General features: G+C 41.5%; 7 protein-coding genes and 1 long non-coding RNA gene across 14 annotated transcripts in view; 3 read left to right on the top strand and 5 right to left on the bottom strand.

Moving 5' to 3' along the window:
- The window catches only part of wls (Wnt ligand secretion mediator), a 40,798-nt gene extending 19,428 nt beyond the window's left edge, over window positions 1-21,370 (bottom strand). The window contains exons 1-5 of one of the 2 annotated variants that reach the window (XM_039815080.1): window positions 21,009-21,370; window positions 15,167-15,439; window positions 3,542-3,666; window positions 2,801-2,962; window positions 1,938-2,074 (exon numbers count right to left, since the gene is read on the bottom strand). In XM_039815080.1, the coding sequence (XP_039671014.1) occupies window positions 1,938-2,074; window positions 2,801-2,962; window positions 3,542-3,666; window positions 15,167-15,439; window positions 21,009-21,114 (803 nt within the window). In that variant the 5' untranslated portion in view covers window positions 21,115-21,370. Of the gene's footprint in view, window positions 1-1,937; window positions 2,075-2,800; window positions 2,963-3,541; window positions 3,667-15,166; window positions 15,440-18,968; window positions 19,068-21,008 lie in introns of those variants that run through there. The other variant, XM_039815081.1, reaches the window with a different exon arrangement.
- Window positions 21,371-22,469: 1,099 nt separating this feature from the next.
- Window positions 22,470-46,990, bottom strand: scinlb (scinderin like b). 2 transcript variants are annotated; one of them, XM_039815078.1, is made up of 17 exons: window positions 46,826-46,990; window positions 42,887-43,074; window positions 39,040-39,194; window positions 36,045-36,206; window positions 34,513-34,662; window positions 32,686-32,784; window positions 31,912-32,044; window positions 31,609-31,697; window positions 30,748-30,963; window positions 29,995-30,125; window positions 29,711-29,801; window positions 27,753-27,923; window positions 27,074-27,248; window positions 26,270-26,385; window positions 25,567-25,644; window positions 25,073-25,133; window positions 22,470-23,299 (listed from the first exon to the last, which is right to left on the bottom strand). In XM_039815078.1, exons 2-17 carry the CDS (start codon window positions 43,065-43,067, stop codon window positions 23,139-23,141), a joined length of 2,169 nt encoding a protein of 722 aa, XP_039671012.1. In that variant the 5' UTR covers window positions 43,068-43,074; window positions 46,826-46,990; the 3' UTR covers window positions 22,470-23,138. The 2 variants fall into 2 exon arrangements, with proteins under 2 accessions (XP_039671012.1, XP_039671013.1); XM_039815079.1 differs by having other exon boundaries at window positions 32,695-32,784.
- Window positions 46,991-60,608: 13,618 nt separating this feature from the next.
- Window positions 60,609-88,617, bottom strand: ccdc18 (coiled-coil domain containing 18). Of its 3 annotated transcripts, XM_039816501.1 has the most exons (27): window positions 88,294-88,617; window positions 88,025-88,135; window positions 87,630-87,828; window positions 86,841-87,002; window positions 85,512-85,615; window positions 85,067-85,195; window positions 84,502-84,598; window positions 84,194-84,315; window positions 83,366-83,645; window positions 83,064-83,151; window positions 81,889-82,106; window positions 81,029-81,139; window positions 79,025-79,156; window positions 78,770-78,904; window positions 78,551-78,628; window positions 77,248-77,364; window positions 76,976-77,143; window positions 74,224-74,366; window positions 71,196-71,359; window positions 70,836-71,049; window positions 69,575-69,674; window positions 69,325-69,441; window positions 67,374-67,490; window positions 66,840-66,977; window positions 64,531-64,953; window positions 63,332-64,084; window positions 60,609-60,960 (listed from the first exon to the last, which is right to left on the bottom strand). In XM_039816501.1, the coding sequence occupies exons 2-27, from the start codon at window positions 88,123-88,125 to the stop codon at window positions 60,940-60,942; spliced, it is 4,431 nt and encodes a 1,476-aa protein (XP_039672435.1). In that variant the 5' UTR covers window positions 88,126-88,135; window positions 88,294-88,617; the 3' UTR covers window positions 60,609-60,939. The 3 variants fall into 3 exon arrangements, with proteins under 3 accessions (XP_039672435.1, XP_039672434.1, XP_039672436.1); XM_039816500.1 differs by having other exon boundaries at window positions 88,025-88,617; XM_039816502.1 differs by lacking the exons at window positions 86,841-87,002; window positions 87,630-87,828; window positions 88,025-88,135; window positions 88,294-88,617 and having other exon boundaries at window positions 85,465-85,574.
- Window positions 71,998-74,856, top strand: LOC120568796. The gene is made up of 2 exons (XR_005640786.1): window positions 71,998-72,299; window positions 74,271-74,856. It is a non-coding gene; the product is annotated as an uncharacterized LOC120568796 (long non-coding RNA).
- Window positions 88,618-91,462: 2,845 nt separating the features above from the next.
- Window positions 91,463-107,548, bottom strand: mtf2 (metal response element binding transcription factor 2). Its single transcript, XM_039816366.1, has 15 exons — window positions 107,333-107,548; window positions 105,967-106,168; window positions 104,726-104,807; window positions 102,758-102,865; window positions 102,456-102,556; window positions 100,529-100,683; window positions 100,320-100,415; window positions 100,074-100,142; window positions 99,701-99,824; window positions 99,191-99,258; window positions 96,399-96,569; window positions 94,303-94,423; window positions 93,745-93,797; window positions 93,334-93,426; window positions 91,463-92,584 (listed from the first exon to the last, which is right to left on the bottom strand). Exons 1-15 carry the CDS (start codon window positions 107,335-107,337, stop codon window positions 92,209-92,211), a joined length of 1,824 nt encoding a protein of 607 aa, XP_039672300.1. The 5' UTR covers window positions 107,338-107,548; the 3' UTR covers window positions 91,463-92,208.
- A 2,913-nt stretch (window positions 107,549-110,461) lies between these two features.
- dipk1aa (divergent protein kinase domain 1Aa) lies at window positions 110,462-125,536 on the top strand. Its single transcript, XM_039816858.1, has 6 exons — window positions 110,462-110,975; window positions 121,210-121,344; window positions 121,627-121,734; window positions 121,826-122,002; window positions 124,312-124,443; window positions 124,574-125,536. The coding sequence occupies exons 1-6, from the start codon at window positions 110,922-110,924 to the stop codon at window positions 125,252-125,254; spliced, it is 1,287 nt and encodes a 428-aa protein (XP_039672792.1). The 5' UTR covers window positions 110,462-110,921; the 3' UTR covers window positions 125,255-125,536.
- Window positions 125,537-128,503: 2,967 nt separating this feature from the next.
- rpl5a (ribosomal protein L5a) lies at window positions 128,504-132,450 on the bottom strand. The gene is made up of 8 exons (XM_039816651.1): window positions 132,311-132,450; window positions 131,874-131,943; window positions 131,641-131,756; window positions 131,420-131,554; window positions 131,001-131,203; window positions 130,157-130,334; window positions 128,931-129,019; window positions 128,504-128,665 (listed from the first exon to the last, which is right to left on the bottom strand). The coding sequence occupies exons 1-8, from the start codon at window positions 132,311-132,313 to the stop codon at window positions 128,563-128,565; spliced, it is 897 nt and encodes a 298-aa protein (XP_039672585.1). The 5' UTR covers window positions 132,314-132,450; the 3' UTR covers window positions 128,504-128,562.
- An 8,281-nt stretch (window positions 132,451-140,731) lies between these two features.
- The window catches only part of gfi1aa (growth factor independent 1A transcription repressor a), a 4,423-nt gene continuing 975 nt past the window's right edge, over window positions 140,732-144,179 (top strand). Inside the window, exons 1-5 of one of the 3 annotated variants that reach the window (XM_039816916.1) lie at window positions 140,732-140,819; window positions 141,996-142,194; window positions 142,311-142,565; window positions 143,190-143,593; window positions 143,867-144,004. In XM_039816916.1, coding sequence (XP_039672850.1) covers window positions 142,083-142,194; window positions 142,311-142,565; window positions 143,190-143,593; window positions 143,867-144,004 — 909 coding nt within the window. In that variant the 5' untranslated portion in view covers window positions 140,732-140,819; window positions 141,996-142,082. Of the gene's footprint in view, window positions 140,820-141,884; window positions 142,195-142,310; window positions 142,566-143,189; window positions 143,594-143,866; window positions 144,005-144,179 lie in introns of those variants that run through there. The other 2 variants (XM_039816917.1, XM_039816915.1) reach the window with 2 other exon arrangements.

Below are 144,179 nucleotides of genomic sequence, written 5' to 3'. Positions count from 1 at the left end.
ATCTGCTTCAGGCAAAACTACCTGTATTTGCTGCTCTAACCTTCGTGGACTTATGTTAAAAAGGGACAGTTCACCCCTTAAAATCAATTTCCTCTAGTGCCATTTATCAATCTAGATTGTTTTGGTGTTGCGGGCGTAGTGATGTCCGCTTTCTCTCAAACATAATGAAACAAGATGGCCCTCGGCTTGTGGTGCTCAAAGCGCCAGAAATCATCACATCAGTTTCATGTGGGAACTATTTTCTTTCTACCCAACTACACCTGTCAATCATACTGTATCAATGCACAGAAGCTATGTTTCCATTCACACGTTTTCATCCGAATTAAGTGATATCAAATGAAAAATGCCTTATGGAAACAGTAAAATTCGATTGAATTTCATGAATATTGACTCAAAGAAAGGATTTTCTCTTGATCGATATACGGCTTATGCGATAAACGCTGATTGAAACGTTATTTGCCAAATAAATAATGAACTGTGATTAAGTTTTAGGTAATTTTATGGTTGCAACCCGCCATAAAACGAAGAAGAAGTTTTAGTTCATTTCCACCCAGTATTTCCGCTCTGTTTGCACACATGGCGGGTGTCAACAAAGACAGATGTAAGTGGACAAACGAGGAGACAAGATACTTTTTGAATTTAATTTACCAGAAAAATATAATGGCTATTTTAGAAAGCAAAAATCAAAGAAATGCCATAATTTATCATCAGGAACTCGCGAAGGAGATGGCCAACAAAGGTTACGACAAGCCGTGGGACATCCTCCGGAGTAAATGGAAGGCGCTCAAACAGCGATACATGTCTCAAAAAAAAAGGGTTGTCTCGCAGCGGTGCCAGAGTGAAAATAAAAAAAGGCAAGTTCCTCAGCCAAAGGCCCATCGTAGCTTCCTTGGCTTCTATTAACAGCTCAGGTAAGATATCACGTTATCGTTCTCATTTACTGTGAGGAACGCGTTAAGCTTTGATCCGGACTGTACGTCATTTCACATTTGTATCTTGTTCATTTTAGCCGAGACTTCAATTAGCCAGGGCTGGCCAAATGGTCCGATATTGATCACAAGTTCATGCCGACCGTTGTGGTTGCTTGTTGTGTATTGCACAACTTGTGCGAAAAGGAGAGGCAAAGGTTTTTACAACCGGGCCCTGAGCAGCACCACCAAAACCTACCACAACAAATTATTTTTTTTGCCTATTTTCTTTATTGGGGGCGCTCTCATTTTAAAGCTCTTTTTAATTTGTATAGTGTAGTGATTGTGCTCTAGACAACAATGCAGACAATTGTATTTTCATCTGTAGGTGGCCATCCCAGTCTAAACCTCAAGCCATTTTCAGTACAGCGGGGTAAAGCTACAGCAAATTTTCAAAACCAGTATAGCGTAGGAGTTTGTGACAACAAACGATGCAAGGGAATCTCTTTGCTAACAAACTAGTCTTTCGGCTTTATTGCTTCTATGTTTCTTATCGGGAAGCTGGCACAGAATGGCCAGCTTCTGTGGAAGTTTAAAACTATTGGATCTGCCCAGAGCCACTCTGGATCTGCCATAACCAATCGCTAACGTTAGCCAACAACCACTCCTTCACCACTAACGGATGGCGAGCTGGAAAAATCAAACAGTTCCTGAACCCCGTGGGGAGGAGGGCCACAACATCATGGCCACCAACCACCATTACAACACTATAACTCAAACTAGCGCACGACCTCAGCGTCATCGTTCTCAGCCACTCCCTCTGTTCACTGATTGGACCGGTAAAGATTGGCCGGAGAAAACCCGCGAATATACCGCAAACCCAGACGACGTACTGAAGGGAGTACGTAGGAGGGCGGAGCCAGGCTAGCCTAAAGGTAGAATTCGCCCACAAGATTAACTATGGCGCTAACAACACAATGGGGAACACAGAACACAGCTGAGATACAGAAGAGGAGGGAGGTGCCTTACTTCTCCAGCAGCACAGGGGGTCTGCTCATGAGGGTGATCCGTCTCCAGTACCAGATCATGATGATGAGGATACTCGGTGTGAGGAATGTCTTCATGGCAAACCACACTTTGGTGAAGCCTCCATTCTGGTGGATGCTCTAGGAAAACAAAGAATCAGTGTCAACTATTTGTGTTGTGTATGTTGTATATGATGTATGGCTAACGCTAACATCATATTACTCAATGGCCAATATTGTCTCTGCCATGAATGAAAAAGGACACTTGACTCAAGGAACACTGCGACTTATTGGGACTTTAGCTTATTCACCGTATCCCCCAGAGTTAGATAAGTCCATACATAACCTTCTCATCTCCGTGCGTGTCGTAACTCTATCTGACACACCCACCGCTAGCCTAGCTTAGCACAGATCCTGGAGGTAACCGGCTCCAACTAGTCTACTGCTCCCAATAAGTGACAACCAACAACAACATTTGTATTATAGTCACAGTGTGTACAAATAACAAGGTCATATGACACACAGCCATTTTCTAACCGTATACATACTGGGAACTATATTCTCAGAAGGCGAAGCACTGCTACTTCTGCTACTTTGGCGAAGTGATTTGCTCGCAGCACCTGAGAAGCCCCGTGGTGAGGAGCAGGGAGTTCACCTGGAGTTCGCTCAGAGTTGGAGTAATAATCACTCCGCCCAAGCAGCAGCGCTTCACATTCTGAGAATAGTTCCCAGTAAGTAACTCTGGGGGATACGGTGAATAAGCTAAAGTCCCAATAAGTCGCAGTGTTCCTTTAAGCAATGTAGCAAAAAAAATTAAATGTTTAAAAACTTAAACCAATACAATTCCCAATCAAAACGCCAACTTACAACAAGACGAATGTCTTTGATTTCTCCGATCCCCACATTGACCTTCTTGCGCTCGTTGACGGGCAGGCGGATGTTGAGTAGATAGTACTTATGGGCCACGCTGCCGACCTCCATGAAAGGCAGCAGGTCACACTCATAGTAACGCCCCTCGTTCTCAAAGGTCTGCAAAACACACAGCAACACACCATATCTGGCTTAAAACCCATACATCTAAAGATAAGACACTTTACTGTAAAACTGTCTGTCAGGCTGCCTTTATTTTTTGAATAGTTGTTCTTGTATTCTATCCTATTTATTATTTCTTGTATATTCTGTGTGTGCTGTGTGTCTGATATTTTGCTACTGTTAGCACTGAAATTTGCCAATTTGGGATCAATAAAAGTCTATCTAATCTAATCTAACAAGTTGTCTGCGAGTTGACACATAGACCACTATCAGCTGGAGGAACAGGTTTAAGTGTCCAGCGGTAATAAAAAAATTGCCCTTAAACAAGGTTGTAAATCACTCCCATGAATGAGAATAACCAACACTGGCATTTGTATGATTATAATTAGCAGTATTTCCAACTCCCAGTATTTAAGGCTCAAAAGAAAGTGTGAAAACTGATGATAACCAAGCTACTTAGATTTAAAAGAATATTACTTATTTGATTTATCATCTGCAACTCAATATAAAGTATTTGTCGAGCCTAGGTTGTTTTTTCTCAAGATGCCTCTTGGTGAGGCACAGTCATTTCCACACCTTGGCAGTAGTGAAGTTGCAGGTGAGCTTCCTCTGCTCGTAGGAGTGAGCCATCTCTGTCCACTCGCTGACCGTGTCGTCTCTGTAGGCCAGGCCCACGTCAATGGTGGCCAACGATCCATCCTCTGGAAACAATTACCACAGCAGCAATTCACTTTCAGTATACACCTTTAGTAGACATTTCATTGTTAAAAGACTTTTGAGTATGCATGCATGTCAATAAACTTCCCCAAATCCCCAAAATCTAAATTGCATCCAAAGAATTACACAGCGCTTGTAGAAGACATTTGTGTGCTCCGAAATGGAAAAATGCACTGAATAATGCCTCATTTCCACTGCATGGTTCCGCTCAGTTTAAGTAATTTTTAGTACCAGGTGCTTTTATCAATTTCATTCTAGAGCTGGGCAATATATCAATATTATGTTGATATCGTGATAAGAGACTAGATATCGTCTTAGATTTTGGATATTGTAATATGCCATAAGTGTTTTAAAGGCTGCATTACAATAAAATGAGGTCATTTTCTGAACATAACAGACTGTTGTAACCGTTCTATTTACCTTTACCCACTTAGTCATTATATCCATATTACTGATGATTATTTATCAAAAATCTCATTATGTAAATATTTTGTGAAAGTACTAATAGTCAACACTACAATATTGTTGTGGTATCAATATCGAGGTATTTGGTCAAAAATATCGTGATATTTGATTTTTCTCCATATCGCCCAGCCCCATTTTGTTCCACATTAACTCACATCTGTGGGACAACCATCTCTGTACATTGCATATTCTTTTTATTCTCAATTCCATTAACCTTTGCACATCCTCTATAATACATCTTTGTAAATTCCTGCAGCCCTTTCATTAAAAAAAAAAACAGTTATATTGTACATATTTCTCAAATAGATTTTTTTATATTACATATTTATGTTTCTTGTCTATGCAGCAAAACTCCAAAGCAAATTCCTTGTATGTGAAAACCTACTTGGCAATAAACTGGATTCTGACTCTTGATTTTAATATACCTCCTCCTTGCACAGCTCTGCTGGCTGTTATTATCCCAGTGACGGGATAAAATTAAGTCCTGATGACAGACAGCCACGGTATTAAACTGAGACCAGCAGAGTGTCAACACTTTTAGCACTGACACAGAGACATTCCCCTCTATAGTCTGAGCTAGATACTGTTCTCCCACGCTAGTGTTTCACATGCTAATATACCACTCCAGAGTGGTACAGAGTAAAGAAGAGGAGGATACGCATTTCTTTCATTCAAAATCCTTGAGAAGCTTCATGGCTGCAGACTAACTGATGGGATTTATTTAAGAAGGCTGGATTATCAACTAGACTGGTTATGGTTGGTATATTGTAAAACAGACATGCTTATACAAGGTCAAACCATTTGAGTGTTAATACGTGGTCCCGTCACCTGGAAGGAGTCTGAATCGGTGAGATTACCAGGATTATTTCACTGCATGTAAACCTATTCAGGGGTTCAGTCTGCTCTCCATGGTGGCCCAAATCTAGGTTACTTACTATTTGACATAGACTTCAACAAGACCTTGAGCTGGCTGCCGACAGCCCGGCTCAGGGAATTCAACAAAAACATCCAAAGCCAACCTATCAAAACTGCATCTTTAGATCACATTACAAAGCCAAGGGTTCTCTCCTCCAGCACTCCAGAGTGCCTCTTGTGCCCGTTTATGAAACAAGCTGGAATGAAGAGAAAGGAACTCGGTGGCCTGTGCTGTGAGAAAAAATAAATAAATAAATGAAGTAGAGGAGGAGGGGGGGCGGAGGAGAGGGAACCAGATGAGAACTCGCAGCCGACTGTCTCTGTAATGCCCTCCACTCTGCCATTGGTCGAGCCCCGGCGCCCTCGAATGTCAGCTCGCTTCATGCAAACATTCCGCTTCAGTCCAGCGGCCATCTCCACGGAAACTAAGCCTCCTCAACAGCTGTGTTATTGCTGGACCCTTGCCAAAGGGGGTGCTTGGTGCAGGGGCGAGTGGGGCATGCGGGTGAAGTGGTTTAAAAGGGCGAACCTCTTCTCTGGGACGCACATTGTTACACAGATAAGGTAGTCAAGGAAGAGGTGGCCATGTGTTCATTTGTCATACGGCTGCAGATCAGAACCCGCCTACCTTTGGCACAGACTGCGTTCTGGTCAGGACTGAGACAGACGAGCTGACGCCATTTTGTTAATTATGGAAGACCTGGCTCCGCTGTTTTGGGGGGGGGGTGGGGGGGGTTTAATTGGCATTTTATTAAATCTGAATCTAGCATCTACTCAGTTCAAGGAATCAGAATCCTGTCAAATCGGTTTTGCTATGAAGAAATTGGAATTAAAAGTTATAAATGTTAATATAATGATTCAGTTTTATTTTAAGAACGGAAACAAAGTGAATTAGGTTTGCCAAATGACTGCCCAAAAATGCTCTTTTTAATTAAATAGGACACAGTATTTTTTTTCTCATTTAAATTTTTATTGAATTCTTAATAGCAGAGTATATGAGTACAGGGTTGGCCATACATTTCGGAACCTTGGCATAAACATACGACATGTTACAGAGGAAGAATAAAACTTGAAAAATAAAGTAAGAAATATAAAGGGGGAAATCCAGTCTACATAAGGACGAAGACGCTATGCTGTATTTAGTCTCTGCTTTCTTAGGTTGAGTTGTCATTAGCCCTTGTATAGGTCCAAAAAAGATCCCAAGAGGTCATACCATCCTCCATGTTAGCCGACAGTTTGTGAAGCATAATAGGACAGTATTCATTTTTTTAGACTCCGATGTAGTGTTAAATTTTGTCACCTATTTTTAATTTAGTCTTAGTCTTGTGCCAAATGTCCTTGTTAGTTTTAGTCATATTTAGTTATTCACATATCTTTTTTTGTTAGTCAAGTTTTAGTCAACTAAAAGTCTCGTCATTTTAGTCAAAAGAGAACTCAATACATCTATATTAGGTTTTAGTCAAAACATTTTAGTCTTTTTTTAAATAAATTTCTGAGATTATTTCTGATAACCATTTCAGTCAAATAGTTATATAAAAATAAATGATGTTATATAAATATTTCACCAGTAAATTCCTGTTAAACGACAAAAACAACCACTGCATGGGAAAAGGATATTTTACAATAACTTTGAATGCAGCACGAAGCTGGCGAGGGGTATTTCAAGTGAACGCAACATATGTGTTGTTTTTCAGACAACGGCAGCTGCAGACTGTCGTACGTCTCGGTGTTGGAATCCTCTACAGCATGCGCGGAGTTTGCGGGGGGGCAGGGGGAGCACTGCCCCCCCTGGTAGATGAAACGGGTAATTGCATTGTTTCAATAATGAGTGGAATAATTACTTCTGACATAACCAGATATTTTATAAATACTTTAAAAACACAAAACAACTAAATGGGGATAGATAATACATCTGATTTCATATACTGCTTTAGTAAAAATAATATTTTTTCAGGGCTCTGCCTCTCACCTGAGACCATTGTCAACGCATATGCAGGACGCAAAAAACTAGTCGGTTGCACTAGTCGGGACATCTTACCGTGCCAACGTTACAATAAAGGTTGCCTAAATGCCATGTATATAAATTTGCTGTCAGCTTACTAATTGAATGCGCGTTTTGTGTAGATTTGGACTTTGATACGTTTTATTCCACTTTGTTTAAACGGCGAAGTTCACCTCGTTCACCTGTTTGGAGCTGACTGGTGAAATGTTGTGCACGTATAGGCCTTGCTGGATACACCGTGACTCTGTTTGTGGATCTACTGATCGCTGTGGATGACTTGTTTTCATGTCATTGGATTACGGCAAAATACTGATCTTTTTTCTTAACGTGTCTTAACGTTTTATGGTGCGATTGCGCTTGGTTTCTGCGTTTGGAGAGGCATCTCAACAGACTGGAGGTCCAACACTGATTGGTCACTGTTAGCCTACATGTCAGTTGAATTTAAGTGTCGGGGCATTCTGCCACCGTCTGTCTATTGTGCTCCAACACAGCCCGTTCCAGCGCGGTCAGTTTGGTTTGAAATGTGCTGCGGGGACAGAGAGGCACGTAGTTACATTTCCAGAAGTGCTGGGTACGCGCATACGTTTTTCTCTCTTCGGGCAGGTCAGGTTTAATGTACGTAAACAATGACCAATGATTACCAAATTTCTCTCTAATATTGCTCCTCATAACCACGGAAAACTGTCAAAAAATAGAACCCAAAGTCCAATTATTATGGACGTTATCTGACATTTAGCGTTTCTGCTTCACATTTTCAGGAGGGCAGCGGAGCAGCTGTTGGTTGACTCCCAACGGTTCTCATGGGCTTTATAAGTCCTAACATGAAAAAGCTTAACGTGGTTTAATATACTTAAACAACGATCAATCATCACCACATTTCTGGTTAGATTTTTTGACAGTTTTCAGTGGTTATGAGGAGCAATATGGCGCAAATGTGGTAATCATTGTTTAGGTACAAGCTTTTCCTCGCCATAGCCTGTCAAGTTCTTTTGACAGGCATAAGTGTTCATTTCAAGATATGGCCATGATAAATTTGGTGATCGTTGTTGAGGTACATTAAACCACGTTAAGCTTTTCACGTTAAGCAGAACAGACAGCGTTGTGAACAGAGAAGCGTGCAGCCTGCGCGCAACAGGGCGGCTGTGTCTGTACCTGCCCTGTGGGGACAGAGATTGTTGTGGATTTTTGCATCTGTGCCTCCAGAATTATATGTGTTATGGACTTCTTTTTTTAACTAAATTGAGCTCGAGGTTTTAAATTGTTACAATGTAAATTCAAATCTGCTTAAAAAAAAATAAACATATGTTTATTTAGCATGTTTGTTTTGTCCATATGTGATCGTGCTGTGTTCCCCAGGTCTCAGTTGCTACAATGAGTTTTTTTTTTTTTTGCCCCCCCTGGCTCGAATGTCAAACTCCGCCTATGCTCTACAGTGAAATACAGACACACTTTTACACCACTTAGCTGTCAGCATTTTAACCGTGTTTAATTCTTATGTCTATGGTTTAAACCAGCTGCTAGCTAACGGTAGTCTAACGTTACCTGCTGTCAGGTGTAGTGTTAACTAGCTAGTTAACGTTAGCTAACGGTAGGCTAACGTTACCTGCTGCCAAGTATAGTGTTAACTAGCGTCCCGTGCAGCGACGTTTCGGTTGCCTCTAACGTCCGTTTAGGAGCATCAGAGAGAAGCGCAGGCATTTAATTAGCACCGAAATCCACGTTGCCAGTCGGTCCGGTAGATAACGGTCGTTAAGGCGGTGCCGTGTTAGCACCAGGTCTCGGTACCCAACCTTAATTAACAGCTGAATATTCTATCTCATGATGAAAAAGTAGAGGCGACGAAAATGAAGAGAGATTTTATCTTAGTTTTTATTTTATGCAAAACATTTTAGTCTCGTCTTTTTTCGTCAACAATAATGGATGTTAATTTAGTCTTAGTCTGCGTTTTTTGACATAGGCGCAGTCTCGTCATCGTCTCGTCTTAGTCATGGAAAAAAAGGGTTGCTGACGAACATATTTTTAGATGAACAAATCTATGTATTTTACCAAAACAACAAAAAAAAACATCACTCAGAACGTAACAATAACTGCGGTTCTTCTTTTATCTTACACATATGGATATTAAAGGTGCCGTAGGTAGGATTGTGAAGACCCAGGACTTAGCCAAAAAAAATTTAACATCGACAACTTCTCAGTCCCTCCCCCCCTTTCTGCTAAATTCCGAAACGGTCTCCTAAGCCCCTCCCCCCACAAGGGAGAATGAGCAGTGATTGACACGCAGTTAGACACCCCCACCCTGGCCCCGATTGGTGAATCTGAACAGGGAGCTGTGGATTTTTGCAAATCACACTACAGGCTGTAGTGTGATTTGCCAGAGGAGATGGATTTTTTTTAATTTTATTTTTAATTACCTGCTTCATGTAGTTCTACTGGAGCATAGGGGCAGTTTCAGCAAATAAGACATAAGGTTAGTTTTATAAGGCTTACCTACTGCACCTATAACATACATATGGATGTTAATATTAGTTTTTATTTCAAATAAGCTCCTTTAATTTACTGCTGGATCTAATTTTGCATTAAACAAATAAGTGAGAACAGTCCCATTTGAGAATGAATCTTCTGAAGCAATCTGTGCTGGAGGATTGGATAGAGGAAGTAGAAGTAGTAAGATTGTAAAATTAGATTACATGCGTTAGCTGATACCTACCTTGCATCAAGCAAATCGCCTTTTACTTCTATTCTTACTGTACAACAGTCTAAAGGCTTGGGTATGCTAGAAACAAGCTAGTTTGTAGGGGTGTCCTTTTAAGCAGGCTCTCCTTTCTAGCACATCTTGTCTCAGGAGAGAAAGCAACGATAAATGGGTTCAAAACAGTCCGAAAAATCATTTAGTTTAGTTTAAAAGTGGGAACCGCAGTGCTGCAGCACTAGCTGGTTGCTTCTACATGCAGCATCTAGAGTACTCAGCTCCCTCTACATCCACTTCTTCTCACAGCACATTATGTAGCTCAGAAAGATTAAAATAAGTCTATAGCGTCTGGCAGAAAGACCCGTCTGTAGTCCAGGCTGATTCACTGACTCCTCTGTCTTGCAGCCAGGCAGTTAACAACCCCCAGCCCCCGAACACATTATGCTGTAGCTGAGGCCAAGAATGTGAACAGGCAAAGGACGCCGATGACTCGGCCACTATTGTAACATGACTGTAAGAGTTTAGACAAGCCAGACCAAAGGGCTGAGTCATATTAAAGTACACCACAAACTTTCAAACTTTTTGTTCTCTACAGCAAGGGTCTTCCAACGTTTTTTAGGCCAAGAACCCATCAGCTGAAAGAGAGACAGAGCACGGACCCCCTACTACATATATTGTGAACATTTAGTTTCATATTAATATTATATATTATATATTAATATTGGCCGGATGGATGAAAATGGATAGATCAATATTCATACATTATTTATACAGCATGTTGTAATGTTAAACATACTTGTGGAAGGCACAGTGAGTCCTTAAGCTTAACTGTATGTGTGGATGGTTACTAAAGTGACTACCTTACGTAGCATTTCATCAATATTGTGTAAATGAAATTTATTTTATTTTTTTACAAATAGGCATCTTTGTTAATATGTTGGATTCATGTTAATGTATATTTTCAGACATTTTAATTATAAAAAAAAAAAAAAAAAAAAAAAAACGTGTTCACATAATAATTTGGCAGCCCCCTGCAGTAACTCTGAGGACCCCCCTAGGGGACATGGACCCCCTGTTGAAGATCTCTGCTCCACACAATGACAACTATTGCCTTTCTGTTAATTACAAATTGGCCTGAGGTGGAGGAATCAAGGTCTACAGCCATTTCAGTGTGGACATAGTCTCGCATTGCGAGACCTTCCTCCACAGCGCTGCGGAGGAGGGTTTGGCTAGTCCACACGTCATTCCGGGATGAGACAAAAACATGCTCTGGTTTATTGGCATTTCTTTAAACCGACCACAATCGTCTTGGGCGGCGCTATGCTTCGCACGGAGCCGCTGCAAAATTTGGGCAGTTTCCTTGGGAAGGAACTTGTTTTGGTGAAACGTGTGTGCATTAGAGCTGGCAGTCTTCCTCTATAATACCAATCGAATTTCATGTTATTTTTGGAAATATCCGAATAATAGCTCCAAAGCTAATCGCCGTCACTCTCTCACTTCTTCCTCGCGCTATATCTCACACACACACACACACACACACACACACACACACACACACACACACACACACACACACACACACACACACACACACACACACACACACACACACACACACACACACACACACACACACACTTTAAGCGTGTGGTTGTTGTTACACATTCTGTCCACTAGAGGGACTTCCAACATCAGCCTGGCCTTGAAGGGAACCTATGTCACGGCACATTGCATTTCTGGCATGCCACTCTTTGTTTACATTATTTTCCACCACGCACACAGCAACAAACAAATCAACAGAGAACTCTGTAATGAAACATTATCAACAAGTGTAGTGAAGCGGCTCTGCTGTAGAGGCTAACGGTGCTCAGTTAGCACAATGACATCATGTCAGCCAAAACGATTTGTCATAAAGTAAACTAAAACTAGTGTTAGCCACGATGCTAACAACCTTAATAACTAAGCCAAATGGTGCCATTTTATTGATTTATAAGCAACCTGTTTCTTGCAGGTTGTCACGTTACTGAGAATGCAGCTGTTAGAAGGTAATATATGAAGTTGAAGCTAACGCTGACAGCTGTAGGGCAGCTAACAAACGTTAGCTGTCTCCATGAAGCTCCCAGCTATGCTGCTATAACTCACGACGCAGCTAGAAATCAAGAACAAGCTAACTATTAACTCTATTGATTCACTTTGGCTCGGTGGGTGTTGATTTTAATCAATGTCATGTTAAAACTAATTCCCATCTTCTTCCGATTTCCTGCCGTAGCCTGTCACTCCCCCCTGTGCTAACGTTACTCGGTACGTTACTCAGTTCTCGGTAAGTTAGCTCACAATGCCGTGTGTTTCTCACTCCCGTAACTTATTGCTCATCAGACGTGACATGAGAAGAGGGAGATTAGCTAATGTTAGCCAAGCTATTTATATTAATACAAAATTAAAAAAATTAAATCACATTCAAATCATAATTTCAGCATTGAAACAGTATTGTTTTTTTTTACTATTTGAATTATATTCGACTTTCGGAATAAGTTCCAACAGCCCCTAGTGTACATTCAAAAGTTGTTTTAGTCGTGCAACATAAAACTCCGATTGGACAGATAGTCTAGCTAGCTGTCTGGATTTACCCTGCAGAGATCTGAGGAGCAGTTAACCAGAGTCCTCAGAAATCCACCGGAGTTTAAATTTTAAACATAAAGAAAGCAGAAAGTAATGGGACATCCGAAAAACAGACATCCCAAAAGAGTGACATCCGGCGGAATTTCCGGCAGAATGAGAGCAATCCCGGAAGTGGAACATCGCGGATATTGATTAGTGTGGACACGACTCTGTACATCAGAGTTTGTCATAAAGCTCAAGTTGACATTAGCACAGCTATGCATTCTAAGCCATGAAGCAAAAGATGGGATTAAGAGTCTTTCCCAGGCTCTCCTGGCGATCCAGTCACTTCTTAGACTCTCTCATCATCCGCTCTAATCCCTTCTTTCAGGATCCCAAGCACCCGGCCAGGATACCAAACTCTGTTTTCTTCCAGATACTACTTATCTGCCGCCTCCTCCTCCTGCCCTCTTCCTTATTCAAGCACTGAGTTGATGCTGTAGGCTGGTGGGTTCCCCTCATGAGAATAAACACTAGATATGTGACAGAGCCTGGGGCCCGAAATGAGACTACATTTATTAAATTATGCACTTTGGCTCAAGTGGTTAAAGAAAATCTGTAAAAGATTTCAAGCTTGATTTTATGGCGGCAACTATTTATTTTCTCGATTAATCGTCTGGTGAAATGTGTGAAAAGAAAATGTCCATCCCAGTTTCTCAAAGTCCAAGTTGAAGTCTTTAAAAAGGTTTTGTTTTTCAAAGAAGGTGTATGAATTAAATGATAATGAAATAAGACTTAACCAATCACTGAACTGACTATTAAGTCAGCATAAAAAGGGTGAAAAAACACAAATGCATAAATATCAGCTGTAACATTTACTAGACTGGTATTATCTTATAGGGCTGGGCGATATAGAGAAAATCTAATATCACGATATTCTTGAGCAAATACCTAGATGTTGATATTGCGACGATATTGTATGGTTGACTTTTGGTGCTTTAACAAAATGTTATTTACACAATGAGATTTTTGATCAATAATCTCCAGAAATGATTTAATGACTTCGTAGGTAAAAGGTAAATAATAGAACTACTAGAACAGTCTGGTAAGTTCAGAAAACCTGGAAAAGACAACACTTACCACATTACGATATTACAATATCCAAAATATAAGACGATATCTAGTCTCATATAGCGATATCGATATATTGCCCAGCCCTATTATCTTATATTCAAAGTCTATAAATCATTTAGCTGTAGGTCTCAGGCTTGGATAATAAGATATGTCATTGCTCAGAGACAAGCAACAAGGAACAGGTCCACATTATCTCTCTCCTCTCTTTATACCTTTCTCAAGGGTGTCTGACAAGCCCTTGTACAACCCCCCCTCCCCCAGGGTCTACAGAGAACAAACAGCAGGGCATCCATCATTGTTTGCTGCCTTTCAGTGTAACAGAAATCCAATCTACTGAATGAGACACATTTCTGTGGATTCCTCAAGCGTTCGGCATGATAGACTGAAAAAGAACACAATGACAACATCCTAGCACGACGTCTTGCAGGGAAGGTAATACGAGAAACATAACAAAGAGTATTACCGGTAAAGTTGGAATGAGTCTGTGCTTGAATTTATGATGCGAGTGATTAGAAGTGACAATGGATGTAAATATTTCAGAGGCTAGCTTGGTCATATTGAGCCGCTGCAAATATTTGCCTTCAGATTGTGGAACTAGGAAATAACTGAGGCTATATTGACAACTGGAGAGAGAAAAAGAAAAAAAAAAAAATGTAGACAAAAAAATAATTGCAGAACGAGAACTTGCAGGGCACTGTCCGTTAACCCACAATGAACCAAGCAATTATTATCACTTGTTCATTATCACTGAAATGGCTTTTGGTTCCTTTAAGATTCTATTAAGACCAAGTCCCATAACATAGTACAGCCTCTTAATTAGGGTTGGGTATCGTTTTGATTCTCCCCCCCCCCAATACCGGCGCCTAAACAAATACTTACTAATTTTTTATACATACATTACATACATAAAATAATTAAAGAATGGCTTGCTTATTGCTAAGGCCATATGCTCAAAATTAAATGATTTATTAAAAACGTAATAACTTATTTCACTACAAAATTGCTGGTAAATGACAAAAACAACTAGATGGGAAAAGGGTGTTTTACAATAACATTGAATGCACCACAAGGCTGGCAAGGTGAGTTTCAAGTAAACATACCATCTTTGTTGTTTTTCCGACTGGTCTAGTAGATACCAGTCGTTTAGGGACCGGTGCCATGTTAGCACCGGGTCTCTGTTAAAAAAGGTGCTCGGAGCGATGTTGGGTAACGTTCTTGTTGACGTTTGAAGTATTGTCAAACAAAACGGAGGCTAGGCTCGTTGTCGTTGTCTAGGACAGCTCTCCTCTCGCTTACTTTCCTCACCCCCCTTTCATGTGCACGAACCCCTACCCCCCAATCCTTCTTGTCGGCTGGAACACTGTTATGTTTCGTGGTGCAGGTTGGCGCAGTTTGTTTGTGTTGCCGTTTGTGGAGCCTGGGCTGTCTACAGACACCGCGTTTCTTTACAGTGTGTTCAGGGGACAGGCAGCTAACGGACAGTGGGGAGATGTTTGCTGTATGTGACAAAAATGTTGTAGCCTAAAAAACACGTGGCATCGCTTAGAGCACCTTTAATAGCACGTGCACCATAAGACCGTCTTTCCTCTACATCTTGACAGCCATGTCCTGGGGGAAAACCATGAGACATTTTCTCCTTGACATTTTTTTTTTTATCCCATAAGTAAGCCTTGGTTCTCACCTATCTGGTTGTGCATCTTAAATGCGATGTCAAACTGCAGGATGACCAGCATAAACTGGAACCAGGGGCTCATCTCCTTGTTAGGCAGAGGAATGTGGACAGCAAACACAATGTTGTTGGCCTCGATCTTCTTGGCCATGGCCTCATCGAAGGTCCGGATCTTGTCGCATTGGTTAGGACCCCAAGGCATGAACCACTTGGTTTCCTGTCGGTGCTTGGTTGTGTCCACGCACTTGGTGGCCAAGTAGTGGACCGCTGTGGTGGGGCTGGGAGCTGGTGAGACAAATACAGCGTGATGTTAGTCTAGGTGTCACGTTGAAATACTGCAGCAAAGTGTTTCAAGGTCCTGCCAAGCCTAAATTTCTCCTCAAACTAATAAATCAGAAAAAAAGTTTGAGCAGAAATCAATAAATAAAACTTGAGCCCTCTGGATTAAACCGTGCATGGACAATATTAATATCTTAGCAACCATTAGGAACAGTCAACAGTTTGGGTTTGAGCCAAATCCAATCCAAACACTTTGGCAATTACTTTTCACACTGTTTAGAAAATGCCTGGTAGAGAGTCTCTCTCTCTCTCTCTCTCTCTCTCTCTCTGAAGTGATGGGGAGGGAAAATTCCCGAAAGCTCTCAGGCACCGATTACACTGTTTACGCATTAAGATTCATGAGTTTGACAAGACTGGTGTTTGTAGTCTCTTCTCACAGGATCTTAGTAGTGCTTGGGAAAAGTTCAATCATTATTACGCAGGTACAAAAAAACCTTCGTCTCCTGTTGTTAAAGCTGGAAGTCTGGTGTGAACGACATCAGAGTCGTTTGAGAGTTCAGATGCAAGTAAAAAGCTAAACTCCGTTGTTTTTTTAAATATGTAGTGGAAATGATGTCAGACAATCAGGATTTCCACCTCATTTTGTAATATCAGGTCCAAACATGGGGTCTGTCGGTAAGCGATCTGTGCTGCCTGCACGATCAGTTATGCGCATAAATACATTAGTAGAAAAAGTGACGGTTTCCCAACACTATTTGTATCACGCATTCGTTGAAAATACTTGACGGCCAGGCGGCACAACTGGTGGCATAGTTTTGTAGGCTACATTTTATGTTATTCATTATGCAGTTCACGGCGGGTATTTAAAGTTAAAAGATAAGCACTTTTTCTGGGATTTGGAGTGTTATTTTGTGTATCTTGTGCTTCCACATACAAAAAACAAACATCCATGCTGTTTTGAGCGAGATACGGGTTTCTGAATGCATCCTGCTTTCAGTGAGCGGGTCAAACTCGGCAGGGCCGGAAAACATTTGGTGTGTGCCAACCACTTTAGCTAATACCACATCAGCTAGCTGTTTCTCCAACTTCGGTCAGTACAAGGCAGGATTAGCCGGGAGACTTCTTCTAAACGAGGGCGCACTTCCAACTTTGCGTTGAATGCCTGCAGATGAGGGACATGTAAGTAGTTCTATAGTGTTGTAGCAGTGTTTTGCCATTGAGAACGAGGTGGCTAACCACTAGCAGCACTAGCTTCTAGCTAGTAGTCCTTACCTAGCTATTTGCGACTCCCAACAAAGATGGGATAGAAGTGTGATGCCTCACTCTGTAGCTAAAACAGAGAGCTCAACACAGGGTGAAAAGAGGAGCTGCAGCAATGTGCAGTACAACAAAAACATGGTGTTTGTTGAATATTAAGCCATGTAAACCTATTCTGGTGCAACCTCTAAATACAATTATGAACCTGAAAATGAGCATAATATGGGCACTTTAAGTACTTATTATCACTGATCCAAAACCGCATATCGACGTCTGTGTACTACACCTTGGCGACAGTTATTTTTGTGACATGTAGTGTGGGGATGTTGTGAGGTTTTTAAATGTAGCTTACGCTATGCGTTACGAGGTGTTTACGTGGTTGCCAATCCAAAATAATGAACTTGTTGCATGTTACATGACCATACACCATTTTGGTTAATGTGGAATGAAGTCTGAGTCTGTCACTGCAAACCTTCAGTTTCTTCCACACTCCCCTTTGCGATTCATTGTGAAATGAATGAAATTCCCGCGGTGCAAAAGGTGCTCAAGCGTGGAACAGATCGTGCAGTGTCATGAACGGATTATCATCTGCGCATGCGAACATTTTGCGCATGCGCATCGCGCAGGCAGCACAGATCGTGTACCCGCATGGTCAAGCTGTCCATTTATTTATAGAAAAAAAATAAAAAAATAAAAGGGAACACGGCGACTTATTGGGAATTTAGCTTATTCACCATAACCAAGAGTTAGACAAGTCCATACATGCCCTTCTCATCTCTGTGCGTGCTGTAATGCTGTCCGACGGCCCCAGGGGCAGCAGCCCATCACAGAAAATGCAGGTGAATGGTTCCAGATATCCTACTGCTCCGAATTGTGACAAAATAACACCAACATGTTCCTATTTACATGTTGTGATTTGTAGAATCACAGAGTGTACAAAAAAAAACAACGTAACATGAGACACAGCCATCTTCTAACCGTAAACAAACTGGGAACTATATTCTCAGACAGGCTTGCTGCAAAGCAAATCATTCCACCCAAGTACTATATTCTTCCGCCTGAGAATATAGTTCCCGGTTTGTTTACGGTTAGAAGATGGCCGTGTCTCATGTTACATTGTTTTTTGTACAAGCTGCGACTGTACAAATCACAACATGTGAATAGGAACATGTTGGCGTTATTTTGTCACTTATTCGGAGCAGTAGGATTACTGGAACCATTCACCTGCATGTTCTGGGCTGGCCTGCTGCCGCTGGAGCCGTCAGACAGCCTTACAGCACGCACAGAGATGAGAAGGGTATGTATTGACTTGTCTAACTTTGGGAGTTTCATAAGGCTGGGTGTAAACGATTATTTATTAAACGATTAATCGGGCGATTATTTTATCGATTAGTCGACTAATCTAACGATTATTTTTCTGTTGCTCGATTAATAAAAACCATAATGTATCTCAAATAAATACCAAAAAAATCTTAATAATATACTTTAAACAGTTTTGCACAGCAAAAAAATCTTCTGCTTTACACAAAATTAAATAAATACAATTATTTTACTGTTATACAAAATGAAAGGCCAGCCTGTTTACTCTTTTACAGTACATAACTCTCATAACTCTAAAAAAATTAATAAGTTGTAGTGCAAAAAAACACCGTGCAGTGCACAGTATAGACATTCCTGAGAGTGTTTAACACAATATAAAATTCCTGTTTTCAGTTTTACAGTCCCAACATAAATCTCTCCTGTACAAAGCTACCGCAATCTGCTTGCTACCGTTAGCTAGATCTAGCAGCTGTACACTTTGGTGGTGCTAGGCTAAAAAACGCATCCTAGCTCTGTGTGTTCGTGCTAGGTTAGTAGCTAACGTTCATGTTAGCTAATGTTAGCTACTATAGATAGCTGCGTTCTGCAGCCGTAAGCTAGCTACCATTCAAGCCAACATTAGATGATAACTAACGTTAGCTAAACACAGCTGTCTAGGCGCCAGTAGCTAGCACAGTAACCTAGCACGAACAAACTGCACGGAGAGCTAAGATAGTTAGCTAGCACCACCGAAGTGCGCAGAGCTCAAGCTACACAACACACTATGCAAACATGAAATTAATTTAGCCAACGTTAGTACTACTTGTTATTGTCTCCTTCACGAGTGACAATGGGGTGCCTCCGTTTCAGATGCTCCCACATTGCTGTTGTGCTGGTGTGGTATTCCAACTCCATTTGACAAAGAGCGCAAATAACGACACCTTTTACGTTTGGGACTAAATTTGAAGTATTCCCATACCTTCGATGATTTAGGGCGAGCTGTTTTTTACGACTTTCTTTTAATGGGGCTTTTTGCAGGGCTTTGTTGGGAATTATGTGAGGAGGGTGCTGTTTCGTTCTCCATTCTGCAATGTTTTGGTCTCCCACGTGTATGTGGCGAGCTGTTGCGAAGCGTCAACGCAAGAATTTGACGTTGACGTACTTCTGACGTCATCGACGCATCGCTACAGGCCTAGGGTTACGGTGAATAAGCTAAATTCCCAATAAGTCGGCGTGTTCCTTTAACAAAACCTCCCCATTTGCCTGCTGCCTACATGCATTCACGTTGACGAAACAGACCTATATTCATTAAATAAAGTTGATTTAAAAGAAGACTAACACATGAATGATTTTATTCATACCAACTTAGAATGTCGTTTGAGGTTTATTTCTTTAGGGTGATGATGATTTTCCCACCTTGCCTTCCAGGGCTTCTGTACAAAAATTTATTATCCATACAGCATATGCAAGAAAACTTTAAAATTAAGCAATGAATCAGAATAGTTTGTGCATCGTTACTTATCTGAACATCTAGCTAATCACATCTGTTCACTTGTAACAGAGAGCTGAAGGGTGGACACCACAAATAGTTACACCCTTTGGCTGACAGTCCACACACTCATAAAAACTCAACCAAGGCTAACTTCAAACAACCTTCAACTGTGTGATTGTGTTAACAGCTGTGTAAAAATAACACACACACACACACACACGACTGAATTAAACCCAGTTATCTGGCACCACTTTGGAGTTCAATTATCTAGTGACCCCGAGTCCAGCAGCACACCGACTCCTCCAGTCTCCACCGCAGTGTGTCCAGAATAATGGCCGTACCCTCAGCCTGCTGACCCCATGCAGTGTCCCCGGGTTTGTCGGGAAACAAGGGGAGAAAACCCCCCTTTCTACTCAATTACCCCTGCCGCCCCCGGCCACCGAGCAAACACAAAGGAATCCGGCTTCATTAAAACCATCTCAGCCAGGAACGAACCGAACAAGCTAATTTATCACCAGCTAGCCCGTAGGGAGTGTAGACTGGGGGACAACGGAGACCGGCTGAATAGTATTTGGGGCTGTTTTTCAGATTTCAGCCCATAAGAAAAAGAGTAAGATATCCTTCACACGTACTCAATTTCTCTCAACTGTCTGTGTAGAGCGCTGCTGTGCTTAGTGTAAGTGAGTGGGTGGGTGGCTGGGTGAATTTGAAGAAACTTGACAGCAACTCCAATACAGTCCTCAAGGCAAAACGCAACTTTGACAGCTGTGTGCACTTGAGTATTTTTGTGTGCACCACTGTCTGTCTCAATGTAAATTAAACTAGGGGGAGGAGGGGGGGGGGGAGGAATCTTTCTATTTTCCTTGGGGGAAGAGGAGGAATCATGAACGTTTTGCCTGCGAGGCGGTAGGGATTTGGGGAGAAGGTAACGTTAGTTAGAGATGCTGCCCGGGGCCCCAAACAGCAGACAGACATTATGAGAGCGGAAGAGAGGAGAAAGAGAAGGAGGGGTAGGTATGAGGAGGGAAAGAGGTGGGGGGAGAAAAGAACTGTCGAGTTTTCAAAGAAGTACAAAAAAAACAACACAAAGGTTGGATGTATTTCAGAGCATTCCTGTGTTGAGAATCAGAAACGTACCCACAGATATGGTATTCTGCGTTATTTTTAGCCAAAGACACGAAGCCAGCGGTTGTGGCATGCAGAGAGCGAACACCTTGATACAAAGCAGTGATTTAACGGAGGTGCACTTCGGCAGCTTTGGTTTCAAAGTACCGCATTGTTTGAGCACGACTCGGTCAAATACAGCGAAAAGTTAGCTCTCGCCATTCTTTCTTTCTTATGTAAACGTTGGTTAACCCTGGTATGGAGGCATGTAAGGAACAGTTCAACTTCAAACTTTGTGCGTTTACAGTTTAGAGACGTTAACGTTTACATGTCAACATGCATGAGCGTACAAAGACACGCTAGCTACAGAAATGATACAAGTAAGGGATACAAAAAAACGAGAAAAAAACGGGGAAAACTTACCAATTAAACCGCCGACCATGAAGGCAAACGCCTGAAACAATAGCAGAGTAACTCCCACTATCACCAACTTTTTGGTGCTCATATTTTCAATAATAGCCCCCGCCATTGCGAAGGAAAAGGTTGGAGTGAAAATATCACACCGAGCGAGAAACAAGCAATAATGTGGTGGAATAGGGACGAAAACGTTGCATCCACGACCAGTAGGAAAGCAAGCTGGGCCCCTCCACCGCTCTGCTCCTGCCTTTCAACTTCGAAGGAGGAAAGGGAAAAAAACGTGAATCACATGACCGTATAGCACTCAGCGTTATCCCCTAACAGCCAACACTAGACCGGGGAAAGATCTGTGGCGCGCCACCGCATTGCAATAGAGACTGGTAACGCAGGTTACCGTGCCATTGAATGACTGTAATAGCGCCCCTGTTGTGCGTTAGGCTACAGCCTGCAGGGCTATTTAAAGGAAGATTTTAGAAGTCCCATCTCATGTTTAGTGCCGCCAATAAACCGTCAACACATTGTCCTTCAAACATCTATTCTTGAAGTGACAACATTTGACGTTTGTGCCATCAGCTAAATATGGTAAAAAATATAAACAGTCTGCAGTTTGGGTTTTAAATAATAAAACCCGTGTGAAGGAATGTTGTTTTACACCTCATTGTTTCAAGCGGGAATTCAAACAGCAACCCACTCACCAAAAAAGGGCCTTGAGCTGATATTAAATCAGATTTTTCCTTGCACATGTGAAAACACCTACCATGATGGAGTTGTGAAAAAGAACTAATGATTTTCTTGACTTGTCTTGGATTTCTGACATAACAGCCTCACCACTACTTTTCTTTTATTGTCTTTTAGAAGTCCTATGTTTTGTAGGCCTAGTATTTTTTGTTATTTATTTACCTTATGATATATAAATAATGATATTGGTTTTTTTAAATAGTTTTTCATCACACAGGAGTAACTGTTGCAGTATTAATGTTTCAGAGACTCTGCCTGAGCATTCCGTCAAGCACAAAGCCTCTGAAATGAAATCAAGTAAATGATTAAAATGTTTATTTAGCCATCCCTGAACCGTTTTTTTCATTCACTCATAGGATGGGTTGGGCTAATGGGCTTTCTACTGAGTTTGTATATTCAAGATTACAAATCCCACACTGCTCAGCGTCTCAATTCACGGTATCATGGCAGGATATAGACATTTCCAGGTTGTAACGCTGGCGGATGTTTCTTCTCTAAGAAACCTGTGTCTCTGCATCCGGAAGAACAGCACAGCTGCGGACTGAGCTTTTCATGTCTTCTTTCTTCTTAGACAGATGCTGCGAGCTGCAATAAGATCCCATTCCCTTTTCCCGAGAGAGAAGAGAGAGAAACATAGGATGATGCTGGTGGTGCAGGATGTGGACATTTATGATTAATCTTATTCCTTTACTCATTATAGCCTTGAAAATGTTCAAACAGAAAACACAGTTTGAAGTACTGGAAGTTTTATTTAAAAGCCATCCATGTGAGCATTTTAGGGTCAAGTAATAAAGACAACAGGCACATGTACATACAGCTGTAAGCCTTTTAAAATTCACAAGCACAGAATATGATGCATGTAATAAAATGCAGCATGCAACTTCTAAGAAGTGTACCACATTCCCAATGATAAAACTCAACACATAGTTATAGAGTAAACAGTTTCTGTCTAAAATACTATTTTGGAAAAAAATAGACTGAAGACAGGCAGCGAGGAAAGCATGATGGTGTCTTCTGAACTGAAAGAGAGCAGAGAGAAACAGAGGATATCTCCATGTGTGTGAAATGGCTTCTATTCCTATTTCCTGAACGTATGAGGGGCTTAGATAAAGACGTAAAGGCGACAAGCCGTTGGATGCAACAGATCAATAAACCACTTCTATCAAATTAAGATAATGTTGCTACAGGAAGTCATCTGACTACTGATGTGATGAATTCTTTTTATGAAGTCCGATGTGCTGCACCGTGACCAAGGCATAGAGGCAGCCCTTCAACCTGATAGCAGTGATAACATTGGTTTTGGCACTTAGGGATTGGAATTAAGATAAACAAAATGGCAATAGCAGTTGCTGGACAGGTAAGGAGTCAGACTGGTAGGAAGAGCCTTTAGTTTTGTGCTCAGAAACGAGCACGGATTTTGTCCAATGGACACCCATCCCACATATTGGAATCCCAGGCCTGGAACCAGCCAGTGAAAGTTGGAGGCTCTGCTCCCTGTTTGATGGTGGTGATGGGCAGTCCTTTGCGGCCAGATGGGTCGGAGTCCACATAGTCTTTTGCTGCATGACAAGAAGTAGATAGAGAAAGGGGTATATAGAAAGACAGAAAAACAGACAGGAGACAGAAAGTGAGAATATGTGTTGTCCTCGGGTCAAATTTGACCCATTTTCAAAGTTTTTTATATCAGAAGTATGGGTTTCTTTCAACTTAATTGCCCAAAAGATAACTTGGATGCATGCATGTTGTATGGAAGCCATACGACATTCTTCTCAGGTAAAACGAATGATTATTTCCTTTGAATTTTGGGTGTTTTATTCAATTTCATAGCATTTGTAAAATATTTTTAAACGTTTTTAAAATAGTATCCTGACTAAACTTTGACATAAACTCAACATCCTCTGATCTTAACTATTAGTCATCATAATTTCTGCTTTTTTTAATTCAAATTTGGTATAATGTCATTTAAATTAGGTTTATTGACCACGAATAAAAGAAAGCGTTGAAAAGAGTTACAAAATCATCAAAAAAAGCAACAAAAAAAAAGTAAATTTTGAATTTTGGAAGGACAACAAGTTAATGGTCGACAGGAAGACAATACGAGGGTTTTTTTGCCCACTTGGTTTTAAAGGAAACTGACATATTACCACCTTGTAAGCTCATATGGCGAACATGTGAAAACAGCTGGCCATTTAAATATCCAGTAGATACACAGTAACAGTATCATTCATTTGGGGGAACTGCAGAGTGGGGTGATCATTTTCTGTGAGTTTGTCACAATGAGCAACACCTTTCACGTTACACATTTTTTCCCTTAATATAAAAATATTGATTGGCTTTAAGATGTTGTAGTTGAATATGTCATAGCCATCATGCATACAATCATAAATGCATGTACAATAGGCCTTAACATTATAATTTTTTTCCACGTGCATTTTCCTCAATACAGTATAATTATGTATATAATTATATATAATTATTTGGGTCTACATGGTTAACATTGTCAAAAGGGCCCGTTCAAAACTTACAGTAGACACCTGGAAAACATGCTCCCAGCAAGACAAAAACATAGGTCGCAACTGCCCTGAAAGCCTCATTTGGGATTAGTTAACATATACCAAGTTTGAATTAAGATGCCTACTTTACAGGTTTGACAGACCCACGGTAGCATCCTGAAAATATGATGAAAAAATAATTTCGGTTCCTCATTTCGGTTCCACTTGTCATATTTTCCCTCTGTCGCTCCGAAACGGACGTAAAAATATCACACTTTCTCTGTAGGCTACTTTTAAAATGCCATATTTTCCACCAAAACGGACGTAAAAGCATATTAACCATTCACTGCACGTGATCGCTAGTAAACATATTACATCTTTGATGTCATTTTTCAGTTTTTCAAGAATCGGTTTAGGAATCGGAATCATTTTAAAAGTGCAGGTACGGCATCGGAATCCAAACGGTACCCAACCCTAGTAGTAATAGAGTAAACTGTTTCTGTCTGACATACTATTTTGGAAAAATAGGGGCTTAGATAACAGATCAATAAACCACTTCTATCAAATAAAGAAAATGATGCTACAGGAAGTCATTTGACTCCTGATGCCTACTTAACAGGTTTGACAGACCCACAGTAGCATCCTGAATCGTGGCACTCCGCTCCACAGTGGGAAATGATTATTCAAGAAAACCTACAAGGAGCATTTTCTCAACAAATTTGAAAACTTGAAATACTTTCGTTAAAGCCAACAGCCATGACTTTATAGTGCTTTCTTGCAGAAAGTATCTGAATAAAGACAGTATGATCTGTTTGGTGTTAGGGTTTTTGTGCAACAAACCTAATTTGGGAGCCCCAGTCTTTTCCTCTGCATTAGCTTCGTTGCCAACCCAAAGGAAGATCTGCAGGGAGGAGAAACACACTCAGTCACTCAAATAGTCTCTGGCTCCTAAATGGTGGAACGAGCTTCCCATTGATATCAGGAAAGCTGAAAGTCGACACATCTTCCGCCACATCTCTTCCGACTGCACCTTGGCTAAGAAGATTGATGGTTATTTAAAAAAAAAAAAGCACTTTCATGAAGCACTTTATAGTTGGCTTATTTGAAGCTAATGTACTTCTATGTGATTCTTGCTGTTGGCAGTTTGTGCCTTCATGGTTGAATGCACCTATTGGAAGTCACTTTGGATAAAAGCGTCAGCTAAAATGTAATGTATTGTAATGGCTATGCAGAGTTTTAAGAGTATGCCTGCCTCTATCTAGTCTCAGTACATTTCACACATTAAAATTTTTTTTCTGCATGCTCTAATGATGACGACAGAGAGCTCTTCTTACCTGGTCCCAGGTATCCAGGAGCATGACATCATCAGTGGCCAGGTCTGACTGAGTGAAGTCCCCTGGTACTTCTTCAACCTGTTAGACAAAACAGAAGAAAACTCAGACTGACTGTGTGTGGATTTGTGAGTGTTAACCATTTGATATTACATTATATTAACATAGCTGCTACATCTGAAGCACATACGCCTTAAAGTACTCATATTATGCTAAATTTCAGGTTCATAATTGTATTTATAGATTATATCAGAGTAGGTTTACTTTTCAAAAAACACCATATTTTTGTTGTACTACACATTTCTGCAGCTCCTCTTTTCACCCTGTGTGTTGAGCTCTCTGTTTTAGCTACAGAGTGAGACATCTCACTTCTATTCCATCTTTGTTGGGAGTCGCACATGTGCAGTACCTAGGTAAGGACTACTAGCCAGTCAGAAGTAGAGTATGAGGGCATGCATTATAACGTGTGTTACAAAGTGACACACGTTCGTCACGGAAGTAAAGGCTGGACTACAATAGAGCTGTTTGGAGAACAGTGTTTTCTGTTGGAGATTGTAAGTCCCTTTGGGGTGGACTTTTTCACTTTGTAAACCTATAACATGCACAAATATATAACACTATAAAGGAAAAGGGAAAAAGCCAAAAAGCATAATATGAGCACTTTAACGACAAAAACAAACTGTACTCTTATGTCACTGTGACTTACAATAAGTCTTCCAGTTTTGTTGGAGCAGCCAAACAGACGTGGGGGATGGGCCACGCTCTGCAGACTCTTGGAGGTCTGATATTCTTTTTTGCCACCAAGAGCAGTCCAGAAATCACCTGGGAGAGAAGAAAACACAACGTCCATCGGCTCCAAGTTTGTCCCATATTTGGTGCTTTTGTTTGTTTGAACGGGAAGTTCTCCACAAAAGAATGATGCCGCTGTTCTTTGGGCCAGTCAGTGACGAGATGCATCAAGATTTCAAGTTGAATCAAAACCAGACCAGAAACCCAGCAGTTACGGTCTATCAATTCGATCAGGCATTGGGCCTATGACTTTGTGCTCCATCTTCATGGCAACATACAGAATGTAGCAATAAGACTTGACTGCGTTGCAGTTACGGCCTTTTACTTTTAGCTTTTAAAGTCTTCATGAGGACAATTAGTGGCATTTTTTAAACAACATAACAGAGTTGAGCTGCTTTTAATCCTCAAAGTTCTGTCACTTAAGTAAAGTACAACTGATTACATATAACTTTTGGCTTTGAACTACTGCACAGGCTAGTCTATATCCACGAGTTGTCTGTTGCACGACTAAAACAACCTTTGAACGTACACTATTTTGCAGCGGCACCGTGGCTCTGAGAGAGTTTTGTAGAGGTGATGGGCTTAATTAGCTTTGTATCAACTCATTTTGCAATAGCTTTAATGTAACGGGCATTTATAAAATATAGAATAGTTGCGCACTATAGCTTTAAGTAACAACCTTTTATTACATACAGCATATTGGTCCTCAGGGGACACTCACCTGACTCTTTGCCCTCTGACACTTGGGTGGCACTGCCACCCAGGAAGTCCACCACATGCTTGGAAGCCCCCACCTCCTCATCACTGGCACCCACTCCCCGCCACACAAACAAGGCCTTTGGGGTCTTCAGCACAAACACGTCGTTGGTGTTCAGTTTGGAAGCAGAGACCTCGACCTGGGGGGGGACACATGTAGACAGGTAAGAGGGGAAATCAAGGATGACAACTAGGGCTGGGTATCGTTCATAAAATGTTGATGCCGGTACCGATGCCAATATGGTAACTGCAATACCGGTTCCTAAACGATACTTTTTTTCGATACCAATATTATAAAAAAAAAAAGAAATTACAACATTACACATTCATTTTTCAGCTCCTACTACGTGAGCCTGTCTCTGTGCGTGCCATAGAGTTTTTCCTGACTGCCTCTACGCCGTGTAATGTTAGCCTATCACAAATATAATATAAGATCATATAAAATCTTGGTAGAAGCATGCTGCATGCTTATTGGCTCACTGACGCTGATGAGATACTCCTTAGGTATTGAAATTGGATATTGAATGACAAGGCATTTTTGATACTCGATACTTTAGAGGCCATTCGGTCAGTGCCTAAAAAAGTATTGAATTCAGTAACAGCCCTAGTGACAACACAAGCCCACGTGCTGGCAGACGGCTCACCTCCACAGCCCGGGTAGCGCGCGCAGAGCTCTGCCGGATGTGGAAGAGGCGAGTGCTGGCGGCCTGCAACTGTCCACCTTTGCGTGACGTTCCTCCCATGTGGATGATCATGGGTTTGCCCTGGAACAGGCTCATCAGGTGTGGAGGCTCCTGGCCCTGAGTCACTCTCACCTGCAGTATGGATCAAGGCATTAAAAAAAAACTTCACCGTGAAAGTTGGTGGCTATTCTAGCTTACATACATAAGTGACCAAATAAAATATTGTATGTCACCATATCCAGTAATATCAACAGTCTATATGTCTAATTAACAGGCAGTCTATATGAAGATGTATAGGGACCATGCTAATATGTTTACAAATGTTGTAGACTTTACATTGTTTTTACTTTACTTCATACTTTTATTGATGTTAACACATCAAGTTTGAATACTTTTCTGTGTTCAAAATGTTTTTATTTGGTATTCCAGCCAGTTTGAATACTTTTCTTACAGAACCATAGATCATTTAACAGAATCTGATGGATAAAGTACATTTCATTTGTAGTAAATGGGCTAAAACATACAAAACCGCCTGTAGGGTGTTTTAAAGAAAGCATGTATAAAATAATGCCTGAAACAGTTCAATGTCGTTATTATTAGTGAGGGTTTGCCTTTTAATAGTCACTGACCAAGGTTGAATTTTTCCCCTTTGTGTTGATGCAACAATCAAATAAATGAGACTCTTTCTTAAGTAACTCCAGGCATGAGTTGAAGCTTCACATTTCAGTAGGTGATGTGGCAGCACTTGTTGGCCAACTCTGGCCATGACTGTAAAGTTGTTGTAAATCCTAAATTTATTATGTGGTGTGTAAGGAAGCGCAGTAGTTTGTGTTTAGTGATATCAACATATGAACATTACAGTGACACTGCCCTCTGCTGGTTGTCCAAGGATGGTTGTTTTTCGTGGCAGAAGAGTGAAGATATTAATGCAATTTTGGGTTTTAGAGACCTGTACTTAATCCTCTGTAATAATTTAGTTTAATAGATTTAAGACGCTGAACCCCCTTTAGCACTGTCTCTATTATACTCATCCTTTAGAGCATGGGTCTTCAACAGGAGGTCCGGGACCCCTAGGGGGTCCTCAGAGTAAATGCAGGGGGGCCTCCAAATTATTGTTAGGTTTTAAATTTTTTTCAAAAATCCTAACATCCTAACATGAATCCAACATATTATTAGCAAATATGAATTCCAACTGATAATAGGCATACTGACCTATAGGCAAGGTAGTCACTAAGGTAGCAATCCACAGATACAGTTAATTTTAAGGATTCCCTTTGCCACATGTATTTTTAACATTAAACATGATTTATAAAATCATGCAAACAATTATTAGGCTATTTTATTAGCATATGCAAACAAAGGTATGAAGCCTTTAGGCCGCCCTACATGTTATTGTAGGCCCAGTTTCATGCAACTTCATTTTCTACGTAGCAAGGGGTCCCTGTTCCATCTCTCTTTCAGTTAGGGGGTCCTTGGCTTAAAAAACGTTGAAGACCCCTGCTTTAGAGCACCCAAGCCAAACAACTTTGTACAAGTTATGTACAGAGTTTTAATCAATAAGAAGGTAGACGCTTTATGTTATTGTCAAAGTTTCAGGTTAGTTCTCAATTTTGACACCTAAGCTGTAACTTCTTACTCAACTTCTTTCCACAATCCTCTTGTCGTATTCAGAAAACAACTGGAGCTTTGTCTATTCATGTCAGCTTCTAGGAAAAAAAATAACTCCTAATATAATTACTTCTTACACTAAATGCATTCATTTTTAACTATCCCTTTAATACTCCCTGAGTCACAGTCTGTCGGTCAAGTCTGGTGTTTAGTTTGTCAAATATTTGGGATAACGATGGGACCGTACAGCATCTGAACCTGCACCTACGTGCGACGGAAAGGTGTGCGGTGTGCCAGCGTTAAGCACTAACCTGAACTGGGGAGCCTCCCATTGAGTCATCCAGCTTCACTGTGAGGAATGCCGACGCAGCCAGTTCATCCTGTGTGCACTTCAGCCCCTGCCTAACACAGTAACACACACACACACATACAGTCTGAAGGGTTTTCAAAGAATTCTCCTGGGTGTGACTGGGTGTGTGGGTGTGACTGGGTGTGGTGGGGTAATGTGTGTACACGCTCACCTACAGTATGTTATTCATACTGCATTACACAAATTGCACAGTACATATGTGTTTGCATGTTTGTTGTTACCCACCAGGTGTAAATGATGTGTTGCTCGCGGGCTCCCTGTCTGTAGCTGTAGAGGATGATGTAACAGTCTCCGCCGTAGAACTGACCGTAGGAGGAGGGATCCACAGGCACCATTTCTCCCTCAACACGCCAAATCTGGAAGCCAGTACCACAACCTGTTTTTCCCCACACTTACCACACTGTTTTATCTGGTTCTCTTTTAACACACTTATAACAGACAACATCAGATCACTCCTATCCTAGCTCCACTTCACTGGCTCCCTGTCAGTTCAAGAATTGATTTCAGATTTTACTGATCACTCTTAAAGTTCATCAGTCAGGGTCTAGCCCCAGACTACATCCTAGAAATGCTGACCCAATGCTGAGCCTGTTCGCAGCCTTAGATCCTCGGGCAGGGCCTTTCTAACTGTTCCAAAGTTGGGGCTTAAAACCAGAGGCGATCGTCTCTATTAGAGCTCCTCAGCTTTGGAACGACCTGACCGAGGAGATGAGGCTTGCTGAATCAGTGACTTCTTTTAAATCACTTCTTAAAACACATTTTTATGAATTTGCTTATATCGTCTTTTTCATTGTCTTGTTACCCTATCACCTGTTCATTTTGTTTATTGAATTGTCATTTTTTTCTGTAATTTAAATGTGTCCCATCTTCTATTTTCACTAATATCATGATGTGTATATATGTGTATGTGTAGCACTTTGTAAACCCTTTTTTTTTTAAAGTGCTATACATATAAAGTTATTATTATTATTATTATACCTGGACTTTGCCCTTGCCATCATCCACCATGCCGTGCTGGGCTGCCATGGCCTTGTTGGAGTGCAGGGTGGAGGCATCGAAGGGCACCTGCGCCACTTTGGCTATGCGGCCGATGGTGAAAGCCTTACTGGGGCCGGTTGTCTGGTCTTTGTCTCTCCAGTCGCTGAAGAACTGCTTAAACATAGTCGGCTCAGCTCCTGCAGGAAGTACCTGGATCTGTAAGGGAAATAGGTCAGAGAAGACATTTTTAATTACCTGCATCTTTAACTTGACATCATATGTGAGGATTTTCTTTAAAGTGCTCATATTATGCTCATTTTCAGGTTCATAATTGTATTTAGAGGTTATATCAGAATCGGTTTACATGGTTTAATTTTCAAAAAACATTGCTGCAGCTCCTCTTTTGTGTTGAGCTCTCTGTTTTAGCTACAGAGTGAGGCATCTCACTTCTGTTCCATCTTTGTTGGGAGTCACACATGCGCAGTAGCTAGGTAAGGACTACCACTAGGGCGTGCCACACTAGCAGCTAGGCGAGCATTATAACGTGTGTTACAAAGTGACGTGCATTCGTCACAGAAATAAAGGCTGGACTACAATAGAGCTGTTTGGAGCAGTTTGTGAACAGTGTTTTCTGTTGGAGATGGTAAGTCCCTTTGGGGTGTACTTTGGGCTTTTTCACTTTGTAAACCTATAACGTGCACAAAAAAGATATATAACACAATAAAGGAAAGGGGAACAGCCGAAAAGCATAATATGAGCACTTTAAATCATCTCACAACAGAGGAAAGTCTCCCCTAATTATTTGAAACCAAGATGCTGCTTTTCTGCGAGACACGTGTTTGTTTGACATGTCAGCGTTACCTGTGTCTTGGCGGAGTATCCCTTGTCTTTGATGAACTGCTGACCTGTTGCCATGGCTGCTTTACGTTCTGCCGCGTTGGCCTTGGGACCTGGTTGGAGTCAGATAAGACATGACATGGTGAGAAGGCCATAATTCTCAAGAACACGGTGCGATTTGACTCTCCCTTGTGCTTAACTGCCTAGTGTCTACTATTTTCTAAAATAGCATGTTTAGAATTTCTGCAGGAGAAACTAATGGAGGAAAAGCTAAATGCTAATGCTCTTTTTCCTGCCGTGTTCTTGAGTCTGTAAAGCTGTCGGCACCTTTCCAGACAAAGATGTTGTTGTCCACCCCGTTGTCCACGATGTAGCACTCCTCTGGGGACAACATGGCCTGTTTGAAGGGACTGGCCGGAGCCACGACTGACACCTTTATCGAGCCAGAGGCATCGGAGATCTGCGAAGCAGAGGGACAGCATCAGCTACCAGCTACATTCAAGAAACCTTTTATTATTTGTCACATACAATCGTACAGTACTTCAATCTCTGCATTTAACCCATCCTAAGCATTAGGACAGCCACACACAGTAGCAGCGTCCGGGGAGCAACTTGAGGTTCAGTGTCTTGCTCGAGGACACTACTGAGACATGTTCTCAAAGTGTACAGTAAAGTGAGGACATGTTTCTTCAACAGCCTCAAAGCCTCTTCATTTGTTACAATATTCAAACATATTTTGATTTTTCATATTGTCAAGGTGCCTCTTTGTAACTGCAGAATGTGCCAGTGTAGACTTTATCATATGAGCTACATACATATCTTATTTTATACCATTCTCAAACTCGAAATTTTTTGTCTGATTTTGGAAAGTCATGTTAATCTTTGCAATTCTTTTGGACTGGATCCAGGCTATCAAATCAGTAGCACAAGAATGCAGCACACTCCTTTTTTTCCACAGTTATCAGGCTATACATTTTTAATCCTGTTTAGTGTAATATCAATTTGTAGTTAGGAACTCTTATTTCCCACCCAGAAATCAAAGCCACATATACAGTATATACAGTATATAAATTCTGTGAAATGTTACTGACCGTTACTTACATCACTCACCATGTAGAGGGCTGCCTTCTTTCTGTTGGAGGTGTCTACCTTATCATCATCCACAGTGCTGGGAGCAATGTCGGGTTTGGGCCCCAGAGTCTACACAACCAGAGGAATGAGTTATTGTTTTCCTCTTTTTGGTCATGATTATCACTTTTGCTCCAAGTTACAATTTAGTTTTTATACACAGATAAAGACACGGCAGCCTTGATGGTGATTTGTTTTGTAGACTACGTTCTACAGCTTTTCTCAGATTCAAAAAAATATATATATATTCTCTCTATCCTCTCTTTCTCTCTCTCTCTCTCTCTCTCTCTCTCTCTCTCTTTCTCTCTCATTAGGCCTCTCTGGAGTTAACCCTCCTCTCGTTGTAAAGGAAGTGTTTAAAATGCCGCCTTGGCGCAGAGTTGGCACATGAGCAGCGCATTACAAAGGACAGCATTGTGTCCACTTGTTCCCACGCTGACTAATCCCACTAACACTTATAGCTGCTTCTGCTCACATCTGATCACCTTTGGGCTGAAAGCTTCAGTGTGCGGCTGAGATTCACCAGAAGAGGAATGTGTGTGTATGTGAAATTGTGTGTCACCTCCAGGGGCGATTCTAGGATCAGACCTTTAGGGGGGCTCAGCCCCTAATGAGAACGTAACATGGATACAGTGCCTTGCAAAAGTGTTAACCACCCCCTCTGCCAAATCAGTAATTTCAATAGCTGATAATCTAAACCTGACACTTTATAAGTCACAGTAATAACGACCAATTTGACACAATGTTCTAACATTCAGCTATTTTAGTTGCTGACGTTTGAATTTAGGTTCTTATCTGCGCCAGGACATTACCAACTTCTTCTCTGGGGACTACCAACGTTAAACTTCCCAACCGCGCTCCTGCTCTCCCTCTGACAGATCAGATAGAGACCATTGACTGTTAATATTAATGGACAGAGCATGTGTGATGTCACCCATTGGTTTGTGGAGATCTGCTATGAGTCGTCGAGTTTGCCGTTACGGGCGCAGCCATCTTGGTTGCGGATGTGACTATTTTAGACCAGAGGGAGGAGTGAGGGAGGAGCCATAGACTGTTGGGCTCTATCTGACTATGACGTTAGCTGAGAGTTGGCAACGCTTTAAATATATCTTTGTCCCATAGTTATATTACATATAAGACAGGCCGCAGACTGTCAATCACATCATAGCCACGCCCTAAAACACCCCTTGCTTTATCGTCGATTTTAAAATCAACGAGACCATAATTCCAAAAATGAACATCATTCTGTATTGCAGAAGACTTAAAAGTAGCGATTGAGACCATAAACTCATGATGAAAATGTTTACGGAGGTAATAAATCAAGTGAGAAGTGGGTCACTTTCTCATAGACTTCTACAGAAACCGACCTCCTTTTGCAACCGCACGTGTCGCCCCCTGCTGGAATTCAGATAGAATGCAGGTTTAAGGCACTTCCGCATTTGCAGCACTTCACCGAACCGGATGCTTTGTCCATTAATATTAACAGTCTATGATAGAGACTCAGCCAAAGGCGGGAGTCTGGCACAACCTCCTCTGATTGGCCGACACCACGTTTCTGTTAACCCTTTCCTTGACTGGGTTACGGGTCCATAGCATCGGCGACAGACACACAGGTTATTAAACCTGTTTCAAGCCCTTTGAACTTGTAATTGTTTGTCCACTGTCACTAACAGACAAGTTTGCAAACTCTAACTTGAAGCACTAACATTTATTTGATAAAAAAAAATTATTATAATTTTTAGGGGGGCTGAGATGGAATTTGAGCCCCCCTAAAAAGCATCTAAAATCGCCAATGGTCACCTGTATGATTGCTTCCGGTTCGTCCCCCTCCTCCACCATGTGCACTTTGGCTCTGCCGTTTCTCTCATTATCTCTGATGCCGATGCACACCTCGGCGGCCTTTAGCCTTTCGAAACGGTTACACTCACTGCCACACCACTGATAGACGTCCTGCAGGAGAGAGAAAGACAGGAAATATTAAAGTTAAAATCCTCATGAGACATTTTTTTCTCAACTGCCTGAAACACCTCATCCACAATCCTGTTTAAAATTCCTCCATCAGTGATGTCACTGATTGTGAATGAATGCTCAGTTTGTTTTCATATGTGCTGCCCGTAGGTGATGCCTGAGCAAGCACAGCCCGCCCAGTGGCTTGTTTGAATTTGTTTGACCAATCACAACTCAGTGGGCCAGCTGACCAATCAGAGCAGACTGGGCTTTTCAAGAAGGCGGGCCAAGAGCTCAGACAGAAGCTGCATCTCATGTCGCTTATATTGCCTCCTCGAGTACTCCACTTGCCTCCATTTATGGGAAATTATGGGAGGAGAGAGGAACCGAGGAAATGATTTTAGCAGGATGAGACGTCCTTTCCTCTGAAGCGTCACATGAATTTGTCAGCTGTATGGGCGGAGTTAGCAACTCCTCCAGCTGCACGATATTACGAATCCCACTATGGCCACACCAAGACCCGCCCTTCAATAGCATTTATTGGCCAGGCGTCCATGAGAACGCAAGATAACGTAACCCCATTTGTTCAGGTCCTATCCCCTATAGCTATCCTAACCTTAACCACTCAAGGTGAAATGCCTAACCCCAAACAATTGAGCTGCTTCGTAGGGCGGGTCTTGGCATGGCCATAGTGGGATTCATAATTTTGCTTCCAGGAAGGCTGCTCTTGTGTATCCTCGGCTATAGCTCCTCGGTGATCCCTCCTCGATGCTCGCTCCTCGGGGCAGAAATAAGAGCTTTGAGACGGCCTTCACCGAGGCGGGACAGAACTACGCCTGGTTCAGCCGAGGACCGAGGAGTCGCAGAGCTATCAAATAAGAGCAATGAGATGCAGCCAGAGTGTTTCAGGCAGAGGAGCAGCAGCAATGGGCAGTATGAAATACATCATATGTTTTTTTTAAACATCAAAGCATGTAAACCTATTCTAGTAGACCCCAAATACAAATATGACGCTGTAAAGGAGTATAATAGGGGCTCTGCTATAGTAGGCAACTGGAATTCAGCACGGGAATGGCGGACTCCGCCACTAGCAATGAAAACTATATATGAAAGCTATATAGAGAGGTAATACAGGATATAAATACATCAAATGGCTAATGCTGAAAAAATGCCATGCCAATGACCATAAAAAGTATCATGTTTGGGCTTGGAGTTCATGAAAATCTCAAGGATTTTAACTTTAAGAATTATGTTGAGGGCCTTTCAGACCATACGCGACAACAGCGCTCTGAAACCCATTATTTCTAATGGCTGGCGCTCAAAGTTTGAACACACACACACACACACACACAAACACACACTAAAACAGATAAAACCCAGCTCACCGTGCCCAGGTCGATAATGAAGCAGTCTCCCTTGTTGAAGCTGGCCCAGGACATGTCCACCTCTGTTGCTCTGATGGCCCTCCGACCCTTGATATGCAGCAGGCGCTTCACGCTCATGTCATTGGTCACCACATGATGAAAACCTGAGGCAACGCCCCCTTTCTGTGACCAAAAATAATCATTTCAGTGAGAAAACGTTCCTTAAACGTACAGCTGAAATGTGTACGTAAACACGTTAAAGGAAGCAAACGTCACAAATGTTCCATCAAGCGCACGTTTTAGGTTACGACCCACCATTTGTTAGCCAAATAAACAGTCACAAATGCACAACTGAGGGTTCTAAGGCAGGATGTTACGAGACAGATGATTACATGACACACAGAGCTCAACATCTGCTTCACAGTGAGGGTGAAATGAGTTCAACACAACAGCGTAAAAACCTCAAAAGACAAAAGGCTGTGCCAAATAATGAGATTACCAACTTCTATAAAGCACAGCTAATAAACAGCCAATAAACCTTATCAAATATGAAAAGTGAAACTAACATGATGCCTGGTTCTGGCAAGGAGGATCATGTCTGTTCTGTGCAACAGTGGTGTACCTGGGAGGCGGCATTGTCCCGTAATGTGCCGTCCTTTGTGAAGCCATTAAACAAAACAGGTTTTACAAGGCATGGAAATTAATAACTGCAAATTAGCATCAGACAAACGTGGGAAAGCAATGCGACTGCTTTGATAGTTTAATGTTTCATAGGCTTTTTTTGTAACATGTAGAAACTAAAGCTGGGATTAAGCACCGTCTGTTCGTGAGAACAAATACAAAGAGTAACTCCCTTGTTTTTAAAATGTCTGTTGGCCTAGCATTTACCCACAAAGACACAGCATCTTGTTTGCATCTGGAGGAATGGCTATTTAGGCCTCAGAATGGAAACCACATTCATGCCGTTCATCTTTCTCAAGAGAGAGGAAGTCAAATCTTCCATGGCAACAATGCAGACTTTGTTTGTTGTAATAGCAGGACCGTTTCCTAACAGTGGAGTTACCAAAACTCGGAAGAGTTAATGAGATTTAGTTTAGTCTCTTGCTATTTTTCTGAAGGACACTGTGTGTGTGTGTGTGTGTGTGTGTGTGTGTGTGTGTGTGTGTGTGTGTGTGTGTGTGTGTGTGTGTGTGTGTGCGTACGTGCGAATTGTGTTTCTGCACATATGCAGAGCAGAGTTTCCATCCTCCAACTTTGCAAAAGCAGTAAACAAGACTTTGGGCTAATTAAATCCAACTAGAACCAGAAGGAGGTTTGGTGGTTTTCATGGCAATAGGAAACAGATGGCTGGTTAAAAAGTGGCCTAGCGTGTGTATTTCAAAATATCCTCCTTTGAACCGGGTGGTTGCCTTGGTTACAGTCAGTTAATGCAGTCAGGCAGACACACCCTGGCCTACTGTACATGGCGAAAGGGGAATGTTGTGTTTCTTCTGAACTTCAGACTCATTAGCTTCGCTGCTTGCCAAAGTTCATGGGATGCTGACAATAATTAAACCCTGTAGATATGTTTAGTCCTGAGACTTGTTTTTAATTTTTTTATGTCATAATAACTTTCACTGTTTATGCTGTAAGAAACATACTGTAACCTCTTCGTTGCTAACTTAAAAAACTGAAAACGCAATAGCAACTATTTTTGAAGGAGCAGTGAGTATCTATCGGCAAAAATGAAGTATAATATTCGTAATTATGTTTCCATTACTGTACAATCACCTGAAAGTAAGAATAATGGGTTACACTTTACTTGAAGGTATCTACATAAGAGTGACATGACACTGTCATGAACGTGTCATAAACATTATACAGTCCTTCCAGAAAAATGCTGAGTTTTTTTGTGATTGTTGCGGGCAAAAATCCTTGATTATGCAGCAGGTTTCTCAAAAAATGCGATGGAATATGCGGGATATTTATGCCATTTTATGCAATGAAATTGAGGGAACTTGCAAAAACTGTGGGAACTTGCAAAAACTGCGGTTTGATGAAAAAGAGAAAAAAAGTGATTCCCCCAACACCCTGCTTTTTGATGATGTTCACGTCGCGTAATTATGTTACTTAATGACGTTCCCATGGCAACAGGGGAAAATGGCTGCTCTTGTGTGAAGTAAACGCAACATTTTTCAACTTTCTGCTAAGATATATGTGACTTTTTTGCAACGAAAATGCGGGGATTATGAAATCATGCAAGCCCCGCATATTTTGCCCGGAAATCGGCAATTTATGCAGCGAAAGTGCGGCATATTTGAAAAAATGCGGCCCCCGCATGAATATCAGACTTTGGCTGATTATGCATTGAATTATACGATCGCATAATCGCGTTTTTCTGTAGGGACTGATTATAAACAAGTCATAAACGTTTATGACATAACGCTTCTGTCATTAAGTGTCATTCGGTTTTTGTCATGACAAGTTAGGGTTAGGGTTAGGGTTCATGTGTCATGACAGGGTCATGTGTTCATGACAATGTCATGTCACTCTTATGTAGATACCTTCAAGTAAAGGGTTACCGAATAATGTTTTTGTTCGCTTAGAATGAGCCCTTTGTATCTACACAGGGAGGTGTCATTATATATAATCCCTCTGCTTTTCTTGGTAAGACACACCCTTGTCTAACAGTTGAGCGGTCAGGTAAATATTTTCTATAATTGAAGATTGCGCAATGGTATGAAACAGTACACACTTCCTGTCTCCTAAAGGGGCGTGGCCTCGTTTGGAAGTGTAGTGAACGTTGTGTGGATGGATGAAAAGTTATATTTGCATGATTTATGACTTTTGCTAACATTAGACCTTTGCAAAGCTAAAAGCCATGTTTAGCAATAAAGAAAATTTGTTTTGTTAGGGCGTTCGCGAATGTTAGTTGACTTTAGCCTATCCGTGTTCCCAGATCTCACGAGAGTTTGTTGCTGAGACGGACAGGTCTCGGAACAAAGTCAATTTATGCCCTTTTCCCCCCTTTGCCCACCTGGTACTTGATTCCTGACTTGAAGTAACCCAGAAAGGTGTTAGATTCGCAGTTCTGCAATTCCCTGTACTGCACCGGCCCACCGCCCAGGAAGTCATCCAGCTGCGTGGAAAAGATGGCCGCCGCTCCACTCTCATCCTGCGAACACTCGTCCCCTGCAGGAAAGAGACATTTGTAGTGAAACCGTCTTTTCCCCACAAGAATGCTTAAGAGTCGGGTTTCTCACAAAAGCGTTCAGTTCTTTTTACATTAGCAGAGCAAACAGTAGCACTCGAGTTTCTGCAGTGACATTATGGGACCTCTGAGTCAAAACTAAAGACTTTGAATCACATGATCAAATCAACCACATCTGCACCAGAGCCACTTAGTATCCTATTACTGTCAGATGGCACACAACACGGATAAAAGTCTTCCATGATTCAACATGGCCAACATTGATCACCGACAGGGGGGAATTTATTACAGTCTCCTGGTATTTCTACTTTAACGTCTTCCAGACGGCTGCAATGGCAGTGGAGAACTACTAGGGCCGTCTGTGCAGCACAAACATGCAGGGGCTGGTCTCTTATGTGGCCTCCAGGAATATTCCAGAAATGAGTCATGCAACGGTTTGATTTTAAGTCTCTGTCATTGTTATGTAACTGGCAATGTACAGAGCATGAGAATACTTTGCCTTCAATTTGGGATTTAAAGTTGTCGCTCTGAACTAAGCCTCCATCGAGAGCAGAGAGCACAGAGTGGGAGCGGTGTTGCGGGGAGGAATTTCACAAACTGCAATGACTTTTAGAGAAGACATTTTCACAACTTATACAGCACAGGATGTGTCAGCAGTGAGATCAGATATCTACTCTGATCTATAGTCACTGGAGAACCACAGCTTTAGCGTAGCAACTAGAGATGTTCCGATACCAGTATCGGAAAATGCTCCTATACCGCTTAAAATGCTAGTATCAGTATCTGAAAGTCCTGGAGTTTATGCAGCGATCCAATACCACCTAATTTGGCCTGAAGAAAATCTACTTTAAAGTAGTTCATTTATGTTCTTTTTCCGTTATGACTGACTGTCAAACTGGATAATAAAAGAAAGTTCGACGGCATTTATCGTAGGTGTTTGTTCATGTTTCACAAAAAAGTTGAACCTGAGTACAACAAAGATAGAAATTATTTCACATCCAGACAGGGATAGTAGTATACAGCTGTTAAAACATAATAAAATAACTCACTGGTATCGAATCAGTACTCGGTTTTGGGCCGATACGCAAGTTCGGGTATCGGAATCGGTATCGGGAAGCAAAAAATGGTATCAGACCATCTCTAGTAGCAACCACAAAAGAAAGCTTCCTTCGCCATGTTTGTCTCTTGTCTGTATCAAAATGCATGGTTAGGTTAGGTTAGTTAGGTTAGGTCACTTTATTGGTACCTGTAGGTAAACTAGTTTTACAGTCTAAGAGGCAGGACATCCTTAAAACTTTGTAGACCACAACATAACATACAACACACAAAACAATAAAACATATAAAAACAGGTAGTAAAACATAAAAGAAGAAAAAAGAGGAATAGAAAACAGTACATGACATGACCAAAGTGCTTGTGCGTTTTGTAAAAATAATTTTACCGTTTGTTTAACAGAGTGATTGCTGCTTTTTAAATCTTGTAGTTCTGTCTTGTAGTTCTGTCATGAATGCGCATGCACCGCATGTGTATCAGCTTTAGACATAGTTCCTTTTTGAAATTGTTAATATTTGACTTTAGTTTGTGACTGACTTAAACAAGGAAGTGATTACAATACTGTACTTTTTACCCACTTCAAGATCTAATACTTATTACTACTAATGTTGCAATGTAAACAATAGGAATTGCTTTAGTGAGATCACAATAAATTAAAACAATAAAAACTTTGCCTAAAATAACAGAATGACAGGAGATGAAATACAAGCCATAGCATTTTGGGTCACAGTAAAATGGCTTCTGCTACCAAGTGTGTTGTGAAGCTTGACTATTTCTCAAAAATACTGTTCCTGTTTTGAAAACGGCATGACAATGTCCTTTTTATAAAGCTAGATAAACAGGAAGCTATCACATAGCAGGATGTTGTTCAGAAAGATAAGAATACCTAATATTTGACATTCTAAGCAGCTAAAAATGGGATTATCACCATGTTGTCCCGTACTGAGGCGCACAATATGTGCCCATGTCACTGGTGGAATGTACGTACGTACATTTACTCAAGTACTGTACTTCAGTACAAATGTTGAGGTACTTGTACTTTACTTGAGTCTTTTCATGCCACTTTCTACTTCTGCTACGCTACATTTCAGCGAGAAATATTGTTCCTTTTACTCCACGACAGCTTTAGTTAGTAGTTACTTTACAAATCAAGACTTTAGCACACAAAACATGTGTAGTTTATAAAACATGATGTTTTATTATAAATTAAAGCAACACTAAAGCACTTTTTCTCTTCGGTCCCCCTACAGGTTGGATCATTCGAACTACAGATCCGCTACCTGATCCGGCAAACTTGCATAGTGCGGTTAGAGCCGATAGAGGGCCGCGAAGTGAATGCAGAAGTGCCGTTCACCCTGTTACGAGTTAATGAACCACTGAAACCATTTTGGAAAACATTATTTTAAGGTATATTATTTTGGTGCAAGTTTGCCAGATCGGGTAGCAGATCTGTAGTTCGAATGAGACATAATGGTGAGTTCTTTTTGTCCACCGAAGTCGTTTTACGAGTTGTTTTCCGGAGTTACGACCCGGAAGTTGCAAAAAGAACGCCCCCGAGGTCGTATTTACGACTCGTCAAGTCGTCTGAACTCAGAGGACCCCGAGCTCACTTTCAAAGATGGCTACGTCGTGCATCACACGTAGTAAACATTGTGGTTATCTACAATTTTAAGCACTTTTGTCTTTGTTGTAACCAAATGAAGAAGTCGTACACATAGCACTGTATACTGCTACCTATAGGCATGTCTCTACAGTCTTATTAGGAGTTAAACATAGCGCTGTATACTGCTACCTATAGGCATGTTGCTACAGTCTTATTAGGAGTTAAACATAGCGCTGTATACTGCTACCTATAGGCATGTTGCTACAGTCTTATTAGGAGTTAAATACCGCCTAATTAGTTATTTTGTAGCTGGTGCAGCTGAAGTTGGCTAGAGACGCTCGGTTGCTATATGACAACAATGGCTTTAAGCCGAGTCTTGAGCAGAAAGCAGAGCAGTAGCCTAACGTTAACGTTAATCAAAACGTAATTTTCATGTATCAAACTGTGAAATATATGTGTGTAATATGTCAATAACTGGGTGAATAGAATCCTAAATGTTACTAAAAATGTTACAAAAATCCATCTTTTCTCCGACTCGTAGTATTGTGTGACAACAAGAATGCAACAACCCGCGGTTATTCGTTTTTCGACACGGATGTGACGTCACGCTCGAGCTACTAGTTGCGATTACAAGACAAAAAGAACGCACGGTAAGAATAATGGTAATAGTAACGGTAATGGACAATTCTGCTTCCAACCTGTAGGGGGACCGAAGAGGAAAAGTGCTTTGGTTTTTGCTTTAAACTACCCACCAATATACAGGCCTACGAGTCCAGCTGAAATGATTAGACAATTAATTACTAAAATGTGAGGGTATTTCTGCATCGAGTACTTTTACTTTTAATACTTAAAAGTACATTTTCCTGATGATACTTTCATACTTTGACTTAAGTGACATTTTCAATGCAGGATTTGTACTTGCAACAGAGTATGTTTACACTGTGGTTCTGTAAAAAGTAGTCCTTCTACTTAAGTAAAGGATCTGAGAACTTGTTCCGCCACTGGGCCGTGTCTTACCCAGCCACATGTGTATGTTGTATGAAGGAGCTGGCGTAGTGAAGAGCAGCACGTAGGCGTCCCCGGTGAAGAAGCTGCCATGCAGGCCCTTAGGAACCGGCTTCAGGTCCATGTTCTCGATACGCCACACCTGCAGCCCCGGCTTCTTCCCTGCATCCACAAACTCCTTATGGGAAACCATGATGGCTCTGAGATGAAGAAGTAAGGAGGAAGAGAGTTACTATGGAGATGCAGGAGGCCAGAGAAAGACAGGGAGGGATTTTAATAGTTTTGCCTTGCAAAACTTTCCTTCTAAATTCCTGACTCCACCTAAAGACACAGAAGACAGATACATGCCGCGAACGATATAGGAAGAACACAGCGACCAAACGTGAGAAAGTTACTTTTTGGCATCATCGCTTGTTTCCTGAACTGTATGCTTTTGTAGAAGTGTGAATAACAGCTGAGAGAGACTTAACCACAGTGGTTAATAAAAAAACATGTGTTGACAGGACTTTTAACATATTTGGGCTTTCGCTGTAGTGACTAAACCAGACAAACTAGTTGCTGCTGCTGCTGTTGTCAGTAAATTGTTCACACGCATTGGGTCATTGGGGTGATTTTCTCACATGAATTGCATCTGCCATTTGAATCTGACTGAACCTGAATCTAAAACAATCAGATCTCTTCTCCTTATTTAGTTTTCACATACTCTGGAGGATTAAATGGTCTTTTATGAGATGGGGAAATTCTGCTACTTGTTGGGCCAGTGAAACCCATTGGGTATTGTCAAAAAATGCACCGCGGCAAAGCCTAAATCAAGGCCGATTTTCATGAAAACTTTAGAGATACGTTGTTTTCAAGTTGCTTTTGACCCTTAGCCTCTTGGATCCTGTTCATTTTTAAAGTCCAATGTAAATACACGAGTGTCAGAGAGAGACGCTTTTCATAATGTCTCCACTTCTAAAGACAAAGCTTATCAGACCGACAACATTGTCTGAACTAAAGTAGGTTTTAAATAACTGAAATGCGATTGATGCAGGAACTTTGAACCGCTATCAGTGATGTTTATCTGTAAATCATACTTCTGCCAACACGAGGGATAACCAGTGCACACCCAGATATCGACACAGCACGACGTGCACTACTTCATTTCTTAATTCCCATATCTTGTGTTTATATAGCTGATATGGAGTGAAAACAAAGCTGAATGTTATTGTGTCGCTACTGCACGACTGCACAGCGCTTCAATGGATGCATCTTGTGAACCAACTGTGGCGCAGTTGAACTCTTCGGTGTCACTGCATCTGGCTTTCGGGGGTCAGAGGACGTTAGATTTCAAAAGAAATCAACTTCAGATCATGATGAGAGTGAGAGATTATGCAGACTGACGGTTTCCCCCGATTACATAAGAGCCAGATTACAAGTCGGCGTGGCGGCAGGATTATTGCTGCAGCGAGCTGTGCAGCGAGCTGTGCACCTCACGTCCACTGTGATGACACACAACACATGCAACGTCCACTTCCTCACTTGTGTTACAGCTCACACTCCGTGCTTTACCCCTGGGATCCACACACTGCACTGCAACTACATCCTACACCTGCTCACTGTTCATGGCCTGTTATTAACAGTTAGTTAGATATTCAAAAATGACACGAATAAATGAATGAAATCTTTATTTGGACCGATTAAAAAAAAAAAAGTAACACACACTAGACCCTATATTAAAAAGTGGGTGAGACAGGGGAATGACATGCAGCAAAAGGGCCGCAGGTCAGAACCGAGCCTGCAGCCACTGCGACAAGGACTGAGCCTCTATACATGGGGCGCACGCTCAACCAGGTGAGCTAACCAGGTGTCCCCCCCCACAGACAATTTTAAATAATACAGAAACAATATTCCAATTACTCCTACTTACGTTATCTAGCTATTAAGAGTAAAACAAGAGCAAAAAAAACAAGCACCATTAACTTCAGTGACTTACACTCTCCTTCCTCACTTCTGTACTTAAAGGTGCCGTAGGTAGGATTGTGAAGATCCAGGACTTAGCCAAAAAATTTGAACATCGACAACTTCTCAGTCCCTCCCCCCTTTCCGGTAAAGCCCAAAACGGTCTCCTAAGCCCCTCCCCCCACAAGGGAGAATGAAATGCGTGTGCATGAGCAGTGATTGACACGCAGTTAGACACCCCCACCCCCCGGCCCTGATTGGTGCATCTGAACAGGGAGCTGTGGATTTTTGCAAATCGCAATACAGGAGCCAGATATTCTTTTTTAATGACCTGCTTCATGTAGTTCTAGTCGAACACAGGGTCAGTTTCAGCAAATATGACAGAAAGTTAGTTTTATAAGGCTTACCCACTGCACCTTTAACAATTACAAACGTGTCTTTTGAACCTTAATTTATTTTTATTTTTTTTAAATACTATATTCATACTTTGTTCGAATGCTATCGCTTTGTTCGTCAAGACCATTCCACAAAAGCACCCCACAAATGGAAACACACAAACGTTTCAGATTGGGCCGAGCATATATTGCTGTTCAAATTGAATTCTCCTCTCAAACGTTAACTGGAGACAATCCAAACACAACCTCACTCTCACCCTCACCCTCACCCTCACCCTCACTCTCACCCTCACTCTCACCCTCACCACCACCACCACCACCCTAACCACCTGAAGGAGGAATACTGTTGTGGAGTTTGCTCAGCTGTGTGTTCTGTGTGCTGAGAGAGTCTCAGGTTTCAGTGCAGAGAGAAAACACCCACTGGACTTCCTGTAAGAGGCTGATCAATAAATGCTGCATTATTGGACAGAAGGGCTGGGCAACATATCGATATATCGACATCGATATATGAGACTAGATGGATATCTGTAATATCGCGATACGACACAAGTGGTGTCTTTTCCTGGTTTTAAAGGCTGCATTACAGTCAAGTGATGTCATTTTCTGAACTCACCAGACTGTTCTCGCTGTTCTATTATTTCCCCATTACACTTTAGTCATTAGATCCACACGACTGATGATTATTTATCTAAAATCTCATTGGGTTCATATTTTTGTTAAAGCACCAATTATCAACCCTAATGTCGACATCGAGGTATTTAGTCAAGAATATCACGATGTTTGATTTTCTTCACATCACATCGCCCCAGCCCTGATGGACAGACCTTCAGATCACTTAGGATCCAGGATGTGTACTCGTGCGCTACTAATAACACTGCTGTGACATCATATACTGATGATCATACTGCAGGTCTGTAGGGGATACATGCACACATACTGTATGTCTGCTGGGGAGAGCATCCCCAGTGACTGACTTCATCTGATCTGCTGCTGCTGCTGACTGGTCAGACCGCAGCTGAGGCTGATGGGAAGTTTCTCTTAATCATTTAATAAGAGAATTGCGTCTTTAAATACTTTTTTTGTTTGTTTTTTTGTTTTTTAAAGCCACGATTCGTTCATGTCGCTTGCATTTTAGGTAATATTTACACTTTGCACTTTTTCTTTGTAGGCTATTACATAACATCCAAACTGCTACTTCATGCGCTTCTCTCGCTTTCTATCTATCGTTTGTTTGTTTTGTTGCGCTCCGTTTGACTACCAAGATCATAACAGAGAATAACGGAGTATTTCCCCATAATAAGCATGCCATATGGCCCGTGTTTCCATTACAAATGGAATGGAAACGCTTTGGCTCGGTTTGGCTGGCTGCTGTGACTCAGGAGAAAGAAATGAACGACTTTTTTTCCCCCCCACATCTGGAAAAATCACTTTCAAACTTTACTTGCTAGCGAGACAACGACAAAAAAAAACACATCATCAAATCAGTTATAGCAAAGCGAGCTGTGCAGCCTCTGTGTAAGAAAAGTCTGCACGGCTTACAGCACAAGGCTTGTCAGAGAAATCACAGTCCGGAAAGTCATAAAAGGTGCATTCGTGTCATGTCGACTGAACTCACAGTTTTTTTGGCAAGATGAATGACTCGGGAGAGATCCGCTGCTGGAGGCTGGAGATGTGGGAATGAGAGAGTAAAAGAGTGAGTGAGTGAGTGAGTGAGTGAGTGAGTGAGTGAGTGAGTGAGTGAGTGAGTGAGTGAGTGAGTGGGGAGAGTCTGTATGGGCTTTAATGTGTAGTAGAGGAGGAGGAGGAAGAGAAGGAGGAGGAGGAGGGAGTGCTCGGGCTGTTTATTTGCGTGTGTCTGAGAACAGAGCGCGCTGATTGGTCGACAGGAGCTGCAATGATAAAGATGCTTCTATCTGTCCGCCTGTGTTCGAGAGGATTTCCTAAAAGATGCGTCTCCACTGCAGAGATGGCAAAAGTACTCACTTCCCGTACTTAAGTAGAAGTACAGATACTTGTGTTAAAAAATACTCTGGTAAAAGTAGAAGTACTGATTTAACTTCTTTACTTAAGTAAAAGTAACAAAGTAGGCTACAGGCTTTGAAATGTACTTAAAGTATAAAAGTAAAAGTAGCCTTGCGAATGACAACCACTTTTTATGCAAAGCTACCTGGACCACACACGTTACTAGAGTGCAAGATGAGAAACTTCAGTGGACATAAAAACCAGGCTCTTTATATGCCATTGTCTACATTTTAAATGGATGTCTGCCAAACATCACATATATGATTATTGTGACAGAGACTGGGACTCCAGCTTAATAAGATTCTGACTGAGTAGCAAGATATGAATTCAATTGTGATTCTGTGAGAATTCACAGATCCAGTTTCTCTTTTTTAATCGTCCCCTTAACATTTAAAGGAATCTACATGTATGTGTGCTCAAATATAGAAAGAAAATAAAGGATACAATATGAATTACTAAACATAGATTAATTAAGAAGTTCCCCATACTTTTAGAGTTACACAGCACATTGGCCAGGAGTCATACCTGATGCCTCCTAGCCTATCTCAAACATCTCTCTCAGATAAGGCCAGGGATGATTGGGAATGTCTTGCTGCTTGTCTGCCTAATCTCTGGGATCTCTGTTTTCTTCATTTTCAATCATGTCGCCGTCCATACTACTAGTGCTAACGTTACCACCATCAAGCTGCAATTATTTGCTGCAAATGAATGCAGAATGCGGCCGAATCTGTCGAGTTGTCTTGTAGTGGTGCGTTACATGCAACGCAGCCTACAGTATATTCCCATCCAAATAGATTGAATTCAGTATTGATCACGTGAAAAATAATAACGGTAACTCCAGTGAAATTATTTGAAACTTGCTAGTGAGGTCTAGATTAGGACCGTATTTAAAGCTGATGCTGGTTTCAAACTTCGCCCCCCCCCCAGGAACTAGCAGGAACTATAGACCAATACAACAACAGGCTTACATTAACTGACAACATAAGTTATACTACTTACAGTTCTCAAGGACGCGCACACACCATCTCAACTGATTATCCTCCGGACAGCAGTCTCTCTTTCTTTTTTTCTCACTTTTTTCTGTGCGGCGCACACGCCCGCTCGCGGTGTGAGGCGCGTGTCCGCGCTGTTCTCCGACATTACGACCTCTTGTACAAAACTAAAGTAACGAGCCAATTTTTTAAAATGTAAGGAGTAGAAAGTACCGACATTCGTGTTAAAATGTAAGGAGTAAAAGTAAAAAGTCGCCACAAAAAAAAAATAGTAAAGTAAAGTAGAAATATCCGAAAAATCTACTTAAGTACAGTAACGAAGTATTTGCTACTTCGTTACTTCCCATCTCCGCTCCACTGTACGGAAGAGGATTTGGGCCACATGTGACATTTTTTTTAATTGGGTTCTGAGTTTTAAAATCAGAATTCTGACTTTAATCTATGAATTCGGACTTTTTAAACTCAGAACTCAAATGAAATTAGGATTAGGGCCATGTGTGAAAATTGCTTTTGAGCTCTGAGACCAAAGTCAGAATTCTTAGACCAAAGTCAGGATTCTGATTTGAATCTCGGAATTCTCAGCGATTAAGTCAGAATTCAGAGAATAAAGTCAGCATTCTGAGTCTGACTTTAAACTCAGAACTCAAATCAAATGTTCCAGTGTGGCCCTAATCCTCTTCCGTAGACCTCCGTTGTGATTAGGCCTATTTGTGAACACACTTTGCTTTCCCTTTCGGCTTGGCTTGAACTTGACTCTGTTCTCTTTGTTAGACTATTTACAGTACTGTGTGGATTATAAAGTGTCCAGATAGGGAGGGACAAAGTCCACGAAGTCTATATAGTTTCTTCATGAAGCAGCAGTTAGATCAACAGAGTGCCCGACTGTTTGGCTCCTGCTCGAAAGCAATAGTGGGACTGAAAAAAACAGGGAGGAAAATGTGCCTCCCTTTAATTTCCTGGAATGCAGAGCCAACAGGATTTGAATAAAAAACAAATAAAGTGAACAGTAACTACATAGAACACTACTTTAGTCTAGATGAATGTGTTTACATTTTTTAGTTTTTTAAACCCAGGGGCGGTGGCTTCTAGGGCTCCAGGCCCCGAATGTTGTCTCGAAAGCTTCTTCTTTTTTTTTTCTTAGATTATTTTTTTGGGGGCTTTTCCCTTTATTACACAGTGACAGTGGATAGACAGGAAAAGTGGGAGAGAGATGGGGGACGACACGCAGCAAAGGGCAGCAGGTCAGACTCAAAACCCGCACCGCTGAAGAAGGACCCCAGCCCACACGGGCGAACTCTCCCACTGGGTGAGCCGGGGGGCCGCCACCTCAAAAGCTCCTTTTAGGGTTTTAAAATAACTTTTTGTCATCTCTGACTGGACCAGCTAATCGATGGAGCAAAAGTTCTATTACTGGAGGAAAAAAAATCGCTGTTCAGTCTGTTAACTAAAAACAGGTTTCAAGATTAGTAATGCTATTCACTCCAAATTCCTACCCTAACTTAAAAAATAAATCAGAAAATGTGTGCCTTTTTTTTAGGTGGAAGAAGTGAAAATGAGTCATCCTCAACTTGTTCTACGTGTTCAACTTGTTCAACAAGTTCTGGTTACAGAATGATAAAAATCGCCTCAAATGAATATAAAAGAGGATGATTATTTTCCATTGGCAACTATCATGCTTTTCCCAAATAATGTACAGATTTTTAGGCATTCTGTTATCAAATAGCTTGACAAAAATAATGCATATAGCTGCTGTAAAATGCAGCATGCCCCTGGACTTCCCTATAAGCTTTGGGCTGAGCCCCGACATGTTTAAACGTCTGGCTCCGCCCCGTATTTAAAACAGCTTCAAAAAGCATCTCTGCAGACATTAGACACCACAAACACCACTTAGCTAAATATTGACCTAGATGAGCATTGTCTCTCTGCACACAGACCAAACCCATGTTTAGGCCTGCTACAGCTCAGCCCCTGCACAGAACCTGTCAAACACAGCAAATGGTGTTTTTACATGCTCACACAAAAGGTCACACCCGGTCAGCCTTTTATACCTGCTGGACACCTTCTCTCCCCTTTGCAGACCGCGTGTTTGTTGACAGATTGCTCACCGAAACATGGCTGTTTGTACTACGCACACAAGGATGACAATGTGTGCACATCCTGCAGAGACAAACCCATATGCAGGCAGGAAGCTCAACGCCACAGCTGGTAATTCAATGCCTCTCCACCGGCAAATCTGGTTCAAATGTCTTTTTCATTTTCCAACTGTGACAGGGGCCAATTTTGTTCACATATGATCCACAAACATCAGAGCCAGACTGCACTTGAATTCAGGCTGTCTTGTTGAGAACTCAGCCCACAAAGAGCTCTTCCTCTCTGTGTTGGCGTGATGACAAGCTGCACTGGTTTTCAAACCTACAGGATGGTACAGTACATGGCAAACAAGATGGCGCCGCTGATCGAAGCCGTTTGACATTTTTGCAGCTTAAAAAGGAAGTGGGTTAGAATTAGATTATTTAATCTTGACAGTTTTTGTGAAACAACTTCCCGCTGTTTGTAATTCGTTATTCCATAACCATTTCATACTACGCATCTTGTTCACTGGCACTCAGCCCAGAGGTCTCTTAGATCTGATGAAAAATCTCTCCCGTATGACCTCTGCAGCTGCTGCTCCTTGAACCTGCTGCCTTCGGATATCACATGTGCTCCCCTCCGTTTCTGTTTTTAAATCTAAATACACTTTTTTTTTTTTTTTTTACTCACTGGCCTTTTTAACACACTAATCTCTCAATCGCTTATCATGTCTATACTTGTTGCTGACTTGCTGCTGTTGGGATGTTGTTTTTGTGTTTCCTCTCTACTTTTTATTTTTACATTTCAATGTTCTTTTATACAGCACCAGCACTTTTTTTTTTGTACATCACTTTGGTCAGCTCAAGCTGTGTTTAAATGTGATCTAGAAATAAACTAGACTTACTTACTAATAGATATAGAGGACTCCAACAGCTGGTCGTTGAGTAATCACACATCACAAGCAAAAACATGACATGTCCTCATTTGTCTGATGTGTGTGTGTGTGTATTGCAGTATGCTGTAGTTGAGTGTGTACACACATTACCCCACCACACTCAGTCACACTCAGGAGAATTCTTTCGAAAACCCTTCCGACTGATGTGTGTGCATGTGTGTGTGTGTATGTGTGTGTGTGTCACATAACCAAATTATTCAAATAAGATTTGACTGAAAGAGCAGAATAGTAAAAAGAGGAAGCATCTGTCTGGTTTCCCCCTGGGATCCATAGATTCTCAAAGCTCATTATTGAGTCTTCAAACAGAATTGTTATAGAAAAGTACATTTCCTGCAAGTCAGAATCTGCAAGAAGTGATGTTAGTTCACTGAGTCAAATGAAGCAGACATGTTCCCCAATGTGTTTATATATACACACACATACACACACACACACACACACACACACACACACACACACACACACACACACACACACACACACACACACACACACACACACACACACGTCAAAATTAAAGGAACAGTTCAACATCTTGGCAAAAACGCTACTACCTTTCATCCCAACAGCTCGCACTTCTCATCTAACTCTCTGCGAGAAAGTAAATATGTGCATTTCCCAAAATGTTGAACTATTTCTTTCAACTATCAACTTTAACTTGCTAAAGTGGGAGCAGCAAAATGGCGTATTTCAGCTTTCAAATATTGAGTGTATTAAAAAAAACTAGGGCTTATCAAACCTCCTTGTAATCGTATTAATGCATTCATATAATTCTTGATTCTGATTGATAATCTTGCTAATTTTAACCGATTTTATTTAGACAAAGTTCGTAAATGACTGCATGTTTTTAGGGGGGGGGGGGGGGTGGGGGGTTGACAGTCCAACCAAACCTGCTCCAGCCACAAATGACTCCACCCTTGGGTTTTCATTAAAAAAAACGGTAGCTAAGATACCCACTCCCACCCTGTGTTCGGAGGCTTATTTTAAGGAGGGACAGGTCACAAGCACTGAGCTGCACCTTGCTGATTGTGGAGTGCTGTGGGAGGAGATAGCGAGGACCTTTCTGCAGGGTCAACTAATGACAAAAACTGCACAGGCCCGGCCCCTCCTGGTCAAACAACCAATGAAAAGTCCACTGGAAGCCACTTTGACCTTGGATTGTGGAGCATCATGAAATATTCATCATACTGTACTGTACTGTAATAATAATAATAATAATTATAATAATAATACTTTATTTAAAGCACCTTTCATGACATCCAAGGTCACTTCACAAACAAAAAAGGTCATTAAAATTATAGTCATCTCATAAAAAAAGAAAATATAAATATATATATATATATATATATATATAAATAATATATACATACATATATATTGTATATGGAGCACGGTTAGCCTATTTGGTGACAGAAACAACGGGGCAACGACCATGCCTGAACCTGATGTCATTCTGCTCTGTGACATTAACCCTTGTGTTGTCCTCGGATCAAATTTGACCCGTTTTCAAAGTTTTTATATCCGAAATATGGGTTTCTTACAACCAAATTGCCCCAAAATAACTTGGACGCATGCATGTACGTTGTATGGAACCCATTATTTCATTTCATGGCTTTAAAAAAAAAAAAAAAAAGTTTCAAAACAGCATCCGGACCAAACTTTAACATAAACCAGTCTGGGATTCACTCAACATCCTCTGATCTTAACTATTCTATTAGTCAAAATAATTCATGTCTGCTTTTTTTCAAACAAAAAAAAAATGGTATAATGTCATTTTATTAGGTTTATTGAGCATGAATTAAAAAAAAGCATTGAAAAGAGGGACAAAAACGTTTAAAAAAGCACCAAAAGCAAAAAAAAGTTCATGGACGACGGTGAAGACAACACAAGGGTTAACTCAGCCAAGCAGCACAACCCACAGAGCCAACATCCTGATGTTACCATGAGCAAACAAGGACCTTGCTGCTTTAATTGTACCATTATTACTTTATTGTACAGAACATCACCCACGTGTAATACTTGATAAACACCCTAGCCCGTGCATCACCAGCTGTGGTTAGCTCGTGTGCCAAGCAGCCCGTTGCCCCGCTCGCAGCTCTGGTGTGATGTGCTGTGCACCAGTGTGGTTTACCCCAAATTACACCGGCACACACGCCATGCCTCTAGTTTCTGGAATTGAAACTGTTCTGCTTTGAGTGCTTTTGTGCAAACCGTGCACCAACTTCTACATTCAAACTGCCTCACATAAGAAGAAGAAGAAATCTAGACGCACCCTAGCGGCAGCAAATGTAATTTGCAGCCAGGGTCAGTCTAGCAACTCTCCGTTGGCTTGTCAGGCTATGTATTCACATCCCTTACTTAAGAAAAAGGAGTAATATCACAGCGTAAAAAAATATTCCATTACAAGTAAAAGTCTTGCGGACTACATTTTTTTCTAAAAGGAACAGTCACTCTCTGGTGGAAAGATGAAAAGATTGATACCACTCTTAAATCGGTTTGTTTTAATATGAAGCTACAGCCAGCGGCCGGTTAGCTTAGCTTAGCACAAAGACTGGAAACAGGGAGGACATAGTTAGCCTGGCTCTGTCCGAAAGTAACAAAATCTGCCTACCAGCCCCTCTAATGCTCAATAATGAACACCTTATATCACATTTGGTTAATCTGTGCAAAACAGAAGTGTAAAAACAACATTATGTGTGGAACTATTTCTTGTCCGGGAGCAATGACATCCTGGTGTCTCCGCTGGTCTGGGTTATAGAACGGGGTTATGTGTCGGCCATATTTCCCAAAGGGTCAACTTATTGCTTTAAAACAGCTGTAATCCATTTTTTTTAATATATATATATATAAAAGCTTTACAGAGCTTTATGGTGAGTTTAAGTTCATTGTTTTTTACTGTTTTGGTTCACTCCAAACTGAGCTCGTCGACGTAAATGTGACGTGAGCGACCTGTCTGAAAGTGTGAAGTCTTCTGGTAGCTGTGCCGAGAGAAATCTCAATCATTCCCAATCTTACAGAGACGGAGAGCGTAGGTATATGTAAGGAGATAACATAGGCACAGGATTCTCCTTTACTGTACGGTAATTCCTCTACTATGCGACAGTAAGTCGCGTGGTTATGACACAATCGTTAGCCTATTTTTACAAAACCGTCTGCTACAGAGCCATAACGTTAGATACAAGGTAATGGAGCCGTTTATACATTGTCGTGTTTCTTTAGAAATAAACAATGGACAAATAGAGTCTTTAAACGCTTCAGTTGTAAAGTTATTCGCTGTCAAAGTGGCCCCAAAATGAATGGCAGTCAATGGGATGCTAATGGCGGGTGATGGCTTGATAGCAACAAAATGGCTCCATAGGAGCTACGCTTTGTGGACGCTCCCTTACCCCCTTGGCCTATGGTGCGTTCTTTTTGTCCACTGAAGTCGATCTACGAGTCGTTTTCCGGAGTTACGAACCGGAAGTTGCAAAAAGAACACCACCGAGGTCGTATATACGACTCGTCAAGTCGTCTGAACTCAGAGGACCCCGAGCTCACTTTCAAAGATGGCTACGTCGTGCATCACACGTAGTAAACATTGTGGTTTTCTACAATTTTAAGCTTTTTTTTGTCGTTGTAACCAAATGAAGAAGTCGTACACATAGCGCTGTATACTGCTACCTATAGGCATGTCGCTACAGTCTTATTAGGAGTTAAACATAGCGCTGTATACTGCTACCTATAGGCATGTCGCTACAGTCTTATTAGGAGTTAAATACCGCCTGATTAGTTAATTTGTAGCTGGTGCAGCTGAAATTGGCTAGAGACGCTCGGTTGCTATATGACATCAATGGCTTTAAGCCGAGTCTTGAGCAGAAAGCAGAGCAGTAGCCCAACGTTAACGTTAATCAAAACGTAATTTTCATGTATCAAACTGTGAAATATATTTGTGTAATATGTCAATAACTGGGTGAATAGAATCCTAAATGTTACTAAAAATGTTACAAAAATCCATCTTTTCTCCGACTCGTAGTATTGTGTGACAAAAAGAACGCAACAACCCGCTACTAGTCGCGATTACAAGACAAAAAGAACGCACCACTAATCCTAGTGCCTTCCAGGAAGCACTGCCTGGAAGACAACTTTGGGGGCTTAAAACACCGAACATGTATGTCTTCTGAGGGTTAAAATCCTGTAAAATGTTGCTTTAGCACAATGTATGCCAAACAATAAAGATAAAAAGTGACGTGTACAAGCCTATTTTGATTTCATCTCCACTAATGTGAGAGTATTTGTGAAACGTTAACAGAAAATTGAGCTACTGCCTGCAGCCTTGTCCTGTTATACAGGCTGGCACTCAGTATTGTCTGATGGTTCAGTCTTCCTGGAAACTAGCTCTAAGATGCATCGTTATATTGATTCTTAGATGTTTTAACTTCAAGCCTGTGACTTCCCAATGTGTATGAGTGTGCAGCTGGACTAAAGCCTGGCTGTGTGTAATACGCTCATTGGAATTTTGCTGATGACATGGCCATCATTAGCCTGCACCGTAAAGATGAATCTGAGCATGGGCCAGTGGTAGATGAGTATGTCCAATGGTGTGATGAGGCCTTTCTCCAATAAAACGCCACAAAAAACAAGGATATGGTCATTGATTTTAGGAAAGTATCCCTCACGCCATCTAATTTCTTTTACAGTCTATGGTTTTTCCGTTGTGATTCGGCCAGAAACTTCAACATTGTGAGGGGAACAGCTCGTTTTGGATAAAACTTGGATATTCCATTTCCTTGGACTATTTGCGAGTTATGAAAAAAATAAATGTTGGGACTATATCACCGGTGTGGATAAAGGGAGAATGAAAAAGGTATGAATGCATGCTCGACTCTAGACACTAGCTGCACATTTATTTACGTCTATTTCTTTATTTTCTTTAACTTTATTACAGTTTTATAACTGCTATAAATCATCTTAGAGGCTAAGCTTTCAATTGTTGTGTTGCATGGCCATATATTTTGAAGATTTAATGCTTTAAAGTTATAACAAAATTTATGAGTGGAGGTAACAGCGACGCCACAGCGACGAAGTGTGCCGTCCACGGTACAGTGATCCTTAAACACTTTTAATGTAGATAGGAAAATTATCTCCTTATTTTATAAGTCTTTTATTGAATTGGTCAGGGACAAAAACCACCTCAGTCATATTGTAAAGGTGGCTGGCGAGGTGACAGGTTTCCCACAGTCCCCCTTGACGGCTATCTTTGACCAGCAAGTACTTGGCAAGGCCCGGTCTATATTAGACTACACAAACCACCCCCTTCACTCTGAGTTTGTAATACTCCCCTCAGGTCGCAGATTTAGAGTACCCCGGTTCAAGAGAAATAGCAGTAAAAACTCCTTGGTCCCATGTGCAATAACTCGGCTTAATTTGCAGACGTAATGTCGTACTGTTTAGTTTTATTTTTAGAGATTGATCCAGTGGTGATAAAGTGTGTTGAGTGTATTACATACAGGAAAACTTTTTGTACTCATGTCTTTGTATTGTTGCCTTGTTTATTTGTATGTTGCTTGAATGGGTTTCTTTTTTATATTTCACTCCTGACAGCATATCAAGTTTCCCATTTGGGACTGAACTGAACTGGAATATTTTATATTTGAATCTAAGACTCCTACATGTGAATGTGTTGTTTTAATAGAAATTAGCCACTACAGTTACGTTTGCTCTCTTACTTGTGCACTCTGTTGACTCAATACTGAGCTTAGGGGTTTGTTGTTATTTTAAAGTTATCTTTGATTCATTTTGTACAGCAGGGGGGCATCCTCTACTGTTTTAAGACAGTGTTGAGAAGAAAAGGCTAAGTGGGTCAAACACAGTAATAATCTGTCTGAAATCTCATCAGCTACTTCCACACAACAGTGAAAACATGTTGATATAATGCAAACTGTGGGGGAGATATATTGTACTTAGGAAGTTCCATGGAGGAACTAGAGCACAGCTCTTTGGCACGTAAAATATTACTGAGCAAACCACATCCTCTAAAGTAAAAAGGTTCACATACAGAAACTCAGCAAAAGGAAAGGAGAGCAGAAAGACAGCGACGGTCCTAAAACTCTATACACTAGGCTACATCTAAATGAAAAGGCCTACAAAGCTTAGGGTCACCTGCTAAAGGGTAACCCTATTTCCCCATTTTTCTGTGTCTAAGTGACTACGGGAACAACTTTTTAAATTTTTAGTAGTCCAGTATTAAGCAAGACTGCTGCAGCCAGCAGCTGCAATACAAGCTGCAATGTAACCACTCTGGGCATCTGTTCACATCCACTAAAATTGCAATGTTTTGCCACCGACATGCTCAGATTATTATTCTAAGTGTCTGACAACATTATGGAAAGGATCCCTACAGAGATAGACTTTTGTTAAAGAGCAAGATCCTTTTTGTTTAACTGGAAACAGCCCTGAAATTACCATCGCCAAACTCACCAGACTCCATGGAAATAATCAGTACTTTTAGTGTGTATAGAGCCAGCATATTGTCACATGTAAAGGAGTGAACTAAGGGTTAATTTCAGCCAAACCAGAGTGGTGATAACAGTAATAAGACGGCTTTTTATTTTGTTTCTTTCGACTTTGAATTAAGTTTGTTTTACAATGGTACAATTACTGTTCATTTAAATGGAGTCTGGTGGGTTTGGCGATAGTGATTTCAGGGCTGTTTCATGTTAAACAAAAATGATCTGAGCATGTCGGTGGCAAAAAAACAAAACAGGACTTCTTAGTAGACGGAAACTGAAGGAGTGCAATTATTGCCCATTACGTTACATTGCAACTTGTTTCGCAGTCTTGCTTAATACCGCACCAATTTCAAAACATGTCGTTCCCATGAGTCACTTAGACAGAAAAAGAAGGGAACATAGGGTCCAGGTTTAAAAGATACCAAAGTTACCCTTTAATGCATTATTAAAGCGTTCATTTTAGACATCACACCCCCGCTACATGAGAGTTTAGGACAGGCACGTTGGTTTGACGACAAAGACAGAAAACCCACGTAAACCACTTTCACAGAAACACAGGCACACACAAGAAGAGACCCTCCGATAGCGATCAAGGCCTGTGGTGAGGAAATGTAAATATGAACAGCCCCCTCATATGTAGGCAGGAAATCATCCTCGGTGTCATTTACAGCCTTCAAGCCGCCTGCTGATGGTCCGCCTGCCAAACCAAACACTTTATATGGCCTGCAGCAAGTGATTACAGCTCGGGGCTGGACTGGTGACTGGAATAATAATAATATAAGTAACCATTATTTTGGTTATTCTGCAGTTGTCATGTGTGATCTGAGTCATTTGGTAGACTCTTATCTTAACATAGACTGATGGGCACAGATACATAAAAGCCCAAAGGGGCAGGGGGTTGCCTACCTACCAGCACCTCTGGCTCACTAATTAACACGTTATATAAGTTGTTATGGGGGGGGGGGTTATGTACTGGACTATTTCTTGGCTGGGCACAGTGGCTTCCTGGTGCTTGTCACCGTGAGGTTTGACAGAGCCAGACAAGCGGTTTCCCTGCTTCGTGTTTTTACGCTCAGTTAAGCCAACTGTATCTTTCATTGAACTAATAGAGGAGAAGATCGATGCCACTCTCATGGCTAACTCTTGGCAAGAAGGCGAATAAACAAAAAAATATTTCCCAAAATGTCAAACTATTCCTTTAAAAAGACTCAGATCAGGATCAGGGTCAACCCACATGCGATTGGAACATCCACGCTTTTGACTGATCCATTTGACTTTCCAAAGAGACATGTTAGTAACAGCCACCGAACATACCGAAAGACTCTGGCCTTGGGGCCTCCCTAATCCGTTGGGCCCCTGGGTAATCCATCACTGTAAAAGACAATTGTCATGTGCGGATACACATGGTTGTTCAGTACCAGATTTAGCAACAACAACAAAAAAGTCTTACACATAAAATGTGCAGCTTTTTCAACACGTCCTGAACTCATACAAAAAGTCAAACTACCACTTCATTTGATAGGTAAAAAGGAGTCTAAAAGGAGTAAAACTAATTCTAAAACTCTCCAGAGCCCAAACAAGTCTGATGATGTTATGTATATCACATCAAAGTACCAAATCCGTCTGTATTAAGATTCTGCAGGACTCCCTCTACAGTCCTGAGAAATAATTCGGTAACACTTTACTTGAAGGTATCTACATAAGAGTGACATGACACTGTTGTGAACACATGAACCCTAACTCTAACCCTAACTTGTCATGACAAAAGCCAAATGACACTTAATGACAGAAGCATTATGTCATAAACGTTTATGACTTATCATGTTTATGACACATTCATGACAGTGTCATGTCACTCTTATGTAGATACCTTCAAGTAAAGTGTAACCAAAGAATTTCTAATAAGAGAAAAAGTTCCACTCTCTCTTTACTGGTTGCAGTTCCATATAGGGGGAGCTCACAGGCGAGTGCAGAATGAATGGAGGTCTATGGAGCTATACCCCTCAAAATCCACTTTTCTCAGGATATCATTTTTTGTCTAGTAATGTGAATGTTGCATTCGAAAGGGGAGGCTAAGAAAATACACACTGCTGGGTTTTAGATTTTTTTAAAGTGGCTTTTTTGTTCTAAAAAGCCTTTTAAAATGTCAATGACGTCATACACATATACGGCCAGAGATACTGCTTTACGGCAAGCTCTGAGTCGCTTCCTTTGTTCTCTCGAGGCGTCGACAACACAGCTGACAGGTAAGGCTCTCCCTCTTAATACACGTGCTAGAAAGAAGTTTGCTGATGTTTTAAAGACCACACCGAAATATTCACTCCGATATTCTGGTTCCGCTTCGGATGCCGTCAAGCGGGATCTCCGGTCGTAATCAGTCCTTCACTGACCAATCAGCATTCATTAGCAGACTGCTAGCATGTCATGGGCAACGACAACTCAACCTGTAAGAAATCAAAAGGACATAAGTACTCGTTCATTCAACTTTCGACCTATAACCCATGTTGAACTTGCAAAAACTACAATCAAATCTGAGGTTTCTCAATGACAATCAGGCGGAAGAGACAAATCTAGCCGTCTAGCTCCATAGAGTCCCATTCATTTTGCACTGGACCGCAATCACCCCCAGTGGAACTCTGGTGGAACTGCAACCAAATTCGGTACAATGGGGCTGAATAGGGAGTTGAAAGGCTTTCCGTAGACCGGCTTTGGTATAACCAATAATTCTTCTCCTGGACAGGAAGCTGCCAGTTGCTCTGGTAACACGACTCTGCAGTCAGTAACAGCATGGGGACATCCAAACAGAGGTTAGTGAAAGCAGCCTTTTACATTTCCCTGGAGAATAACTAAGAATCACAGTCATAGACAAAATACTTGTATAAAAAAAACCCATTTAATTCACTTAACTTATTAAAAAGATATATAAATATTGGCTAGGAAAAGATACAACATGAAATGCTACATTTATACTGTATAAAACAACATCACAGTTGATCATGTACAGACTGGAAAGTAGTGGTCATCTAAACGCATCATTTATCTTTTCCCTGGCAGACAATATTGCAGATTGACTTCAATAACACACACCAACGGGACTGACTAAAGGAGAGGGGTTAATGAATGTACATATTAGATGTACACGGACACAAGGACGACACCAATGTAAACAGCTCCTCTCCAATGTCTCCTTGGCAACACAGCTTCATGTCTCCTTGACGTCTGTCTAAAAAGGGAAAAGAAAAATGTCCATCAGTGACACACCAACGCTACAACTCTGGAAGCTTTACATATATGCTGCTTTTATCTTAAAAAAGGAACACGCCGACTTATTGGGACTTCAGCTTATTCACCGTATCCCCCAGAGTTCGATAAGTCCATGCATACCCTTCTCATCTCCGTGCGTGTCCTAAGCACTGCTACTTCTGCTACTTGGGTGGAGTGATTTGCTCGCAGCACCCAAGAAGCCCCGTGGTGAGGAGCAGAGAGTAACAACGGTGGTTTTCAGGTGTTGTGCTCATCACTCCGCCCAAGTAGCAGTGCTTTGCCTTCTGAGAATATAGTTCCCAGTATGAATATGGTTAGAAGACGGCTGTGTCTCATGTGACCTTGTTATTTGTACACGCTGTGACTCTACAAATCACAACATGTAAATAGGAAAATGTTGGTGTTATTTTGTCACTTATTGGGAGCAGTAGGCTAGATGGAGCCGGTTACCTCCAGGATCTGTGCTAAGCTAGGCTAGCGGTGGGTGCGTCAGATAGAGTTACGACACGAGATGAGAAGGGTATGTATGGACTTATCTAACTCTGGGGGACACGGTGAATAAGACACAGTCCCAATAAGTCGGCGTGTTCCTTTAAACACACACATGTACATATTTACTTTTCTTTTATCAGAATTTTATGTTGATAAGGCAGCTCACCTTAATGACCCCCCCCCCCCAAAATAAAAACTCTTCGGATCTACACGGATGACATTTTCCCATTCAAAACGGCGATTTTCGCCAAAAAGCGACTACTTTGCAGGTATGATTATGATGTGTTGTACAACGGGCAGTGTGCAAATTTGTTGGCTAGTGGCAGTCTCTGCATGCAACATGAGCATGTCCATGCAGAGTGATGCAACAGTCTGTGTCTGTGTACTTGATGTATGTGTGTATGTACAGTATGTATGCACTATGCTGTGTTGAATTCTTTAAACAGCAGACATTGTTTGTTTGTCCAAGACATATTTCCTTCGGGACAATAAAAAAAAATCTATCTTATATAATACTGATTTCTACAGTAACAAACATGAAATCGCTTTTCTCAATCAGCTTCTTCTTTCTATGTACTGGTGTAGTGATGGGGTCCAACATGAACTCAACATTTTAAAGTCAGTGAAGTGGGTGGAGCTAAGTTGAGAAAAAGAAGAAGATCGTGTCATGTATTTTTTTGTGCACCAATCACTTCAATCAAGTTTAGCAACATTGGAATCAAAACGTGGTCCCAGACCTGTCAATCTAAACCGACACAGTCCAGATGAAGCACACAAAGTGAGCTTTTCAGTGTTAAACTCTTAATAAATAATAATTAAGTATGTTTTTTTTTTCTATTCTTTACTCTACTGTATTTTGTTCCCGTCAGCATGCTAGTGCCGCAGCGCTGCTCTCCTGTACCACAGCCGTGCTCAACGCTGCGAGCGCCTCACTGCATACAGGAGTGAAAATCGTAAAATGAATTTGGTCAATTGTTCTCTTGATTAATTGTATAGTCTATAAATGTTAGGCCGGTTGTGCGCTGCCTGTGTGGCGGCGTTTCGGTTGCGTGTCAGTTGCGTGGCGTTTTCTATGTCTTTGCACACCAGAAACGTGTCTGACGCGGCGCTGCTGCTCAAGCAGTAGTATACTTCATGTTAAACATAAATATATACTGGCAGTATTGACGGCAAAATAGGCTAAAGAATATTTCGTTCTGTATTGACAATATTTGAAAATTGATACTTATTTATTATTATTTTTTTAATTACATTTATATCTGCATTTATGTCAAAACCTAGAGACTTTCAAATGTCATTTATTAATATGCATTTGTGTCAAAACGACATATACATTTTTTTTCGTATTCTATTTTGCCTGAAAACGCTTCCTACACGTGTCGCGTGATAAAAAGGCGTCGGCCCTATTTCTAGCATGCATGCTTTTTTGGCGCGGCCTGAGACGTGCGTGTCACGCAGCCAGTGTGCAGGCTCTAACCTGTTAACATGGGAGCCGAAATAAAAACGCCACGCAGGTGACACGCTCCGCCCACGCAGACAGTGTGCAGGAGCCCTTAGAAGCAAGTGATAAATGCCCATTTTCATTTTTCCAGAGCCCAGGTAGTTATCTTCAAATAACTTACAAATTACAAAACCCATCGATATTCAATTTACACTGATGTAAAAACAGCGAGATGAGCAAATCCTCACATTGGAGAAGCATTAAAAAAAAAGAATTAAAACAAACAATTATCAAAATAGTTGCAAAATGAAGCTCCCGTCGATCTGACTCGTTGATGAACCGACTAATCATTGTGTGTATCAGCCAGGGCTGGGGGGAGGGGGGGGGAGGTTGTTACCTGGGGAGCGAGGCTGCGTCCACTCTGCGATAGCCCTGTGGAGCTCCATAAAGAAGGGTCCTCCTGCATGGCTAACGTCTGATTAACAAACCTCAGCATCCCTGTGAGTGAACTCATATCCGCCCCCCCCTCCTCCTCCCCCGGGCCCACCAGAGTGCACACAGACTCCCTCCTCGACTCACTGGCCTGCTCCTCATCTCCCTCCTGCATGGAGGCAGTGTCCATGTTGAGGCTTCTGTCCTCTTGCCTGTCCGCCAAGTACGTGAGGGGGTTGAAGGAGAGGTCTGAGGTTGCCGTGGCGTCCGTTGCGCTGAGGCCCTGCCAGCTGTGGTCCACTGAAGGAAAAGAGACGGAGGGGGAGGAGGACTCCCACGCGTGCTTGCTCAAAGCCTCCCTCAGCGTAGCCTTCAGACTGGGAGGGACGTCCAGGGAGGAGTCGATGCTGCTGCCCCGCAGCCAGTCGCACGTTTGGAGGCTCTCAGGCTGGAGGTGAGTGTGAGCGGGGGGAGAGGAGCACGTTCGTGTGTGTGTCGGGGAGAGGAGGTGAGTCGAGTGAGGGTGTTGAGAAGAGGGGAGAGTTGCTCGGAGCTTTTGGGGGGAGGAAGAAGGGGAGAGAGCGGAGGAGGAGCTCGCTGCGGGGTGTGTGAGCGTGTGCAGCGCGGGGAGGGAGAGGGTGTGGCTGTACAGGTGCTGGCGGTCAGCAGCTCGCTCCAGGCTGGAGATCCTGGCGTGGAGACGGGTCACCTCAGACTCCTGCAGGAAGACAAGGACACAAACGTCTTGTTCTCAGATACAACTCTTTTTTTCCCTTTTTCTGCTGCCGCGGTCCTGCTCGACGCCTTGCACTGCTACAACTAGTATTTCTAGTCATCGTTTTATTCTCCTTATTGTTACTATAAGTGCCACGGCACATCATGCCAACTGCTGTAATTGTTATGAATCATAGAATGTTCATCTGTATCTGTGTCTCTGAGGTTTCTGCCTAAAAGGAAGTTTTTCCTCGCCACTGTTGCACCAAATGCTCGCTCGTGGGGAATTGTGATCTGACACTAATTTAATTGAATAAAACATAAATAAATAAAATAAATGATAATGAAAAATGAACACGAGAGGACACATTTTCTTACAGCAGGGGCACCCAAACAGAGGGTCTCTCTAATTTAAAACACAACTTGCATTACACTCACAAAGACGTCTACCTTGATGAGCAGGGACTCCTTAGAGGTCTCCATGGACTTGTTGGAGGCCTGGAGCTGAGTCTGGAGCTGAGCGGCCTGGACTCGGGCTTGATTTAACTGGGTGCTGAGCTGCTCCAGCTGGCCGTGGAGGGGACTGTTCTGAGCTCTGGCCTGCTCGTACAGAACCCTGCTTTGCTCCAGCTGGGTTTTACTCTGAAGGAGCTGCGTCTGAAACTGGTCTCTCTCTGTCTGGAGGTGGCCGGCTTGGTTCCGGGTGCGATCCAACTCAATCCTAGTTTGTTCCAGCTGGGTTTTGGCTTCCTGGAGTTGGTTCTGGCTCTGCTGAAGTTTAGCGGCGAGCTGCTCCTGGGAGGACAGCATGGTGGAGGAGATCTGCTCCGAGACTTTGAGGAGCTGGCCTCGACTCTGCTGCAGGGACTCCAGCTGGGCGAGAGGGAGAGAGGGAGGGAGGGAGGGAGGGAGGGAGGGAAAACAGACAGATGAGACAAGTTTGGTTTTTACAGGCTGGTGTGCAGCTTGATGTGCTGCTCTGATAAGAAAATGATACGGCTCCTTTTGATGTAATCACATAATGCCAAAGGTTATAGCAGGACAAGGAAGTAGATAAACAGCGCCATCAAAACTTTCGGCAGGAATTGAGATGTTATCAGCAGTGTGTGGGAGGGGTGAGCTCAAACAAAGAGAAACTGAATTGTTGGGGGAAAAAAATAAGGAACTCCCACTGTGGTCATGAGGTTTGTAAAAACAAAAAAAAGAGGAAAAGAAAGATACGAAAAGGGAACGAAAGCGATGACCAATGGCCAATCCACAAGACCTTTATCACGTAGATGGAGAGAGGCAAATAGAAGCATTCCTGCCTGGAATTCTTCTGAACAATTAGCATCAAGAGCCAAGTCTAGTTGCTACCTATTTATTGGTTGGATTTTTGTGTCTATGGTATTTTTTAAGTGTGTGTATATAGGGCATTATGGTCCATTTTTGTCCTATTATTGATTTACTGGTTTTGTAGGGACTGGTTGTAGTTTTATTTGTGATAGTACTTGTTCCTCAGATTTTATTAGTGATTGATGATCGCTTTTATAGGAGGTCTGTATTATTTATCTGGATTTTATTGCACTAGCGTTTTATGAAAGGAGAACTGACACCTTAATTATGGATTGTAGGACTTTTAACTACTAAATTATGTGATTTATGTATTTCATGTGCTTATTATTCAGCGCTCCACTTAATGTAGATTTCCTTTCGTTGTCTCTTGTTGATGTGTGCCTTACAAATTCCCCCTCTGGGACGATATCAATAAAGTTGAAGTTCTTGCTGAACAACTGAAACTGGACTTGTTTAGCTGTCTCTATTTCGATAGACTGACTGAATGCATGAGATCAAAGATCTTCAACAGGGGGTCCGGGACCCCTAAGTGGTCCTCAGAGTCACTGCAGGGGGGCCACCAAATTATAACAGATACGGTTAAAGGGTAACTACCTTTTTTTTCAACCTGGATGGATCCAGTATTGAGCGAGATCGCAGCGGCGAGCCGGCGCGAACCGAGCTGCAATGTAACCTAATGGGACAATTGTGCAGCCTTGATTTGTGTCCACTAAAAGGGAGTTTTGTTTGCTACTGACAGGCTCAGATTGTTACTAAAAGTGTCTAACAACGTTATCGATCACAGCAAGTGACTTTTTGTCCGAAGACAGCGGTGTGGAGAGGGGAAAGTGAGTCAAGAAAAAGGTGTTCAGGGAGACTGGTGTTTCGGAGAAGGCTACAGAAATGATAGGCTCCTGTTATCATAAAGATTGTCAATGTTGTCAGACACTTTTAGTAACAATCTAAGCCTGTCAGTACCACAAAAAAAAAAGAACATTGCAGCTCTGTTTGCGCCGGCCCGGCATTGCGATCTCGCTCAATACTGGACCAAATTCAAAGATTTTTGGTCACATCAGTGACACAAATGCATGGGGAAATGGGGTTGCAAAAAACAGTAGTTACCCTTTAATCCTAAGGATTTACAGTACTGTGCCATGTATGTGTAACATTTAAAGATGATTTATAAAATCATGCCAACAATTATTATTTTAATGGTTTAGTATTCTATGCACTACAAAAGGTATGTATACAGGCTTTAGGTCACCCTACACGTTATTGTAGGCCCAGTTTAATATGCAACTTGATTTTATAAAATATATGTAGTAGGGGGTCCCTCCTCTGTCTCTTTTTCAGATAAGGGGTCCTTGGTTTCAAAAACGTGGAAGACCCCTGCATTAGATGGAGGAAGATGACAGCGGAGCTGCAGCCTCAGTAGCTGACAGTACCTCCTTGCTGTGCTGCTCCCTCTCCAGCTCCAGCTCTTGTTCTAAAGAGGTGACCATGCTCTGCAGCCCCGCCTCCAACTGAAGCCAGCGGGCCTCCTTCAGAGCCAGCTCCTTCTCCACACCGCACAGCCGCACCTCCTGCACAGACACACACACAAAATTATTGGTAGTAGGAGCGCAGCAGATTTATGGAGCAATAATGTTCGTCTCAACAAGTAATTTCTTCTTTTGTTTTATCCTTAAAGCTACAGTATGCTACTTTTCTATATTAATGAACGTCCGTTACATTCAAGCCATTGCCAAATGAGTTGATACAAAGCTAATTAAGCCCATCAGCTTCACCAAACTCTCTCTGTATTTCTCAGTATGGCTAGGTTTACTAGCCGTGGTGGTGGCGTGCGATCACCGAAGGCTTGTGTCATGTGGTTGCTCAGACAGCGTTGTTGTCATAACTTAGAATTCCTCATGGGGGAGACAGCAATTACCCACTATAGCTTTAACCAGACTAAATAATAAATTAGGATTTGACTTTACCTTGTCTTTGGTCTGCAGCTTGGTGGCGTCCAGCTCTCCGGACAAAGCCTCACAGTGACGCTGAGTTTCTTCAACCTCTTGCAGTAAAGTGTGAAGTTGTTGCTGCTGGCTGAGCTCCTAGTTAAACACACACACACACACACACACACACACACACACACACACACACACACACACACACACACACACACACACACACACACACACACACACACACACACACACACACACACACACACACACACACACACACACTTCAGAAACTGCTTATAGGACACCAGATAATGATTTTGATTTAACTCTAATAAGGAAATTAGATTAGATTACGTTGTCACACAAATTATATATTTTTATAATTTTATGAACACAAAATAAATATAAAAAAAGGTGTGCAAACATTATTACAGCCTTTGTATAATCAGGGCTTAAAGTAACTGTGTCGCTGACAGTGTTTTATTAACATTTCATATTGTATGCTCCTTCAGATCTAATATTACAGCTGATGGTCCCATTAAAGGATGAAGATTTGTTCAGTCAAAGAACTCATCAATATTTCTCTGTTTTATTTATTCAATTTGTGCCACAATCATGGTAATGAGATGAGTTTTATTTTTATTTAAAAAAATATATATTATAATTTAAATGAATTCTTTAATTTAAATATATTTTTTTGTATCTATTTTATGTGGATTTAAATTTAAAATTTAATTTAGTGATGTTAATTGATAAACATATTTACATTTCTAACTAATTTAATCTAAATTGTAATTAAATAAAAAAAAATCAAATTAAAATTTTAATTTAATTACATTTAAGTGTGTAATGTCATCGATTTCCTGTTTTGTATCTAATCAAACAGCTTTGCTGATAAATGTTTTACTTTTCGTTTATTTAAATGCTATACCTTTATAATAAAAAAACAACATTTATGATAGAACTTCATGATATTTCTTGTGAACGTTCAGTTTTTAGCTGCACACCAAAAGGTTATATAATACAACATACAGTACAGATAACACCAGCACTGACACTGACTGACACTGACTGCCCTCTGGAAACAGAGTTCCAAGTCTCAGGGGCCAAACATCCCACTTCTGTAACAGTACTTACCCCGCCACTATTAGGCTCCTTAATGCTCAGGCACCTTGCAGAGTAAACCTGTACTAAATGCAGCTTATTCAAATGCCCTTTATAGACTGCACGAGACACTTTACGGGAAGTTGCAATAGCACAAGGTCTTTACAGCTTTTTATTGGTTTGAATGATTGTCTATGTGATCGTCTTTTATGTACTGTATGTTCCGGTGTATGTATTGCCTTTCTTTAAACTGACTGGCACCAAGACAAATTCCAATCGACTGTGTTGACAAGGCAATAAAGTATTGAACTTGAACATCAATATCATTTATTACGCATTGCTGCTGGCTGTCAATCAATCAATCAATCAATCAATCAATCAATCAATCAATCAATCAATCAATCAATCAGTTCTCTCTTCTTATTCTTTCTAAAGTCATTGCACATGTTTTTGCACTAAACTAGGGCTGCACAATTAATCGTGATTTTATCGAAATCACAAGACGAACCAGGGCAATATCCAAATTGCAGGGGAGGGGGGGGGCACAATATCTTAATGGCAAAAATATGTCAAACCATTCTAAATGATGCATTATGGTGCTGCAGAGACATCCCGGGCATACAAATCGTACCCTAGTCTTTGTTTGATTTTATTGTATTTTTACGTTTTTCTATGATATGAAAAATGATCATTCCGTCCAATATCGTGAATCATATCCCAATATCAGTCAAAACGATATCTATTAAGATATTTTCCTCATATCATGCAGCCCCACTCTAAGCTTTTAGTAATTTAAACAAAACTTTGTCTCCATAGGTCTATAAAGGCTGAGTTCCCACAAGTTTTGCCCTCTGATTCTGTGTGTGCTCCTGACCTTCATGTTTCTTTCTGCGAGCTCTCTCTCTCGGGCCCCCAGGCTCTGCTGCAGAGACTCCACCTTCCTCTCCATCTCCTGCTTGTGATCTCGGATGGCCACTTCCAGCTGACCCAGCTGAGGACGACAGGGGTGTTGGGGGAGAGAAAATCAAAACACAAACAAAATCAGGAGAGAGATGACAGCAAAACATTCTGCAAATGAAATGAAGTATACTGGAAGAATCAGTTTGTTTGGGTCTGTGTTGTACCAGCTGTGCTCTCTGTTGGAGCTCCCCCTGTCTCTCCTTCAGTGCATTGTCCATATCCAAGACTTCGTGAGTTCTCTCCTCCAACTCCCTCTGGGTCTCACTGTGAAGCAACACACAGACACACACTTTAATTGAATAGTTTATCAGATAGCTAACTAATTAACAAAAAAAAAAAACACACTGAGTAACTGGGAGCATCCTCTGAATGGCAGATATAACAGAGATCGGCAGATATAACCGTATGATTCTTGCAGGGCCAAATAAAGGGGACATGATTCAAGGACTTTCTATTGTTTATTGTTGGGGGTTAGTTCCTTTGGTTTGAGTACTTACGTGAATAAGTTTTGACTTGTACTCATTATAGTGGCTTTTTGTGTGGGTTCATGACCGTAACCTAGATAATGACAACTGTTATGTTATGCTTTCTGTATCAAGCATATACATGTCCCTACTAATGCCTGTATGTATGTATGTATGTATGTATGTATGTATGTATGTATGTATGTATGTATGTATGTATGTATGTATGTATGTATATATATATATATATATATATCTATCTATCTATCTATCTATCTATCTATCTATCAGGAACGTATGGAGTAACTGGACTACTGATTAAGCACCTGAAACATGAACTCATTTTTTTTTCTTCTTTTTACACAAGAAAATGAATCCCACGTTCATGAGGGTACTCCAAGTTGAGTGCTTGATGTACGATATGCTTCACACTGTGTTACGCAACGGATGCGATTCAAATGTATGCAGATTTATCTGTGTCAGTGGTATGTTTTATATAGAAAACTATTCCATCAAAAAAAAAAAAAACAGAGCACTTGTAAAATCCATCACAGCAAATATACAGTACATATCACATTAAACAGGTTCCACCTTGGATAATAAGGGACATAACTTTCATTTTCTTTCCAGAAATTCATATTATCAAACAGTAAAGGATTTCCTCAGTAAACACAATGTCATTGCTTCATCTGAGAACAAAGATTAGCCGCGACATTATCCAGACGACGTACAAATATGAGGGATTTCAAAATGTGACACTGGGACAACAACAACAACAGGCTCCATGACTGTGTGTGTCCGTTTGTGATACACATGTACAATGTGGATATTGTTCCAAACACAGATGAGCCCGATCCAGAGAAGGATCGGAGCTACAGCACATGGGCGTTGTCTCCGTATGAGGGCTCGTGCCTTGTCCCCTGTGCGCAGGAGAATATTTTACATGAGGGCGTGACCTCACCTCAGTTGGACTGTCAGTTTTTCCACCGAGGCTTGCCGCTCATCTGCGGTGCTTTGGGTTCTCTGTAGAACGTCTCGGAGATCCCGTAGCCGCTCCAGAGTCTCAGCCAACTCTACCTGCGCCGCCTGAAGCTGTCCCTCCAGGACCTGAACCCGCTGGACACCGTTGAGCCGGTCGGCCTCACAGCGATGGAGCTTCTCCTCCAGATCATTCACTGGGAGGGGCAAGAAGGAAAAAGTTAAAAGTGAAAGAGAGCTGTGCAGTTCTGGCCCCAATTGTCTCTTCTCTGCTAAATATAAATAAAAGTAAGATAACAGTAAGTGAAATCTCCTACACTGCACTGAAACTGAGTTAATGTACCCATGTCACTCTTGCTGCTGAGCTGGCTCGCCATGTGTTGCAGGCTTTCGTCCATGCGGCTGAACTGAGAAATCTTGGTGTTGACATCCCTCCTTAGACGCTGCAGCTCCGAATCTTTAGACACCAGCTCCCCTCGGCACTTTGTCATCTCTGATGTCAGATGGCTGCAGAAAGCACAAAGAGAAAAACACATGGTATGTTCATTTACCTATGGAGGGACAAAATGGGCTGCAATAAAATGAAAGACATATAATACAGAAAATCTATATTACGCAGAAAAGCATTAAGCAGCAAACACACTGCATTGTTGTTGCGGCTGGGGTATGCAACATGCCCATTTCCTCACCTCAATGTGAGCAAGGCTCCCATCGTAGACTTAGAGAAAAATAAATCCCTCCAGAACTGTTGGGAGTAGCGTAACTGGGCTAAACAAACATGTCTTTGACAACACAACAACCAACCAGCTTTTGCTTTGGAGCTTTTAAAACGTCAATAAAATAAGACTAACCAGCAGCCCTGCAGAATAAAATTACTCCAAACACATAAGGCCCGATCTCCACGTCTCTAACAAGTAAGATCCCCATCTATATACACTGGTTTATGGGGCGGGGAGGGGAGGGCTGCTTCATGCCTACTAATAGTATGTGGTGTGATCATAAGACTGTTATGTGTGTGATTGTCTTTGCTGCAGGTCAGGAAAAACAGCCTACTAACGAAAATAGTCACGAACAAAAGCCCCATACAAACTGCTTTAAATAAAAGGGGCCTTTATTGTCGTTTCCATGAATACACAGAGAAACTAAACTGTCTACTCCATTTAACTATACATAGGATGGGTGGGAAGCTGCAGGCGCCAAGGAAAAAACTCCAGTTCTTTTTGACACTAACCTAACAGACATGTTTTTGGTGGTGGGACGAAACACAACACGGGAACATGCAAACTCCAGAACAGAAAGGCCCTGCCCAGGGATCGAACCCCAGTACTCAGAAATGCTGAGTCACTGGGGCTCCATGCCACCCGAATAGGCGATTCCTCTCTAACTGGGACGTTTTGGGACCGGTTGGTGGGATTGCTGTGGACGAGGTCCACTCGTTGATACACTGGTAAGAGTAAATGAGATTTAACCATGTATCCAGCTTATTTAAATAGGTCCTGTTACTGTATTTTGTGAACAGTTAACTTCATTTAATATTGTATGTGGCGTTTTCTTTTCTTAGGATACATTTTTTATTGTTTTTTTTCCCACATAACAACAACAACAACAACCCTCTCCCACCCCCTACCCTCTGCGGTCTCGAGGAAAACAAAACAAATAAACGACAGGAAATCACACCTTGCCTAGTCACTCTCCTCTACTTCTTGTGATGCTGAGGTCATTAGGATGGATACTTGTGCTGCTGCACCTTTCCATAGGTCTATAGTCGATGATTTGGCTTTTTTAATCCTTGCTGTAGAGAGCAAAGTTTCAGATTCAGGTTGGCAGAACGTGCAGTAGGGAGGGTTTAGAGACGCATCTCTTCTGAGGAGTCCAATATGTCCTATGATGACATATGTTGAAATGGATCTGCTGGTGATTTGGGTTCTTGGAACAGTGGGAAATGTTGTCCCAGACAATTAATTGCGTTCCCCTTAGGGCTCAGCTCTCGCTCCCATTTCCTTGCTATTGGGAGTTCTCCTATGGATACTTGCATCAGTTTAGCATAGATCTTGGACGTTAATCGTGGCGTTTTCTTTTGCAGGGTGCAAATGTTCCACCAAAACAAGTTCCTTCCTGAAACTATTCTGTAGAGCCACTAGGGCTGGGCGATAAAACGATAACGATATGTATCGCGATAGACACGTAATCAATATCAATAGAAAATGCGTTCGATAAAACGTTCAATGACTTGTTTTTCTTCTTCGGAAGAAACCAGAAGTTGCGAAGCAAGTTTGGTTGCATGAACAAAGGCACTCACTCTCTGGTAACCTAGCAACGTAGGGAGTGACACTCTTACAGCCAATCATGTAACAGTATCAAGTTTGGTTGCGCCACATCGCTGTCTCGTGTTGGATTCTACCATTCTACAATAACAGAACCGGCGGCGTGTAGCGATAAGTGGAAAGTGAGTGCCGCAGCGAGCGAGGAAATTGTTGATAAAACAGGAAAAGTCAGTATGGCAGTTTTGGGGATTTTATAAGTCTGACCGTCGTCCCCACCAACACTACCGCAAACTTGTTTTACCACCTTAGCCGTGCTCACACTTTGGAGCACAGCCGTATTCGCCAGCAACGTCCAACATCTGCAGCTGCTACACCGCACAAGCAGCAGACCGCCATGGAGAGGTACTCTGCATCAGCGCCTTACTAAACGCTACAAAGAAATAACGGAGGCAGACGTGCTGAGCACTGTCCAGAAGCCAGGTTACCAACCTAGCACTAAACCTGCAGAAAATAGTTCTTCTCAGGTTTCAGGTTTCTCTATGTTTATATTTAACACTTTGCACCATTTTATTACACCTTATTAAGCAATTCTTACTTATTCTTTCTTCACTGTGATTTTAGACTTATGTTTACATTTTAATTATTTGAGTGGTTTCCATGGTTGTGTTGACATTTCTGCTTTTATAACTGAGGGGATTATAATCAGAGGAAAGTTAAGTTTAAAATAAAAATGTTTAAATTTAATATATTTTTCTCCTGGTCCTTATTTTAAATAGGTCATAAAAAATATCAATAATTATCGATATCGACCGATATGAAACACTTATATCGTGATACAGTTTTCAGCCATATCGCCCAGCCCTAAGAGCCACAGTCTCTGCCCACGGAGCTTAGCGCCGCCCAAGACGATTGCGATTGGTTTAAAGAAATGAAGAAACAACCCAGAGCGTTTTTTTTTTCTCCTATCCCAGAATGTAGGTGTGGTGTAGCCAGACCTTAATCCACAACGCTGTAGATAGGTCTGCCGATGCGAGCATACCGGGAGTCTAGCACGAGCATACCTGTGTGTACAGGTGTTCTTACGTGACAGACTCGGAGAGTTCTTACCTGACAGACTCTGAGAGTTGTGTGTTCTGCTGTTTCATCTCCTGCAGGTCCTTGTCTTTCTCCTGGGCGTCCTGCTCTCTGTTCCTTACCTCACCTTGCAGAGAGGCCCGGGCTCGTTCCAGCTGCTGCTCCAGACTGGACACCTGCGGACAAAAACAACATGAGCGTCCATGTTTATTTTTAAAAAAAAGGTAGAAAGCTAATGAGATCCCAGGGAATTAAGAACGACACTAAAGAAACCCTCAATTCTAATGAAGGAACAGTGTCTTGTAGTGTAGGCTTGACTTCATTCTCAAAACTATGAAAACTAAACACTCTCTCCCTACAGGCAATCTGATATCTTGTCTGTTACCCAGAACAAACCTTCATGTATACTTCATGTCCCTGTATGGCTCTGCTCACTGAATGGAGACCGTTGTGCTCTTTTTGTTATGAAGGACAGAAAGCAAAATCAGCTGTTCAAATGTGCCGAACTATCAAATACATCCCTCAGGCAATGAGACTGATTGAAGTTTGTGATATGTGTGGGGAGACAGTAAGTCTGCATATTAAGAGTACTGCTATACTTACAATTATCCTCTGCTTCTGCTTGCTAATACAATTTACAGCTTCAATAAAAAAATGTCAATCTTTGCTAATAAGAAGCTACTTGAGCCTTTCCCCTCCTGCTTTACTAAGACTAATCTTGGCACAATACAACGTATAAATGGTTTGTACTAAAGCTGCTAGATCGTGAAAATCCTCCTGATACGGTTCTCCTGTCACTCTAAAGATGGCTTACTTGAAGCCTTGGACACATCCCAAATATCTGGTAGACTTGGGATCTAAATGGGGGTGTTTAGACCCCAGGAAGATAGGTTTAGTGGACAGGATAACTAAACACATCCCAAATCAGTGCAAGAGCAAATGCATGCCTGGCAGTGAGTGAGAAGAAAGAGCATAATAGAAGGGCATTTTGTGATTAAAAGTAAAAACTGAACTGGCTTTGCAGATCTTTTGGGAGTAAATCATTTTCGTCAGAATCAAGCAATTCTAAAAACAATTTTCAAAAACATTTCTACTGCCACATAAGCATAAAACACAGTAAATCTGTCTCGCACCATTATAAGGCCCTTCAATGCCAAGGGAAGACCTTGACAAAGATACAGTCTGAGACGGAGACCTACTGCTGCCTAGAGAGCACACACTATGTTCACGCTGTTGCCAGAAAGAGTTTGACACACTGCTTAACTTTTTTCTACACTCAAAATATTATAAAGTAGTATTCAAGTTATTCTAAAAAATCTCACCACAAACTTCCTATAATAAATAAATTAAGATTATTAAGGGAGCGTGCTCCACGGCTGCTCAACATGTAACACTGTGTGACCAATGGGTGGGGAAAGTGAAAGAGCAGCGCTTGTCCCTCCCTCATCCCCACCACTGAGGTGCCCTTGAGCAAGGCCCTTAACCTCCAACCACTCCAGTGGAGCTGCTCAGTGGCCAGCAGATCAGACTGGGGTTGTACTGGGCAGCTTCCAGGTATGAATGTGGAGCTGTGTGAATGCGACAGGTTGTTGTTGCAAATGAGAATTTATTTATCGACTCATCTGGATAAATAAAGGTTAACCCTTGGGTTGTCCTTGTGTCAAATTGGACCCGTTTTAAACATTTCTTTACATCAGAAATATAAGTTTCTTTCAACCAAATTGCCCAAAGATAACATGGATGCACTTCGCAGGTAAAATTAATGATTACTTTCATTGAATTTGGGGTGTTTTGTTCAATTTTATAGCATTTGAAAAAAATGTTTTAATGGTTTCAAAACAGTATATCCTGACTTAACTTTGACAGATAAGCCAGTCTGTGATCTACTCAAAATTAACTAATAGTCAAAATCAGGGGTCTTCAACGTTTTTAAAGCCAAGGACCCCCTAACTGAAAGAGAGATGGATGAGGGACCCCCTACTACATATATTGTATGAAATGAAGTTGCATATTAAACTGAGTGGGCAGCCTAAAGCCTTTATACATACATTTTTTGCATGGAATACTAAGCGTTTAAAATAAAATAAAAAATGTAGCCTTATGAATGTTTTCATTTTAAAACATACATGTGGCACAGTAAATCCTCAGGATTAACTATCTGTGGATGGCTACCTTAGTGACTACCTTACATAGGCCAGTAAGCCTATCATGTGGGGATTAATATTTGCTAATAATATGTTGGATTCATTGAAGAAAAATAAATAAATAAATAAAATTAACAATAATTTGGAGGCCCCATTGCATTGACTCTGAGGACCCCCTGTTGAAGATCCCTGGTCAAAATAATTTATAATTTCCGCTTTTTTTCAAGTCAAAAATTAGATATAATGTCATATAAATTAGGTTTATTGACCATTGATGAAAAAGTGTTAGAAACATCGGAAAAAGCGGCCCAAAAAAAAGTTTCATTTTCAATTTTGATCCCTAAGGACAACAAGTTGATGGCCGACGGGAAGTCAACACGAGGTTTAAATAAATAAAACTTTTGAACTATTGATGATATGAACAGAGAAGACGCACCGGCTCTCCAAATCTAGCAGCAGGGAATAGCCCCAAGGCCTTTCTTTTTGTGCACTAAAATAAAAGTAGCTTAGTCTGGAAAGTTTTTCATGACATTATAGCTAAAATAAAAAACAATGGACGGAATATCATAGATAAGTCAACAAATACTCCATGGTGTTCTATATATTTTCAGAAGTGCATTTTGGAACCATCTCCCACTTACCTGTTTCTGCAGCTGGCTCTGACTCTCCTCCAGCTCAGAGATGTGAGCAGAGCTCTCGGTCAGCATGGTCTGCTGCTGCTGCAGAGAAAGCTGGAGCTGCAGGTTCTGCTCACTGGAGCTCTGACAAACCAGGCTGAGCCCGTGGAGCTTTTCCTGCAGAGAGGACACCTGGAGAGGGAGGAACAGGGGACAGGAGAGGTCAGAGAAGAGAGGGCTTGCAAACAGACATCCCAGAGTTTGAAAGACTCACCTCGCTGTATGCAACACTGTACCTTGGCTCTGCTATTCTGCAGCTCGCTCTCGTAGTTCTCCTTCACCTCCTCCATCTGCTGCAGGTAGCAGTCCAGCTCCTCTCTACACGCCGACAGAGACGACTGTAGTTCACACACCTGATGTACAAACCGAAGTCATGGACGGTGCACAGTTACGGTGGAAGTCATGAATTCTGCCAGGTGTTTTCGTACACTTAAAACTTTGTTATTTGTGTTGTGTCTATTAGGGCTGGGCAATATATCGATGTTATATCGGCATCGATATATGAGGCAAGATATCGTCTTAGATTTTGGATATCGTAATATGACACAGGGTTGTCTTTTCCTGTTTTAAAGGCTGCATTACAGTAAAGTGATATAATTCTTTTGTTTTTTTTAAAGATTTTTTTTGGGGGCTTTTCCCTTTATTTGTGGTGACGTGAAAAAAACTTTTTTGCACACCTCTTTTGTCGGGCAGGTGCGTAGGATATGATCAAAGGCAACAGATCAAAAATAGTAGAGAGAAAATCCCGCACACTGACCATTACGCAAGCAATAGTTTATTAGAAAAATACAACGTTTCGGTCTCAGACCTTCATCAGGTAAATCTTCACCCTTTATTTGTGGTGACAGTGGATAGACAGGAAAGGTGGGAGAGAGATAGGGGATGATACGCAGCAAAGGGCCGCAGGTCGGACTCGAACTCGGGGCGCTGCAAAGGACTCAGCCCACATGGGGCGCACGGTCTTACTGGGGGAGCTAGAGGTCGCCTCAGTGATGTCATTTTCTGAACTTAACAGACTTACTAGCTGTTCTATTATTGGCCTTTACCCACTTAGTCATTGTATCCACATTATGGGTGATTATTCATCAAAACTCTCATTGCGTTAAAAAGGCATACTATGCAGTTTCCGTTTGTCAAACAGCGACCCCTATAGTCACTGCGGAGTACTTGTATTTAACGTTACTGTCGTATGCAGAGCCGTCTCTGCACTCACGGCCTGAGCCCCTCCCCCCCTTCTCGCGAGATCTGGTGGGGCGCCACCTACCAAACATTGCATTGCTGGTTTTGCCAGCGGCGTCCCCCCCCGCTTTGCTATCGGGATGATTTGCCCTACGAGTTCATTTACCATCGAAATGACTTTGAAGCTGTTGTATTAAAAAGGTACAAATCTTGCATATTGTGCCTTTAATATTTTGTGAAAGCACCAATAGTCAACCCTACAATATTGACATCGATATATTTTATCGTGATATTTGATTTTTTTTTTTTTTTCATATCGCCCAGCTCTATGGTCTATGATGACCAGGTCTTTGTACAAACCTTGGTGGCAGACTGAGCCGCCTGCGCTTTGTAACGCTGCAGAAACTCCTCGCTGTGTCTTACTTCAACCTGCCTCTGCTGCAATGAAATCAAATATAAACAGCATAGACCTGGGTTAGATTATAGTAGTCATACCTTAAATCTGAAATGGTGCGTGTGCTTTAACCCAGCGAAGGTGGGAAGATGCACTAATATGGTCCTACATACTGCCGTGTGTACCTGCGCGAGTTGGTCCACGGAGCTCTGTAGCAGGAGAGCTGCTTCCTGAGCCTCGTCTCGCTCCCTCCGGAGGGAGCTCAGCTCCTGCTCCATCTGCAACACACGAGACTGAGCCTCCTCCAAAGACAGCTGCAACTGCAGAATAGAGGAAATACTGTCACTTACTACAGGTATAATCACTAAATTTTAAAAACACAGAATTTTGCTGCGGGGGTTCAGTGGAGAGAAAGTGAGCGAGACAAAGATGTAGTTCACCATTTTTACTCTGTGCTGTTGCTCTGTGAATTCTTGAGCTTGAGATTTTTTACACTTCTCCAGAGACTGCTGGTACTCTCTTTGCTTTTTGGTCATCAGTGACTGGTAATGCTGAAGGGTGCTGGTTTTCTCCTGTAATTAGAAAAAGGGAAAACAGGGAAATAAAATAAAGAATATTCTGAAAGTGGTATAAAACGGTGGATTTAGAGAATATACAGTGCCTTGCGAAAGTATTCGGCCCCCTTGAACGTTTCGACCTTTTGCCACATTTCAGGCCTCAAACATAAAGATATAAAACTGTAATTTTTTGTGAAGAATCAACAACAAGTGGGTCCCAATTATGAAGTGGAACGAAATTCATTGGCTATTTCAAACTTTTTTAACAAATAAAAAACTGAAAAAGTGGGCGTGCAAAATTATTCAGCCCCTTTACTTTCAGTGCAGCAAACTCTCTCCAGAAGTTCAGTGAGGATCTCTGAATGATCCAATGTTGACCTAAATGACTAATGATGATAAATAGAATCCAGCTGTGTGTAATCAAGTCTCCGTATAAATGCACCTGCTATGTGATAGTCTCAGAGGTCCGTGTAAAGCGCAGAGAGCATCATGAAGAACAAGGAACACACCAGGCAGGTCCGAGATACTGTTGTGGAGAAGTTTAAAGCCGGATTTGGATACAAAAAGATTTCCCAAGCTTTAAACATCCCAAGGAGCACTGTGCAAGCGATAATATTGAAATGGAAGGAGTATCAGACCACTACAAATCTACGAAGACCCGGCCGTCCCTCTAAACTTTCAGCTCATACAATGAGAAGACTGATCAGAGATGCAGCCAAGAGGCCCATGATCACTCTGGATGAACTGCAGAGACCTACAGCTGAGCTGGGAGACTCTGTCCATAGGACAACAATCAGTCGTATACAGCACAAATCTGGCCTTTATGGAAGAGTGGCAAGAAGAAAGCCATTTCTTAAAGATATCCATAAAAAGTGTCGTTTAAAGTTTGCCAAAAGCCACCTGGGAGACACACCAAACATGTGGAAGAAGGTGCTGTGGTCAGATGAAACCAAAATCGAACTTTTTGGCAACAATGCAAAACGCTTTTTGTTGCTGCGTGAAAAGCAACACAGCTCATCACCCTGAACACACCATCCCCACTGTCAAACATGGTGGTGGCAGCATCATGGTTTGGGCCTGCTTTTCTTCAGCAGGGACAGGGAAGATGGTTAAAATTGATGGGAAGATGGATGGAGCCAAATACAGGACCATTCTGGAAGAAAACCTGATGGAGTCTGCAAAAGACCTGAGACTGGGACGGAGATTTGTCTTCCAACAAGACAATGATCCAAAACATAAAGCAAAATCTACAATGGAATGGTTCACAAATAAACATATCCAGGTGTTAGAATGGCCAAGTCAAAGTCCAGACCTGAATCCAATCGGAATCTGTGGAAAGAACTGAAAACTGCTGTTCACAAACGCTCTCCATCCAACCTCACTGAGCTCGAAGAGCTGTTTTGCAAGGAGGAATGGGCAAAAATGTCAGTCTCGGTGTGCAAAACTGATAGAGACATACCCCGCGAACTTACAGCTGTAATCGCAGCAAAAGGTGGCGCTACAAAGTATTAACTGGGGCTGAATAATTTTGCACGCCCAATATTTCAGTTTTTTATTTGTTTAAAAGGTTTGAAATATCCAATAAATTTCGTTCCAATTCATGATTGTGTCCCACTTGTTGTTGATTCTTCACAAAAAATTACAGTTTTATATCTTTATGTTTGAGGCCTGAAATGTGGCAAAAGGTCGAAAAGTTCAAGGGGGCCGAATACTTTCGCAAGGCACTGTATTCAGCATGTCAGAAAGGGTTGTGAATCATAACTAAAACTCATAGCCTTTGGCAGATGTCCAGCTGTATTCAGACAAATTGACCAGATCTTGCCTCTGCGTGTCTGGCTGTACCTTGATGAGGTTACGAGAAAACAAACACGTGGGTGTGTGTTGTACCAGTAGCTGTTTCTCCAGCTCCGTGTTGGTCAGTGCAGCCTGAGTATAGGCCGAGGTTTTCTCCTGTAACTGTTTCTCCAGGGAAGCCGCGCGGGCACTTTTTCTTTTCAACTGAAGTGAACAGAGATTTTAAAAAAACAAGAACAAAAATCAGTAAGAATCAATAATTGGCTCTCAAGCTTGGTAACATATAAAAGAATATTTATAAAATATATATACAGTATATCCTCACTTTTGATGGCTGAGAAGGTTGTTGTGAAATACATAAAAATAACAAACCAATGACCATGAAACCGCTCTATTAATTTACAATGCTCTAAGACAGTTGAGTACAAAGAAGAAATGTTAAAAGGTGCTGTAGGTAGGATTGCGAAGATCCAGGACTTAGCCCAAAAATTGGAACATCGACAACTTCTCAGTCCCTCCCCCCCTTTCCGCTAAAGCCCAATACAGTCTCCTAAGCCCCTCCCCCCACGAGGAAGAATGAATGTGTGTGCATGAGCAGTGATTGACACGCAGTTAGACACCCCCCCCCCGGCCCTGATTGGTGCATCTGAACAGGGAGCGGTGGATTTTTACAAATCGCACTACAGGCTGTAGGTAGGCTGAGGAGCCGGATTTTTTTTTTTTTTAAATGACCTGCTTCATGTAGTTCTACTGGAACATAGGGTCAGTTTCAGCAAATATGACAGAAAGTTAGTTTTATAAGGCTTAACTACTGCATCTTTAATCTACTTTAAGCAGTAAATCAGGTTGTGCACTGGTTTAAAAAAAAATAAATAAAAAAGTAAAAAGAGAAAACAATACTAAGAAAAAGAAAGAAATGATGAAAGGGGATGACAGAAGAGAAGATCAGAAACCTCTTTCTCTGTGTCAGTGGCTTGGCTGACTTTGTCCAGCAGCTCCGTGTGGAGGCTCTGGTAGTGGGAGGCTCTCTGGGCCATGGAGCTCTGCAGGGAGGAGACCTCCTCCTGGGTTCTGCTGAGACGCTCCTGAAGCCGCTCGACCAGGCTGTTCTGTTTGGCCCGCTCAGTCTCCACCGACTGCAGCACTCTCAGCAGCTGCTGGTAGCCTTCACCTGCAAGGGATGAGTGACGAATGGCAAAGAAAGAACAGTAAAGCATAATACATAATATATTAAGGAGATCTATATATGGTAGCTGCCTTTTTCATGCCATTTTTCTACTTGTGTTGCTGTGCAATTAACTTAAAGTGCTCATATTATGCTAATTTTCAGGTTCATAATTGTATTTAGAGGTTATAGCAGAATAGATTTACATGGTTTAATTTTCAAAAAACACCATATTTTTGTTGTACTGCACTTTGCTGCAGCTCCTCTTTTCACCCTGTGTGTTGAGTTCTCTGTTTTAGCTACAGAGTGAGACATCGCACTTCTGTTCCATCTTTGTTGGGAGTCGCACATGCGCAGTAGCTAGGTAAGGACTACTAGCCAGTCAGAAGCAGAGTATGAGGGCGTGCCACGCTAGCAGCTAGGCGAGCATTATAACATGTGTTACAAAGTGACGCACGTTTGTCTCTGAAGTAAAGGCTGGACTACAATAGAGCTGTTTGGAGCAGTTTGTGAACAGTGTTTTCTGTTGGAGATGGTAAGTCCCTTTGGGGTGGACTTTGGGCTTTTTCACTTTGTAAACCTATAACGTGCACAAAAAAGACATAACACAATAAAGGAAAGGGGAGAAGCCAAAAAGCATAATATGAGCACTTTAATTATCATGTCGCACAAAAGTTTCGTTTAAGATTTACATCGTTTTTTTCCTTTCACCTCAAGTGCAAAATAGGATGCAGAATGAGTCTCTCATTCTAATTATATTAAGTTCCAATAATCCAAAACTTATTTCACTCTAAGATTGGAAGAAAACTATTGTATTCAATATAATTGAAAGGAAATTGCAGGAAAGAATCTTCAGATGTACAAGGAAAAACCTGAATAAAAAAAAATTTAATCTTACATCTCTGTTAATAGGCATGGCTAACACAGAATGTAATGAAGTACACAAGAGGTGTGTCAGCATACCTGGCTTTAACTTCAGCAGGTGTGCTGTTCCTGAGTAGTCCACTGGGGGAAGCATGCAGGGCCTGACGCACGGCGTCCCCACAGCACCCTGAAATTAAACATCCACATATGGCAACGCTAAACACGGCAGCCGCTGCTGTTTTGGACAGTTTCTGTGGCACAACATCCAGGTTTGGGCAAGCAAATAAACAGATGATGTAACAAATAGGTCAAAGATTGTGGAAGACTTAACAAAATCATGTGAGATCAGAAGAACACAAACAACAATGTATTGTGTATTGTGTGTATATATTCCTGTCCACCTCTCGTAGATGCAGCAGGGCCAGTATGGCCTCCAGGCTGGCCAGCTCCGCCTGGCTCTGCTGAGCCTCTCTGTGGCTCTGGGCCACCCTCTGCTCCTGGCTCTGGGTCACAGTCTGCAGGCTTTCCAGCTCCTTTCGCAGAGAGGCCAGCTCCCTGAACTCTGCGGCCCGCTCCATGAGCTGCTGTTCCAGATGTAAGGCCTTCTGTCCGGCCTCCTCCAGCTGAGCCTGGAGGCCAGCAGCCGCAGACTTGGCCTGCCTCCCCTCCTCCTTCAGCTGGCTGGGGGGAAGACGAGGGGGAGGTTTGGCAATACAATGATTAAACCAGCAAATCAAAGTAGGGCTGAACAATGAATCGCAAATGTATCGAAATCGCAATATGGACTAGTGCAATATCCAAATCGCAGGGAGAGGCGCAATATTTGTTAAAGGCAAAATATGTGTGAAACCATTAAGTTATTTAAGTATTGTGGTGCTGCAGAGATGTCCCGGCCTACAAATCGTATTCTACAGACTAAATCCTCGCAAAAACTACACTAATAAATAATTTTAATTTTAATATTTTTCAATGAAAATGAGAATGATACTGAAATGATCATTCTGTCCAACATCGTGAATCATATCGCGATTGCAATATCAGTCAAAATAATCCAGTTCGATATTTTCCTCATATCGTGCAGCCCTAAATCAAAGAGATTTCTTCTGAAAGATTTGATATATAATGATAAATCAAAAAAAAAACTCCAATTTATTTCTGTCCCTACATACAAATCTGAAGTAAACCATGTACACCACGAACAATGAAAAGGGGAAATCAATCTCCCTTACCTGATTGTTTGACTCTGTTCTACCTTTCCTCTCTCCAGCACGGTGCACTTCATTTCCAACTCCTCTTTTTCTCTGTCACACTCGATAAGACTCTCTTTTAGTTTGCTCTCACTCTCCATCACCTTAAAAAAAAATGAAAATTATAAAACACTTTTATGGCATCGACATGCAACTAACGTAGTTAAAAAGAAAATATATATATATATATATATATATATATATATATATATATATATATATATATAGATAATATATATAGATAATATATATAGAATATATATTAAATCATTCAAATAAATCTAATTTACCCTCTTAAGTTTAATGGAAATGGTAGCCTTATAATCTTTGAAGGCTTCTTTGAGTTTCTCTGCATTTTGAAGTGCTTGGTTCCTTTGTTGCTCAGCCCTGTAAGGAATGAGGTAGAAAATAAGTACTAAAGCAATAACTCCATCATGTTTGGGAAGTGAATTAGACATGGAATATCTGATTATGTTTTTAAACTTGAGGTCCGAGTCAATCCTTTCATTTAGTTCAATTGAAAATATTTGAATATGACAGGGAGCAAATGCAATTATGAGACAAAATACATTGTAGCAGATCAATTTTAATATGATACATGTTCAATTCAAAAACGCTTTTGCACACTTCTTTTTTGGGGCAGGTGCGTAGGAAAAGGTAAGGTGAATTCACCGGAGGAAGGTCTGTGTGACCGAAACGTAGTGAAATATAGTATTTGCATGAGTAATGGACAGTGTGTGGGACTTCTTCGACAATATGATACATGCGGTCACCCAAAATCTTAGAAGGACTGTAATCTGTTACTCTAATGAAATTGAACTGGGTGCGGAAGCCGAGCCTGGATAAAGGCATCACCGTTTGCCCAGTGCTGTCTTGTTGTCCAGCTCTTCTCTGAGCATGCTCAGCTCCTCGGTGAGAGTCGCCACCAAAATGTCCCCGTGAGCTGCTGCTTCCTGGCTACACTCTGCCCTCAGCTCTGCTGCCCTGGGAAACACAGACAAAGGACAGGTTGTTAGGGTATGAATGCTAGGTTCAATTAGAGGTTAGTGTTACAGTTTCAAGACAAAGGCAAATTATTAAAAGCCACAATCAAGCATGCCTCAGTAAGAGTATTAACAGGAATAGTGTCAAAAAGGTCTATAGAGAAATCTAAAATTATGAATGACTGTACCCCATAGCACTTTACATAATCCTTACAGCGAACCAGTATCCAGTGTATATAGATAGTCATGCAATTTCCACATGACAATTACATAAATAGCAACATCCACAGAAGTCTCTGTTGAGGTCATGGGGTTACTTTAGTTCTGCGGCCTGAGTCTCCAGCTCTGCTTGAAGCTGACGAATGTGTTCACTCTTGACTGCCACACTGTTGACCCCCACCCTGGGGCCTCTGAGGCGGACCTGGAAAAACAAAAAACACATACAGTAAATATAGAGATGCACCGATAGACCGGCCGGTGACCGGAATTGGACGGTTTTCACGTGCTCGACCATGACCGGCAGGTCAGTCTGACATATGCCGATTTCATGCCGGTCAACGCTACAATTAACCGACAACATAAATTATACGACTTACAGTTCTCAGGGACGCACACACACACTGACGCGACAGTCTATTTTTCTTTTCTCTCAACTTTTTCACTGTGTGTCGCGGTGTGAAGCGCGTCTCCGCGCTATTTTCGCACATGTAGGGAACCTCGTGAATTAACCTGCAACATGTCAGCTGTTTGGAAATTCTTCAGCGTGTGTGCAGAAGAGAACAAGTTTGCAATATGCAACACCTGCAAGGAAAACCTAGGGCGTGGAGGGACGACACCAAAAACCAAAATCACATTTTTTTTGTTGGATATTGGATGTGAAAAGAAGTAAACTGTTCTAACATTGCACTTTAGATGTGTGTGAATTTCCCACACCGGGAGTAATTTATATAGTTCTATTTTATAGTGATCCATTATCTGTTCAAAAAATGTTCTATGTTCTGTGCAAAACGTTCTATTAAAGAAAAGATAGAAAATAAATAGTGGTGTGTGCTGTAAAGTGGTTAGAAAAAAATCGGAATCGGCTAAAATCGGTATCGGCTGGCCTAACTCAAAGAAAATCGGAAATTGGAATCGGCCTACAAAGTTGTAATCGGTGCATCTCTAAGTAAATATTATGTATCCACTACAGTTAATTTATATAACAGATTGTTAATATTTCTTATTATGTCATTGTTGTGGCTTGATATTTAGAGTGAAGAAACAACAGACCAAAACAATCTCCTCTGCCAATGTCTCAACAAAACGCTGAAACAAAGAACTCTGACTTCACGCTATACTCATTTGCAGCACACAAAATATGAAGCACAACATATACCATTTAAAGTGCTCATATTATGCTCATTTTCAGGTTCATAATTGTATTTAGAGGTTATATCAGAATAGGTTTATGTGGTTTAATTTTCAAAAAACACCATATTTTTGTTGTACTGCACATTACTGCAGCTCCTCTTTTCACCCTGTGTGTTGAGCTCTCTGTTTTAGCTACAGAGTGAGGCATCAAAAAGCAAAAAGCATAATTTTACACTTTAAAAAAATACAATACCTTTAATCACACAAATCATCTGTGTAAGGAATGACAGTCCTACCTGCGACTTGGAAGTGGCCAGTTCATACTGCATAGCATCGAGGTCGCTGATGAGCTGTTCATCCTGCGCGGTCAGACAGGCGTTCTCCTGACGCACACAGGCGCCCTTCTTCCTTTTAGAGAAAGACTCCATCTCTACTGACCTGGTCTCGAATGAGGCGGACTGAACAGGAAGGGAGAACACAGATTAGGGCTGTACGATATGAGGAAAATATGCAATATTGTTGTTGATTACCGCAATAATGATATTACGTGCGATAAATTAGCAGATATTAAAGCGCACTTAGTTCTACATTTCTGCCGCTTTCAGTATTCTGCTAAAATACCAACAAATGGCTTGTTGAATTTAAAACAAATCATTTCCAACATTCTTTTATGAACAAATTGAACATTGAATTTAATGTTAAGGGACCACTTAAAAGAGAATGACAGTTACAGCTTAAAGTGCAGTTTTCTACTGATATTTTCTTTCAACTAACAAAAAAAATGTGTGTGTGTGGCGAGGGGTGTACAGTGGTTTATTTACCTTTTGGCTATGAGAAACATATTGCTGCAAACACACATTGCCACTGGGACTATTCCTCTCGATGTAATTACCCTAGGTTAATACCTTCTACACAACCTACAGAGGTGGATTAATTCATCTACACAACAATGTTCTCAATAGTTTTGATTACCAGTTGTGTACACTTGCACACATACAGTATGTAACATGAGAAAAAAGGTGATGGGTGATGTACAGTATATCCGGATGGCGTTTTCTTATTTTGTAAAATATCCTCTTTCTCACCCTTGAGTTAGTGGAAGGTGGGCTGAGACTGCCAGCAACAGCCCGTCTCTCAGCCGTCCCACTGAGAGGCCTCTCCTGGCAAACACAGCCCGACTGGGATGGAGGAACATCGGGTGTCTGCAGGTCTTGTAAGGTCAGGCTTTCTGGACTCTTCTGCTCATACTCACCACTGTCATCATGGCCTTCTGACTGACTGCACCTGTGTCCATAGAAAAGAAACAGTGGAGAAGGAATCAAGATGGGAGAAGAGGGGTCCAAATACATCATTATACACCAACTCTTTGTTACATCCTGCTGGCTGTAGGTGCACTCTGTACTACGAGAAGTTGTGTTGTAGCTAGCTATCGACGGCTGGTTCACTGTGTGTCTGAGTTCACGTCATGCACTTAGCTTACCTCAGTTTCTGTCCCACACTCTGCAGACTAAGCTCCGTCAATCGAAGCAGATTCCTCAAATTGACCACATCTTCGGTTAAACTCCTCTCGTTCTCAAACATTAGATTAATGCTGACGAGTACCGTTACATGTTAACTTCAGCTATTCGACAACGTGTCTTGACTTGCTTATGTTAGCTTTCAGTCGCTCAAGCAATATATCCAACATGTGGGAATGTTTGGAAAGGTCAAGAATATCCGCAACTAACGTTAGCTCATCAACATACTTACGTTTTAAACACGGCTACAGTAACGTTAGAGCATGGAAACTAGCAGCTAGCGTAGCTACGCTCGCTGAATGTAAACAAAGATGCTATATCAACAGGTGGCTAACTATCTTAGTTCACGTTATCGTTCGAATAAAAGCCAAATAAGCTACCAAACGACCAGACAGACAAAGTTTACGTTTTAAATGGAATATGAAATGTTATCGTACTGTCGCTATGAAAGTATAAAGACATGTATTTGAAACGTCTACTGAAATTTAAACTTTCCAGGCTATCCAGTGTAGATGTAGTAGAAGGCAAGGTAGCCGGAACAATTTGTATTTTTGGTCTCCGCCCACATCCTAGCAACGCGTTTTGTGATTGGATAAATTGAAGCTGTGTGTAAAGTGATTGGTGGAGAGGGTTATCAATGACAGTGGCCGCGAACACTGGCGCGTTCACTGGAACTGTCAAATTTACAACTGTAGTTTGGGCTCAGGAGAAATCACTGTTGAAACCTAAATTCTATGGTTGAAACATCAACTACAACCAAATACCAAATACAGCCAAATTTGAGCTAAAGTGGGCCGGAACAGTACAACCATTGCATAATAACCAATTAATAACAACTCAAAATGTGCCCCTTTCTTTTAGTGTAAATGAGGAAAGTACATAATGAACAATCTATTTACTAGACAGATGATAAACAGCCTGAGATATCTTAAGAAAAAGTATATATATGTTTAAATATGTCTGTTTTCTGGTCAGGATAGAAAATTATATATGTTGATAGTGGCACCAGATATTATTCCTTTATTATTATTATATCATGATTATTATTCCTTGCGCACTGAAAGGTGCTGTGAACACACCAAGCACACGGACTTCCCATTTAGGCTACATCTGTGAAGAAATAGGAACTGGTCCATTATTTGGGGAAAACCGGACACTTTTCAGTTATCTCCTTTTTGACAAAGACATTTTCCACTGATGGCTCATGCATGGACGGTAGCCTACACTTGACAGTGTGGAGCCTGTACGTAAGCATGTGTGATCGATAATAGCATATCCAGCATAAGGCCTGCTACTCTTATTAGGACCGTGCAATCCCCAGTGGACAAATAGGAAATATTGAAATTAATAACTTCTGCAAATTTCACACTTCACAGTCATCCAGTGGGCCAGACTGGACCCTTTGGCAGACTTGTTCTGGCCCTAGGGCCAAATGTTTGCCAACCCTGAACTACAGGCAGCAATTAAACATTGAATACACCACACAACGGTTCAAAATATCGGCTTTTATTTATCCTTTAACTAAACAGGTTCAGAAGTAACATGTCAACCTATATAATGATGTATAAAAATGTTATAAAGAAGAATCTCAAAAGGACAAGACAGACGTTACATGTATGTTCTTTGGCTACAGAAGCCTGCTAGAAGCCAGTGGTAGCAACATGTAGGCTGACACACTGGCTGAGGAGAGAAGCTTCAACTGACTACATCCGTATAATGAAGAGGTATCAATGTCAAAAAAGCTCTGTCCATTTTAACAAAAAAATAGAAACATCTCAAAAAAAGAGAAAGCCGCACTAACAGAATATTTACCTCATGCAATGACATACAGCAAATTAGTTTTCCAGTGATTGTTTTCTGACTCAGATTAAACAAGCAAGTGTAGCAGTAAAATGGACTACAAATGATTTTGCTCATAAAAAAAGCTTACATACAGTACATACATATGGTCCAAAGTAATGTGACAAATGTGAGGACCCGATATAAAAAATACTGAACAACAACACTGAGTGAATAACTTATATCTAAACATCCTGTCACGCTCCAAATGCAGCCCTATCCAATACAGTGACGTGTTAGAGCATATCCTGAGTATGTAGACTACAAGGTGAACTTGACTGTAAAAGCAAAGATCCAAGTACATTTTTGCACCCATCATACAAAGAAATTAAACGACCGATCAAATAAAATCATCACAATAATAATGCTGAAGCTCCCCTTTGTCAAGCAGTATGGTCCAAACATATGACTGACCAACACGTTTATCCAGGACTAACTTGCATAGGCAGCACAACAGAAAAACCAGAAAAATTCTTAATTATGGGAACTGGGTATACAACATTCATCTTATGCAGCACTTTATTTTAATACAACACCATCAGATAAAGTAAACTAAATAGGTCCTTAAAGATTTCAGTCAACAGTTAACAGTCATTTTAATCAATTTCAAATCAAAGTGTTTAAGGTTAAGCATTTAGATTAAGGCGGTGGCGCTTTAAAATAAAAAATACTACTACTATGAAAACATACACTTCTTATGAGGATGGGATTTTTCATAATCTCATTTAATTTTAAACTGGGATCTATAACCAACATAAAAAAAGGATTTAAAGAACTTTACCATGGGTGAAAATGCTGCAGCGTAGGAGCTAAAAAGCTCCAGTTATCGGTTCAAAATGAGATGACGGCCTAACAGATACAATTTGATACGTTCAATCCATAATTAAAAAGAAACGAAAATGCTTAACAGAAAAAAAGGGAAAATGAGAAAGTACAAGAGGGGGGTAAATACATGTAGCATAATTCTATTTAAAATGAAACATTTGCAGCAGCACATCGCTTTTGTTTTGAGTTTCTCCTGAACTGCTCACAAACGAGCACACATTCCAAAAAAACAACTGAAGGAGATGTCTGCCCGAGGCAACAAGAGGTACTCCTAGCTGGGACTAGAGAAGGAGGGGACACGTTTATTTACCAAATTGGTAAGAAAATAAATGATAAACAAACATGTAATTGTCCATTAAATGTAGTAGTGAAATAAAATAAACTATTTAAAGAAAGCAGGGATGCACCGAATCCAGGATTCGGCTGAATATTGGGCTTTTTAACGGGGTTCGGTTTCTGCCGAATCTCTAGAATTTTTTTCCACTGAACCGAACCCTACGCTTGCACTACACACGCTACGCTGGTCAACATAATGGCGCCGTCGTTGATTACAGGAAGGTGTTTACGTAGGTGGACCGTTCAATGCAGCAGGCTGTGAGAAAGTGAAACTGGTACTCGTGAGCAGATAAAGTGTTGTTTGGCAGTACTCTCAGTCAAAAGAAGGCCATTCAAGTCCAGCTACATATTCAATTTGCAATGCCGATTTGTCTCGTGGTGGCGAGGACCCTAAACAATACACATCATCGCTGCTGTTAAAACATTTGGTCCGAAACATCCGAAAGAATACGAGTTGTGCATGAAGGAATCTACAGACAGCAGCTAAAATGCAGCAACTTCAGGTACGGCAAAGGAAGGACTTCATTCATAACTTTACTTTGTTAATGGACTGAGGATGGGAGTAGGATTCGGTTTCGGCAGAATCTTAACCAGTGGATACGGCATTTAACCTCAAACATCTGGATTCGGTGCATCCCTAGAAGAAAGGTTCCCCTTCGCTCTTATCATCCAAGATTTACCATTTAATGCCTGACCAACTACATTCTGTCAAAAAAAGCTTACAGTTTCATGATTAACTGGTCTGGAAATGAAAAGCATATCACTGGATTAAAAATTAGGTACAATAACGATTCACTGAAAGCCTACAGGTGCAGTGCGCTAATCAATTGCTTCCCCCTGAAGAAATAGGGGTTGCTGTTAACGTAAACGAAAGTTAAAAGCATAATAACACAAATACGGTGTGGTATAATGACAATGCCTCATCTTTATCGATGAATTGTAATCTTTAAACACAGGAGGAAAAGACGTGTTTAAATGTGCACTGAACCAGTAGGCTTTGCAGTAAGCTGCTCCTGTCTAAACTAAACAAAAAGGCATAAATCATTTAATGCTCTGAACACAGGCTGTGTATACAAGTCCTTAGCACCGCCATTAACCTCCTGCAGGCGCTGGTTAATAGTCAGAAGTGATGAAGACACAGACAAGTCTAGGAGGCAGTGACTCCTTCCCACTCCACCAGGTACTGCACCTTGCCATCAAGGGTGACCCGTCGTGCCAGGACTTTGTACTTTTCCCCGCACGCCAGCCGCCCCGCTGCTCCGAAATAGCTGCTGATGGAGCTCTTGAGGTGGGAGAGCTGGCTGTTGGGGTCCATGCCGTGAACTATGTCTGTGGAGTGAAGCCCTGGGAGTGGGCTCAGCATCTCCGTAGCGGAGAGGTTTGGCTCTGCACGGCTAGGAGGGGGGATCTCCAGGTTGGGGGGCTGCAGGGCCCGTCGGGGCCGCCCACGTTTCCTCTTCAAGGGTGGAGCGGAAACAGGCATGATGCAGGCGGTCGTGCGGGTCTTGCTGGAGCTACAGAGGCTGGGGGTTGTTGGATAGGAAAAGAGGAAGTCAAAAAACTGATTTTAATTCTGAGGGCAATAACAAAAACAAAAGTATACATAGGGGAATTACAAAAAACGAGCGGCTGCACTTAGGCACAGCAGTGCATTGAGATGAATGCTAAAATTAGCATGTTTTCATGCTCCCAATGCCAACATGTGGATGTCAAACATTACACCGTATACAACAGATGGAAATTAGCATTGTGATAATGTGCATTGGTGCAATATATTTATGGTCACCGTCTGTTTTTAATAAACCAATAAATTAAAAGAAGCAGGTAATGTTAACCATGTTCAAAATCTTAATTTGCTAATTAGCACTAAACAAAGTACAGCCGAGGCTGATGGGAATTTGGGAAAATAGTTTTGAAGGTATGTAGTAGTAATAAAGTTTTCGATCAATTGAAATTGTGACTTGATGACAGAGAAAAATGTAAGGGAAACATCAATGTTTCTACCAAACTTAATGTTAATCCATTAAACAGTTTAAGAAATTTCCCTCAAAAAACCCAAATGACAACCTCATGGTGGCACTAGAGGACAAGTCAGGAGATCCATAAAGTTATTCTGGAAAGTACAACATGTCATAGCACACATCCCAATAGTTGTTTAAATATTTGAGCCTGGACCAAAGCCACAGATCGACAGACAGAATGACTGACACTGCCCTCCATAGAACCATAGATATAAAAAGGGTTAGATGTTGCAATTCCATAGCAGGCAAACCTGGACTGTCTTGAAATGCTAGTTGAGGTAGTTTCTGTGGTGCTCAGGGCTCCTATTGATTCCACATCTGAAGACAGCAGAGACCTCTCACTCCTAGTGTTGTTGGGGCGGTAAAATGAGCATTAAAAAAATAAAATAAAAAAATAAAACATTATACACAGGACAGAAACATGCTGCTGAAAGTTAGTTTAACTCGCTGTACATAAAACTGAATGAATAAATTACATCAGTCAACAGAGTACATTAATCTGCGAAAACTTTGATAATCAATTAATCGTCGTAATCAATCAAGCAAAAATACTAAGGACAACACAAGCACTTTAAAGACATCACCGTGGGCTGATGGGATCAAAAGAAAATGAAAACAGCTGTTAGTTGCAGCCTGAACAGTACGGTAGCTTCACCACTTACTTGATAGAGGTTAAGTGATCCAATGTGTGGAGCTCCAGAGGCCTTCTTACTTCCTGTCAAAGACAAGAAAACATTTTTCTCTCAGTGGGTTTCCTTTTACTTTAACAGTTGCTCTATATCCCCAGAAATAGTTAGTTTGAGAGCTTGTGAGCTCAGACCTATACATAGGAAGGCAACAATACCTGCACCTCTCAACAACTATGTACACACCCAGCTCACGCCTACACCCCCCCCCACACCCCCCACCCCCCCGCCTACACCCCCCACACACACACACACCCAACCCCCACACAGCTCACGCCTACACCCCCACACACACACACACACAACAAACCCCCACACAGCTCACGCCTACACCCCCCACACACACACAGCACACGCCTATACACACAGTTCACGCCTACACCCCCACACACACACACACACACACACACACACACACACACACACACACACACACACAACCCCCCACACAGCTCACGCCTACACCCCCCCCACACACACACAGCACACGCCTATACACACAGTTCACGCCTACACACCCCCACACACACCAACCTGGGATAAGAGTTCACTGTGTTGTGGTTTAGCCAGAGTCTCCAGAGAATGTGCTCCTTGCTTCCTCTTTTTCTTCTTCTTTTTCTTCTTCTCTGTGCCATTGGTTAAAGTACTGCAAGCTCTAGAGCAACAACATTTCACAACAGTTTTGCAAGTAATGACTGTGTGCATTGATAACACTACAACTGTTAAGCAGTCACAAATGAAAGAAATTACATGGTGCATTAAAAACACTGCTTTTTTTTAATGTTGTATTAGTTTGTCATTTTACACCATCAGTCCAACACAAGCTGTTCAAATTCAAAAAGGCTTACAATGAATGGGTGGATGTCCCACCCAGAAGTTTGAAAACCTTTAACTTCAGAACTTTAAAGGTCCTATGACATGCTGTGTTTTGGATGCTTTCATATAGACCTTAGTGGTCCCCTAATACTGTATCTGAAGTCTCTTTTATATAGACCTTAGTGGTCCCCTAATACTGTATCTGAAGTCTCTTTTATATAGACCTTAGTGGTCCCCTAATGCTGTATCTGAAGTCTCTTTTATATAGACCTCAGTGGTAGGCCTGTCGCGATAGTCAATAAATCGAGTTATCGCACGATAAAAAAAAATTAGCTCGATAATTTTTCCGGCCGCGATAATTTCCATTTGCATGCTTGTTTGTTTTCCTCGTCTCTCTCTACCAAAGAGACTGGAGGACCACTCTCGGTTCCTTAGCGTAACGAGGAGTGAACCCTCTTGTCAGTCGCATGGTCTTTGTGGGGGCGGGACTGCGGACAGAGAGACAGAGACAGAAAACGCTAGTTGAGAGTTGGAGCAGGGTTTCCGCAGCACTTTGCAGTTAAAGGCGCCGTCAAAAAGAAAGTAGGCCTATATGAGGCGATATCCACCGTGTTATTTGGCGTCTCGTTTCTCCCTTTCAATCCAAACCACACAGCTGACAACCTGCAGGTGGAGACTGTGGAGACGGGCTCGGACATACCGCCGCTGGTCAGTCTGAGAGCGGTTTCAGGAAAGTGGCTGCATGTTTCCGACAATGCACAGAACATTAACGGTACAAGCCTACAGCTGTCCGCGGACACAGAGTGTGGAAAGTATGTCAGAGTTGCACCTGTGTGTGTGTGTGTGTGTGTGTGTGTGTGTCGCCCGCCCCCACGAAGCTCCGACCTGAAGAGGAGCAGAAGCCGCACCCGCCCGCAAAATGAAGACTGAAAAACAGAACTATTTTGGTACATTTACTCGCCATGTGGCAGATAGCCATACAGATAGATTTAATTTATTAATTATATATTATTTAAATTTAATATTTAGAGTTAAATAATTGTAAAATGTAGTACAGAGTCTGTAGTCTGAGAACTTACCGTGTCAAACACGCAATTCCACAACTGTACATCAGCGTGAAAGACGACATACTAAAGGAGATCAAAGACATGTTCTGGATATTTAAAATGTCTTCCAGTTCCAGTGTTAAATATTATTTAGAAATAAAAGTGTATTGATCTTTGAAAAGGTGTACCTGTATTATTATGCCATTATCATTATATTAGATGCAAATGGTCTCTCGATGACAATATTATCATTTATCGCAATAATTTCTGGGACAATTTATCGTCCAGCAAAATTTGTTATCGTGACAGGCCTACTCAGTGGTCCCCTAATACTGTATCTGAAGTCTCTTTTATATAGACCTTAGTGGTCCCCTAATACTGTATCTGAAGTCTCTTTTATATAGACCTTAGTGGTCCCCCAATACTGTATCTGAAGTCTCTTTGCCAAAATTCAGCCTTGGTGCAGAATTACAGCCACTAGAGCCAGTCCCACAATGAGCTTTCCTTAGGATGTGCCATTTCTGTGTCTGTAGCTTTAAATGCTATTGAGGAGTAGGAGGGGGCAAGGTGGAGAGTGGGGGTGTGGCCTTGACCATCTGAGCTTTCATTTTCTCAAAGGCAGAGCAGGATACCCAGGGCTCGGTTTACACCTATCGAGCCACTGGGGGACCATAGGCAGGCTGGGGGAACACATATTAATGTTAAAAAACCTCATAAAGTGACATTTTCATGTCATAGGACCTTTAAATGTAGGTTTTCCCATCTTACCTCATGCCAGACAGAGCCTTGGTGGACTTGCATCCTTTGATAGTGATCTCATGTGAAGCCCTCTCCATCACTCTGCTGGTTGGCTCATCTGAGTTGGGTGGAGCAGGAGGGAAACGGATCCTCAGCCCAAACAAGTGCTTCTTTTTCTTAACTTCCTTCCCTGACATGAACCTGGAAGAGAGACAAGGAGAAAGGGTAATGACCGGTAGAAATGCAAAAAGTAAAAAATAAATAAAATAAAACCAAGACAGTTGGGAGTTAAGAAAAAGACATGGTTGAACACTTTGAGGCCATCGTCGGCAAAAACAACGTTTTTGTATTGGGGGAGGGACATATTAGGCAAGGGTCTGGGGGGTGCTCCCCAGGAAAATTTGAGCGTTGAAGACTTTATTTCCTGCATTCTGGTGAATTGTTATGGACCAATTTGTGCCTTGTCTGCATCAATTTAATCGTGAACTGAAATGTCTTAACTTATGTAAAAGAAAACAAAATTCAGGCGATAGAAGATATAGTGGAATATAATGCAGTAAGGCTCTCAGACGTTCTGTATTGCTTTAAAATATTCTCATGTAGATCAGCATTTCTTATTTAATGTTATCACTACTGAGTCATCACACATGTAAGCATGATTTATTCCTCCCTCCATTTGTGTCTTTTGCTCAAGGAAATAACCTCTCTAAATGTGCCTGTGGCACATTTTCACGTCAATTAATATATTTTAAATAATTTAAAAAAACCTGGACTTTAGCAGTAATCTTGCAGAAACAAATATAAGCTATTAATGTTCAAAACTGTCTGCACATTCAAAAACACATCAAACATATCTGTTTTGGAATGATTCCCACATGATTACGGATGTTACTGAACTGAAAACAAGAATACAACACATTTTGGTCATGAATGATTAAAGCCTTGATTAAAAATCAATCAGAACTTGTTGAAGCTTCTAAATTATTCTAGAAAACCAAAAAAACTTTAGTTTAAAAAAAACTTTAGTTTAAAAAAAACTACGCACTAACCATTCGACAGTTGAAATCACATGAATTCTCATTTCAACACAATGGTTTTATTCTTGTGCTTTTGAGTACATTAATGGTCTATGTTGTGAAATTGCCAACTGAGTAGGCCTACGATTCGGGGGAAATATGAGTCACGATTTTTTAACTTAGAATTGATATCAAGATCACGATTTCTTTTAGCAAATTGTGCATCACCACAAGCCTGTAAACATAGAGGCTTCAATGAATAAAGAAATTAAGTACATAACTGGCCATTTAAGTACAGTAGGCTACCAAAAATAGTGACATAACACATTGAACTAAATATGGCCCTGATACAGGATCAACAGGGTGAACAGGGGTGAATCGAGATCACGATTTTATAACGATTTATCGTGCAGGCCTAGCCTGACGTGGTCCTACTCAGATTCTAGTCCGACCTCGAATATTGTGGGCGGGGCTAAGTTCGGCTGGCATCCAGGCTAGTGCAGGCCTACAACTGAGCCCTTAGCTAAAACCAAGACTTAACATAGCCCGTTTAGATTAACGGTCAGAAAATTTCTATTTTTAAAAGTAATGTAAGACAATTACTGGAAAGATGACAATATCTATTGTCTATTGAACTGTACAATAAGCATAGCTTGCAAATACCTATGTACAAAGCTTTGAAAGAACAAAATGTCCTTGTCCTTCCTGTTGATCATGAGTAAAATGTTCTATGTAACCATTGCAAAAGGTCTGAAACTTACATGTGACCAAATATAACAGTGCAGCCCATTTAAGATGCAAGTTCTCAAAACAGTCTAAGCCAAGCCAGGAGATGAAATCCACTGAAAGATGGCCTTAAAATAATAACTGCACATGACTTTCCGTTAGTAAAAAACACCAATGTTATTAATTTATCTCTGGGAAATTGATATTAAATATTGGAAATCCAGTCAAATATGGCTCTTTTTAAAAAACAGCCTCCGTTTACGATTCCCAGATATTTCCCAGCTCTCTAGAATTCGGAGACATGGGACATTAAATAAATAACATTATCCAAAGAACCTTTTGTGTTTTTCACTGAAAGAAATTAATTCTTCACCGATCTTTTTTTTTTTACGATCCACAAGGTCGAGTTTAGCCTTATAAATGTGACATAAAGCCGCGTGGTTCAGTCAACTCTGTCCAATGGTCAGCCGAAGCCACGTCTCTACCCTCCTGAGGGCACTGAAGCTTTGTTCAGCTTCTGCGGATGACGCAGGCATTACTAGAAGCCAAGCACACGAGAGCTTCCACTTCCCCGGGAAAAAATATACTATGGTCCTTTGACTATAGTATATAACTCTTACCTGTTTGTCTCTCTCTCCCTCTCTCTGTGCCTCAATGACCAGTACTTCCAGCATTAAGTTTACTTAGTTTTTTAGTAAGATTTTAACTGCCATTACAATTAGGCCTGTCGTAATATGCAATAAATCGCATGATAAATAAAAATGAGCTCGATCATTTTTAAATGGAAATTATTATTTATTGTTTTTGATTGTTTGGTTTTTATTCCAGTGCATTTTTTGTTAACATCAACTGAGAGTCTATTTTATTTATTGTTTTTGGTTGTTTTGTTCATTTATTGTGGATATTTAAAATGTCTTCCAGTTCCAGTGTTAAATATTCTTTAGAAATAAAAGTTTGCATTTGTCCTTATTATAGACAAATGCACGGGTCCAAAAAAAAAGGGGAAAACCCCCCCCCCCCCCCCCAAAAACCCAAAACACCCCCCAAAAGTATTTAAAAACAAAAAAAGGGATAACTTACATGCTGCTGTTGTTGTTTAATGCTTCCAGAACACATTGATATCGCTCTGATCTGGGAGTGTTGGCGAGCTGCAGACACGGGGGGGGGAGAAGGTCACCAAACAGGAAAGACAGGGTGCAAGAAAAGAAAAAAGGTAACTCAGTAAATCAACACCATATGGTTTCAAAAACTAATTTGGCAGCCAGGGATAATTCAAAAATAATGAACCCTCAAGAACAAGCTAACAATGTGGTTTTCTAGTCTCCAATTAACTTGAGATGTATTGGTGCATTAAGCAGATACACAGTCTGGAAACCGTTAAGGTGCAACAGGTTGCCAATTCTTAACATCCTGTGCCAAATCAAAAACATACTTACACAAATACAATAAGTGTCTTCATGTTCAGTAGAAAACTCAACAAAAAAAAAACACTACTGTGCAAAGAACACAAAAGAGTGTGGGAGTGTGTGCGTGCATTACAAATTAAAGTTAGTGAATAGTCACATGTAACTTAATGAGTAGTGTCCTCACCTCCCCCAGCTGCAGCAGCTCCCAGGTATCATTGATGTACGACATCAGGTCCATCTCAGAGTCAAAGTACTTCTTCTTGTGGATCACACTCAAGTTGTACAGGCTCAGGTGTGTGACATCCTCCCTGAAACATTTCAGTAAAAACTGTGTTTTCTGTACTCTTAGTCTGGTTCCAAAATAATATTAAAAACAAAAATGCAGGAATTGAGAGAGGCGATAAGGCACAGCTATTGTAAAAAAACAAATAAGATACATATCTAAAAAGGCACTACTTTGGGAAGAAGGGAAACCACATCATCGTTTATTAAATCGTATACCGTTTAAGGAAGGCTATCTGTTTCAACGCTAAATATACATCTTCAGATTTACTTACCAGCTAAGAGGCAGTCGGCTGAGGAACTCTGATCCACCATTGCAAACGGAACAAATAAACAGATAAAACCTGAAGTTACACAAACACAAAAACATGTCATCTTGTTATGCTGCAAAATGAGTTGGTGACCACAGGACATATTTAAACAATTGTTGAACAGATGACTGGATGTTCAAGGTGTCCAAATAATTTAATCAGACCCCCCCCCCCCCACCGCCATTGTGAAACACACAGTGGTATTCACACCTATCTCCATAGAGCATGGGCATCTGTAAGCAATGTAGACACGCCTCATGGAACCACTGCTCACACTCGTTACACTGCAGCATCTTCAGGTACCAACTTCAAAGAAAAAAAAGAGAATTGTTAGTTGTACCAGGGTATATAAAAAAAAATAAAAATAAAAAGGAAATTGTTTACCGTGTGTTTTTTAAAGTATGTAACATGTTACTCACTCTCCTGGACCTCCACAGTAGCAGTAGCACTGTTGGATATTAGTCTTGTGGCCCTGGTTCCAAACCAGTTCGTCCAAAATGTATGGGAGGGACAGGTGCAGCCCTATATGCTCCTGCTGCTCGTGCGGCAGAAAACCTTTAGCAGAGGCTCCCCTCTGGAATCCACACAGACAAAAAGCATGTTTACCCAAACATAAAACTATGTACACATATTAGGTATATACGATCGGGGTGTGCAAAAAATAAAATAAAAATCTATTCACATTGCAATTCAAGCTCTACCGATTCAAATTTGATTCATAGAATTCCAAAAATCTATATATTTTTTTTCCTTTCGTTTTGTAATGGCGTGTATACTATTGTCCTGAAATGAGTTCAGCTCACCATTCCCATAGATGGTGCTGCGTCAAATTCACACCAACGCCTGGGCCCTCTTGTCATAATCAGAAGAAGAACGAGTGCAGCGGAAGTAGTTTAGTCGGCGCGGAAAACGGAAAACCTCACAGAAAGAATTATTCAACCTGTTCCATCCTCATTGAAGGCGAGAGTTTTGGGCACATTTCGGCTTTTATAACCTCGAGGGGAAGACGGAACTTGATAGGAATTATGCTATATGCAGGATTTGCAAAGCAAAAGTTAAGTATTTTGGAAACACCACAAACCTGAGAACTCCCATGGTACGCCATCACCTGGAGATTAACATTAAAGACGTGGACGAACGACAACCTAAAGTACCTAACATGCCGGTCAACCAACGCACTCTTTCATTGCTGCGAACTCTGAACGAAAAGCTATTTTTATTCAACAGTTTTACTTGAATTAAATGTATTTGAAAGCTGGCCAAAGCTTGCCACTTGGCAGTTTTTATTTGCAAAAGTTTGTATTTTTGTATGAAGACATATAAAGTAATATCAGACTACGTTTAGTTTGTTGGGTTTCTTTTCTTTTAAATTGTATGACTACTGCAATCACATGGGAAAAGTAATTACATTTAAATTTTTTGTAGTTTATAGTTTTTTGTTGTTTGTTTCTTTTAATCGGTAATCGTTTTTGAATCGAAAGTCGATTTTGAATCAAATCTTGAGTCTAAAAATCAATACTGACTCGAATCGTGACATTTTCTGAATCGTGCACCCCTAATATACGACATTGACTCCAAAGATGGTTTTGGACTCTATAGTCTCTTATCGCCATTGTGCTTTACTGTTAAAGCAGAGCAAATAATGAGTCTCACAAAATAGCAGGGCTGTAGTACTTGAGACACTTTTCTGTTGTCTCGGACTCGGTCATTGGACTCACCAAATATTGTAGTTGGCCTCGACCAAGTCCAGCACCATATGCTTTTGTTCTAAAGTAACTTCCTCCTTCAAAACAAAACCATTGATGAAGCACGCTCGTTCAGAAAACAGGTATTATTAATTCAAAATCCTTCTGGAACCGGCGTCGAGATCGGTCGCCCGGTACACCCCTGGCTGCATCATATGCCTCAATCATCAGGCATCGATCATTTTCATTTTGGCCACAGACACAATGTCAGCGAGCACTTTGTACTGTGAATTCTTCAGGACAAGTTCAAGAATGGGAACATTTCCATTTGATGATTGAAGTAAATAATATGGCCTAAATTGATCCTATAATGTGTTACTCTGCACTTGCTTTTTGATTATTACAAATAATAAAGCAAAATGATCATCTTAAAATAGAAGATATACTGTCTCTCACTTCACATACATTATGAACAGGGAAGTAAGTGGTCTTGAAGAGGATTTTTTTTTTTCTCCTCCGTTTCAGTATTGACTTGGACCTCTTTGGACTCGATTAGTCCTGGTCTTGGACTCGACAAAGGTGGACTTGACTACAGCCTGCAAAATAGCGATCAATACTACATAAAGGTTTCATGCATTTATACCCAAAACAAAAGCTGTACCTTAGGTATAGAAGTGAGCACACACTCTGAGCAGAGCCACTTGTCATCAGAGTCAATGACAGAGGCATCAATGATGGGGGTGTGGCACAGCTGATGGTAGCCTAAAAGACAATGAACACATTTACATGCAGCTGCCATCTACTGGATCACTCTTTGAAGAAGACAAATTCCCTTAATGACCAGAGATTAGAGATCAATAGGTAGATGTACAAAGAATGGAATAAGTAAGAAAACATAAAAGAACCGCACTATCTGCTTTGTTCAATGTTAGTTATAAGAGCATCAGGGACAATGGACGGTACCTTGTCCACACTTGTCACAAATGACAATTTCATTGGGTTCATCTGAAGTTTCGTCTTGGCATATAGAGCACACAATGTCATCATCCTCATCTTCATCATCTTCATCCCCTGAAATGGACAAAAATATTGTGACAGAGGAAAGGCTAACTTAGCACCTCAAATAGTGTTTAAAATTCATGTGCTTATTGATAGTAGTGCCAACTAGTGCTGGGCGGTATACCAGTTCATAGCGTATACTGGTATTAATTTCCCGAATTATATGAATTTTTCCATATACTGTAATACCGGTGCATTGCCAAGGAGAGCGCTCCAGCAGAGGTAAACGGCAAGTGATTTGAGAACGGGACGCCTGTTAACTGCATACCCTTCTCAGTCACGGTAGTAACTTTATAACAATTAATAACCCACAACTAACTCTTCAACAGCATAAAACACCATAGCACACAATTTATGAGACAAACAGTTTGTAACATTAATAATTGTACATTCACAAACATTTTGAAATGGACAAATAAACGATTGTTGTAACACAGTAGCCACCTGAGCACCTCAAATAGTGTTTAAAGTTCAAGTGCTTATTGAAAATAGTGCTGCCATGTGCCAACTGTAGATTATCCCGATTAATCCTGAAACAACGTTTCTGAAAAGACTCATTCAATGAAAATGAATGTCTCTTTTCAGAAACTGTGCTCTCAATAGTAATAATACCAGGCTGCTGTACCCGTAACCACACCCACAGTCACTACGTTTACATGCACATAATATTCCAGTTTTTGCCTTTATTCCGAAAAAGACAATATTCCGACTAAACTTTTTACATGGCTAATGAAAGTGAATATTCCAATAATATTCCCGTTTACATGTAGCCATGCAAAATACGATTTTTTCAAAGTTGACCAGCAGTGGTGGACTTGTTGGACCATGTGAACACAGCTTCCCTCTTTCATTCCTTCAGCCAGTTTCTTGAAAAGGTCGGCATAGCGATGTGTGTGAATATCAAAAAAACTGTTGATATCCAAGTCTTTGATAATGTTTAAAAGTAGCTTCTTATCGGGTCTGCAGCCTTGCAAACTGTTGGCTGGTTGGTTTGTTTACAGCAACCATAGCAACGCACAAAGCTGACCATAAGCTTTAAAACAGGCAAGAGGCCGTAAGCCTGTGGTAAAACCCCAGATTGAGACACATATTCCGAATGCACTGTATACATGTCCAAAGAATGCCTCTAAAACCCAAATAATACCGGAATATCCCACATGTTTTAATTGGAGAATGCTATATTCGAAAAAAGGCCTTATACAGAATATCCAGACGGAATATGCTGTTTACGTGACCCGCTTCAAATTCGGAATAATAGTGTAATATCAGTGTGCATGTAAACGTACTGAGTGATGGCAGGGTTTAGTTAAACACTGCAAGTGCATTTTTACTGCAGCAAAAGTGAGAACTTCAACCACTGGGGGTCAGCAGAAAACAAGGCATTTTAACCAGCACTACACTGTGTACATACAGCTGTGCAGCAACACGTGGATCAGCTCAGTAGCCAAGCTCGAAAAATACATATACAATCAAGTAGTGGATATTTGTCAAGAAATGTTAAAAATGTTTAATCCCTCAAAAATCATGTTATGCCTTATTATGAAGCTAATCTGTGTCATATTCACATTCTAACTGACTGAGCTAGACGCCAGCCTCTCTGTGCATCTACCCTATGCTCATCTGGACTTGTGTTGTCTGATGACGGACACTGGACAGTTTAACTGCCAGCAACAAGAGTAGGGAGATAAGTAAGGCAGAAGGCGGCAAAATTACTATTAAACTGTACAGAACCCAAGGTGCAGTTGCTGAGAGTCAATACAATAGCATATCTTCCTTTCAAATACCTGCAAATGATCAAGGACTGCCTTTTTATTCAATAGTGAGCTCCACATATTTCACAAACAAGTAGATCTTGAAGTTGAAGGAACTAACCTGTCTGGATATCCTTCCACAGAACCCAGGACTTTGACCGATCCTCAAAAACCACAAAGCATCGCTGCTTGTCCCGATCTATCTGAAGGAGGGAAAAAAAAGAAAAAAAAGATGAATGTCTTCCTAAACACTACACGGTTCTTAAAGCCTAAATAGCGCCCAGGCATCCCACATCGTCACACTAGTCCAGTAATATATTATATGTTTCGTGTCACATAAGACTCAGGTAGACGCTGTCCTATCTGCTAAGTATAATCTAAATATTAACCTCCGCCCACACCAAGCGACTTTCAAAGTCCTCAGATTGCTGTACTGTTCACACTACACAACTAGCTCTCTCGTAATTTTCTGTCAACAGTATTTGTGGTTTTCACACTACATGACCATGTTGTTCCAAAAATGGATGTCCACCAGAAACAAGCACTCCAAATTGTTGGTGCGCCCGATTTGCAGTGATAAAACAAAGAAGAAAGGGACAAGAAGAGTTAGGTGGGGTTATCGTTGGCACAAGTGTTCACTAAATATACTATTTATAGACGTTTCCTCTAGGTGCAACAACTTTGGACTGTGGTGCAAATGCAACACACACACACACACACACACACACACACACACACACACACACACACACACACACACACACACACACAGAGTAAAGTTCCTATTGTTACAGGTAACCCCTCCCCCAGGTTTCCCCTCAACACATTCACACAAAAGCGTGATTTACGGTTGTGCGGAGGATCTACGCAGAGCTTTCACCGTAGCCTACATAAGTGGCCTGAAGTTTATACTTGTGCGTTGGGGAGTGTGCGTCGAGCGGCGTGTGTGTGTGGGGAGTGTGTAGTAAAGCGAGGGAGAAGTGAGAGAGTGGCGGTGATTAGCTTTGGAGCGAGCGACTCTAGAGGCATAGTGAGAGGAACAAAGTGTCTCCCATGTGCTTTCTGACCAAGGTGGGAAATCTGTAGCAGGAAAAGTTAACCCTCTCCTTGATTTCATGTCGTTTCTGGTGATGGAGAACCAGGAAATGAGTCGGGGGAAACACGACGGCGAGCTCCAAAAACTGTCAGTGAGTGGAGAATCAGGCGAGGTCCAAAAACTGAAATCATGTCAAATGTATGCACTTGAAGGCCTCGTTAGGGCTGTTTCCTGTGTTTTGCGTATCTGGTGTGCTGGAGTATGTGGTGGTACTGTGAAATAAAAACGAATTTTTGTAGCAAAAGGAGTGTTTCCCTCACACTAACCTTGGTGATTGTCCCCAAGTAGAACAAGCCATCTGACCACCGGGCCAAGACGTCCTGTCCCTCTGTGAACCTGTCAGACATGTCGTCCTCTCCATACTCCCCCCTAGCAGAAAGGCTTGAGGGGGACAAGGACACAGCCTGCTGCTGCCGCTGGGGGAGAGCTCTGTGATGGACAGACAGGTGATCCACAACCCCTGAGTCTCTGAGGTGGGGGCGGCGGCAGGGAGAAAGAGAGATGAGAGACAACAGGAAATGAGATTAATCATTATTACTGTACTTTCAGGAGACACGTCAATCCCTGCATTATTATCACCAATTCCAAGTCTGCGTGCTGCTGACAGTGTGCTGGGCATTTCATTTAACAAGCAATAAGTATGTAGGCAAATAGATGTAACAACGCATAATAATGATAACTTTATTGAGAGTAATGGTAAAAATGCCAGTACAAGATGGGCTAAGCTTTTCACACAGGCTGTTTTTTTTTTTTTTATAATTCAAGTCAATTTTATTTATATCACAAATTTGCCTCCAGGGACTTTACAATCTGTACAGCATAGGACACCCTCTGTCCTTAGACTCTCGATAATGATACCTCTGCTTTGTGGCTTAAAAATAGGAATACTACAATCCACACTATGGTTTTGACCATCAATGAAATTCCTTTCTAACAGCCAACAGGAATTATATGCAGATATATCTGAATCTCTACTGAAATACTGTCATCATAAAAAGGATATATGGTGTGGTTATAGAAGATCTTAAAAAAAAACAAAAATAAAAAAAAAACACAATGGCTGAAAATGAAACGCATGCCATTTCCCCTCCAGTGGATACACACAACAGGTGATTCTACTCATAATTAGTGCTAATTGGTAATTAACCACAGCCATGCAGTCAGTAAGATGGCTGCAGGTCAATGCTGAGCATTTCTATAGCCTTTCCGACATCAAAAACTAAAGTAAACGCAAAGATTGCTATACATTTTGAACACACAGCTACATATGAACTGACAACTGGATGTCAGTGTCATCTATATTTACACCACATGTGTATCTTTCGTTGCAAAACATTCATTAAGTTAGAGATTGTAGATTTTTTTTTCTATTTCCATTAGCCAATGCCTGTACATCCGAGATTCCCTTTGTTCGAATACTGAGTAAAAATGGTCAATATTTGCCCCTAGCGAGGATAAAGGGACAGCTTGAGAGAACACTGAATACTGAAATGTCTTGTAATATGAAAAAGCTAGCAGCCAGGCCTGGTTGTTAGCATGAATAACCCACATGAAAAGCGGTAACCCCGGAGAGGTCGCTGACCGTCGGACCCACACCCCCCGAAAAGGAGGAAAACATGATGACAACAATACCTCATTCGGTCACCTCCGCTTCTTCAACAAATGACTCGTACAACAACAAAAAACTGAATGGGAACGACCGCTGTTATCCCGCTTCTTCTGCAGTTGAATCTATTTCAAAAGTATATCGCGGAAACTTGCGGGGCTCTGGCCTTCTTCAGAAGATAACAAACGGTTCATTTTCCCCAAGCACGTTCGCCATTTTGGTTTCCCGCTGATGATCGGGGAGTGCATTATGGGAAGCGTTAGCTAAAGAAATGCAGTTTAAAATAAAAAAAAATAAAAAAATCAGAAACCGTCACTAAATTGGTTTAAAAATGAATTAAATAATTATTTTTCTCTACAAATACTAGCTGATTCAAACCAGCTAATACAAAAAAAAATGTTCTATGTCTCAATTTGTTAAGTTTTGAATAAGACACAATGTTTTGGCCTGTATTATTTATTCATTTAATTGGATCTGCTAGAAAAATGACTCATTTACTGATAGGCTCTCAAAATACAAATGATGTGTGCTATATTGATATATTCGGCTGTGTACAGAAACCTAATTGAGGATTGTTACATGCTGGAAAGTGATAATGCAATGCGATCATGTAATGCCTTGCCTTAGGTATATTTACTTTCATTATGTATAGTATTACATTACATATGACTCAAATCCTGATGTCATAAATTCCAAATTATCATCTGATCTTCAGTTCTTGCATGACTGGTTGAAAAAGAACCACATGACCATCAGTGTAAAGAAAACTGAATGTATGTATTTTCACTCACCCAGAAAGTATTTCTTTCACTGATCCTATTACTTATGACTATGACTTACAAATATCTCGGTGTGCTACTTGATACACACCTTACATACCGGGAACACATTTCTAACTTAACAAAAAAGCTGAATCAGAAACTTTATTTATTTTATTTTTACTTATTTTTAATATGTATCACAAGATTAGATCATATATTTCCATTTCTGTTTCTGAAGCTTACCTGCAATTGTGTTTTCAACAATGTCCCACTGTCTTCCAATTTGGTCTCGTACCACTAAGGAAATTACTGAACCAATAGCACGACTATACAATCGAGCTCTCAAGATCCACAGTAATCTTCCAAAGTGGTCTCACCATTGCATTGCACTCACACGCTCACACACTCTGACTTACTAGAACTATATAAACAGTCAGGCTATTACATTTTATTTTCAGATTCAAAATAGCACTTCACCAGCACTTGCTGCACTTCTCCCAACACACGATATGAGGCCAGCATACCTCACTGGGTCAGTTTCACAGGCATTCATTCCAGTCCCTCCATACCAAAACAACTATGGTCAGAAATCCTTTTTTCATACATACACCAAAATTTGGAATGACATTCCCCATCACATCAGAACACTACCATCCATCACATATTTCAGAAAGGCATAGGCCTACAAACTGTTCCTTCTCAACGGTTATTACACTTGCACTCATTGATTGTTCATGTATTGTCTGTATTGTTGTTTTTAGTTGTCTGTATCTGTCTAGCCCATGCTAATGTCCTGTACATGTGTTTCTGTCTTTATATGCTGTAACTGTGTTTTATGTTCTATGTTTCTGCAGAACAGGAACCTGCTGGAAACCAGTTTTTAAACTGAGTCAGGCCCATTTTAAACTGTAACTTAATGTTACTTTTAATCCTTTCCTGTATAATAAATGAAATTAATGAATTATATAGGCCTACTACCTACGTATGTATGTATTATTGTGTACTGTCACTATAAGCCTTTCTATTTTGAATATGATAATATTGTTTTTGACAAATGCAAACTTCATATTCCTAAATTGTAATGAAATGTCATAAAGTTTGAAAAAAAAAAAATTATGGGAAGCACTTAAACGACTGCTGCTTGTTAGGGCCAGAGCAATGACAACTGTACTTGCTTTATTTACTATAATGAGACCTAATACATATATTTATTTTTAACTTTTAATCGATTTGAAATGATTTTATATTATATATGTGGCTTAGTTAATTATTGAGTGCGTTTTCCTACATTATTTGTAATTCAGGAGGTTTTTCCGAGTGTAGTCAGTCACATTATGCAAGTCTTATACCCATTTCCAGCTATCAAGTTCAACTGGGTGGCTTAACTGAAATACACTGTAATTAACTGAAATGGGAGGTTTGACTCCATGTGCTGTGCCCTTTGTCCTAAATTTGTCAGGGGCCTCACCCATTTTGTGAGTTTCTTTTCTTTAATCAGACTCCTGTAGGCAGCAGGGCACACCTTATTGGTGCATGTGGATAGGCTACATGTTTTTTTTATGGTCAATGTTGAAAAAATTATTTAAAAAAAAAAGGAAGGAATTTGAAAGTGAACCTGCATTAAATACTTTTTATCATGTATTCAAGTTTTGATTACTGATACTCTGCTCACTTGGCTACTTTGCAAACAGAAGACTACTGTTGTATGACACGACAAGGTATATGGTAAAGACAGGTAGTTCCAGTGCAGGGGTCACCAACCTTTTCTAAACTGAGAGCTACTTCATGGGTATTGAGTCATACGAAGGGCTACCAGTTTGATACACTCTTCTGAAATAACAAATGTGCTCAGTTTGCCTTTAGTTATGTATGATTATTAATGATTAATGATACTCATCTATGTGAAGACACTGATCACGTTAATGATTTCTCACAATAATTATTAAACAATGACTTAACAAGGTGGGAAACATAATATCAATATTCAATTTTCATTTTTAGAACAGGCCTGAGGGCTACTCATGTGGTCCTTGGGGGCTATGGTGCCCGCGGGCACCGCGTTGGTGATCCCTGCGTTTCCTAGACACTATCGTATAGTGTCTAGGAAACGCAAATTGGCTAACAGGTCATCTTTTATTTTGGAAGTTACGACCGGAAGTCAGGCTACCATTTAACAAAAATGCTATTGACAAAAACATAAAGTGAGAATATTAAGGACAAATTACATAAAAATAAATAGAAAAAACGAGTAGGTGTATACAGAAATAAAAGCATATTCAGTCAGAGAATTCGGGGGAAAAGGGGGATGCTATTTAAACAATAAGGCTTTAATTGTGAAAGAGTAGCGGAAGTTTGTTATACTCATGCTTTTCTATTCTAGCTTGACCCGGTCATAGCTTCAAGAGTTTAGCAACCACACAATACTCATAAAGACTCATCGATATCAGCGCACCGGGTAAATCCACGCTCAGACAGATTTCCTCAATTTGGTTGACAACCTGAAAACTTAAAATGTTTTATTAGAAGATTAAGAAGTTGCGCCTGCGCCGTGATACTCCGGGGTTTTTTTTTCTCTCAGCTTGAGGTATGTCGCTTTGCTTGAAAATCAGCAGCCGCAGCAAAGAGCAGAGGCGCAGGCAAAGTGCACTATCGGAGAGCGATTCCCACGGACGAGACAAAACGACAGCCCAGGGCCGTGGATCATAGTGGGGCTCAGATCTGCAAACATGCAGCCATTCCTGCCGGTTCTGTAAACCAGGCGAGTCGTTTTATGTGGAAGACGCTCCTCTCCCGTGAATTTTTTTGGATGATCTCCCACAGCCAGGTCCACGTATTGAGATGATCTATTTTTGTGATGGCGAAGGGTCTGATTCCACGGGCCTGGGTGAAAAAGTCTTTTTACTTCCAGGTAATCTCCATGTTCGACAGCGGTTTGTTATCGTATAGTACGGGGATGTTGTTTGCATTGACTGTGAACCTGTTGTGTGTGAAGGCTGTACGGGTCGTCATGGTGTCACAGCTGCATGGCAGCACCTCCTCGGGCTGCTCTGATGGGAATCGTAGGCTGTTTCAAAAAATAACTGAAGAATGTGAATGTGCTGATGAAATATTAAGTTGCCAGTGTTTTCTGCTGATCCAGAACGGATAGACCGAGCACAGCACAGGCCTACCACTCAGAGTGTGTATAACCATGTGAGGAGAAAATTGGTAATCCATGCAAAGACTTATAACCCGGGTCAGGGACGGATCTCTGTTTGGATCATTTCATCTCACATTTTTAAATCTCCTCACATTTGACTGAAAAATATGTATAGACTTTCCACGTATGGCTCAAAATGGTTTCATCACCTCCAGTAGTGCCTGAGCAGCAGTGGTCATTGTGGTTAGATAAGAAGACTGAAGCTTCTCATTTGGGTACCGGTGGCTTTCTGCCAGCAACTACTCCCAGTCCCAGTACAGTAAATAGCTTATGAAAGAGGAAGAGAATACAGGGATGCATTTGCTCTAGGGGAGAGTAAATATATTGCTACATTACATCATACAGTACATACAGCTTATCACAACTTTTGGCATGAACTACAGTCAAGTTCGGGAGGTGAAACGTGATGGCAGATCTGATTTATTCTGGCTTCACCTAATATCTACGTACACCAGTGTTTCCTGTGGCCTCGTGATGGGCTGGTTAATTTGACGAGGTCAGCCACAATAAAGACACACACACACACACACACACACACACACACACACACACACACACACACACACACACACACACACACACATATACACACACACACACACACACACACACACACACACACACACACACATACACACACACATAGTGCGTTTCACTGTCTTTGTGGGGATCCGTCATTGACATAATGCATTCCCTAGCCCCTTACCCTAACCTTAACCATAACCATCACAACTAAATGCCTAATCTTAACCCTTACCCTAACCTTAACCCGTACCCTTACCATAACCATAACCTAATTCTAACCCTAATCCTAAAACCAAGTCTTAACCCTCAAACAGCCCTTTAAAGTTGTGGTTTCTTTTTTTAAATTTTGGCCCCACAAAGCTATCCGGACCCCACAAGTATACTGTATTCCCGGTTTTTGGACCCCACAAATATAGTTAAACAAGACACACACACACACACACACACACACACCCTCACTGTGTGCAGAAGTGGTTTCTTTTAGTCCTGAGGTGATCCCTTATACATAGAAAAAGCGAACACAGTATACTTACATTTCTGGCCACTTCTGTCTGTGTACTTTTTTGTGTGTCATTTGTTAGGGATGCTTCTGTTCCTGTTTTGGTGCAGAGTTTGTTTGTACAAGGAGAGGGAAAAATGTGGCTAAGTACATTCACTTTGCATTTTGTAGCCTGCTGAGTGTACTTCCAAATCAATTAGTGCCTTCATTTTTAGGTAAAAAAGGTCAACTCACCAACATAATGCAAACTCTGGCTGATACCAAATCAAAAAAAAAAAAAAGTCTTTTTAAGGGGCCTGCTGGTTTATGGCGACACACCAAAATGTGTTGGCTGAGACGGGGTGTCTATGTTTGTTAATGGACACGGTGTCTGGTCTGCATCTAGGTTCCAAGAAGCAAGTCCACAGGGTTATTACAAGGATTACTTTGCAGAGTAAAACCCAGAACAGGTTTCTTTTCTTCATCAGTCCATGTTCCAGATTTAAAGGGGTTCCAGGTTTTAGTTGTACTAGTCTTGTATTGCCAGCTCTATCTCCACAGCGCTGTGGAGTAAGGTTTGGCTACACAGATACAGTGGCACTCTTAAGTTTATGCATCCATGCTAAAGTTGATTAAAAAGAGGAATAAAAAAAATCATCAAATAGAGATTGACTGAAATAAAACCATGCCATTCTCTAGGTATGGTGAAGGCTATGTGATGATGTGGGGGGGGGGGGATATTTAAATTCCAAAGGCCAAGGGAACTTTATCAGGATGCATAGTATCCTGGATCCATGAAATAACTGGCCTGCCTGCCTCTATGGGAATTTAACATAGGGGTGTACTGACTTATCCCCCTTGTATTTTAAGGAAGAACATTTATTTATTTACGATACAATATTCATTCACAAAGAAAATTGGTCTCCTTAAAGGTTGGATTTGTCCTAATTTTTTTAATTAAAACCCTTGTGTGGTCCTTCGGGTCCCGGTGACCCGAAGGACAAAACAAAGGTTAATGCAGCACCTTGGTGCTCGTTTCTACAGCATTTTGGTCAGCTTAAACGGTGTTTAAATGTGCTAGGAAACAAACTTTACTTACTTAATTTACAAGAGACCGGGTTTAGAGAGCAATTCTCAACAAAATAAACGGAAGTACATCATCCTTGTGTGGTCCTTCGGGTCCCGGTGACCCAAAGGACCACACAAGGGTTTTAAGGCATTAAGATCAATTTCCAAAAGATGATTTTTTTTTTTTTTTTTATTCCTCCTTTTAGTCAACTTTAGCATGGGTTCATAAACTTATGAGTGCCACTGTAAATTCTGGGATAGGAGAAAAAATGCTCTGGGTTGTTTGCATTTCTTTAAACCAATCGTCTTGGGCGGCACTAAGCTCCGGACGCAGCGACGATGGCTCTGCAGAATAGTCTCATGAAGGAACATTTGCATTTGCAAATGAAGTTAAGTGTTTAAACAACACAGTAACGTGAGCTATTTGAATAAGCTGCATACATGGTTAAACATAATTTGCTATTACCAGTGTATCGCCGCGTGTACTTTGTCCACAGCCATCCCACCAACCGGTCCCAAAAAGTCCCAGTTGGAGAATAAATGCCGTCAACATATTCTTTGTAAATATTGAAAGTCATTCACTGAAAGAACCAAGCAGGCCTGCCTTGTTGCACGATCCAAATTTTATTTCGAAGTTTGTTGTCGTTTCCCAAAGCGAAGGGAGTTTGAAAACGGCAACGCACAGAGAGCGGAAGGTGAAGGACATCAGACGATTATCCTGGAAATGTACTTCCATTGATCCAGACTGTTAGCCTGACAAGCCAGACCCACATGAAGATGTTGGTTCTGGGAACTCACCATTGACGGAGCTCAATCCGAGGGGCGGGATAAACAGTTGTCTTTCACATTCCCTCTGCACGCAATAGGATAGCGCTACAACCAGGCAGAGCAACGAAGAAGGTAGCAAAGCTATATAGTTGATAGATTAAACTTTTGCCATATCCAGTCGGCAAAACTCCTAAAAAAAAATCTTCCTTTTTTAAAGAATGATTTCAGTGCAGTTCTTTGTTCTTTTCTCAAAGAAAGCTTAACTCCAATTCTTCCAGAAGACCGCTGTTCCCACCAGCAGCAGCAGCCATAAGCCCACCCACCGACTCTATACACGATGTGATTGGCCTGACCAGAGTTTGGTTTTTCCAGCTCGCAAGTGTCGACCGGTGTGGCAGTTTGCTGAGGCGTCGCATCGCTCGCTTGGCCGAGTCAAGCCAACGGAGAGTGCCTAGATCCCCTTGGCTGCATATTAAATTTGCTGCCACTAGGGTGCGTCTAGATGTCTAGATTTCTAGGCTACCAGACTGTAGTTGTACTAAAGTTACCTAGTTAACACGTTTCCCCCACATGTATCAAACAACAACTGTACCGGACTGAACCATGCAGCCTCATAACCTGAACGTTACACGACTCAAGTAGGACACGTGGCTTTTGAATTTCAAAGCTTTTTAGAAGTACACAAGTTCAAAAAGCCACATGAAAGCTAGTTTTCGGATTTTGTGAATTTCTGTCTTTCCTTCTGGGTCTCTTTGAAGCATTGCAGATCTTAAGTGCTGTAACCTTTGCCCTGTTTTTTGAGACTCGTGTATTAGGAAATAGTCTGTAAACATATTTTTTTCACTCTGGGATGGCATCAACCATTTAGTACGCAGTGGTCTGCTGGAAGGCAGTGACACCTGTACTACAGACAGTCCTGAGGAGTTGTGTGGACTTACATAGAGGAAGTAGGAGAGAAAGGCATCATGGGCAACCCCTCCCAATCCCTATATGAAACCCTGAGGACAGCTACGGGCTGCTCCATCCACAGTGTATGAAGATGTGATACTGCAGGTCTTTTGTCCCAGCTGTATTGAGCGGACTGTAGGAAGTCAATACTTCATGAGGGTTAACGCGCGGTAACTGAACCTGACCTGTTGACAGCTGGTAACCCTACAGTTTTCACCACAGCCTTTGTTCTATGTGGACTTTGCACATTTAAAGGTCCCATGACATACTGCTCTTTGGATGCTTTCATATAGGCGTTAGTGGTCCCCTAATACTGTATCTGAAGTCTCTTTTATATAGACCTTAGTGGTCCCCTAATACTGTAACTGAAGTCTCTTTCCCGAAATTCAGTCTTGGTGCAGAACTACAGCCACTAGAGCCAGTCCCACAATGAGCTTTCCTTAGGATATGCCATTTCTGTGTCTTTAGCTACTGAGGAGGAGAGAGGGGGTGCAAGGTGGAGATGTGGCCTGGACCAACATTGCCACTTTGCTCGTTTGAAAGCCATGATGTCTCTCTCTCTCTCTCTCATGGGTGGGCCAAATTCTCTGGGCGGGCAAAGCAGAGAAAGGGGAGGTAACTTTGCTCCTTATGACCTCATAAGGAGAAGATTCCAGATCGGCCCATCTGAGCTTTCATTTTCTCAAAGGCAGAGCAGGATACCCAGGGCTCGGTTTACACCTATCACCATTTCTAGCCACTGGGGGACCATAGGCAGGCTGGGGGAACACACATTAATGTTAAAGCGCCCATATTATGCTCATTTTCAGGTTCATAACTGTATTTTAAGGTTGTACCAGAATAGGTTTACATGGTTTAATTTTCAAAAAACACCATATTGTTTTTGTACTGCACAGCTCTCTCTCACTGCTGCAGATTAGAGTCCGGATCGGGCCGAATTTTTCTGTCCGAGGCCGGCCCGCGTCCGACAGAGCCGTGACCGAACCCGGCCCGAGCCCGACAGGTATTAAGAAATTTGACCATAATTTCTAAATATCTGTGCGAACCCGTCCTGGCCCGTCGGCCTCGGGTCGGGTATCCATGCCTTACTGGAGATCCTCTTTTCACCTGGTTTCTGTTTTAGCTACAGAGTGAGACCTCTTTTCATCTTCTTCTTCTGTACTATCTTTGATTGCACTCGCACATGCTCAGTAGTTCAGATATAGATCATGTCAGCTAGCTAACTCTAGAGACAGTAAAAGAAAGCCTGTTTCTCCAACTTTGGTCAGTTACAAGGCAGGATTAGCTGGGAGACTTCTAAATGAGGGCGCACATGTAAGTAGTTCTTTTGTAGATTATGGTGAACTTGTGTGTGTTGTAGCAGTGCTTTGCTATTGAGAACGAGGTAGCATGCTAACGCTACGAGCTAACGGTTGTGGTTAGCCAGCTCGTTTCGGATTGTGACGTCACAATCCGGGCCGATTTTGAACAGCTCACCAGGAGACTGAAGGCAGGACACATACAGAAACCGTATCTCACTCAAAACAGCATGGATGGATTTTTTCAAAGTTTGTATGTGCGTGGAAACACCAGACACAAAATAACACCCCAAATCCCAGAAAAAGATTTTTTTTCATAATATGGGCACTTTAAAAAAACTCATAAAGTGAAATTTTCATGCCATGGGACCTTTAAGTCAACTGTAACAGTCTTCCTGCCTGCACTATTCATGGCCAGCTCCCATGCATCATCAGCATCTTGCACTATCTGCTGCCACCTTAACTGTGTTGCATTATAAGGACATTATTTGTCTTTCCATTTAGCAGGAATAGGTTTTTATATTTAACTTTATTCTCTTCTTTAAGTGTAATATTTTTATTCCTTTTTGTTGTCGATTTCACTTTTCTTACCCATTTCAATCTCTGGGTCATTTTACATTTGCACAGAACAGTTTTACAGTACGCTAGTTACTACAGTATAAAGGTGCAAAGATGAATCGATTTTAATTGATTAGTCGTCAACTATTAAATTAATCGCCAACTATTTTGATATTGATTAATCAGTCTGAGTCCTTTTCTTTGGAAACAAAGTCCAAATTCTCTGATAAATGTCTTTTTTCCTCTGTGACAGTAAACTGAAACTCTTTGAGACATTTGAGGACGTCATCTTGGGCTTTTTGGGAAACACCATTTTCTGACATTTTATCGAGCAAACAACTAATCCATTAATCCAGAAAATAATCATCAGATTAATCGACAATGAAAACAATCGTTAGTTGCTGCAGCCCTTCTACAGTACATGATAGATAGATAGATAGATAGATAGATAGATAGATAGATAGATAGATAGATAGATAGATAGATAGATTTTTTTTATTTGGAGAGGAATTCACAATGTATCACTATATCATGCTTTGTATTACGCATAGCATTCAACAGCTTTTTTGACACTTCAGTCCCCTGCGTGGGATCCATTTAATTACATCTAATGTTATCTTAGCTAAGACAAACATATTAGGCTCCGAGGAGGAGGAGACAGTGGAGAGGACCACAGGGAGTCTGTTGCTCTGGTTCTACTTCTTTAACTCTGAGGCTTCATCATGTGTTTGCACAGACATGCAGAGACACCCCTCCACACAGACATCTTCCACACATGAGTTCTATATACCGTATTGTCTGTGTGGGTTTCATGCCCATGCATTTTCTACGTATAGCACCTGCATGCATACCAAAGGAGTCAGATCTGATAGTGGTGTGTAGATGACTCCTGTTCCCTCCCTGGAGGCCCACTATCTATTTGTTTGTCTCTTCAGGACGCAGAGCGCTTAAACAACAAGGCGGCTCGGCAAAGGAGATGCCAATGGGCAGTTTGGTCAAATGCACCAAAGGGAATGGGAGGAAGGAAGATTCTGGTTTTCCTGTATCCTCCCTGTGCTTTTCTTTTGAAGTCTGTAGCTCAATGTGGTGATGTGTTGCATATTTTGTGTGAACAAATTCTATGATAAAGCCCCAGAGCTCATTAGGTTTTTTTTATCAAGTTCAAAACACACAAAGAAGCCGTATGCCTTCATCTTAAAAGAATTGATCAAGGTACAGACCGTCTGTGTGTTTGTGAATGTGGATTGGATTACTTTCATTTGTGCTGCACTTTGGATGGACACAAAACAGAAAAACAGATCTGTTGTCCAGGCCGAGCTGTTAACCAAGTGCAGTAATCACAGCACATCAAAGATTGAAGAAAAAAAAAGAGGCTTTTGCTTGGTCCCTGCCTCACTTGGTGCATATTTTTGTTGGGATTTGGAAACTGTGCTGAAGCTGAATTGAGAGGGAACAGCAGGCTGCCAAGATATACACAACCTAAGCTGTTCCTGCCATGTGATCAGAGTGAGAATCAAAATCACTTTATCCTCCCAGGTGCTCTTAACAGCCCTGGAGGAAAAACTCACTGCCGTTTTGTTTTAGTCAAAGTCACATACTGTGTCTCACACAGCAAATCTGACCTACCTTCTTTTCCACTGCGCTTTCCAACAACTTACTTTTTCTTCTTTCTTTTTATTTTTTTTTACTTTCTCGCATTGCAGTAGTCATTAACTGCCAGGGGTGGAAGTAACGAATAACATTTACTCCCGTTGCTGTAACAAAATACTACTGATACTTAAAGGTCCTATGACGTGCTGCTTTTTGGATGCTTTTACATAGGCCTTAGTGGTCCCCTAATACTGTATCTGAAGTCTCTTTTATATAGACCTTAGTGGTCCCCTAATACTGTATCTGAAGTCTCTTTTATATAGACCTTAGTGGTCCCCTAATACTGTATCTGAAGTCTCTTTTATATAGACCTTAGTGGTCCCCTAATACTATATCTGAAGTCTCTTTCCTGAAATTCAGCCTTGGTGTAGAATTACAGTCACTGGAGCCAGTCCTACAATGAGCTTTCCTTAGGATGTGCCATTTCTGTGTCTGTAGCTATTGAGGAGGAAAGAGGGGGGGCAAGGTGGAGAGTGGGGGTGTGGCCTTGACCAACTGCCATGCTTTGCTTGTTTGAAAGCCATGATGTCTCTCTCTCATTAGTGATGACGAACTGACCGAAGAGTCGGTTATTAACCCGATTCGTGTCACTGAGCCGGGAGAATCGATTGCCATACGTCAATGAACCGACTCACTCCTGTTTTTTACCTCATTAGCGCCTCCACTGGAGTGGTGGTAGAATCAATCAGGAAATGGGCTACCTCGAGCAGCACGATTCATTGGACCAAAAGAGTTGTTAAGAGAGTTGTAGAGACCGTGCACCCGGCTACTGCCGAGAGTCTGCACTGCCGAGAGTCGAGACCGAATGTAACCGTTAACAACCGCTCGAGTATATAAGCAAACGGTTTGTCTAACGGTTCTCGGCAAGTTTGAGTTATTAACCAAGCCTTGTTTGTGAGAGGAGGGGGGAGGTAACCTTTCTCCTTATGACCTCATAAGGAGAAGATTCCTGATTGGCCCATCTGAGCTTTCATTTTCTCAAAGGCAGAGCAGGATACCCAGGGCTCGGTTTACACCTATCGCCATTACAAGCCACTGGGGGACCATAGGCAGGCTGGGGGAACTCACATTAATGTTGAAAAACCCATAAAGTGAATTTTCATGCCATGGGACCTTTTTTAAGTACTTTTTTATCACAAGTATTGTACTTTGCAACATTTCAAGTCGCATCCGTTACTATTTAAAAACAAAATTCACATTCAGTTTAGAGAATGGAACAGAAGACGAGGGAAAAAGAAAATTCCGCAGCTGCAGCCGACAAGAGAGACCCATAAAGTCAGCCGTCAGCGGGTGCTGGTATTTAGTAAAATCATTGAATGCAGCTCTTATGTACGTATATCTTGTTCTGTTCTTTTCAGTTGGGTTGATCTTGTTCTGTAAATCTGAGGATTTGAATTATCACCTATACAGTTTTATTCGGTTACACTTTACTTCAAGGTATCTACATAAGTGTGACATGACGTTGTCATGAACATTATAAACAGTCATAAATGTTTATGACATAACGCTTCTTTAAGTAAGTGTCATTCAGTTTTTGTCATGACAAGTTAGGGTTAGGGTTACATGACAGCGTCATGTGTTCATGTCACTCCTTCAACTAAAGTGTTAGTTTTTTCTTTAGGATTGAAATTAGAATAGAATTCTGTTTATATCACTGCATCACTGTAAAAAAGACACTGACTGCATTAACTTGCACAATGTCCCAGAAACTAAGCACCTCTGTCCAAAGGGGCATTGTGGGACATGTGATGTGTGGATCCTGTGATACGTGATGTGTGGGTCCTGTGACACAGGCAGTAATTAGATTTTTTTTTTTTAAGAGCCATAACCAGAATGGCACATGACACTGGAACAACTGGATCTGCACCTTTTTAAACCATTTCCAGCATAATGAGCGATTGTTGCCCATGGCGACTGATCAGCCAGCCAGCACCTTGTTATGGGACACCCCCATGCTGTCACCATGGTAACCTTTTTATGTGATCAGGTTTGATTAGGGAGTGCAACTGTCTGGCTTGAATCGACATTTCTTTTGACGTTCCTTCCTTTGCCAGGTTCTGTTCCAGGTTTCACCCTTTTCTTCGCCACCACCGCACTAAGTGCAACTGCTCCTGGAGGAATTGTTGAGTCTTTGTAAATTATAGTATGGTCTAGACCAGTGTCTTACCACTTACCCATTTAAAAAAATAAATAAAAAAAATAACTCACTGACTGCCAAAATAGCCCCAAAAACAATAGGCCTCCCACTTCAACGGTATATTACAAATTACAGCTAACTGAAATGACAGTTTCACAAATAGTTGACTCAGTCATTGTCTCAGTTGCCATCTCAGTGAGAAGAATGGTGCTGCTTATGCTGAGAATCCAGTAACCGTAAACCTTATTTATCCTTATTCTTTTTAAATGTCACCTGATCAGTTGTGATATGAATTGGAGGCAGTGTCGCTAAAAACGGTCGGTTCCATTACATACAAGTTTATTTAATATTGAAAACAACACATCTATGCTCCTCACTACTATGCTTTTGGAGTCGCTCGCATATATCGCTATATATATATATAGTTGGACTAATCTGTTCTCGACTTTAAGGCAGGTATATTTTCAGGTTCTGGATCGATCTTAGAGTTTCTTTTTCTGCTCGCCCTCATAGGCTCGGATCTCCTTTGTGCGGGTGAAGTACCTGTTCCTTACGTGGCTGACTGTGCTGGTGGGGAGCTGGGTGCTCTATGTGCAATACTCAGCCTACACAGAGCTGTGCAGAGGACACGAGTGCAAGAACGCCATTGTGAGTAATGGCTTTGTTTGTTCTGATCCTGTGAATGATTTTTGTAATGGACCTTTTTTATATTTTGTAATCACCACTGCATAAGAAACGCCAAGCCTACAGATGCGTCAACCTCAGTAACGTGTTGGAAACCCTTCTTGTGTTCTTTGTTTTTAGATGTAGAAAAGTAATATTCCTGCTTTCTGATTATCAAATGCGCAGAACCTAATATAAATGGATGAATATAATTCTAAATAGGCTGAGCATTAAATCGCACTGTTCTGCATTTTCTCTTTCTCCAAGTGTGATCAATACAGGAAGGGAATCATTGATGGTTCTGCCTGCAGCAGTCTGTGTGACAAAGACACCCTCTACATGAGCAGGTGCCTGTCAACACTGCCAAACAACCAGGTAGGAAACACAACATTTCTGTTGAAGCTCTGACTTTACTACTCGCAGTGTTCTGCCTGTTGACTTGTCAGTTTACTGTTCTGCTTGTCAGGTGTACACGGGAAGCTGGGGAGACCACGACGGGATCATCCGCTGTAAGTTGGGGGAGGTCGTGCACTACGAGCTGGGCGAGGAGCCGGAGCCGCGGAGGGAAGCCCCCGTGTTCGACAAGCCCACCAGAGGCACGTCGGTGGAGAAGTTCAGAGAGATGGTCTTTAATCACCTCAAGGTAAAGGACTTTGAGTCAGAGAGGTTCATGGAGAACCACGTATCTTAAGCCGCTTTCCGACCGGAGGGATTTTTGCAGTTCCTAGAACATAAGATTCCTAGAACCCTTTGCTTCTCGTGTTCTGACTGGACCAATTTGGGGATTTTTAAGTTCCTCTGGCCGCAGTTCCTGTAACTCTTTCAGCTCCTACCTCAGGGCAGGGTCTTTTTGCTGTTCCCTTTTCAGCACAGGGACCTAGGTCAACGAGGTTCGGGTTTCCGGTACAGTCAGACCAACAACGAGACAATTTTAACACGTTTTCGCCATCTTATTCATCACTAAATTCACTTCTGACAATGTTTTAGGTGAGAAATAAACTGTTTAGATTTCGAATATAGGCAGTCTTGCGATAATTGATGCCGAATTGACAATTTGCTTCAAAGTTTTCGGAGATGAGAAGCTCCATGAAGTGAGGCGCCTGCCCCGGCCGCTAGCTCGTCGCTCGGCCCATCCTGCTGAGAGACCCCGGTGGTCTCTCAGACCGCTCTCGTAAATATGAGGCTTTTATTTCGCCGTTGACGGTTCGTTTGTTTAAATATCACAACACATGTCCATCATAAGCCTGTGGTTAACGGTCTTTTCGGAGTTAAATTCCAAAAGCTTGCCCTGCGGGCTTGACAGCCTCGCTGACCGGGCCGTCTCTCTCTCTCTCACACACACACACACACACACACACACACACACACACACACACACACACACACACACACACACACACACACACACACACACACACACACACACACACACACACACACACACACACACACACACACACGCCCACAGCGCAGCAGGCAGAGGCGGGGGAGAGAGAGATACCCGTTTCTCTTTGGGAGACTTGTTTAAATTATGACAAATATGCCATATACATTAGATTTAGTATTTAGTTCATGTTTTTTTTGGTGTATTTGTTTTCTGATTATAACGCTATAAAGACCGTTGCCGTGCTTACATCACTCCCTTACCCCTTCTATAGTCCCTATGGCCACTTGGCCAGTGCGAATGCAAATGGGAAAAACGGTTTTGGGGGAGAGTAGTTAGTAGAACTGCTTAGAAGTGGACGTTTCCTATAACTACGTTCCTGTAACTACTTGGTCGGAAAGCGGCTATAGACTACCTAGACGGTAACATTATTCCCCCTGTCTCACTCTCCCTAAGTGTTGCATTCAACGTAGGGCTGGGCAATATATCGATAATATATCGACATTGAGATATGAGACTAGATATAGTCTTACATTTTCAATATATTTGGTCAAAAATATTGTCATATCGCCCAGCTCTAAGCCAAAGTGAGAATGAGACTAACTCGCCTGGATGAGTGTATATGTCTTTCTTACTTCCAGAGGGGTTGCGCTGTGTTAAACTGACTCACCCAGAATCGGCATGGTTTCGCGTCTGAAGATGGCTGCTTGGCTCGGTGACCACGACGTAGCTTCGGGTCCACTTCGGCGTCCTCTTCCGTGTGTGTTGTTGTAGTTCAGGTGTATTTGTTTTGTGGGAAAACGAGAACAGTTTTTTTTTTTTCAGCGTCTTTACCTTCAGTAGTGTTGACTGCGTAGAAGCGTCTGGTTTGCCACTGCTTCCAGCCAGAAACTATCTCCTCAAATCCTTTCTGACACCTCTACAAATCAGCATCACACAAACAACCCCCACCCCCCCCATGTCACGTCAGTATTTTCCCTATCAGCTCACTACTCAAAAGACAGACTGATCCCATGAAGTGGCGTATGTATGACACGCCAATTCGTATGCCATTTTGCCGTGTTATCAAGACGCATAATCGCTTTTAAGCGTGTTTATCAACGCAATTCGCCCACCATTGACCTACATTACGAGTGAATTTTCAAGGTTTTAAAAAAAAAAAAATGTTAAGCCTTCCCCAATGTTTCTTTCCTAAACCCAACCGTTTGTTTCCCTAAGCATGTTTTTGTCGTTTCTTTGTGTTACTTAAGACTTTCCCTGTGTTCTTTTCCTAAACCCAACTTTTTTTTTTTTTACACGCGTGACGTTGTTCTCGCAATAGTAGTAGTCACGTTCTCGCGATAACGTGCTACGTGGCGATGCCACGTGGTGGTTTACATTTGCTGTATACAGCATAAGACATACACGTGGAAAGCTGAAAATGCGTACAGATAACACGCCATTTGGCTTTAGGAAAGTGGCGTGTATGTTTACGCAAAGTCATGATGCCATGTTGCAAAAGACACTAAACCGATAGCATAGCACTCGGAACAAACCTCTTCAAGTCTCTGTCCCTATCTTTCCATCAGTCCAAGCTTGGGGAGCAGGCTAACCTCGCCAGCCTCGTCAGCCAGATCCTCTCGGTCGCCGATGGCAACAAAGATGGACGGGTGTCGCTGCCAGAAGCTCGCTCTACATGGGCCCTCCTGCAGATGGATGAGGTAAAATAGCAAGCCACTGAATAAGACAATTACCAAGCTGTTGTTTTTGTATGCGATGTCTCAGTGTAGAAAAGTAACATGAAATCCCTCCAGCTCTTTGGTGAGACAGATTTGTGGTTGTTTTTTTTAGGTGTTGCTGGGTCTGCTGCTCCAGGACCGTGGACATACTCCTCGTCTCCTCGGCTACTGCGGAGACCTGTACATGACGGAGCGCGTCCCCTACGGGCCCCTGTATGGTTTGTCTCTACCCTGGCCCCTGGTTTCCTGGGTACCCAACGGCGTGCAGCGCACCATGGACCAGTGGTTCACCCCCTCGTGGCCTCGCAAAGCCAAGATCTCCATGGGCCTCCTGGAGCTGGTGGAGGACATCTTCCACGGCACCTACGGCAGCTTTCTGATGTGCGACCTCGCCGCCGAGCACTTTGGTTACACCGACCGCCACGAGCTCCGCCTGACTAATGCCCGAGCGGTGGTTCCAGAGGACGAGTTCAGACGCGCCATGCGGGCGCTGAAGTGTGAGACGGATGCCGACTGCGTGTACGGCGTGGACTGCCAGACGTCCTGTGACGTGTCGGAGAAACGCTGCAGGGAGGAGCCAGTTCGGCCAAACTTGGCCAAGGCGTGCAGTACGCTAAAGGACTACCTCCTGCGCGGGGCGCCGTCGGGGCTCAGAGAGGAGCTGGAGAGGCAGTTGTACGCCTGCATGGCTCTCAAAGGTAACGCTGGACAGATGAACATGGAGCACTCGCTTATTCTCAACAATCTGAAAGCTCTGCTGTGGAGACAGATCTCACACACCAAGGACTCGTGACGAGGAAGTCCGTTTTTGAAATCTTGTTCCTCAAATGGAGCGGAGTACTTAAGATGCTGTGATTTAGGGATAGCCAGTTTAATAAAGTAGTTTTTATCAACTCTCACTTACGAACGGTTAGACTGATGGAGACTCTACCTCCTCTATCCGGGTTTTCCGAAGTTTGGGGCCTGGAAACCACGTCTGAAATGTAAGACTAAAATTAACTGAATGATTGCATGTTTTCACCATCAGTCACACTTAAAAAAAAAAAGTTCATGCAGCCACATTGTATTGTATTGTTCACCACAGTGGAATGTTTCGGGGGCACTGCAGGAAAAACCGACTCCTAAACAGATTTTACTGTTATGGCGCTGACCCACTGCTAGTAGCAGCTCGGCTCGGCCGCGTTTCCCCATCCTCCTTTTTTTGCATTGCAGATTTAGTACTAGTGTGTAGTAGACGCAGTGATTGGTGAGGACTCTCTCCGACCAATCAGTAGTCTGCAGGTTTTCACGTCACCTTTTGGTATCGTCTCAGATCGCATGGAACCTCGATGGAGGTGATACTAAAACAAGTACCTGTTGGCAGGACCAGGGACTTTTTTTTTTTCATAATGGAAAAACCGAAAAATCAAGTCGAGGCGAGTCGAGCAGGTACCACGTCATGGAAAAACGCCATTAGTCTCAAGAGCTGAGAGACCAAATCGCTGTTTTTGCTTCAGAATCTTGCAGATATGTATAGGCTGACATGTTTTGGAATACAAGGATTGAAAAATCTGTTGACCGTAAAGTTGAAAGCGTAATGAAATGACACTATTTGTAGATAGGCTCCTTAGTTTTGGTAAGGCTGCTGCTGAGCACCATGACATAATCAGGGAGTGCACATTTAAAGAATAAGGCTGGTGATATTCTATATTTTTGTTTCTAGCAAATCCTGTGAAAAGACCAAAACCAAAGTTCATTTTTCAGTACTTTCTGATTTTTACTACACTGTCTGTTGCACTCAGCCCCAAGCCAATTGGTGCCTAATGAGGCTGTAAATCTTTGAAAACATGTCACAACATATTTTCATTTCTTTTTATGAACTAATTTGCTAAAACAGCTGGGATCCGCAGTTATAGCAAAGGTTACTCAAACAGAAGTAAATGGTGCAGACTAGTTTCAGCTGCAAATTAATACACATTTGGTGCAATAGTGAGTATTTACATCAACGGGACAGTGTATGTGGCATCAACTCAAAATAAGTGTTCATCATAATGAAGGTCACCCAGTGCAACAGTAAGAAATTAACCATGGTTGTGTTCCAAATTTTCTTTCTACTTCGTAGTAGTATGTACTGCAGCTGCCGTTACAAAGTATGTACTATTGCACGCAGTGTGCATACAATTGGAACATACTTCTTCATAACATTGCGCCTTGAACTTTGACCTTCTTGCTCGTATATGCCGCGCAGAGGATTGTGGGTCCGAATAGCCAGAAAAGCATGTTTGTATGCATACAGCAAAATCTAACTGGCTGCAGTAAGACATCCTGGTATTTTTGGCATAATGCATTTGACATACTATTCTATTGACATACAAAATCGTTTTTCTAAATATACTAAATAGCATGGTCTTATGGGTATTGGAACACAGGGCAAATTAGTCTTTGGCTCCACAGACAGAACAGAATTATGAATTAATTCCTGGTTTGCGTCTTTTCAGGGGTATACTTTACAATAATTAAAATATCACGAGACTTAACCTTTCAACAAGTAGCCTGCAGATTAGTGAGAAATTAAAGGAAAAACTTGAACAAAATTCAACGTATGACAATGCCTCTATACAGGATCCAGAGAATTGGAGAATCTGTGCCAAGGAGCATTGCTTTTCCTGTCACTCGTCTGCAGAATTAAAAGGACAATTCCGGTGCAAAACAAACCTAGGGGTTAATAACAGATGTGTACCCACTCGATCGTTCTCTGGGACATGTTTTCATGCTAATCTAATGTGTTTGTAGCTCGAAACAAGCTAGCGCGGACCGCTGATTAGCTCACAACGCTAGTATTCGGGGCAGAGGGAAAGTAAAAACAAATTGCTATTTATACCACTAAAAAGGCTCCAAATATCACCACACTTCAACGGTAGCATAATGAGGGTCCCTATATGTTAACCGAAGCATTGAGAACTTTGTAATTGTACAGATAGTTTATTAAAAAGAGATTATAAAGACCGTGGCGTTCTCATATACAGGCGGCCGCTGTTTTGGGAGCTATGGTCTTTCTAAACTCTTTAATAAACTATCTGTACACTTACAAAGTTCTCAATGCTTCGGTTAACATGTAGGGACCCTCATTATGCTACCGTTGAAGTGTGGTGATATTTTGAGCCATTTTAGTGGTATAAATTAGCAATTTGTTTTTACTTTACCTGTGCCCCCGAATACTAGCGTTGTAAGCTAATCAGCGGTCCGCGCTAGCTTGTTTCAAGCTAAAAAACACATTTAATTAGCATGAAGACATGTCCCAGAGAGCGTTTGAGTGCGTACATGTCAACCCCTAGGTTCGTTTTGCGCCGGAATTGTACTTTTAAGTGAGGCAGTTTATTCTCAGCAAGTATATTCCACAGGGATCATCCTGTACGTCAGTGGACCTGACTCGCTGAACATTTTCCACCTGTAACGCTAGTGATATCATCAATGCTGCATCAATGACACAGAATATTAATGTATTTGATTTGTGAATGTTATTAACTCGTATTTCTCACTGAAAAGATCAGTTGTGGTAATTGTGCTGTATGAATATATTTTTGGATTTTATCTCAGTGCCATAGACATCATGCTGAAATCATCTATGAATGTTTACCACCGGTGAAGGTGGAGATCTTCATCAACTCTTGCGGCCACATTTGAATGCTGCATAAAGAGTATTTTCCATGATCCCTTCCAGACATTTGTTGTTGTGAAGTTGCTGTTGACAACCTGACTTGTTAATCACTTTAAATGCATTTCAAAACAGACGTGATCTGTAAAGCATGTCAAGCTTGTGGTCAATGCTGTTTGAATTTTGAAAATGTAAAAAAAAAAGTTTACTTATTGAAGAGCCCAGCATGATTTTGCACAATTAAACACCATACCGCTTCACTGTAACCTGTTAAATCTGTTCAGGTCCATTGTACACTACACCACACTGAGGCATTATCATTCTTCAGTTATTCATGTGGATTCAAGATAATCACTGTTAAAAGCACATACAACTCATTCAAAAAAGTATTGGCGGAAAGACAAAAGCTTGGGTTTGTAATAAATTTATTTGTCTGTGATGTGTGTTGGGTTTTTGCAGCGGAACACCTAACCGTCCCCTTCTTCTTGCTCTTGTGCTCGTAAGAAGCTGGCCTTTTTCTGGGCGACGCGATCCTTCCTCTGTGCCAGAGATAACTTGGCGCGATTCCACCTGCCCGGAAAGAATCGTAACAACAGCTCCATTAACATTCAGCACAGCAGAGGGAAAGGTTCTGGGATCTTCCCAGTACAGCTATTCGATACGTAAGACCGGGAGCTTGCTTTAAATACAGGCAGTTATTTTCTTAGGGTATCAATAATGTGACTTAGGTATTTTAAGTGTTACATAGTCACATTTTGTGTATGTTGCGTTGCATCTTCACCAATACTGGCTCAGAAAAGGGAAATGCAATCATGACATTGAAATAATCACCCACCTCTTCTTCTTGACGTCTTTTGTGGCTTTCTTTTCGTGGGCGGGGTTTGCTCGGATGCTGGCGTGTGCTTTCTTGTACATTTCTTCGACCTGTAAGAACAAAAACGACACGTGGTAATGCGTCACATCTAGGGGCATTTCACTCTGTGCATGAGGGTTCGTCTCGCTTCTCTCAGCCCCGTCTTGAAAGGACAGTAAACATCAGCTAATGCAAATGAAGGACCAACTACATTTTGCTCAGCGTGCTTTGTATCATCATCAAGAAGCAGAGAACCAGCAAACACAGCAGTGAAATCACTGACAAACTAAACCATTGTAGTAAGGCTCATGTAAATATGCACAAATGATGCAGCTGCAGAGGAGACACGACATTTGAGCACTGGGCTTCAGGGTGGTTTGTGGACAGTTAAGTGCGGGTCCACAGATGGTACCGTTTACTGTTGCAATTGTCTTGTACATACTGATAAGACCGTATGAGATATAACATATTACATGCACACGCAGGCTGACTGGCCACCCACCCACACCTCTCTGCTCAGCTATATCTTTACATAGTAAAATAGTTTGTTTATTGCCATTTTAATGTCTTGAATATCAATTACAGCCCCTTTGAACTTGGTCATTAAAGAAGTATGATGAAAATATGTACTGAGCAACATTTTACAATTTCAAAATAAACTTGTCAGTACACTCTGGTGGACAAATAATGTAATGGAGGCCCGTTTGTAATAACCTCAAACATACTGTAGGCATTTATGTACTGCTTATTAAGCAAACTATACGCCAATATATAGATATATCTCAATCAACTAATATCGGTCAGCCACAAAACGTATTTTACATGACTTCCAGTTAACCGTTCTGTAAATATTTCTCCTGTCAATGCATGTCCATGTCCTGACTACACGTACCAATCACTTTTATATTAAAAACAATTACTTGACGCAGAGTGATGTGCATCAAATGCAAAACATGAATCCATGACTGCTCCATGACTTCATTACCTCCTGTCACTGAACACTCTCCTCAGAGGATGTGTATCACAGGACTCCCAAAGGATGGTTAAGTGCAGCAATTTCATTCGGGACACTGGCATAAATATAAATTAAGAGAATTTTATATTACGCAAATCTGGCCGAAAGAATGGACGATGAGGTTGCACGTCTAACTATGGCCAGAGGTGCTTTACTGCAGCCTGAATGTGTCGCGTGACGTCTTTGTTCGTACCGTGTCTGGCGTGACTCCGTTCTTGATGAAGCGAGAGAACTGTTTCTTGTAGGCGTCCTCGTCCTCCTCCATCAGGTAGGACATGTAGTCGGCCACGTTCATGCCCATGATGTGTTTCCGATGCACCTCGGCGTTGAACTCTTTACTCTCTGTGTCGTAACCGGGGAAACGTTTCAGGCTAGGAACAAGGAAGGGCAGAAAGCACATTAGGATTAGTGACCGAGTCAAGTCAGCATTTCCAAATACTAACTCTCAGCTGACTAGCAACTGACTTTCTGCACTTTTCTAATGTTTTGTTCTTCAAAATTGTGGTTTCTAGTAATTTGTCATCCTTCCTGCAGTGCTCTGCTAAAATAATCACACCGAGACAATGACGTGGTGTTTGCTTTGGTTCGTCTCGCTTCTCTCAGCCCCGTCTTGAAAGGACAGTAAACATCAGCTAATGCAAATGAAGGACCAACTACATTTTGCTCAGCGTGCTTTGTATCATCATCAAGAAGCAGAGGAGAACCAGCAACCACAAACTGGACCAGTTTGTCATCACCCCCACAGAGCAAAAAATTATGATTGGCTTTAAGCAAGAGGAAAAACGTCTGAAAAATACACCTAATATCATCTCTCTCTAAAATGTTACTTCTGAGAGAGAAGTGACTTGTATTGGTGCAATCACATCATGCTTAGTTTGGAAGTAAAACTCAAGCACACATTTTGGTTGTTGCAGAACTTTGAATCCTAACTTGAAACCACACATCTGGTGCAGAAGTGAAGTAGCAAAAAAAAAAAAAAAATAATAATAATAATAAAAAAGGACTAAATGAAATGCTGCCAGTCTCATCATACGGACCTGTGAGGAATGGCCAGGCCTCCGTCGACTGCCCCCTTCAGCGCTCCAAAAACCTTGTTCCCTGTGGTGGTTCTGGCCAGGCCTGCGTCCAGGTAACAGGTAAAGGCACCGGGCTGTCCGTCAATGCTTTCCACGTTGAACTCATCTCCCGTCACCTCCACCTGGCCCTCGTACACCTGATCCATGCCAAACTTGTGCAGCAGCTAAGAAGAAAGGAGGGGGAAGGTTCAAAAGAGAGGATGTGAGAAAACTGTTACAGCAGCAAACACACAATGACCACACACTCTTACTCATTTTAAAATATCATACAATGGCCTAAATCTGACATCTGAAGCGCAAAGTCAGCACAAATCTCACTGTCCTCTTCATGTGCTGACACCTGCAACTTTCTTTCTGTGTGTGTGTGTGTGTGGTCTTACCCGGCGAGCCAGCAGCAGCCCGGTGCAGTAGGCCGCAGCATAGTTAGTGAGGCCTACAGTGATGCCATATTTGGGAAGCTCGTGAGAGTAAGAAGCACACACAATATGGTCTCCTTCAATCTTTGCATATGCAATCTGGACAAGAGAGACCGAGAATGGGGAGTCAGGTTATTTCCAATATGTGACCACATGAGTTTCCCCTCGTTCTCCTAGTCACTGACCTGGCAGCAGATGTCCCTGTTGGAGAACCTGACGATCATGCGGTACTTGGGCGTGTTGTACTTGTTCTTGTCCTGCACAACCAGGCGCTTGCGGGCAAAGAAGTCCGTTTTTCCCTCTGTATGTTAGACATAAGAGCCAATCATTACCGAAGCACCATTTTAATGACACAAAAAGCCTTATGATGCGTAATAATAAAGGCTGTAAAGCTGTTGTGTAGAGAATATTGTCTAACCTCTTCTTCTCCTGAATTTGACTTCGTATCTCTTGAAGTAGGCCTTGTTCTTCACCACTTTGACGAAACCCTAAGAAGGAAAGCATAGTCGTTACCATGCTCGGCTGTAACCGGAAGCGTAGCATACGTACCACACAAAAAAAGTCAGCTATTTTAAACTTCACGGTGTTGACAATGCCATATAAAATCACTTAAATGGGTTATTAACAGCTTGGTGTGAGTGTCCTGCAACGTAACGTTAAGTCAGCGGAGGTTTCGTCAGCCATTGAGGCGCCACGCTGGAGCACAGCAGCTCGCCGGCACGGTGCGACCGAACAACCGCGGGTCATCCACGAACATCTGACACTCAAACGGCTGGAAACCCTTTTCTACCATCTAACAAATCTCTACACACCCAGACTGTCTGCACTGAATGTATATCGGTATTGTTTACTCACCATTTTAGGCGGATTTTACTCGCCTTCCTCTTGGACTCAGATGTGTCTCTTTGCGGCGGAAGTTAACCTGGCAACTTTTCCTCACGAGTAGGGCCGTCTGTTGAGCAGGCAGCGCCCCCTGCGGCCCCGGTGGACAACACGCATGAACCGGCAGGGGGCAGCGGCGACACGGACACAGCACGGGTTCGCTCTTTTTCTGCACAGTGATTTAGGTCTTTAGTGTATGTTACATATATACAAAAACGATTTATTTCTGTATTTCTGGAGCTGAATTCTCTATTAATACTACTAATAGACATATTGTTGACATGTCATAGTAGGAAAAGCACAAGGTGTATTCAAAACCATTAATGATGGCTGCATTCCACTTAGAGGCCCTGGTATTTTGCATGCTGACTCACTGAAATAGTTTACTGGGACACTTGATGGAACTGAGCCATCGTTAAGGTTATCAATTTCAACTGTGCTTTTCCTACTATGACAAGTCAACATGTCTGTGTGTGAAAAAGGTCTATAGACAGTTGTTTTTAGTGAAATAATGATATCAATACTTTATTAATAGAGCACTTCTTTTTTAGTTTTTTACGAGAAATGCAGCCCTAAGTCCTTTACAAAACAAAACACAGATAAGAGAAGACAATTTCACAACAGTTATTACAAATACAATTACAAATATTTAAATGCATTTAAAAGAAGGAAAGAGGTAAAATTATGAACAATTTAAATAAAATAAAATAATAATAATAAGAAGAAGTAAATTATCATTATTATAACCACTTACATTTGCATTGTATCAACCAGTTAGTTTGGGGCGAGCTCATGAATATATGAATCCCAAAACCAGTTGTCTATTGCAGGGACGAAAAGAGAATGATTTAGCAATTGAAATGGTTTAATGAAGATCTTCAATATGTCTGACACACGCTATGATGAGGCCTGTTTGCTTTCAGACAACCTGACACTCTGTGATAGTTTGTGAGGCCAGCTCTGTTTTTGTATCATCCTTCCCTGTTGTGAAATAGAGTTACTTAACAAACTGATGACGATTACGGCTGGAAAGGTCAAAAGGATGATACCTCGGAAGCATGGGTGGATTTTAAATCCAGAGATATCACAATATTTGACCACTGAATCGGGGGGCATATTTTTTGTCTGAGCAAGCTGTCCACCTGCGTACAAAACATTTTCTCATAGATTGTTTACTGTTTCCTATGTCAAAAATACAAATCAAAATGTTTAAGCCAACATGGCGTTGAAACCTTTAGGTGCTATAAGGAGAAAAAAAAGAAGAAAAAAATTAACATTTACAGTACACTTCTGTAACAAGTGGGATAGAAAGCTCCAAAACAGCTAATAAAGGGACCTTGTGGTTAGAATGTTAAGCATACAATTTAAAAAATATATCTTTATAGTTTTTTTTTATTCTACAGATAATCCTGTGTGAATGCAAAATTGTGACTAAAAAGTAATTTTTGTCAGTGACAATAGAGTGACATGAGTAACAAAAACAGTAAAAGTAACATGCTTCTTACACGGTGGATCTCCCTATTGCCAAACACCGGAATGGCGTTGCTGCTGATCCACCCATTGAACTCTGCTGTGATTAATATGAGTGGTGTCATTCAAAGGGCTCAGCATTACTCATCAGGTCCCAGAGGTCACGGACACGGACAGGAATGTATCCAGACGCAGGACTGCACAGATAACAGTCCTGATATCCGGAACAGACTAAGGGAATTTCCAAAAACTCAACACCTGACACAAGAAGCAACATGAAACAAAATCAAAGCAGCTGGATTTTCTGCCTTGTTAATCTGTGCTGTTAAAAAAAAAAAAACATGATTATATCTCCATTATTTTTCTTGTGTCGTTATCTTAGTATATTTTCTTGTTTTACTTTTATTGTAAAACACCTTGTAACTTTGTTCAGAAAAGTGCTATATAAACTAGAAGGGAACTCGGAGGGTGCAGACCATGCCCTATCTTGCAATGTTAAGGAAAGTGAAATATAATTTGTGTTTATTTAACTGGGTTCTTCCTTGGCTACACCATTCCGCCAAGTTTCATGAAAATCGGGCAAGTAGTTTTTCCCTAATCCTGCTGACAGACAGGCAAACAAACCGAAAACATATCTTCCTTCAGTTCAGTGCAGTTCTTACCTTTATTGTCCCTCGAGGGGGAAATTTGATTTGCAGTAGAGGGTAAAACCGCAAACACAGCATACAAGAGGACATGGGACAATAATGTAACAACAGTTACAGAAAACAACCAAACAAAAAAAGGTGTATTTGTTCTTTAACAGTATCAAACCATTTGAACGGAAGCCATGATAAAGTGCCGCTAAGCAGGGTAGTCAAGGTTCACTGCAAATTACCTGGTGGAGGTAATAAAGTTCTTAAGTTACTCTTTGTTGATACAGCAGTAAATAGCTGGTGTTATTTAAATTGAAACAGTGTTGGAGGAAGTATTAAGCTGAGAGTTGAGAAGATTGATACCACTCTACAGCAAGCTAAATATGAAGCTATTGCTAGGACACTCTTAGCTTAGCAGCCTTGAAACAGGGAAAAACAGCTCCTCTAAAGCTCACGAATTAACGCTATAATGTGTTAGTTTAATTTGTACAAGTGTAAAAACGACAAGTTGTGGTTTTATAGGGGGTTATGTGCTGGACAATTTCTTGGCCTGGGCACAGTGACTGAGCTAAGTTAGCTGGCTGCTAGCGGTAGCTTCCTATTTACAGCACAAACATGAGGGCGGTATCAATCTTTTCAGCTAACTCTAGGGCAAAACAAAAAAAAAGGAAATAAGAGTGGTTCCAAAATGTCAACCTAATTCCTTTGAAATAGTGCAGAAGCAGAACCCTTGTTTACACCTTAGTTTTTGTATGAATTAAACAAATAAGCTATAGCATGTTAATAGCTTTAGAGGTGCTGGTTTAGGCAGATTTTGTTACCCTTTGGACAAAGCCAGGCTAGCCATTTCCCCATTTCCAGTCTTTATGCTAAGCTAAGCTAAACTAAGTGGCATCTGGATGTGTAGCTTCATATTTAGACGTGAGAGCGGTATCAATCTTTTTTTTATTTAACTTTCAGTGAGAAAGCATAAGTGTATTTTCCAAAATTATTTTAAAGTAGCATAAAATTGGAAACACTCAAGCAAAGAGCAAGTAAGCTATGTGAAAAAAAAGTACAGAAGGCCTACTTGAGTAAATGTACTTATATGCAACCTCCAAAACTAGTGTTTTTTTCACCCCCCAAAATGACGGGATTTAGTTATAAGTTTAGATTTGAAATATTGTGTGATACATGTTTTATTCATGTACTGAGCAAGGAGGCTGCTTTTCATTGACACGTAGACAATTCAGTGTCCATTTGACACATTTTGTTTTGTGGAAAAAAGAAATCCAAGAACGATTACTTGGTCAAATGATGAAACCAGTAGTTCAGTGTGAGTTTATCTGTTAGCTCTATCGACAACTACTGAAAAAAAGGAACTAGAGTGTTCTGCTTTTCCGTTTGAGCAGAGACAGATAATATCCCTCACTGTCACGGTGCAGATGTTCTCAGTGTTAGATAAGAAAAGTCAAAGTCACTCTTGTGGACAGCTCGCTCGCAGTCGCTCAAGCTCTCTCTCTTCTGCAGAACTGATTTCACAAGAAAAGAAAAGCAACTGTCCAGTCATCCCTCTGCAGCACTAGTCAGTGGGTAACAGGGGTTCGGCCTGGGGCGGAGGGTGGGGTCAGTAACAAATGGGTAAAACTAGTAGTACATTTGTCCACTTGACTTTCCTCATCCTACATTTTGATATGTTGCTTTTTGCCTCCCGTACTTGTGTAATATCAACAATGAGATCCAGCAGTAATTGTTTTGCGTGCTGCCGGCTCGTGTTTTCATCCTAAAAGTCACAAAATAGAATTGAAAAAAGATGATTTTGAGGAGACAGCTGGACTAGAAATGACTTGCAGAAATTCACACATCAACAAATGTGTTAACAGGCACACCACAGATAAGAAGACTGCACTTTGTTGACAAGAAACACACTGTTGCTGCTGTCTTTCCTGCCTCTTTCTCATTGCTCATTGCAGATGGATTTATTTCTATGTGCATGCAGAAATATTGTAAAGGTCCTTAGCCATTTTTAGTTCATAACGAAGAAAAGAAACAGGTGTAATTACAACCGCAACATATACCTCATTAACCTGCAACATATTTTTCAGCGTTCGAATGATATGGATATACAATACGGTTAAAGTGATTTCACCTGTTTGCACACACAGCAAAAACCAAATCAGTTGTGCTGAAACTAAAATGAGTTCTGACAACTTTAACACGAGACAGCATATTTCTGCAACCGCAGAGATGGTGCAGAGTTAAAGTTTCTGTGTGAAAACCCAGCCTTTTTTCTCCCCCCTCCATCATGTGAACAGTGTTTTACACACCATGCAGAAACAGACAGAGTGGTGTTTTCTGTGTGAATGCTACCGAGGGACTGACTACAGATAATAGAGCATCAGCTGAAACAAACTGCCACTTGCAACAGAGCAGAAATGGGGGAGAAAGTGGGTTCGGGGAGGAAATATAAAAAAAAAAAAAAAATCAACATTATAGCCAAGATTATTTACATATCTCCAGCAGTGTAAACGCTATGAAAAGTATTTAAAAACACCCAACACAGGAAATAAAAGAATGCATAGACACACACATGAACTGCAGGCTTATTTAGGCATGACTATGCATGTTGAACTCTGACCTTTCAAACGGCCACCTCAACCCCCAGACGTGCACAGAGACACAATGACCAGGAAGCACCGAGCAGGTTTCTTCACATCCACACCACACCAACGTCCCCACGATGATATTCTCAGTATCTGGAAGGGAAATTTACAACCAGAAACGGGCTGGTTACAAACAAGGGGAGCTGCTGATCACAGTGATGGATGAGGGAGGTGATTTGTGGAGTGTTTACAGCATAAATCCAAACATCTGTTTAGTATAACGTGAGAGTTTCTTCCAGTTTTTTTTCTTTTTCACACTTCTAAGGGTTTTTTTTTTTTTTAGTTAGAAAAAAACGTGGCCTCGCTGACCCTGGGCCAAGATTTTAGGACCTTTGGGGTATATGATCATACAACAGTTAAGAGTTAAATGAGAATAATCATCCTAACAAGTAAACCATAACATTAATCAAATCAATGTGCAGCTACTCAGACAAAAGCTCCCCTTTCTGCTGCAGGACAAAAAAAAAATATGAAGTGAGAGTATAGGCGAGAAAAAAAACAATACGTTTGTGGACCTCCTGTGTGAAAGAATAACTGTCTTGCGGTCAGCAGCGTCCAGTAAATCATTCATTGTGTTCACACTCGGTCCCTATCTGGTGGCTGCAGTTGGGGCCAGCTGAGAGCTCGAAGAGATTCGGACTGGCAGGGAAGGGGGTGGGGGAGGGGGAAAAGGGGGTTGCTTTATGCAGTTAAACCTAAGGAAAGGGACTAAAATCAGATTGCAGCTGGAGGGAAAGGGACTGAGATAGTTTAAAAGGGAGAGGGAGGAGGTTGTTACACTGTGGTTAGAGTTCTGGAGCCAAAGGAACCTGTGAGGGGATGAGATAGCATGATGTGGTTTCACAGAGTGGAGGTGCAGAGGTGAACGCTCACACTGAGAGCCTGGGACTAAACAGAGACTAACCCAGGGAAAGACAGTTTAGCCACAATAGACTATCATGGCATGAATCCACTGCAATGCAGTACACTGTGTCAAATCTACTTTGTGTGATTATATATGACGACAAAAAAAAAAAGAACTCTGGTTTAAATTCTTCTCTGAAGTCTGAATTCCTGGAAGTATAAAACTGCAGAAAAGACTGAATGACTTTTGTACCCCCTTCTTTCTATTTGAGTCTGCAAGAAGTTTTTGAGTTTCACTCGTCAGCAGTCTCACTTAAGACTGAGGCTAAGTACATTTTAAAAACTCTTACAAATGAAAAGTAGACTCCACGGCCATTAAAACGCACCTTGGCCTAATTCAAAACGCTCGGGAGTTTTGGTCTGGTATATGACCAGTGTCTTATGGGGGCTAATGTTAGCTTATGTTAGCAAACTTCAGCTTGATATTGTTGTGTAACATGATTTCATTGAGCCACTTCACTGACTTGATAATTTTCTCCATTTGAGTATTTGACAGGGACAGTGCTTATTAATCAAAAGCATGGTAGCTTAAAATAAGCCAGAGTTAGCTCAACAGGCTAATGTTCATCCACTGTCCCTGGCCAGTTTTGAAATGGCAACCCATAGAAATACATCAACTGACTTATTACAGTCTGCATGCAAAAGGAATATATATATATATATATATATACAGTACAGGCCAAAAGTTTGGACACACCTTCTCATTCAATGCGTTTCCTTTTTATTTTCATGACTATTTACATTGTAGATTCTCACTGAAGGCATCAAAACTATGAATGAACACATATGGAATTATGTACTTAACAAAAAAGTGTGAAATAACTGAAAACATGTCTTATATTTTAGATTCTTCAAAGTAGCCACCCTTTGCATTTTTATTAATAAGGGAAAAAAATTCCACTAATTAACCCTGACAAGGCACACCTGTGAAGTGAAAACCATTTCAGGTGACTACCTCATGAAGCTCATTGAGAGAACACCAAGGGTTTGCAGAGTTATCAAAAAAAGCAAAGGGTGGCTACTTTGAAGAATCTAAAATATAAGACATGTTTTCAGTTATTTCACACTTTTTGTTAAGTACATAACAATATGTGTTCATTCATAGGATCGTCCTCAGTGAGAATCTACAATGTAAATAGTCATTAAAATAAAGAAACACATCGAATGAGAAGGTGTGTCCAAACTTTTGGCCTGTAGTATATATATATATATATATATATATATATATATATATATATATATACAGACTAATAACTTGTGTTACCGTTTGCATCATTGTTTCCATATTTTGTGACATGAGCCAAAAATTGACACTTTTTTTAGCAAATGGTACAAACACATGGTACTGTATATACATCTCACTTTAAACTGAATTGCACTGAGTCACAATCAAGACAGCATTTTGACAAGCCGCCGCGTGAGCACTCTGCTCCTCTTGACAGCATTCACATACATGTGGTATGAAAGCCTCAGGTATATTTAAAACTATGAGGAGTCCTCACAAGTCTCTCTCTCTATCCTTGCGAGGGCCGAAAGGACTTGAGCTTGAGAAAAATAACCTCATGGCTCACCAGCACAAGTCTTTATTTAACCCTGCGACTGTGATCCGCACCTTTGACAAAAAAAAGGTGCTGCTGCGAAAAAGCAAAGCATAAATACAATAACCCCCCCACCCCCTTTCCCCTTGTTGTGATCACTGCGATTGGGCTTCTATTTCAATCACATACTTGCTGTAAGACTCAAAAGAGCGAGAATCAAGGTCTGTGGGGGAAGAGGTGGTGGGGGGGGGGGGGGTTTACAGAGAGACAAGAGGCTGTGGCAACACTGATAGCGTCTTCTCCACTCTGCGTTTGGTTTCCTGTTCTGAGTCAGTGTGTTACTCTGAGTTTGAATGTTCACTTTTTTTCTGACGAGGACTGTCTGAATGCTGTCAATGTCAGCAGCTGAATTCCATAATATATTCTGTAAAATATAATATTTCAACTGAATGTCTTTCCTGAGATGTGAGTGAGCCACCATGATCTGTCCATACTGTAGGTTGCCATGTGTTTGTAGCAATAATCTGACATGAACTAAACTTTGCTTTCAAGTCTGAAATTCTCTCAATTCTGCAGGTGAAAAAGAGAATTAACAGTTTGGTTTTGTGCTCGTGGCCTTCTGTGTGAGAAACCGCACAGAGGTGAGAATTAGATTTTGTTGGACGTTTTTTGACCCTTTTCAGCAAATGAAACCTTTTAGAATCATACTTTAATTCATTCTAATGAAGGCCAAGTGCTGGCATGATAGGAGCTATGAGAAAAATGCCAATCACCAACATGAAATGTGGTCTAAAGTGAAATGAGTCACAGAAATTTAACATTTTGTATTTATAATTCCACAAAGAAAGAGTAATCCAGACTTTAAATGAGAATAACAGCTTGTACTAATGAAAGGAAATAAATTCTGAAAAGCAACTTAACTGATTTATTTTTGTACTGATGCAAATGTGCAAAGATTATGTCACCCATGGACTCGTTTATCAAAACACGAATCAGTGTTTTTGTTTAACTGTCATGGCTGACTAACATGAAAATTAATTTCTGAGAGTGAGAGGGGAGGGAGTGTGTGCGTGTGTGTGTGTGTGTGTGTGTGTGTGTGTGTCTCAGTCTGAGGAGCAGAGGGTTTTGCGGTCTCTCTGCAGCTTGTGACTGATATTCAGACTAAATGTGGACAAAGTTCAGGACAGTGTGTGTGTGTGTGTGTGTGTGTGTGTGTGTGTGTGTGTGTGTGTGTGTGTGTGTGTGTGTGTGTGTATGGTCCTCAGAGCCGGGACACCTGCAGCGCCAGTGCTGTGTGTGAGTATGGGACAAGTGTTTCAGCTGTATATGCCTCGGCTATCTGCGCTTTGCTTGCAGCTCTCTTAACTTGTTGCAGCTGCATCAAACAAACTGTGTTCCCACATCGGAGGGGAAAAAAATAAATCGATATCGCTTTGCTTTGGTCCGACCTTGAACGAGGAGGCAGCGCTCAAATCTTCGCCATGATTTGAGCCAGACAGATTTCTACTGAAAACTTTTTTTTTCGTACACGAAGAATTCCATTCATCCTATTTTCACCATTCCGCTCGGCACTCGGCGTATCCTATTCCGCATGTTCTTTCAGTGGACGGCCTAATTGGGGCTGAGCGTGGGCCGGGAGGGGGTGTGGGGGGGTTTAATGATGTAAAACAGTCAGGTCCGGCTGGAGTCAGCGCGGGTAAGCTGAAGCAGTGTTAACTGTAAAGGGATACTTGGGCTCCCCACCGGCAGGCTGTTGGGCAGAGCGGCCGTGCGCGTCTCATTAACAGGATCAATTTACAACCAGTCCAACAAATAGGTCATTCTTATCCATCACGGCCACGCTCTGCCTGCGTGGATCCAACCACAACACGCACGTTTTGTACGCATCATCACGAATGACGTTGTTACCGGCCCGTTGTTTGAATCCTTCGGCTTGACGATCGTTCAAAAATGACCACCGCTGGTAACGGGAATCTCTGTAGCATTGTAGGCAGACCGGCAAGCGCACGTATCCAATCTCGGTTTTAAATATTTTAATTGATTGCGATGTTCAAGCAGCTTTTCCAACTGGACATCAATTGGAAATGAATAATAGATTAAAAAAAATTGTTTTTCTTTTTAAGAAAAGTCTACCGTGTGGTAATATTATCGGTTTATTCATATCACACACTCAACTTGTTAAAGCCTTAGTTTAGCTAACATAAGCATAAAGTAAACTCTATAAAACATCCCTGTAAACTTCCTCTTGTCTGATTCCTCCGTCACATTTACTGCGATCAAGGACATACAATACGTCCTCTCCAGTCCCATATCTACCGGGATCCTTCGTGGAGGGGATAGTGGTCCCGCTTTTGGCCACCTGCCCCGCGACACCTGGTAAACGATACGGCCTCTCTGCGCATGCGTAATAGCCTGCCAAAAATCCCAACGCAGTCTCGCTTGACAACCAGTAGTGTTCCAATCTGTCCAGAGATAAAGTCAGAGCAGCGTGGAGCGGAGTGAAGTGGAGTGGACGATTTCAGACGCGAGCAGCATCGAAACCAAAAACAACAACAACATGCCGAGGTCTTTCCTGGTGAAGAGTAAAAGGGCCCACAGCTACCACCAGCCCCGGTACCTGCACGACGACTGCAGTGGACTGGACCCTTTTCTGGCACACGTGTGCGCAGGTAGGTTCATTTGTGCGCAATTACGCAGGGAAACTTGTTTAATAACGCCAGTGAGAGCGATTCGTCCCCGTGGAAATGATTTCACATCCGATTTAATTTCCTCTATCTACAAATAGACACCAGTTGCACAGTTCGTCGGATTCATTGCTCTCCTCTGCTGTCATTAGATACCAAATCTCAGGCGGGGTTTGAGTCCAACTTGGAGCCGCAGGAGGATGTGAGCGGCGGCGCTGATAGACTGTCCCCCGGGTCCAGGCTGCTGTCCCCGGGGTCGCTGTCCTCCAGCTCCCCGCTGAGCTGCGGAGGCAGCGTGTGTGACAGATCCTCCGACTGTGATTTCTGGCGTCCCCCGTCTCCCTCCTCCTCGCCAGGTCTGTTTTCATCCAGACTTTTTCTACAGTTGTTTTTGAGAAGTGTCACTAGAGTATTAAAAGATAACGCAAAGTTTCGTGTCAGGCATATCTGTGACTGTGAGGGTGTCATTATCATTAGACCAGTGAGCTTATATACTGTATAGCTACATTTAAAATGTTAGTTTTCAATCCATATCAGCTTTATGAGTGGGTAACATCTTTTGAACATTTCCAGCACTGTTAATACTTTTTTGATTGTTATGAAGAAGAACCAAGATCAAGTATAGGCATGAATAAATTGTAAAAAAAGATTTGTAAATCAAATAGGGATGAATGGATGCAAATGTTATAACGGCCTACTTTTTTCATTGAAAACAAGACAAATATCTTGTCAGTCATCAGTCTTTACACTTCTTGCACACAGCTATCTATTTGTTAAATGTAAGCTGCAACACTTTGATGCGGGGACTTGAGAGTTTCCGTTGTTAACTGTTGTCTAAAGTTACTATTACGCTTGTCACGCCATTTCCAGTAAGGCCAAATGCCATTTCCAAACGATCAAATTTGAAGACACGTCATGAACTACAGATCGCATTTATCAATTAGAATATCCACTCACACAAAATCCATATGAACTTCCAGATTCAGAGAAATGCTCCACTCCAGCAGCCGAGGACGGCCAACACTTCAACATCCCGCTCTTTCCTTACTCCTGGACGGCGTACTCCGGCTCTGAGCTGAGGCATCTGGTTCAGGGCCCATATCATCGCCACCTCCAGGGCCCCAGGGAGCCTCGCTTACCCGTCAGCATCTACGGCGCAGAGGACAGCGGCGCCGAGCCGCTTTACGCACAGCGGGGCCAGGTGGCCGGATGCTACCAGGACTTTCCTTCAACGGCCCACCAAATGTGCAGGATGCGGGCCGGAGACGGGCTGTATGTGGATGTAAAACAGAAGCAACGCGGTGCGGAGATCAAGTCTGAAAATGACTTAATTTGCTCTAACATCGAGTCAAGTGGCTCCTATAAGTGCATTAAATGTTCCAAGGTACGTTAACCAATGTTTACTGAAGCCTTAGGCCTACGTGACCCAAACCATAATAACCCATTTCTTTTGATAGGTTGGTGAGATGTTACATATGATCTTAGTGATGTTTTATTGGTGATCAGGGTATGCTATTATGCCTATTATATTCAAGTTTAATTTAAATGTCATTTCAAAGATAAAAATGTGTGACCGGCTTTGGGGTCAGTAGCCTATAGGCTGTTTCCCCCTTATTAGTTTGAAAGCGAAATAAAAATGCCATCCGTATTTCCAAAGGTGTTCTCCACGCCTCACGGGTTGGAGGTCCATGTTCGGCGGTCGCACAGCGGGACGCGGCCGTTTGAGTGCGGGATCTGCGGGAAAACCTTCGGACACGCAGTGAGCCTGGATCAGCACAGAGCGGTTCACTCGCAGGTAGGCCTCTGCATAAGTTGCTATATCAACTCAAAGGCCCACATCCTGGAAAACAAAGGCCTCCGGATCACGCATTTGCCACCACAACGTCCCTAACCAGTCTGACCTTTTACTGTATTCCTGCAGTTAAATCTAACGTTTTAAGGAATTCCGCAATGATAGGCTATTTTATATT

The sequence above is a fragment of the Perca fluviatilis genome, chromosome 11, assembly GCF_010015445.1.
Source record: "Perca fluviatilis chromosome 11, GENO_Pfluv_1.0, whole genome shotgun sequence".
NCBI lineage: Eukaryota > Metazoa > Chordata > Actinopteri > Perciformes > Percidae > Perca > Perca fluviatilis.
Note: the sequence above shows the minus strand (reverse complement) of the source record. Positions and strands in the feature narration are given on the sequence as shown.

What these genes read in the sequence shown, in the direction of transcription:
- mtf2 (XM_039816366.1), bottom strand. An exon ending in GTGGAAGGATATCCAGACAG is followed by an intron (nt 102,866 to 104,725) that starts GTTAGTTCCTTC and finishes TGTCCATTTCAG; the next exon opens with GGGATGAAGATGATGAAGAT. An exon ending in CCCATGCTCTATGGAGATAG is followed by an intron (nt 100,143 to 100,319) that starts GTGTGAATACCA and finishes GTGTAACTTCAG; the next exon opens with GTTTTATCTGTTTATTTGTT.
- dipk1aa (XM_039816858.1), top strand. Translation starts at nt 110,922, where the DNA reads ATGGCGAAGGGTCTGATTCCACGGGCCTGGGTGAAAAAGTCTTTTTAC. An exon ending in ACGAGTGCAAGAACGCCATT is followed by an intron (nt 121,345 to 121,626) that starts GTGAGTAATGGC and finishes TCTTTCTCCAAG; the next exon opens with TGTGATCAATACAGGAAGGG. An exon ending in TGGTCTTTAATCACCTCAAG is followed by an intron (nt 122,003 to 124,311) that starts GTAAAGGACTTT and finishes TCTTTCCATCAG; the next exon opens with TCCAAGCTTGGGGAGCAGGC.
- scinlb (XM_039815078.1), bottom strand. Translation starts at nt 43,067, where the DNA reads ATGGTTTCCCATAAGGAGTTTGTGGATGCAGGGAAGAAGCCGGGGCTG. An exon ending in CAACATCTTTGTCTGGAAAG is followed by an intron (nt 31,698 to 31,911) that starts GTGCCGACAGCT and finishes GACTCCAACCAG; the next exon opens with GTCCCAAGGCCAACGCGGCA. An exon ending in GCGCTACCCGGGCTGTGGAG is followed by an intron (nt 27,249 to 27,752) that starts GTGAGCCGTCTG and finishes GTCCCCCCCCAG; the next exon opens with GTCGAGGTCTCTGCTTCCAA.
- ccdc18 (XM_039816500.1), bottom strand. Translation starts at nt 88,125, where the DNA reads ATGTTTGAGAACGAGAGGAGTTTAACCGAAGATGTGGTCAATTTGAGG. An exon ending in CCACTGACACAGAGAAAGAG is followed by an intron (nt 81,140 to 81,888) that starts GTTTCTGATCTT and finishes TGTTCACTTCAG; the next exon opens with TTGAAAAGAAAAAGTGCCCG. An exon ending in AGAGCCAGCTGCAGAAACAG is followed by an intron (nt 74,367 to 76,975) that starts GTAAGTGGGAGA and finishes TTTTGTCCGCAG; the next exon opens with GTGTCCAGTCTGGAGCAGCA.
- rpl5a (XM_039816651.1), bottom strand. An exon ending in ACGGAGTCACGCCAGACACG is followed by an intron (nt 129,020 to 130,156) that starts GTACGAACAAAG and finishes TTGTTCTTACAG; the next exon opens with GTCGAAGAAATGTACAAGAA. An exon ending in AAAGACGTCAAGAAGAAGAG is followed by an intron (nt 128,666 to 128,930) that starts GTGGGTGATTAT and finishes CTTTCCGGGCAG; the next exon opens with GTGGAATCGCGCCAAGTTAT.